Source organism: Microcebus murinus, chromosome 6, assembly GCF_040939455.1.
Source record: "Microcebus murinus isolate Inina chromosome 6, M.murinus_Inina_mat1.0, whole genome shotgun sequence".
Lineage (NCBI taxonomy): Eukaryota > Metazoa > Chordata > Mammalia > Primates > Cheirogaleidae > Microcebus > Microcebus murinus.
Window position 1 is genome coordinate 9,962,181 of NC_134109.1, and position 141,420 is coordinate 10,103,600.

Below are 141,420 nucleotides of genomic sequence, written 5' to 3' on the forward strand. Positions count from 1 at the left end.
GGTTTCTGTCACTGGTGTTTCCCTGCTAATAAGTTTCTCATTATTTCATTTTGCCCTGAGGGTACGGAGGCAGATCTAAGGGAAAACCAAAAGAGTGAAATTGTGAACAAGTACCGCATTATACACCAGGCCTGAAGGCGAGAGACAATCTTGCAGAGTGTGCCCCCCAGCTGTTTTCACCCAGGGGGGTACAAAGTGCTTTGTGAATGGTCCTCTTTACACAGGACAAGGTCACAACCTTGATGACAGTAGGGCAAGGTCCTGAGCACACACCCTTCTTCAGGCCCCCGATTTCCTCATCTGGGAACCAAGACAGCTGACTTCTAACCTCCTCTACGATTGCAAATTCTCTCAGCTCAGACACAAAGGTTATCAGTAGATATAGTGTACAACTGATGTCATACAAAACCTTCCTCTGAGAATAATCTGCTTTTCTTTTCCTTGGTGCCGTGAGGTCAGTGATTGGGGAAGGGCAGTGCTCTAATCTGATGGGACCGTCCCCAGTGGGGTCACTATCATTCCTTTCCTTTGGGAATCCCCAAACCCCCGGGGACGGGCGGGCAGCAGGTGCAGATCCTGTGGCAGAGAGGAGGACCCATCCTGTTCCGGCCTTACCTCACAAATGAGTCCACTTTGAGTTTTCTAAAGAGGAACTCGAGGAGACCAAACAGTCAAGGAGCAAGCCTCTGGAGAGGCTCTGGGGAAAGGAGCTGCCCGCAATCCTTTTTGCCCTTTTTATTCGAAAATGCACCCTTCTTCCTACCTCTGCCACCCTTCTAAACAGATGCTCTCATAAAGACACCCTTCTAAACAGATGCTCTCATAAAGACACCCTTCTAAACAGATGCTCTCTTTAAGTCCCTAGAGATGAATGAACGCTGCCAGGAGCCACCGTGCTAGGATGGGCTTCCTTCCCAGGAGCCACTGTATAGCTCTCCCGGCTCCACCACGCCCCAGTCTCAGGATGAAAACACGCAGGAAAGGTCTCATAAAGACACCAAATATTGGAAGAACCTCTGTCATAATTCCAATTAGTTCCTTTTTTAGGAAGGCTCCATTTTTTAAGAAATAAAATACTCATTAAATCCCATATCTTAGTGGACTGTTGATAGCTTCTCCCTATCTAACTGTAGCACAGCTTGCCAAGCACAAGGATCCAAACATAGGCAGCTAGCCAGGCGTGGTGGCGCATGCCTGTAGTCCCGGCTACTCGGGAGGCTGAGGCAGGAGGATCGCTTGAGCACAGGAGTTTGAGGCCGCAGTGAGCTATGATGACACTACTGCCACTCTCCCCAGGGCAACAGAGTGAGACCCTGCTCAAAAAAAAAAAAAGAAAAAGAAAAAGAAATTGAACGCCCCTCCTCACCCCCTCTTCATTTAAAAAGAAAAACAAACAAACAACAAAGCACAAAACAAAGATAGGCAGGAAGAGCTGCTCTTCTGGACTCATCCACACCTCCAACTTCCCCACCAGCCCGCCTCCACTTCCCTCCAGCCACACATGCCTCCATCTGGACTGCTGGCTCAGGCTTCCCTAGAGAAAGTGGAGCATAGATTCCTGTCAATTCTTGTGGCAAATTTAATAGAAAAGCATGAGAATCAGCATTAATTAAAAAAAAAAAAGGGGTCACACGAAGTCACTAAAAATCCTTACAGACATGTTCAGAATTAGCAACCCATGCATGCATGGGATCCCTGTGTTGGCAGTTTATTTTTAAAAAACAACACTCTAGTTATCACAGTTTCTTCTTTGCCCACCATTTTCTTTAACAGAAAAAGTTCCAAAAACTTGCAGGGATATATTCTCTTTGCAGATTTGACACATCTGCAGAGGAGTCATGAATAATAATGATTCAAAAGCTCCTACTTCAACTCCTGAATCAGGCAAAGAATAAATGACAACATAAGAACAAATTTTGTTTACAGCAATATCATAATACAACATTGAATTATTACAGTGCAGTGGTTGCAATCAAGTTCACAATAGAATATTCTTAGACCAAACACCAGACAAACTAAAATCACCCAACTGCTTACAAACTGGAATAATCAGTGCAAGCAGTTGTCTCAATAGTGAAAACCAAAATGGGTAAGGCTTTTCTGGCAGTGAGTCTCTGGCATGCACGGCCCCTTCTGCTCAGGACCCGGGCGCCCTCACTTTGAGTCTTGATCTTTCTTTTCATCTAAAAGGGCGGAGTGGATCCCCAGCTTTTTCAGTTCTTCCACCAGGTCCCCATTCTGGTGCATCTGCAGAAGAATGTCACAGCCCCCCACAAACTCGCCGTTGAGGTACACTTGCGGGATGGTGGGCCAGTTGGAATAGTCTTTAATTCCTACGAGGAAAGAACATTTATTCAAGAGTTATTTCAATGGTCAAAGCTGAACCTTTTTCATGGTAAAGTATGACTTTTACCCACTCCTAGCAGAACACCCACTGTCCGTCCCTTGCTTCCCTGATTCTTGGAGAGCACTGTGTTTGCCATTAAGAGCTTGAGTTTTAGAGTCAAACAGACCAGTGCTTAAACCTTAAGTCTTACAATTATAAACTTTAAGACCTCACACAAGTCATGTGTACTCCATCCTCTGTTCCCACCCTCATTTTCCAAGGTTTTTGTGAGAATCAGGTAAGTAAAGCTCTTAGTAAAATCCCTGACGCATCATCAACACTGGATTAATGGCAGAGAACCAGACTGGTTAACATAAATCACGTAAGATACACAAAGCCATAATTCTCCACGCATCTGCCAGTCATGTTTTCAGCAAAGCAAAACCTGAAGAAATGTCACAACCAACTTCACTTCTCAATGGACTACTTAACATGGATCCATCATGGTTAACTCACTGTCGTATCAGGCAATCCTATCCATGTGCTTCTCATGACTATCTAGGTTGGCGTACGCCACCAGTTACTTATGCCCAAGATGTTAAATTTTTTAATCCTTAATAATTACTTTTACTCAGAGAAAACTCCCTGTCCTGTGGCTATGGACAGTCAGCCTCCATCCTACTCAGCTCCCCTGATGGCTCTCTGTGGGGCAAGTGATTTGGCTCAACCCAAAGTGACAGACAAGTCTAACGAAAGAACAGGCCAAGGCTCCTCAAGGTCCATGTCCTGGGCCTGCAGTGGGACCTGCTCTGCTCTCAAGAGCTCATAGTAGATATGAAATCAACTAGTATGCACGTGATCAGTCCCATGTGCAAAACAAATTGGCTTTGAGGACACAGAAGAGATGAGGCATGCCCTGTGACAGTGTAGCCATGTGACTATTCTGTTCAATTCTGGGCCACAAGATGATGGTTATGACAAAACAATAGAAAAGCAATGTGGCTTTTTAATCTTAAGACATAAAAGATTGTTCTTGTTTAACACTCCCTTCCATCACTTATTTCCTACTCGCATGTTGAAACGAATGTACTTTCAAAAACATCAGGCCAATAAAAAGTCTGTGTTGGGTATGTTAAAAAACAGAGATGGTCAAAGAACGGCATTTAATTCCTAGAGTTATGTATATGTGATTCTTCCATATTTATATAGATTAATATTTTCAAATGGCCTAAATAATTATGAAGATAAATAAAACAGAAAAGCCAGCAGATTCTTCAAGCAAGATACACTATTATACAAAAAATCAGTCAAAGGCCGGGCACAGTGGCTCACGCCTGTAATCCTAGCACTCTGGAGGCTGAGGCGGCCAGATCATTTGAGCTCAGGAGTTCAAGACCAGCCTGAGTAACAGCGAGACCCTGTCTCTACTAAAAAATAGAAAAAAATTGCGGGGCATGGTGGCACGTGCCTGTAGTCCCAGCTACTTGGAAGGTTGAGGCAGGAGGATCGCCTGAGCCCATGAGTTTGAGGTTGCTGTAAGCTAGGCTGACACCACGGCACTCTAGCCCAGAAAACAGAGTGAGAGACTGTCTCAAAAACCCAAAAAAACAGGCCGGGCACAGTGGCTCCCACCTGTAATCCTAGCACTCTGGGAGGCCAAGGAGAACAGATGGCTCAAGGTCAGGAGTTCGAAACTAGCCTGAACAAGAGTGAGATCCCGTCTCTACTATAAATAGAAACAAATTAATTGACCAACTAAAACTATACAGAAAAAAATTACCCGGGCATGATGGCGCATGCCTGTAGTCCCAGCTACTCAGGAGGCTGAGGCAGAAGGATTGCTTGAGCCCAGGATGTGAGGTTGCTGTGGGCTAAGCTGATGCCATGGTACTTTAGCTCAGGCAACAGAGTGAGACTCTGTCTCAAAACAAAAACAAAAACAAAACAGAAGCCTAAAAATCAGTCAAGTGCTGATATTTATGTAGACAAACTAAAACTAAAACTACAAAAGCTTGTTCCCGATATCATATCATTTATTATCAAACATTTATTTTCCAAATAAAATTACCAATTTGATTTGTACCAAAATAACAGTCCCAAGATATAATGTGTATTTCTTTTAACAGTTACTGCCTTCTAAAAAAACAGTGACTTTGCTCTAAATGACAGCCCTGGAAAAAGTCCTTGAGCTTTATCTTTCTCCTCCAGACTTCACTTATTAACAAATGGTTACACTGTTACAGACCACTCTTGATGTTAGTGAAAAAATCAGAGAGAGGTTTGATGGTCACCAATAACAGGTAAATTCCATTAAACACCAAACATCTTTATAATACCAAATACCTAGATCTACTAAAATACTCTGATGAATTCAAGTTTTTCATCATTCTGATTTTAGGTGCTATGTAAACAAAAACAATTACTTAGAATATAAGTTGTGTGATTTCTGTTAGTTTCAAACTCTATCCTTAAATGCAGTCTGTCAGAACTTACTTTTTACCATGATGCCAGTTACAAATCTTTTGCCTTTCTGTTGACTAAGAGCAAGGTATGGGAATTAAGAAATGTTTAGGCTGGGCGCAGTGGCTCACGCCTGTAATCCTAGCACTCTGGGAGACCAAGGATTGCTTGAGGTCAGGAGTTCGAAACCAGCCTGACAAGAGCGAGACCCCGTCTCCACTATAAATAGAAAGAAATTAACTGGCCAACTAATACATATAGAAAAAATTAGCTGGGCATGGTGGCGCATGCCTGTAGTCCCAGCTACTCGGGAAGCTGAGGCAGGAGGATCGCTTGAGCCCAGGAGTTTGAGGTTGCTGTGAGCTAGGCTGACACCACGGCACTCACTTTAGCCTGGGCAACAAAGCAAGACTCTGTCTCAATAAAAATTAAAAAAAAAATAAAAAAAAAAGGAAATGTTTAAAGTAAACATGAGCTGCTTTTAATTTTCCTAAACTTTCTTAAATACCTTTTATACCAGTGAACCACTTGTATGCATATATTTTTTCAATTAATAATATATTGTGTGAAGCTTTCCATGACAATCCGTTTTTACTGATTTCTTTGGGTGGGTGCCTACGATTTTTGAAGCACATCAAAAATGAAAATAAATTTGTTAGCTGAGGGCCACTCAAAAACACATGTTTAATCCTAAAAGGTACAATTTTTTTTTTAAGTAAATCTTTGCTGAGTAAAAGAATGAATTGCTTTTCATCAATTATTTTTACAGTATCACATTCAATCAAAGCTTTGGGCCTGTCTCATTCATTAGGCTTTATGGCATGGCAGACCATCAGAGAAGGGCACCAGAACACTTACCACCAAAACACGTGGGCTTTCAGACCAGATGGGTTTCTGGAACATCCTGAGCACTCAACACACATAAACATGTGCAGGTAAGACTAACTCCTTCCAAACCTCTCTGCCCAGGGCCGTCTTACCTAATAACTTACATTTCAAGAACTCAGAAGAACTCCACCTCAAGAGTGAATGGCAGCATTTTCTTGACAGTATCCAAGGTGTCTACTATCTGACAGTTTATCAAAATAAATTTACCTCCTTCTTAAATTTTTAGATTAACAGATGATGTCAAGGTAAAACTTTGGCATCCTTCTTAAAAGCAATGCTATTTTCCATTTTTAGGAACTCTGACTTAAAGTTTAAATAGTTAAGGAAATATCCAATTACTTCCTATAGAGTGAAGTGAGAAACATTTTTTTTTTTCTTTTTTCTTTTTTTTGGAGGCAGGATCTCATTCTTTTGTCCAGGCTGGGGTGCAGTGGTTCAATCACAGCTCACTGCAGCCTCAAACTCCTGGGCTCAAGCGATCCTCCCGCCTCAACCTCCAGAGTAGCTGGGGCTACAGGTGCATACCACCATGCCTAGATAACTTTTTTTTATGTTTTGTAGACAAAGTCTTGCTATGTTGCCCAGACTGGTCTCAAACTCCTGGCCTCAAGTGATCTTCCCACTTTAGAAGTGTGAGCCCCCACGCCCAGCTGAGAAACTTCTAATAATAAAAGACCATTGCTCATAAGTTGAATATTAAAATGAATCCAGTGGTTAATTTCTCTTACACTCTAGTTTTTAAAAACTGCAATATACAGTGATAGTTCTTACAAATATCACCTGAAATAACTCAGAATCAGAAAGCAACTCTCTTGAAAACTAGAAAATCATACCTCAAAATGGATTTTACTGATAATCATATTTCATATAACAGTGATTCAATTTGGGACAGAAAATGTCAACTGCAAAAACAGAGTAACACTAGGAATTGGGAATTAAGAGAGTGTCTTACAAAATTAGTCTATACATATCTACTGCTTCACACACACACACAAAAAAACAGATTAATAATCCAAAGTATCAAGCCAGCAAGAATAGAGAAAATGTACTTGAAAATTCATTTCTAGAACTTTCAGAAGGTACTTTTCAAAACCCTTCACATTTCAGAGCACTGGACTTCGTTCCTGGTTTGGACACTAAACCATAAGAGCACCATAATCATAGTTTCATTTTTTTTCCTGGAAGAATTTCACTACAGGAGCTTCGCAGTCTGATGCAGTCTTAATTCCAACGCTGTCTCTCCTTACTAGGCTCTGTGACCTCGGGCAAGTGACATCATCTCCGGGAGTCACATTTTCTTCATCTTCCCTAACTTAGAGAATGGCGTTAGGACTACATGAGATCATCTGAGCTGAAAGCATGGAAACCTGTAGACCCTCACCAGAGGAAAAGCAAAGCACAGTGGCAGAGTGGGCAAGGCACAGGCATATGGGTCAGCAGACCTGACTTGCTAGCCCATAGAGGTAGCCTCAGATAAGCCTGTTAATTTCTTACCCTCAGTTTCCTCATCTCTAAAATGGGAATAACACTTCTATACCTCACAGATTTGTTATAAAGATGAAAGAAGACATAATTGGCGAAATGAATTAAGCTCCTAGCATAGCGCCAGGTGCAATGTGAACATTTTCTCTGTGCCAATGTCATCTACTGCCCACCTTTCACAGGAATGCTTTTTCCAGAAAAATATGCAACAGAGAAAGCATAGGGAAAGAATGCAGGAAAAATACCAATTAAATATGCCATGCTGGAATAAAAATACCATTTACAGAGCTAAAGATTACTGAGCTTCCTACTCATAAGTGTTTTATACAATTAATCTTGTTTAATCTTTACAAAAATCCCACAACGTAGGTATAATTATCCCTGCTTTACAGATGAGAAACTGAGGCTCAGAGAGGTTAAAAGACTTACCCAAAGTCACAATGTTAGCATGTAGTGGAACCACCATTTGCATCCAGGTTTCCAGAAGTACAAAAATCCACATGCTACCTGAGTCCCTCACTAGAGGTAGTATCCGCCCTGCATGTCTCTCTTGACCATGAGCTACACGTGCACTGCGCATGTATCTGCAGTATGTGGGGCTGTTTTACATCTTCTAGATGTATATACGCAAATGCCATTATGCCAGAATTACCTTTTTGCAAATTGTTTTCTGACTAACCATTGTATTTTTGAGATTTAGCCATGCTGAATATATTAGACATAGTTCATTTTAAACACAATTTAGTTTTCCATCATATGACTATAGTTTATTCAGTTTGCTTACTCAGTCTGCTACTATTAATAATAGATCAAGATCCCTTTTTGTCAGTTTCTCATTATTGCAAGCAAATGCTGAAATGAACACCTTTATTTGTATATATAAATATAAATTTTATATATATAAAATAATACACATATGTAGGAGTCAGTCTCTCTGGACCACAGGGTGGCAAACTATGGGCTTCAGGCCAAATCCAGTCTATTTCCTGTTTCTGTAAATAAAGTCTTACTGGAACTCAGCCACGTTCATTTATATATGTCTTGCCCATAATTGATTTCAGGCTCTAACAGCAGAGTTGACACAACAAAGACCATGCAGCCCACAAAGCCTGATGTGCTTCCTCTTCCAGCCCCTACTCCCTTCTCTCCTCCTCTGCAGCTCTGCCTCTCTAGACTATACACCTACGAGTGAAGCAGCTGGGTCTTAAGGCTCTGTTCACCATGAACTTAACTGAGACTGACCACACACAATTTGTTATCCAACTGATTTCCTGATACCGGAAAGGTTGAGCATATTTTCAAATGCTTAATAAACATTCAACAATAGAATATCTATTCAATAAATATTTGAGTGCCTATTCAATCAGACACTGTTCCAGGTGCAAGAGATACAATGGCGATCTAAATCAGCAGAAATTTACAAGTGTTTACAATGCTTTTTAAGATCGGGGAAGAGACTTTGCAATATGATGATAAGTAAAAGAAGTATTTATTTATTCATCAAAACATACTTTGAAAGCTTGCTTTTCGCAAGCAGTACACACAGCATCACAGGCAGTTGCATAAGACCTCTCCCTTGCTCTCAGGAGGGCAAATTACTACGTATAGACAAGCATGGTCTCATTATGTGTTTTAAAAAATATTAGGAACTAGATTCAAAGGTTAATAATGGTTTATATGGAATTACAGGTAATTTTAATTTTCCTCATACTTTCTAGTGTTTTCCAAGTTTCTTCTATGAGCATGTTATATAATTATATTTATAATTGAATATAAAGGATATTCTTTGAAAGACCAGGGTTAGCAAACAATGATGTCAGTCTTCTGGAACTCGATCTCTGTGGCTGTCTTCTGTGTGTGTTCCAGATAAAAAGGAGAAGAATAACAAGGCCAGAGCTCATTGCTGCCTCACAGTCACCTTTGTTCCTTGGGTCACAGTCTCAAAACCTCTCTGTATCACACTCCTGGGAACCTAGGGCCTAAAACTAGGAAATAGTCCTCAAAACTTTGAGGACCCAGGCTTGGGTCCTTGCAAAGCTCAGCCCTCTCTGCAATCAGAAAAAAAAGAAAGGCCAATTTTGCAGGAGCTCTGATCCTGTTACTAGCAGTGACCTAGGGCCTGGGCAAGGTACACAGATATATCTATGGCTGACAAAAGCAGCATCAGACAGCCTGTGAGTCTCTCTTGGTAAACTCAAAGGTGCAGAGAGCAAAGAGATGAAGAGTCTTAGTACCCTAGCTAAACTAATCCCCATTGTGGAAACATGCTTATTCTACCCTGCCCCAGTCTCACTGTATTAAGAACATAAGTTCAGAAGGCAGATGTATAAGCTGGAAGACAGAAATATAAATGCTATCAGCACACATTCTTACTTCTGCTCCTACTTTCAGTTTATTAGCTATATTCCAATATATCCCATCTCTGGTTATACTAAAGATGAGAACATAAATTCATAAACCAAAGACACTCAAAACTTTGTAAGAAGCAAGATAACAACACAACTTTTTACTAACGCCACATTGGCAATGTATACGGATATGTTGCAAGGTCCCAGTTAAAAGATAGCAGAACAGTTACTCTTATCTTTTAAGTGGAGAAGCTGCCTCTGAATGAAGACTACAGATCCCCCGCACATGATAGAACCCAGAGCCTAGGTGGAATTCTAGGAAGACAAAAGAGTCTTGAGAATAATACATGGTAATATTATATATACCTGGTAATGTTAATCTGCCTTCTCTACTCCTCCAACTAACAGGCCTCCTAGGTTCTACCCACTGAAACTATCACCTACAGCAAATATAGGATCAGCTATCACCAAGAATTGTTAAGGATTAGATATAACCTGGGAAAAATATATTTGAAAGCCATAAAGTGCTAATAATAAAATAGCTACCCTTAATCTGGGTGCTTTCTGTACCAGGTAAGATAATAAGCACTTTCTATCATTTGTACTTTCTTCCTCACAAAAACTGTGCTAAGTTGGATCTCATTATCCTCATTTTATGGAAAAGGAAAATGGAGTTAAGTGACTTGTGTTGGACAAAGAAGAGGATTCTAACCCAAAGCTCTTCCACAACACCAACTTGTCTCATCAATGTAATAAATGACTATGATTAGTAATCGCAAATTTAGAATTATAGTCCATTCTAACATAGAACCTGGCACCTCTTTTTAGCACACTGTGACTAAACAAGAGTACTAGGCTAGGGACATGTGGGGGACTCAGTCATTTAAAGGCTCTAACTTGAATGCAGGGTACTCTAAGCCACCCCCACCCTCCAAAAGGACAGGTACAACATTCCCATTCCTCTGCCAACCCTGACCAACCTTTGCTAAGGAGCAGGCCCATGTGCCTGGCCCCTTCCTTTTTCCTCACTCAGATAAAAATGGGAAGATGCATGTAAGGTATCTGGAAAAAATGCTAATTAGCCGCCAGGGTTTTCCCTCCTCCTTGCGTGGGGCCAGTGAAAAGCCACAGGCCTTCTGCAGCACCTGGCCTCTGACCCCTGGGCTCCAAGATTGAGGTAGTGAGTTAGCCTTGGGCCCGGGTGTCATTGCTGCTGCTTCTTCCCACAAGTCTCTCCAAGTCCTAGCCCCAGCCAGTCACCTCTGTGCTTGAGCATCTAAAAGCAAAGGTCATGCCCTTTCCCCCCAAGAGCACTAGATTCCCGACTAAGACCAGTCAACTGCAGCACCAACCCTTTCCTTGTAGCAATACAGAGGATGGTACCTGACAGCCTGTGCCTTGAACCAAGAGAGGCCAGCCTCTGACCTCACTAGCCTCAGATAAAGGCAACCTCCGCCCTCTTCCCAACATCAACAGCGTCAGTGCCTTATCCACGAAACAGGCCAATTGCTTCCAATCTCCTCAAAGTGTCCCCAAAAGTGCCTACCTTACAGTGGGTACTTACTATGAGTTCCCTCCTTGCCCCACTTGCCAGCCCTACAGAGCGGGGAGTGAAGCTGACGATCACCTTCCTCGGACCCGGCCCAAGAAAAATCGCCCTGAAACACCTATGTCAGCTCAAAGTAAGGATCAGCGAACCCCTGACCTACCCCACCGCCCAAGCTGGCAACAGTACCAAGGCCTCAGACCCCCAAGACTTCATTCAAGTCACCCCGACTCAGATCTCCGCCCCAGACTCTGATCCGGAATAGCGCTCCCCGGCCTGATCCCGCCGGAATCCCCAGACAGACCCTGATCGATAGAGCCCCAACCCCCAGCCCGGCGCGGCCGAGCCCCTGACCCTCGGCCCCGTGCGGAGAAACCCCGCAGCCTCGCGCAGCGACCCTCCCGGTCCCGGGCCGGTGGACCCCTGACAGGCGCGGCGGCCTCCGCCGGCCACCCCCACCCCCGCCGGCAGGCCTGACCTTGTCGGAGCTCGGGGTCGTCCAGCACGTTGTAGGCCGCGTAGTCGCGGACGCCGTGCAGCCGCAGGATCTGCACCACGGCGTTGCTGAAGCCGCATTGGGGCTGCTCCGGCGTCCCCTTGAGGAAGACCACCACCTTGTCCTTCTTCACCAGCGCGTCCAGCTGCTCCGCCGAACCGCCGCCGGCCGCGCCCGAACCCGCCGTCCGCACGCCCAGACTCCACAGGCCGCCGCCGCCGCCCGCGCCGCGCCCCCAGCGGAGCAGAGCCGCCGCCGCTCGGCCGAGGGACCCGCTCATTCCCGAACGCTCGCCGGAGCCCTCGATCGACTCGGACCTCGGCTCGCAACCCGACTCCCTCCCCAGCCAGACGGCAGCCCGCCCCACCCCGGAAGCCCTGATTGGACGGCTCCGAACCGCTCTCCGTGATTGGACAAAACTAGCCCGCAATTACTCAATTCTACCAATCATGTTGCTCGTCCCGCCCCGGCAGGTGGGAGGTGGTCCTTATGCCTGAGCTGCATCCTATCCCCTTACAATTGGCTGTCGGCAACCGTTTTGTCAGTTGATTGGAGAAAGTGGATGTCCATCAGAATTACGCTCGCAGGGCAACGAGAGGCAAAACCAGGAGGAAGACCACTTTCCTCCCGAGAGCCGACGGGGCCAGCTGGGATACTCCGGGACGCCTGAGACAGGCGCTGGGCGGGGTCTCGCCCGGTTCGCGGAACGCCGGGAAGGGGTCACTTCCAGATGAAGGGGTCACTTCCAGATGAAGGTTCCGGTTCCGGTGTCGGCGGCTGTCGGATTGCCATGGCAACCCGGCTGGCTGGCGCGTGGTGCCAGCATCCCGGGAGGTGGTGGGACTAGGGCAAACCGGCGTGCCCCTCTGCCAGCCTAGGTGAGCGTCCCCGGCGACCCCGGAGGGCCGCGGCCCAGTGCAGTCCGTCGTGGCGGGGAGCGGGGGCCTACCTGGGACTTCCGGCGCCGGGGCTGTGGCCTGGCTTCCTGAACCCTCCATCGGCCCCGCCGTCCACGTGGGAGCTGAGGCTCTGGCCTGGCCTTGCGGCTCCGGCCTCTGGCGGGCCATTGTTGCTCCAGAACAGCTTCTCTTTTAAAATCTTCTAAAGCGCTCGTGCCTGTGTGATTTCTTCTGTGTTTCGAGCCTCCTTGGCCTCCCAGCCCGCTGAAGCCTTTGGGCCAAAGCTCAGGAAAGGTTTGTTGAAGGGAGAACTAAGAAGTGACAAACGTTTCCGAAGCAGGTGCTGGGTGCTAGGCGCTGTACCAGTGCAGAATCTTCAGGGAGATCTGGTGCCCAAAGCTTGGAATCAACGTGAGAAATGGGAAGCAGATACAAACCAGTGTGGGAGTACAGAGGAGAGAAAGAAAGCTTCCTTAGGCCCGTTGCTTGCTCTGTACTCTGTTGTACTTGTTACTGTTTTACTAGCTTGTTCATTGACTTCTCTCCCGGGCACTAGACATTATTCACTGCTGTATGCTCAGTGCCTAGGACAGTGCTTGGAATGTGGTAGGTGCTCATATTGGTGGAAAGAATGAATCCAGGAGAGCAGGACTCAGTGGAATTGCTGCATAATCTGTAGTCTTGGAGCCGCACAGGGTTGGTGCTACCCTGGAGCACACCAGACTTGCAGAAAAAGCATACCCCAGAGGAAGCTGAGGCATGCCTGCTCAAGAACCAGCGGTTCCATGTGCAATTTTCCTCTGATAGTTCCTAGATACTGTTGCCACGGTGATGATGACTGTGCCATGTCATTATCTATTCACCAACAGTAAGAGAAGCTTGGCAGTCGAGATATTGTTTAGCAGATGGAGTGGTTTCTGTTGGACACTTTAAGTACTGCTACAAATCACTTTTAAAAACCTTAAGTACTTTTTAAAATATTGCTGGAGGTGACCAGCTTTTATACTTTGGGAGTGCTTACATTTAAAATCAATTTCAGTGAGTGAGTCTTTCAAGTAATGGTTGGGTATGAAACTTGAGCCTGGCACTCACGACACTACCCAGGAGTGTTAGTGTCAGATTTTCACCCCCGTCAATATTATTGATGCTTGCTAATTTTCTAATGTGGGACAGAAAATGGATCAGGTGCTTAAAGAATCTTTTTGTTTTTCAGATTCATTGATTCCAGGTAAATCAGAGGAACAAGCATCTTGAACAGAAATATATAGAAAATGCTGTTATGCTGAAGCATAACTTGTTTCAGAAGTCCAGCATCTGGTGTACTTAACAATAGAGCATCTTTATTAAATTGTTTCCAAAATCACGTTTTGTTCATGCTTATATTGTAGTACGTTTTTTGTTTGTCTTTAAGTAAATGTTGGTGATTTGTCCCTGAAAACCTAAGTTGTTTTTTGCTGACAATCTTAATAACAATCAGGTTCCCTAAAAGTAAATGATATTTATACAGGAAAAGGGCATTGCAGCGGAGTATGTGTGCCATAGTAAACTGTTTGTATTCAGGGAGGTAAAGGAAGACAGGTTTTTGAAGGAAAAATGAGGATGATTACATAATAGTCTTGAGGTAATTATCCTTGGCTACAAGGATCTGTAATAAGGGTGACACCACCACCAAGGCTGGAAAGGCAGTTGCTGGGCAGATGTCCTTGCAGGCATATTTTTTGTGTGAGGTTATGATGGCCTTTGTGCAAGTTTGCAGTTTTTGCGGAATCTTCTGTGATCGATTTTGTTATCAGGTATTTATACGTGAGAGCCCTTCTCTTCATAACCTTCCCCAGCTCTGTTTGTCATGTTTTTCTTTTAATACAAGTGGCTCTGTTTTGATTCTGGCAGCTTTCACGCTGCCCGCTGTAAACTCTCTAAATCTGCTTTTGTGTTGCCTGGAATTGGGAGAAGAATTTGCAAACTTATATTCTGAGGACCTGAGACACAAAGCAGTAATGGGGAGTATTGCTTCCCTTACCTGGTGTATAATATTGGCTTCAGAAGCACAGTTGTATTTTTTAGTTGTTACATGTTTTATTAAGTTGAAAATACAACTGTCATTAAAGATTAAGAGTAATCCTTGAGCAAGAAGAGTATAAAGCCTGTATTTTTCAAAATTATAGTGGAGTTGCTGTGTTATGTAGAATATAAGAACACAGTGTATGAAATGTTAAGGCTAGGAGAAACCATGTTGGTGCTGGTTTGAGGAGCTAAAAAGGGTGTCTTTGAGTCTTTGGTAGCATGAATAAGAACAGGGAAGCAAATCATGTAAAGTGAAGAAATTGAAACAATATTAAATTTTTAATAAAACCCAACCCAAAATACAGTGAAATGTTTATTGTATATGTTAAGAGATTTTTTTTCCTGCCTTTGGTTTAATGCCACTCTTGGAGTATTAGCACCAAGCATCAATAATTTTAAGAAGTAAAGAAAACAGTATTTAACATATGTCTTCCAAAGCATCAAATTTTGTATATAATTTGGCATTTTAGTTTTGAAATTTCTCTTTAGAAAACCTATAATAATGAAAACGTGACAAAATATACTTCTTAAACAGTTGTGTTTAATCTGCACCTATGCTCAAATATTTTTGAGTATTTTGAACACATAAGCAAATGGTCTATATCAGTTTGTGATCTCTGCCTGTGGACATTAATGGGGAGGTGGGGATGGGAAGTACACAGAAACTTATGAGAATCCTGGGATTTTGGTCACAAAATGCAATTAAATTCCAAACTAATCGTGCCATGTAAATGTGCTGACTCAGGCATCCTAAAAATGTTTTCTTCCTGTGCTTATTTATAGATAAGGCTTCACTATATTTGGTAAAACACTTTTCTACCACTTGTCCCAAAACAGATTCACCATTGAATCCAGAGTGAAAATTCTCACAAATCTGGGATAGGTTCTTCCTGTGTCAGCCTCACTTAAAGAACTAGCATCAGGATTATTGAGCCTAAGATAAAACTTGACCTGACCGTTCAGCATGTCGGTGTGTCCATCTCTTTACTTTCATACTCAGTGCTGCATTCCTGTTTGTTCAGCAGTGACCAGTTCTTAGAAAATGAGAGTATCCTGTGTACCAGAGCAAGTGTGATAGAGAAGTGTCTCTGTCCCGGCTGGCCAGAGTATTCTGCAAATGTCACATTAAGAGAAAAGCGGCTGTTTGTTGGACAAGGGGCTGAGTCACCAAACATTCCTGAGCTAAAATAGTGTTTGGGACTCAGAGTTCCATCGATTTCAGCTGGAACCTGAAACCTTTCTCTGGTGTACTTAGCTATTATCCAGTAATTTTAGATCATCACTGCAGCCCTGGAATTGGATTCCCTGATGTCACCAAAAATAATATAATATGTGAGAAAGCAAAGCAAAACCCAGGCCACCAAGAGAATATTTTGAATCCCTAATGCAGAGATGGAAATGCCTTTTGGATTTTGACTACCTCTATCTAACAAGGCAGCTGGTTTATTAATACTTCCGTGGCCATGGGAGTGGCCTCAGCTTTGCTAATCGCTGGTGCCCACATCTTGGAGACAGGCTAGAGGCAGGAAGGCAGGCCTTGCTCTCCTTGCCTGCCCTCAGAGTACTGGGTCAGTGAAGAGAAATGGTGTGCAATAGTTCAGTCTAGAATAGACCATGGGAGATAGGTGATTATGAAAAGCCCAGATGGTATAACAACCTGATTCTGTCCTGGGTTCCAGTTCTAAACATCACTAACTACTCAGGAGTTCTTTTTGATTTTCCTCGGATTTTTCCACACCTCCTATTTTCCCTGTCATGGACTTTTGAAAACTACTTGTGATAGCTGCTAAAGGTATACATATTTCAAAATTTCCTTATATAAGGGCTACAGAGTTATAAGGGATCTATTTGTACTCTATCCCTCTGCTCCTAAATATTTACCCCAAAATTATATCATCTTGTAATTTATCTTGTACTTTTTTATTCTTCAAACCACCTTTGTATATTATATATACGAGTTCATTTGAACCTTCCATTAACCCCAGGATAACAGTTCTCAGATATTCGTCTCCAAATTATGTTCTCTTTCATATTTATAACATCTTGTTGACAGACATTAGCACTTTGCATACCTCTGTAACTTGTCTTGCCTTCATGTGCAGTTTTTGTTTTCCTGCTGAATCATACATCACCAGCAGTTCCTACAGAAAGTTAAGTATCTCAGTTATCTTGGGTAGCTCTGCATGTGTATACAGTGGATACAGAGATGATTTCTATGCTTTATAAAATTACAATGACAATTTCAACCCAAAAGTCCAGTTTTTAAAACCCTAAGCCATAGCTTTCACTTCTGAAATTTGTGTCCTCGAGTCCCCATGCTGCTTTCTCGCCGAGGACTGAGCTCCTTGGCTATATGCCTGTGAAGTCACATCTGCTGGCCTCTGTTCCATTGTGAGCCTTATTTAATTCTGAGGAAAAGAGCCTGAGTCTACTGTAAAGTGGGATTAAGAATGAAGTGGTAATCATAAAACTTGTTAAGCCTTTTGATTAAAGGTGGTGAAAGAATTGTTGATTTATCCTCAACTGCCTGTTTAATGGATTTTAATGTTTTGTTTTATGTGTGTCTATTTTTACCAGCAGATAGTTTCTATAACTCAAATTATTAATTACTTTCTAAAGACTTAAAATATCCCAAGAGCACAGAATATAAAAAGCAAGAAGCCAGTGCTGTTGTGTGTCAAACTTGTTAGGAAGATTTATCTGTTAGCGGAAGTTTATATCTGCCTCTGATAGTCACTGAGTTTGCAGCCAGAAGAACATTTAGGAAGTTTAATTGTTTTCATTTGAATAATTACTAAGATGTATTGCCAAGGCCATAAATTCTCTTTACAACGTGTCAGAATTTCACTTTGTACTTAAACCTTTAAGCCTTAATCATTTCATGCCTTCAAAATTAAGTCTTGCTTTTGTGAGAATCCAGGCTCCAGCCTTCTTCAACAATTCTTCTAGCAAAGAAGGAGAAATTCCCCACCAGTTTCATGGTGGGGAAGGGATGGTTCAGGTTAGAGATGGGATGAGACATTCTTTGCAGGAAAGAAATGGAGGATTTTGAATAATATTTTTTCTGCTTTTATGGCCAGAAAAATTCTATTTGTTGATTCTAAACTTTATATTTTTTGAAAGTGTAGCCTACTGAGATATTGTTAGTATCAAATTTCAGTGGGCCAGAGTTTCAGATGGTTTTTTTTTGATACAGAGTCTTACTTTGTTGCCCAGGCTAGAGTGAGCGCCATGGTGTCAGCCTAGCTCACAGCAACCTCAAACTCCTGGGCTCAAGCGATCCTTCTGTCTCAGCCTCCTGAGTAGCTGGGACTACAGGTATGCACCACCATGCCCGGCTAATTTTTTCTCTATATATTAGTTGGCCAATTAATTTCTTTCTATTTTTATAATAGAGACAGGGTCTTGCTCTTGCTCAGGCTGGTCTCGAACTCCTGACCTCGAGCAATCCGCCCACCTCGGCCTCCCAAAGTGCTAAGATTACAGGCATGAGCCACCACGCCCAGCCCAGAGTTTTAGGGTTTTAATAAAAGACATATCATAAACCAATTATATTCTGTTAAAAACAAAACAGAAAAAGGGAATTTTTTTGAAATAGGCTTACTTGCAAAATTGGGTGACCAAAAGAATTTTGTATTAAAAGTCTTAAAGTTCAGAGAATACATTGCCTGTGTTTAAAAAAAAGAAGTCTCGAGAAGCTGCCATATTAACATACCTTCTTCCGCTGCAGATGAACGGTGATCTGACATTTTCATCACGTAGCTTTATCAGTGCAGCCCTAACAGGACATGTCAGTCCAGCTGATGTGATATCCCCATGGGTTCGTGTCTTCCTACGGTTCAGTGGCCTCCCTGTGATAATTCACACATTCTGTTGGCTGTCTGGGGATAGGGCCAATAATATCGTCTTACTTGAAGGAATTTTTGCTTGTGTTCCAAAATACCACATCTTTCATTGGGAATAATAGTAAGAGGAGTTAAAACACATGCTTTTTTTTTCAAAAAGTAAAAAGAATATATCTTCCAAAATCATTCTGTCTGTTGAGAAACTTGGGGCATTTGATAAAGAGTCTCTGTCTTCCCCAGCAAGGCAGGTAGGGGGCAGTAGGCTGTTTTGCTTGGGAAGCTGGGGCAGCCAGGAGCCAGTAAGGGCTCCCCCGTAATTACAGACAGTGTCTGGCACTTAATCAATTTGCCCACTTCTAGGAGGGGGTCCCTCGGTTCTCACCCAAAGCCTATTATTTTAGGGAATGGCTAACTTGCTTATTTTCTGATATAGCTACAACAGATTAGAAGCAGTAAATTTAAAAAGCTAACACTAAAAGAAGAAAGAAGAAATGACTGATAGATCAACAGGAGATAAAAAAAAATAAGCAACAGACATTCTGGAATTTTTTTTAAAAGCAAAATTCTCAGGACATTTGATATAAGAAGGGGCAAACGACCTTCACAAGGGATTATTCCCCGTGCGGTAGAGCCTTGTGTAATGTTTCCAAGTAACCTCGAAAAAAATTGTTTCCACATACTCAGGGTAAGAAGTCAAGGAAACATGCAGTTTATTTTAGCTTCCCAACAAAAATTATACATACAGAGCTTAAGGTTAGGGTTATGTTAAAAAAAAATAAACTTTAGAGGAATGCTTTCTTCCCCCATTATGCCAGATAAACAGTTTTATTCTAGCTCTTATATACGTCAGATTTGTCCACGGTAAACACCATAGAAATGCTTACTAAATTTAATTAGGTGGTGAGGGATTGAATGATATTGCATAAAATTGAGTTTTTCTAACTATAAACCAAATGGGCTTGAGAGAGCTTAGCTGATATTAGATCAGAAAGGGCCATCCGTAAGTGGTTCTGCCAGTGCTGATGTACGATCCAATCCAGGACATACACTTCTAGGCATCAAAGAATATAGCCACTTCACTTGCCTTACTGCCCAGCCCTATTTTACGGCTGTTGGGGACCAAAAACCCGTCAGGGAGTGTATGTGTCGTACTTCTATTTATTATGCCCCGACATACACACACACACACACACACACACACACACACACACACACACACACACGACCATCAGCTTCTAGTTCGGCAGAATTTATTTTTGTAGCTGGTGCCTTAGCTCCATCCCTGGCACTTAGTATATGCTCAATACATAACTATCGAATAAAGAACACATGGTGAACAATATAGACAGTATCTCAGCAAATCTCAAATCGTGTGAAGCTCTATATTATCCACAGGTGAGGTGAAGAAACATTCGGCCCTGGAGCGGCGACAAGCTTCGTGCTAAGCAGGAAGGGGGGGAGGGCACTTGACTGAGTCTTGAATGAAGGGTAATGAGCTTCCATAGAAAAGGAAGGGACATTCTGGGAAGAGTAAACAAACAGCCAGGGCAAAGGCACAGAGGCCCATGTGCGCACTGGGGGAATGCCAGGTCATTTCTTGAGAAATGCAGAGACGTACGTAGCTAGGGTGAGGTCAGGTGGAAAGAGCCTTAGGATCTTGTCCTTTGGGTGAGAGGTCCAGCAGGAGAGTGAACTGCAGAGTATTTGAGCTGTCACGCTGGCATGAGTGACGATGGAGTGGAGGTGGCTGAGCTAACAGAGGGAAGCCAGTTGGAAGAGAGTTGTAAGATTTAACCCTTCCTAGTCCCTGGTGGTGCCAGGGAAGGTCTCCCACGCAAGCCGAGTTGGATACCTTGAAGGTAGGATTGGCAGCATTTGGTGCTGGCTGCATGGGGAGGGGCTGGGGGCTTCTGCTTACTGATGCAGGGACCAAGGGGGAGAGGAGGGAGGGTTGAAAAGGTGAGCTCTGCAGCATGACGGAGTTGTGTCTGTGCATTTGCCAAGTGTCTTCTGGCTATTATTGAATGCCTTTGCGTTAGGCCATCTCTGCAGTTTGTGGAGTGAACAGGTAGGGGCCAGTTTGCCCGTAGTCATCATGACACAAACAAGCCTTTCCATTGGCTGATGAAACGGCCTTGATTGCTGAAGCCCGCCTCCGGTCCCATGGCACTGACTGCTCCCACCTTCTCTCCTGCCCACTTAGAGGAGTTGCTTCTGTCTGCCGAATGCGGCTCCTCAGTTAACCAGGAGGTGGAGTCAGTGGCACTGGCCTTTTCTCTCAGCAGACCACGCCCACAACATCAAAGATGAAATTTAGGATTAAAGTTCTTTAAAAGCCTAAGCCCCTGCTGCAGCCATTGCAGTCGTGAGGACTTGTGTCAGCCTGCTTGGAAAGCATTTGTTCTGCATGTGTTTGGTGCCAGTTGTTTGCAGCAAGCCTCTAAGGTTTTGTGGCTACCACAGTGAAAGTCGACTTTCTCTGTCTGGGAGGTATCCTGGCCCGTCAAGAATTGTCAACAAAAGCAACAGGTTTTATACAGACACATGAATCTATTTGAATGTAAGAGCCCCTCCAACTCAGATAAAAGGATAAGCTGGGCCCCGAGCGTGGGTGTCCCCAAAGAGCAGAGCACCGCCTGCTCGTGGGGGCATGGGTGGGGATGGCACAAGTGTCCTGCGTGCGTTCCACTGCCCGAGGTAGGGTGCCAAGGCCACACCTCTGTGTGTCTGCCAGGACTGAGCCTGGAGCCTCCCCCGGCTTCCTGGGCACTCTGCCTATCACGGGGTGCCTCTGATATTATCACGTGTTCGGAACAGCCACGCCTGTTAAAAGCAAGGAGGGAACACTTCAGCAAATTTCAAAAACGTGTCTCCAGGGAGCAGAAAGACGAAAGATTTGTTTTTCTCGCTGGAAAAGCCTTCCTTCCTTACAGCCTATTCACGATTTGATTTCTGTCATGAAGTTTTGTTCAAAAAGCACAGTAAGTGGAGGATTTAATTTACCCTAGTAGTACACATTTGCACAGAACCTCAAGTTTGCAGCACGTTTTCCTCTCCGTAACTCTGTGTGAGCCTTGTGACATGTCTTACGGGGAAAAGAGAGCTAGAACTGGCCCCATCGTATAGATGTGAGGAGGCTGCGCGTGCCCATCTCTGCTGATGGCTGGGGAATGCGGTGCAGAGAGACGCCAAGCCAGGAGACGTCGTTCTAGTAAGCATGGTCCTCTGCCAGCCCACGCCACAGCTGGAAACACTGGCAGGATCAAGGCTGCATCTAGAACTCAAAACGAAAACAAGCAAACAGGCCAGGTCTATGGTATGCTGTTGTTTAAACCAAAAGGATGAAGCTTGGAGGGCGTGCAGCCGTGAGTGCTGTGAGCGAAGAATAATCGCACATCTCGTGTCTGGCAACCAAGGAGATAGCTGAGCGTAGACATGACTTTCCTGGAATGTAGCAATTCAGAGAATACGAAACCACATTCATTATCTGCAGTGAAACCACGTTCATTATCTGAAATGGGCTCAGCCAGCCTGTGTGTGTTATGGTATAAAGCTGCCTCTCTCTCTCTCCTCTCTCTCTCTCCCCTCTCTCTTTCTCTCTCTTTCTCTCTCTCTCCTTCCTCTCTCTCTCTCCTCTCTCTCTCTCTCCTCTCTCTCTCTCCTTCCTCTCTCTCTCCTTCCTCTCTTTCTCTCTCTCTCTCTCTCTCTCTCTCTCTCTCTCTCTCTCTCTCTCTCTCTCTCTCTCTCTGGTACACCCTCACAGGCTGGTGCTCTCCCTCTGGCAGCAGATAAATCACACACAGACTTCTCACCTATTACTAAAGCTGGTGCTTGTTTCTTTGAAATCTATTTCAACTTCTCATCAATCACCTTGATCCAGAAGGAACTCATTATTAACATTTTGGGCTCAGCATAGCTGTGTGTGAAAATATAACCTAAGAAACAGATTGGAATTTAATCATGACCAGAAAAACGTCCTCCACTATTGCTCTCAGACAGACAGACAGACTCATAGTGAGCAAGAGTGTGGGCGCTGGGGTCGGATGCCTGGGTTCGTACCCTTGGTGAGTCACATGGTAGCTGTGTGATGATGGGCCAGTTATCACCTCTGTTTCCTCATCTGTAAAATGGGATGGCAATAGCACCTATGCTGAAGGGTGGTGATGAGGATTAAATGAGAAATATAGGTAAAGGCTTAGAACTGTGCTTGGCACATAGCCCTTAATAAATGTTAAATACCATTATTATTCTCCACCATTCAAGATCTATCTCACAACCCAGCTTATCCAGAGCACCTTCGCCCAGACACCGGGCCCTCACACTCTCCCGTCTCTGGGTTCCTCTCTGATTCCATTCTGTACCATGCGGTCTAGCATTTGATGACATGTAGTGTTATTTTATTATTTCAATGTTTCATGTGTCTCAATGTTGCTTCCAATAGACTGTAAATTCCTGGATGGCAGGAACCATGTAATTTTCTTTTGTTGGATTTTCACACCTTGAGACCCAATCCTGGGCAATTACTGGGCAATTGAGGCCACTTAAACATCCTTGGAGTGTGCTCATCACTAGGAATAAGCAGGAAAAGTCTGGTGGTGTGGGAGTGTACGTGGCTACTGTCAGAGTTGAAACTTAAGATGCAAAGACTTAGGTTGATACAAACACCTGTACAAAATGTTTGCAGCAGCTTCATTCATAATACCCCAAAACTAGAAAAAACCTAGATGCCCTTCAACAAGGGATGGTTAAGCAAACAGTGGTACATCCATACCATGGGATACTACTCAGCAATAAAGAGGCCAACTCTCAATAACAAGCAACAACTGGGAACGATCTTCAGAGAACTGCGTTGATGAAAAAAGCCAATCCAAAAAGGTTAACATTGTGTCTGATTCCATTATATAAATTGAATTATATGAATGGAACATTCTTGAGATGATGAAATTATAGAAATGAAAACAGATGAGGGGGTGACTGAGATTATTGAGGAGGACATGGGGACAGGCAGGAAGGGCAGCCTGTTGGGCCTGCGTGGTAGAAATGCTTCCTGTCGTGAGATGTCAGTGTCAGTATCCTGGTGGCAACATTGGCCCACTGTTTTGCAAGATGCTGCCATCAGGGGGAAGTGGGTAAAGGGTATAGGGGACCTCTCCGTATGATTCCTTACAACTATGTGCGAATTAATTATCTCAAAACAAAACACTTAATTTAAAACACCCACTTACAGTTGTCCCAGTAGAAGCAGAAAGAGTAGATTGAGTTGCCCACTGCTGGGAGAAACATGGCAAGTCTCTTCTGGAAGGATTTTATTTTTTTAGGAATAAAATGTATCAATATACATTAACATTTTTGTTTATATGAGTACTTATTCCTTGGAGTATAATGGTAGCAGTGTTTAGTCATGTTAAATGACATTATTGTCTCATACAGTCGAGATTCTCATAGTTTTTTAAGTTGGGGGAATAACTGAGAGAAGATCTTTTCCAGTTCTCCCATTTCACAGATTCAGAAACTCAGAAGTGACCCGAAGTCCCGCAGCTTGTTAGCAGCATTAACAAGGGCTAGAACCCCGTTGCCATAGGATCCACTCCTGTGCTTCCTACACGTTATAACTGTACTTTATAAAAGCAGCACAATGCAATGTACCTAGAGGAATAGCCTGAATTCTTCCTATTTCCTTGCTTGGTGCTGAGATGACTCAGTGCCACCCAGGAGGGTGGCCCCTTCTCCCCTAGCGGCTGCCTGTGGGGAAGACAACCCATGCAGAGAGGTTCACACACAGGGTGGGGCATCCGCTCACCCGGGAAGCACATGGTAGGACCCGAGTGGGAAAGAACAGACTAACAGAGAACTGGCAAGCAGAAAACGGAGAAACGGCTGAGAGCAGAGCTGAGCTGAAAACCAGCTCTCCACGCTCAGATCAGGACTTCTCTGAGGGGCACCCCAGCGTAAGCTTCCCATCTATGTTAAGCCAGCAGCACTTAACTTAATTCACCACTAAGTGGGAAACCAGGCTAGAGATAGAGAGATGGGGACATAAATTTCCAGTGCACCAATTACTATCCCGAGACCCTGAGTAGTACCCCTCCTCTGCACCCTCTTGCCTCAGTTTACCCATTCATATAATATAATACTAATACAGGGGCTGTGTCAGCCAGAAAAGCCGTTGTTGCAGCTTTCGTTCTAATCTTTCTGCACACACAAACCAAGCACGCTTACAAAATGAGAATTGTGCAGATTGTTGTTGAAGCTGCCTAACCAACTGCAAATGTGAAACAGACCCACGTAATTTCCTCGGGCTTATTAAATTAGCCCCTGCTTTCCCGGAGAGTGCTCGTGGAGATGCTGGCTGCAGGAAAGAGACATGGGGAAATAGCAGTAAAAACTTTGCTTTTTGGAAGACGTTTTGTACGTTGCACAAAACAGCCCCCACTGCCAAGTGAGTCACAATTTCCGAACGGCATAATTTTAGTACCCTTCTTGTGGTTCCCTCTCTGGGCTGCCTCTGAAAAGGAGGCCTCAGGGCGGGGTTTCCTGTGCTCAATTCCAGAGATGACAGAGGGGCTCTTCCCCATCCTTTGCCAGATTTTTTTTTTCCAGATAGGCTTTTATTTCTACTCCTTTCTGTAGCAGCAGGTAATGCTGAAGATGGATTGAAGTTTTTGTGGTCTCCTCGTTGCAAGCTCCCCCATTCTCCTGCATTGCTCACTCAACAATTTTTCCTTCTGTATCGACTAGTTTGGAGAGGAAAAGGAGGGTCATAAAATAAAAAACAGGGTCCTGTTTTTGATAAGATGTTTATATCAGGCTTAAGAAAAGTAATGGGGGGCCCGGGTGTGGTGGCTCATGCCTGTAATCCTAGCACTCTGGGAGGCCGAGGCAGGAGGATTGCTCAAGGTCAGGAGTTCAAAACCAGCAGGAGCAAGAGCGAGACCCTATCTCTACTATAAATAGAAATTAATTGACCAACTAATATATATAGAAAAAATTAGCCAGGCATGGTGGCGCATGCCTGTAGTCCCAGCTACTTGGGAGGCTGAGGCAGTGCGATTGCTTGAGCCCAGGAGTTTGAGGTTGCTGTGAGCTAGGCTGACGCCACGGCACTCACTCTAGCCTGGGCAACAAAGTGAGACCCTGTCTCAAAAAAAAAAAAATAAATAAATAATGGGGGAGTATTCTGAAAAGCAGCAAGCCCTATAGAGCCAAAGACAGTAACAACAACTAATACCTGCATAGTATTTTGCAATTTATAAGATATATTGATCACAGACATTTTCACGTATGAACTATTGCTATCCCCATCTAACAGGTGAGAAAACCAATGTTGCAAGAGGTTACGTAACTTGTGACGTTCACTCACTTAAATAAGTTGCAAAGCGGCACCTGGAGTTTGGGTCCCTCCGTGACTCTGTGCCGCATCTCTGAGCACCACTCTACCCAGTCACAGACGGAGAATCATTGCACCGTGACCTCCTTGAGGGTAGGCGTCTATGCCTCATTCTTCTCAGTATTTCCAGAGACTAGCACATGGTTAACACATAGTTCAGGAAATGTTTGATGAAAGACTGAACAGCTGTGTGCCAGAAACTATAGCCACCATCCTAGATCCACAACCAAAATATAACAGCTCGCAAAGACTCGGTGCTCACAATACCAGTCACAAAACCACACAAGACGGGCTCCTATTACTAGATCCATATAACAGAAGAGAAACCAAAGATGAGTAATCAGCCCAAAGATGTAAATTGGGGCACTTTGGCACCAGAGTTTGAAATCTTAACTTCTAACCAAGCAGGACAATGACTTTTCACAGCCTGTTGCTCCACCCTTCCAGGAGCCTGGGGGGTGGGGGGCAACTCTACCCTTGTGCAAATCACCTGACCTCTTTGTGCTTAGTTTCCCTCAGAAGACAAAACTCATTAAACTTTTCCTACCTACCTCGAGGATCTTTGTAGAGAGTTAATGAGGAGATACATTTGAAAGCATTCTGAAAAGCAAAATGTATTATCCAAATGAAGTATTATAATAATGGTTAATCACCATCTGCACCTTCAGTTTAACTGTTGTAACCCCACGGCCTGCGGCAGCATCTCGGATGGAGTCATGGTGCTAATGAGAGGTTTAACAGCACACCTGGAACCAGTCACCTGGAACCAGGCACCTGGAGCCAGTCAAGTTCAAGGCCGGTCAAGTTCAAGGCCCTTTGTGTGCATCTCCAGCAACGCTATGAATAATTATGGCTTAATGAATGGGGTGTAACTAAGGAGCCGGGGCTGGCACTCTGTCAGTCTAATGCAAGGTAGGTCTACTTGAGTTTAATCCTGAGTTTGGGCTAATTCTTCTGTCTCTTCCTCGATTCAGAAAAGATGCACATACCCCATTACTATCTGGTCATGTACAATTTAATCTCTTAGGACACTGACTTTTACACTGAATTATTCAACAAGCATCTGCCAGCCCTGCTAAGAAACAAAAGAGGAAAACACCCTCCCCAAAGCATTGGATTTGGGCCAGTTATTAAAGTCCTGGAGCTTCCATCTCCTCCTCTGTAAAATGGGCTAGCCACATCTAAATTGTGAAGACAGGAGTTCACATGGCGCCTGGTTTTACAAGTTGTATCCCTCATTAGCGGCTCTCATCCCCATCCAGAGGAGGTGGATCCAATCATGCAAATATGTAATTACTTTGAAAGAGATAAGGGCTGGGGCCAAAAACAGTTCAAAGCCTGGCTGGATGCCAGTGACTGCTGGCCTAGGGGGCGGGGGAGGCTGGGGTTCAAGGCTCTCGGCCAGCACACAGTAGGAGGCGTCTGGCAGGAGGCTGTGGAGCAAACCCCAGACCAAGGCAACTGCAAGCGCAAAGGCACCGAGGCAGATAAGATTTGGAACTTCGGATTCAAGGTTAAAGGCAGTGGCTGGAGCAGGGGCTGGTGAACAGATGAGAGGCGGTGTCTGCCGAGCTGTGGTTGGGGGCAGGAGAGGCACATTCTTGGGCCTTGGGTTTGTGGGAGGATCACATTATGGGTGGGATTCACGTTCCTTGTGGCCCCCCGAGACTGTGGGCTGGGAGGGAACTGACAAGTCCCCGCCACCCCATCGGCCTGGCAGATTGGGGTCACTTCCTTCTTGGGTTTCGCGCCTCCTGGCGGTGTGCCCCTGCCTCTGTTGGCTCTGCGCGGGTAAGACCTGCCGGTCCCCTTCCCCAAGTCTGGGCGCGCAGAGCTCCCTCTCCACATCCAACTTCCCCGGGGGCAGGCAGCTCTGCGCGATCCCCGAGGACGAGACCGGGCTGTGGGGGGGTGTGGGGGGCGCCGGCGGCTCTCCAGGGCAGCGCGGACAGCCCCCACGCCGGCCCGGCTCTGCGACAGGGGCGGTGAGGCTCTTCCCCCGTCCAGGTCCGCGCGGGCCTCCGCCGAGCGCGCGCGGAGCCGGCGCGTCCCTCTCCCGCCCAGCGGGGTGGCGGGGCCGCCGGGCGGGCGGCTCCCGCGGCAGGTCCCGGCGGGGGCGGGGGCGCTCGGGTGTCCGGGCCCCGCCCCGCCCCGCCCCGGAGCCGCCCGGGACGCAGAGAGGAGGCCGGGCCCCAGCCGCCCGCGGCGCGCGCTCCTCCACGCTCCGGGCCCGGTAAGTGGCGCGGGGCCGGCAGGCCGGGCCGGGGCCGGGGCCGGGGCCGGGAGGGTCGGGGCCTCAGCCCCCGGCCCGCCGCGGACACATCCCGTGGGACCGGGCGTCGCAAGTGGAGGGGACCGGGGAGGCGAGCCGGCGCGCGGGCGGGGGCCCCGGAGTGACAGCTGCGGGCGGGCGGGTATTTTTAGTTTGAATCCAGCCGTTCCCTGCTGGCTCCGAAATCCCCCGGCCTTTCCTCTCAACCCCTGCGGGCTCGGCCCGCAAGAAAAAGCCCTAAAAGCTCTGGGCAGCCCGTCCCGGGGGGGCCGGGCGCCTGCTCCGGTCTTCCCTCTGCCTCCCCTAGGGGCGAGGGGACCTGTCACCGCGCCCGTGCCCTGGGCTCGGCAGGAGCGGAGGCTGGAGCAGCCCTCCTGCAGACCGCGCGCGCTCACGCTCCGCGGCGCCCGAGAGAGCGGCGCAGGCGGGAAGGGGGAGAAGTCCACGCGCCGGCTTCCTTTCCTACAGACACCTTCGGGCTGTGCAGCGTTGGGCACGCGGCTGAGCCTCTCTGAGCCTCATTCCCACATGTCTAAAGGAGGAGGAGTGAGGCCAAAGATCGCTTGCAAGGCCTGGGGAGGCTCAGATCAATGTTGGCTTCGTGTGGGGTCTTGACCCCGGACAGCAGACCATGGACCTGGCCCGTTGGTCAGCCCAGGTGCGGTGTCCCACACAGCCCAGCAGCCCTCAGTTTCAAACTGGAAGCCAGGGGCTCCAGAAGGGGCGGTGTAACGAGAAATATTCTTGTTCTACCCCTTTGGCCGTGAAGCTCTGACCCAGGTCTGCTCTGGCCCTCTCCCAGGCCCCTGGTCTCGTTCATGGCTGAAGGGGTCCCCTCCTCCTGGCACGAGGGAGGGGCTTTCTACAGGCAAGAGCTGCGCTTGGCCTAGCCTGATGTGTTTTTCCGGGGCGCGCTCCACCCCGCATGAGTGAGGGCAGGGGGAGATGGTGGGAGCATGTTACAAAATCACTGCCCTTCCGAGCTGGGCGGGACAGCCTCCTTCATCCCCCAAGAGAAGCAGAAACAGGCCCAGAGTGGGGGAGCGACTTGCCCAGAGCCACACAGCCTGGCTGTCCTGAAGGGCCCAGCCTGGACTCCCCCACTGCCCGGCAGCCAACGGCTCACAGGGGTCAGGAGCTGGGAGGGGTGTGCCGTGCCAACGAGCTGTTTTGCTCGGTTTCCTGTCGCGGTGCCCCAGCGGGATGCTCTCACACGTGTGGGTCTGCACATTCCTCAGGCGGGACAACAGGCAGCCTGACAGCCGCAGCTGTGCCAAGCGCTGGCCCCGGGCGTTGTTTTCAGCCAGAGAGGCCCCTCTGGGGGTGGCTGAGCCGGGAGTGGGCTGGGAAGTCTTATTTCTGGAACTCGCGTCTTGCTGGGGGGGCTGAGGGTTTGCTGGTGGCACAGAGGGGAGTGGCGGGGGCCAGGCTGAGGTCTCTGGCCACCGCAGGTGCCCTTCAGGGTGAGTTTGAGCTCTTTCTGTCTCCATGGGAACCACCCTCCAGCCTGAGAGCTTTGCTTGTCGTCCGCAGCGTGGACCTGGCCGTGCCTGGGCGAGCCCCTTTGCCTCCTGGTGCAGACACCTGGGGCAGGGCGCTGGGGTCCTGGTGGGCTGCGCTGGGAGGCCACCCTGGGCAGGTCCAGCATAACCTCCAGAGCACCCTGGCGTCCCTGGGAGCCCAGAGGGTAGGAGTGGGGGTGGCCAAGTTGGATGACCTTGGCCCTTTCCTAGTTGTGTGACCTTGGGAAAGTCACTTTACCTTTCAGAGCTTCAGCGTCCTTCCCATGAAAGGGGAGAAGCACAGCGTTTGCATGGTAGGGGTGTCATGAGCATTACATGAGCTATTCTATGAACAGCGTTTTGTACGGTGCCAGACACAGGGTCTGTGAGCAGTGGTCACATGTTGAGGTGAAGGGGCCTGGTTGGGATACCTGGGTTCCCGCCGATCTGCCGCTTCTCTCTCTGCCTTGATTTCCCCATGTCTGTCAAATGGTGAGTGGTCCTTCCAGCACTGTGAGCTGGTCCTCAGCCTCGGGAGGGAGATTAGAGAGGAGCCTACAGAGGAATTCAGATGTGTCTTGAGGTCTCCCCTCTCTGACCGCCTGTGATCCTGGCAGTAGCCGAGGCTACCCTGGCTGGCCCGTCTACAGATGAGACTGACATCCAGTGGCCAGACATAGTGAGCCAGGATTTGAACTCGGGGCTTTCGACTTAATGATCTTCATTGCACAACACAGCCTGTCTTAATGATCCAATGATAGTGTTATTTGTTAATCATCGAAAAAACAGCACTGACCAGGCCGGCTCCCTGTCTTCATTAAGTCATTGGTACCTGCTGGGAAAAAAATGGATTCTGAACATTTTTTGTTTTCTGTAGCATCTAAAAGCAGCCCAACTAGACCGCCAAGGGAAGAGCCCTGGGCATCTTTGCTCGAGGACTTAGTGACAATGTTCCTGGGGGCTGAGCAGTCAGGAAGCAGATGGGGGGACAAGTCCTGGGAGCTGAAGCCTCAATTTTTCCTCTCTACACTAGTGAAATAGCCCTCCCCAGGGTCGCTGAGAGGATCAGTGAGGTCACATTCAGCAGAGCACCCCGAGTGGTGTGACACACCACATTGTAAACAGGGGTGACCGAGCGTACTGTTATTACTCATCCTGCTGCCGGTCCTCCACGCCGCAGGTGCACTCAGGGAATCCTGTCGTCTGCGGAATGCTCTCAGTCTCGGCAGAGAGCTGCTAAGGGCATTGTAAAGCTCAAAACACAAGAGTTGTTTAGTGATATGTGCCCAAGATGTGAAATGATGACAAAACGCGAGAAGGCAATTACCTTAAATAAAAGTCAAATGTCACCACGGGCGGGGGAGAGCAAGAGGACTGGGGGAGTCGGGAAAGGGGGCGGTCACAAAGGAAGTCACTTTGTAGTCAGTTGTTGGGTCCATGCCTGCTTCACGCATGCCTTTATGCATAGGGTCTCGTTCACAAATTTAAGCAGGTTTAAAAAAGAAAAAGGCAAGGGAATTATAATGCAAAACCAAGGTGATTATCTTTAAGGGAGAAGCAGTGATCCTGTTGTACTCTCAGTGGGATCCATTATGTCCTGTTTTTTCAGTCCAGTGGTGGGCTTGTAGGTGTTATTTCTAAATATTTTTATGCTTCATCATTTGCAAATAGAAGGCACACGTATGTATTCATATATATATATATATATATATATATATATATATATATACCTCAAATCTCACATAGTACAAATAAAATTAAGAAATAATAATGGAACATTTTCAGATGCTTTGTTAGAAGAGCAGCCTCTTTGGATTTAAATGGTAATCTGGTTGGATTTAAAAAATAAAACACAAATCCTGTTGTATGACACATGCCTTTACTTCATTTAAGAAACATAATCTCCCTCTTCCCAAGTTATACAGCAAGAAGATGGCATTAACACTCTGTGATCTCAAGATTATCAACAGGGTTTTCTGAAGTCTTAGCCTAATGATTTATGCCTCTGATTCATAAAACCCTGAAATGTTTGAGCTGGGAGGAACCTCGGGTCCCCCTGGGTCAATCTGCTTGTTTTTACAACCGGGGGAAGTGTCCTGGCCAAGGTCAACATTGGGCACATACGTAGGCGGACACCTCTGGGCTGCCACACCTGTATGACTCTCAGGAGGACACCACCCGACATACCAGTGTGACTCCTGGGCCGCCTCCTCCGGGCAGGCAGGGAGCACACGAGTGGTACATTAAAACGGTTTGATCATTTTAATTCTAAAAAGTTAGAGAAGAGCTATAACGTGCAGTGTGACCACACTCGTGTAGAACTTACATGAACAGAAACATTGTCAAAGGAAATACATAAGCAGTGCTTACAATCTTCTTTCCTACAAGAAGTCCTCTTAGGAGAGAGCCACTCTTACTCATCCTGCTTTTCGCAGGGCACACTTGATCCTCAAAACAATTTAGTGCCACAGGTATGGTTATTCTCATTCTTCAGTTGCGGAAACAAGTTCAGAGAGGTTAAATGCCTTGCCCGAAGTCACACAGCGGGCAAGGATGGAGCAGGAGTTTCACCCAGAGGCAGAGCTGAAAAGGTGAGACACTTTTGTTTTTCGTGTGCTGTGTTGTGAACACTACTCCTTGAAGCTGAACCTCTGGGCAGCCCAGCCCCGCCTGGGTGGGCCGTGGGGAAATACTTGTTGATATTTGGGTGGTGTTCTCCCGGCTGTCAGATCGCACTGAGGATCCGAAGGCTGATGGCTCTAGCTCCGCCTTGCTTCCGCCCTCGCAGGGGAGCTTGCTCCCTCTGCCACAGGGGCAGTGGTGTGCTGAGAGTTGGGGAAACCCATCCCATTTTTGGAGCTTTTGGTACACACTTTTTTCTCGTTCACCTTCTCTCTGCCAACATCGAAGGTGTGCCGGCCTTCCCTCTGTGGAGGTGCCTGTCACAGCCAACAGGGCTCAAAGGGACAGACATCCCAGGACTACTGGCTTCAGGTGGTGGCTTTCCCGCTGCTCAGCCGCCGTGTCCCAGCATGGGTGCTCACCTGGGCAGTGGAGACCTGAGCCCAGGTCCCGGCCCCACTCTGTGTCGCAGGGCCGGTCGCTATGCTGTGAATCCGTCTGTTTCCCATCTGGTCAAGGGATTGGTGATACCTCCCTGTAGGACAGGGCTTAGCGAGGGCTAACGAGAGAGAACTTTGCGCAGGTAGGGCAGCTTTCGGAGTCTAGGAAACAAACCCTGACGTCTGTGCCCAGAGAGATGGAGTGTGGGTGATCAAGAAGTGTTTAGGAGCGACAGCTGCAGTGGAACTGGTGGAGCTGAAGAGATGATCTCTTCCGAGCCTGTAATTTTACATATGAGGAAACTGTGCCACCACGCCCAGAGGACTGGCCCGAGTCTTGCAGGTGCCGAGGGGGTCAAGACTGTGTCTCCTACCTCCCAGGCAGGTGCTCTTCCCCTCCAGCCACCTTTCCCGCAAGCCTGTTTGACTGGAATCCTAGAAGGTTGCATGATGGAAAGGGAAAGCTGGTTTTTAGGGTTAGACACACGCAGTCATCAGCAAGGCATGGATGGAACAGGGCGGGCCACCAGGGCTGGCTGGACTCTAATTTAAGCCAAGAGTTTTATTTGAGATCTGAAAAGGGCTCCGCCCCTCCCAAGTGACATTTGCTGAAATAATGCACCGGCTGATTCACTGGGGTAGCCTTTTTCCTTAATGATGGGAGGAACCTGCCTTTGACCTTCACCTGGGCTGGTCTCGGCTTCCTGCTCTCTAAGGTGGGAGGCTGAGAGTAGGGTGTCTCTCAGCTGCCTCGGAGTCCAGATGTTTTCTCATCCAAGGACGGCAGCCTCACGGTAGGTGTTTGGGGACCCGAGTCTGGCCACTGCAATCTGTCTGCCCACCCCAGGAGGGCCAGGTCACTGACGCTGGTGACTCCCTGTGAATCCTTCTTGCTCTGAGGATGAAGTCTTGAGTCTGAGGCTGGCCCAGCTTCCTACAGCCTGGGCCACCTCCCAGTCCCATGAAGCCGCCACCCCGCTTGATCTTTCCCACCTGGACACCTGCACTCGAGCTGTTCCCTCTGCCCAGCTGCCCTTCTCCCTGTGCCTCCCCACCCACACCTGGCCAGATGTCACCTCCTCCTGGAAGCCTTCCTCGGCCGCCTCAGATGGGATTGGTGATTTCTGTTTTCCTGTTCCCATTGCACTTTGCCATTGACATGAACCAACAGTTTTTGAGTCTGACTAGGCTGTGATCTCCTAGAAGGAGGGGGGTGCAGGTTTTCATCCTGACATCCCACTCCCAGCCTGGGGGGGGTATTGTTATTATTTTAAGTAAAAGCCTTTACACTGTAAAATAGGATCTTACAAATTTTAGGGAAGCTGATGCTCGCAGTGCCTTTACATGGGTCGTGCAGGGCAGACCCCAACCTACCCCGGACGCAGAGGAAAAACGTGCTCCAGAGCAGTGACCCGAGGCTGGGGAGGGAATGTGCCGTGGGCATCGTCTCCCTTCGTGGCCCCCTTCAGGGGACTGCTCTCTTGGAGGACACGTGGCTTTCCCGGGCTCTCTGGAACCTTCAAAATGTCTCCTGACCTCCCCGGGACTCACCCCTGAGTCCTCTCTCCTGAGTATGCCAAGCTCCCTCCCCCTGGGGCGTGCCTTCTTGCTCTGCCCTCTGCCAGAAAAGAGCCTCCCCTGGGCCACTGTCTCTGTGCATTGGGCCCCGCCTCAGAGTCACAGCCTCGGAGGACCTGCCGGCCCACACAGTAACATGTGCCCCCCGCCACTGCACTCTGTCCTGTCACCTGTTTTGTTGCTACCTGAACTTATCTGGGCTATGTACTTGCAGTTGAGTTTATCATCCATCTCTTTAACTGGAACATAAACCCCCTAGGGGCAGGGGCTTTGTCCCTGCAGAGCCCAGCTCAATGCTGTGCGTTCGTAGAATGAGGGAGTATGTGCCCTGAAGGGGTGGACAGGTGCCGTCCGAGATCCCTCACCCGGTTTATCGTCACGGCTTGTGTCTACCCGGCGCTCCTGGATGCCCCGGTGCTCCCTGCCCTTTCCCGTCATCCTCGCAAGCGCTCGGTGGGAGGTGCTCAGACATTGTCTCCAGTTGACAGCGAGGTTGAGTGACCTGTCCTTGGCCACCTCAGTGAGCAGTGGGGTTGGGAATTGAACTCAGGACACTTGGTCCCGGCACTCGGGCAGGTCACCACCAGGCGACAGCAGGCCCTTCCCTGCTGGGAGTGCGCGCGGTGGGCTGGCGCTGCTGAGTCAGGCCCGGCACTCGGCCTCCTAACCAGGCCTCTCCTTCCTTCTCCGCAGTTCCTTCCCACCAACTCTCTCCTTGCCAGGTGGTTCCTCAAAGGAAACCCTTTCAGGGTGACCAGTGTCACGTGGGTCCAGGAATGCCAGAGGATTTCCAGAGCCAGGACCTACCCTGGAGCACCCCACCCTGTCTCTGCTGACCACACCCTGTTCTCCCAGGGATCCCCATCTGTGACTTGTGCTCTAGCTGCTGGGGACTTAGTGACCAAAGCCAGAGGCTGCAGGTTGGGTGTGAGCCAGTGGGGTTGCCGGGTTGCCGTGTACCCTGCACCAGGCAGCCAGGGAGCTGCCTGATATAATTTGTCCATTTTATCTGTTTGCCGATTTCAAACTCAACTTTGCTCGGAAATAATTTTAAGAAATGATTTTTTTTTTAAATTCCATCTTGTAGAATCTCTTATCCCACTTTCCTCTGGGTAAAACTACCCGAATGCCCGGGGTCCGGGGTCCGGGGTCCAGGCCAGGCACTCCGTGGCTCGGTCCTTGCTTGTTAACGTGCTCCTTTGAGGAGGTGAGAGGATGGCCCCATAGGTTCCCATTTTGGACCCCTCCAGACAGCCATGGGTCAGTCATGCAGCTCTTAGCTGGAGCTGACTTTGGTTTGGGAGCCAAAGGCACGTGTTTGTGTCTGGGAGCTGGCACTTCTGCCCTGTAACCTACGTGGCTTGGGCAACGGCATTCCTGCAACTTACTGACACGGATTGAAACGGACACCGGGTGAGAAAATGCCAGAGACAAGTCCGTCCCCTGTAGGAGGAGTGTGGTGCATGAGATGGGTGCTTTAAACACAGTCCTGTCCTAGGGGACAGTGACTCGGGTCTGGGGTGGGGGATGCCAGGAAGGACTCTTTAATTCTGCCCAGGAACACAGTCTTTCTGGGCCTCACCTCCCTTCTCTGTAAAGTGGGGAAAGGTCCTACACCCCTCACCTTGCTGGGTGCATATGAGCTCTGTCGTGAACCACAAACCACCCCTTGGAGGTACGGGGCCATCGGTACTGTTAGTTTACCCAACAGAGCAAAGTGTCACTGAGTCCAGCTGTCTTCCCAAGCGAAAGACAAGTTAGACTTTCTCTGTCCATGGAGTTTCTCTCTGCTTCTGGGCCTGCGATGGAATTACACAGATCTGGGCTGGGATCCAGGTCCTGTCACCTGCAGTGTGATCTTGCCAAGTCACATGACTTCCATGGGCCATTCCATGTGAAATGGGGCCATGCCTTCCCCTCGGAGTCTCAGGTGAGATCTCGGATGTGGAATTCCCAGCACGTGGTAGGAGCTTGGTCATGCTCCCTCCCCCAGATTCGCTTTCCAGCTTCTCTGAGCACTCCCCCCTTTCCTTGGGTGCTCCCTGGCTGGGGAGGTAGCTTGGCCATTATGTAGGTCACTTGGAAGGGAGCTCGCACTTCTGTCTGCCTCTGCCCCCAGCGCTTGCGGCCAGCTGAGTGGGGCATGGCTGCGGGTGAGTCAGTGCTTGGCTCAGGTGTTGCTGGCGGATCCCGCGCCCTGGGCGGTCCAGCGGGGCGTGATGGCTGGGGCTGGCCGAGCCAAGAGGGTATACAGGTGCCCGACCACACACCTTGACCACTCATTGCCTGCCCGGGACACCAGCCATCCCCAAATGGCCAATGTGACTTTTCCCTTTCATAGAATTAACTTTAGGAAAAAATTCAGTGTCACCACACTAGGTCCTCCTGTCTTATTCCCAGCCCTGAGCACCAGGGTCCTCCTCCCTGCAGTGCTGGGGTTTAAACTAGGTCCTGAGAGCTCAGACCAGGGGCTACTAGCAACTTGCAGGATAAACTTGGTGGCACATCCTCGAGCACAGAATGACAGTCAGTCCCTCTCCATCTTTTTTTTTCTTCTAATACTTCTGATCATATGATGTTCTCTTCATCACCTGGGCTCCACCCTGGACCAAATGAGTTAGAAACCTCTGGAAGTGGGGCAGCTTGTCTATTTTAAAAGTTCTCCAGGTGATTCTGATGCCCAGGGATGGGTGAAGGACCCCTGGATTTTGTCTAGGACAACATTCCAGTGGATGCTAATCTGTTTGTAACAGCTCTCAAACCCTTGCCCATCCTCTCTCTAATGATGCGCAGGTGCCAGGTGCAAACGGGCAACAGTGTCCAGACAGAGTTACATGCTGTTTATGTTCATTCTATTTCTTACCGTGTTCTATATATGGCAGCTGATCCTGGCCTTGATTTTCTAATTAAGGTAAAGATAAAAAGTCTTCTTTTAAAATAAATTTAAGTTTAAATGGGTCAAATTAAAGAAAATTAATCAGAAAAAAAAATAGTGCAGATGTGTCTGCAGATGTGGCCCAAATCATGACTGAGATGCACAAAATAGCCAAAGTGTGTGAACACACAGAATTGGATGACACTAAAGGCCCAGCATTCTGACAGGCCCGAGGGCTGCCTGACGAGCTCACCCGCTAACGCAGGGCTGTCGGCACGGCCACCCGGACTGGTAGAGCCCGTTAGCAGACTGACCCCACTGTGTGCATAGCAAAAGTGTGTCCCTGCCTGGCCGTCCTCAGTGAGGCCCCAGGGACAGGACAGCTGGATTCTTTCCCTTACAATGCACTTGCCTTCTCACTCCACCTTCCCTCGGCCACAGGGACAGCCTGAGAAGCCACCTGTCCAGCTCTCAGGGCCATTTTCCTAGAGGCAACATTGCCGCATACACTCGGTGAATGCAACGTTGCAGGACCTCAGTGTCCCCAGGGGCCTGGCTCCCCCGTGAGTGCCCAGGCACACCAGGCCATGGAGGGCAGTGGGGAGCCCGAAGTCCCAGGACAGGACCCCAGACTGCTGGCTCCCAGGCCTAGACTTTGCTAATCAAGAAGGGCCCCCCCACCCCAAGGCTTAGATTCTCTCTAGGGGAGACAGGAACAGAATGTGATGTGAACAGACCCCGCCGGGGCCCATGGCCAGCTCTCCCCACCTGTGTCCAGTGGCCCCTGCCCATTATCACGGAGAGTGGGCCCGTGAGCCTTTCTCTGGAGAGCGATGGTGTGCGGCTCCTGTTGTCTTTTAACTGACAGCGTGATTCGCATCCCCGGCCCTGGCAGGGAGGACCCCATCCTCAGGACCCGGCAATGGTTCAGGTACTGGCTTGGAGGGCTGGGGAGGGGTTTCAGCAGAACCACCCTGACAGCGTGGGGCGACCGCAGCTTACTGGCAAAGGCCCCCACACATTGCAAGGGAAATTGCAGAGGGAAAACCCTGGTGGAGATGCAACTGTCAGCATTCGGAAAGCTTTGCCTATCAGCAAAGCTAGGTTATCAGCAAATTGTGTCCCTGTTTGCTGAACGGAACAGGAGAGAATCTTCTAGGCTCCCAGACCCGGTGGAATGCTGTGCTGATAGGCAGGGGCGGGGGCGGGCCTGCCCTTGGGCTGATAAATGGCCCTGGCCTTTGGAGCTTCTAGAACAGAAATAGGCAAGCTTTTTCTGTAAAGGGCCAGAGAGTAAATATGTAAATATATTTAGCTTTCTGTCCTATAGCTGAAAGCAGCCACAGACACTGTGGACATGAATGGACGTTGGTTGTGTTCCAGTAAAACTTACTTTATGGACACTGGGATTTGAATTCCATGTAATTTCCATGTGTCATGAGACATTATTATTCTTTTGATTTTTTTCACCCACTATTTAAAAATGTGAAAACCACTCTTGGTTCGAGAGCTATACAGAACCAGGCGGTGGGCCGTGGTCTGCAGTCCCTGTTTAGAATCCCCCTCCGCAGCGGAGAGTGGACCTCACAGCTCTGAGCGAGTCACTCTTCTAATAATTTCAGTTCTTAAAAATGTAGTTCTGAAACGGCTCTCAGTCTCGTGTCTGCTAGTTAAAATAGAACCTAGTGTCAATTCATTCGGATGCTCATTTGGCAAATATTAATAATCTAGTGGTTGAGAGCAGAGGAAATGTTCCTATATTGGCTGTGTGACCTCAGGCCGATGGCTTGGCCTCTCGGATCCTCAGTTCTTTCATCTGTAAAGCGGCAGGAATAGTAGGACCTACTGCATCAGTGAAATAGTCCCCATAAGACTTAGCGAGGTGCCTGGCACATGGCACGCCCTTCGTGGAGGTTCGCTGTGTTCTCTCACCTCTGTAAAGGGTTCGGGAAGGATGTGTCTAGGTGGGTAGTGATGCTATATTCCATCAGCCAACAGCCCTGCGCCGCAGAGGAGGCGCGTCATAGGGGAGGCCCAGAGAAGTTAGGGGGCTTGTCCAAGGTCGCAAGCTAATGGTAAATGGTAGAGCTAGAAAACTGGTTCCTAGGACCCAGCTCTTTCCATGCAGTGCCCTTGCAGGGGACCGCAGGGGAGATTAAGCTACTGTTTCTAGGCGCTTGCTAATGGGATTCCTTTAATCATTTAATCATTAGCACCTTTCCCATGGGAGCCAGGGCTCTTGTAACTTCTCTGTGCTGCTCCTCAAATTCTTGGGGAGAGCAGCATTTTTGGGGGGACCTCACAGACCTCCAGCAGCTTGGGGTGGCTCCAGTCCGAGCGTTTTCTGAGAATGTCTTTGGAGGAATCTTGTTGCTCTTCGTGGCGCTCTAGTTTAGAAGCCCCCGTCTAGAACAAGCATCTGGGGAAGACTGCATATTTCTGCGTCCCCTTGAGAGAGAACTACTGAACTACTGTGGTTTCTGAGTCTCTGTAGGGCCAGTGGAAAAGGCTCTAGAAGGATCTGGAAGTTGAGATTCTTCTGAAGAGTTGCTTTTGAATAATGGAATCCTCAGAGTCTTGCAAAACAAATACTGGAGGTGAGTTCCTGGCCGGTTTTATGTGTTAGTTTTTCCTTTTGTAAAATGGAGTTGGTGATGTAATAGTTGCTTGTTGCTTCAGTTCAGTAGACGAGTGTGTGTGTGTGTGTGTGTGTGTGTGTGTGTGTGTGTGTGTGTTGGTTCCTGCAACTGGCCTCGCTCAAGACACAGAGGAAGGCCGGGTAGGAAGCCTGTCCTTGGATCTCGGAGGCCTCAGGAGATAAAGCCTAGGCGAGGGATGGAGTGACTGGATCAGAGAGTCCCTGGCAGCTGTGGCCGGGAGCCAGCCGGGGAGGATGGGCCGAGCCTGGGTTTCTGCACCCCTGGGGCTCTGCAGCACACAGTAAGAGGAGGAGGTGGAGGACACACAGGCCTCAGACTGCTGGCCTGTCTGTCCCCAGGTCCAGCCCCGGTGGGTGGCTGAGAGGTGGGGCGTGGTCTTGAGAGTGGACACGAAGGGAGAAGTAAGTATGACCAGCTGTCCATGCCTTGCCCAAGACTGAGAGGTTTCCGGCGGCTCAGGACTTTCAGGGCTAAAACCTGGAAAGTGTCTGGCAAGCCAGGACAAATTGGTCCTGCTAGGTCAGAGCCATGTCACTTTGACCATGGAGTTGGGTGGATGGTGCGAGGGGGCTTGTCTCTTCCGCCTGAGCCTCAGTGCTCCCCCAGACTCAACTGCTCCTCCCAGTGCTCCCAGAGTCCCCTGTGCCCCTGCCTGTCCCCCACAAGTCTGCAAAGGCAGAAACTTCCCTTGCATCAGGGCCAACCCCTGCCCGCCCCAGGCCAGGGAGTGTTCAGTAAATGCCGCTGGATGAGCGGGGGAGGCTGGAGGGTCTCCCCCTTCATGGCTCCCTCGCTGGTGACAAATTACTCAGATGCTGACTCACGCTTTTCCGCTCTGCACGCCTCGTTCCCTCTCCCACGTGCCCGTCCCTGCCCTGGGCGCCTCCCCCACTGTCCTTGCAGCACCAGAGGCCCCTGCCCTGTGGCTGCTCCCTTGTCCTACCTGCCAGCAGTTTCTCCCACTGCCCCCGCTGCTGTGTCCCCTGTGAACAGACACTCAACCCCCCACTGGGCTGGGCTGTTTTTGCATCTTTCTCCCTGTGCACCGTGAGCTCTCAAGCTGACTGTCTCCTCTGCTGTAACGTGTCTTCAAAGAGCGCATGGAGCTGAACACATGGGGCCGAGAGTCATTCATTCGCTCACTCACTGACTCCTCGGAGGGCCTCCTGTGTGCCAGGCACCGTCCTGGGCAGTGGGTTGGGAGTAAAGACCGGCAAAGCCTTTGCTCTGGTGGAACTTACATTCTAGAAGGATCTAGAGTCATCTAGATTCAACAAGCAAAAAAATAAGTAAACAGCAGTGTACCAGAAGGATGCGTGTGCTCGGAAGAAACCACGGGGAGAAGGTGAGTCACCGGAGGCCCTGCCAAATGCTCGCAGGCCGGGGGCGGAGGCACCAGCTCCTCGGAGGGGAAACCTCTCAGGCTCTGCTCGCGTGGTGCCCGTTCTGTGCGGGCAGAAAGAGTGCATCGTCTCCCGGGTGGGGACGGTCCTACTGTTTAGTGTAGTCCACTTGGGGACAGTGGCATTTGCCTTTCATGCAAAGCATGCGGGCCACCCGTCCCTTTAAGGAAATCCATTAAAGCCAGCATTGTCTGAGAGGAGGGAGAAAATGTTGTGGAAAGTCAGATGGGGTTTTGTGCCTGGTGTGACAAGCCAGTGTGTGTCAGCACCCACCCTGCCCCCGCCCCACCCCCACCCCCCACTGGGAGTACAAAGAACGGGCTCATGCACTGACCCTCCCTCCTCCGGCTGGGTGGGTGGCCTTGGAGCCCTGGCAGCAGGCAGGGACAGTGGGCTCTGCTGAGGGGATGTGGGGAGAACCCAGTTCCTCCAGTGGGAAAGGCATTAAAATGTCCGGGCAGCGGGGCAGTGGGGCGAGGACCAAGGCGGGTGATGAGGCCGAGAGGCGCTGGCTCAAGCTCAGCACACAGCAGTGGGGTATCATCCCCCTGGTCTGACTGGGGGGGGGGGAGGGGGGAGCAGCTTCTCCCTGCTGCCGGGGCATGGCCGGCCGCTGTTGCTGAGGTCTGGGAGGCTCAGGAGGGCACCCCTGCGCCTGCAAGGTAGTCACTCAGCCCTACAGGTAGCCCCTTCACACTGGGACCCACGAGAGCAGCAGAGCAAAAGCCAGTCCCTACACTGGGTGCCCTTGGCTGCACACAGACACCTCGTAAACTGGCGTCTTGAAGCCCTGGCAGGAGCAGGCGTGTGCTAATTATAACCTGTGCAGCCCATTAACAATCGGCCTTGGACTCCAGGGAGGAGTTGTCAGAGGTGCTCTGAAGGTCTCAGATGTAAGGCAGGAGTTGGTGATACAGAAGACAGGCTCTTGGGGACATCACCTTACAGCCCCAGCAGAATGGGGATCCTTTAACACCTCTTGGGCTTTGCTAAGAGACTGCTAGGGAGAAGAAGGCAGCAGGCTCATTTGCTGTGTGACCTTAGGCAGGTTACTTAGCCACTCTGAGCCTAACTTCAACTTCTTTATAAGAAGCAGCTAAGCATTTCTATTTAACAATGGATGGGAGGGCTCAATGAGTATATGTGAACAAACACCTAACACAATCCCTGATACCCGGCAGGTACTTAGCAATGTTGGTTCTCAGTCTTCTACTCCCTGAAGAATTCTGGAAGGCTTCCTGGAGGCAGTGTTGCTAGAGTCGATGGGTGAATGTAGCCAGACAGATAAGTGCAGAGGGACCAGCAAAGACTGAGGGGAGAAACCTGATGATGTGTATAAGGAGTCACATGTAGGGCAGAGTAGGGCAAGCAGGAAGGGGGAGGTTGAGGCTGCAGAAATGGCTGGAGAAGGATTTCTTCTGTCCAGTAAGCATCCTGGACTGTCTCAGGCCGGGGCTATGAGGCGCTGGAGGGGTTAAGTCAGAAAGGTCTTCCCCCTGAGCCTTTAGATGCTCCTTTCTGCCAAGAGAGGACTCTGGTCTCCCTGCCTCCCACAGAACTGGTGGGTTTCCTAGGAAATGAATGGAGGCATCCTCTGAGAGCTCGAGTTTGGATCCAGCCCTGCCACTCCTCGGGCTGGGGTGCCATTTATTAAATTAAAAGCAAGGTTCAAGTGGTTCTTTGTTGTTTTGTAAACCAAACCTGGAAACTGTGGAGGGTATTTTTTTCTCAGCCGGCAAGTAAAGCGTGCTGGGCTTTCTGGTCCGCCTTGTTCCTGGTGCTGCCGTGGACCCAGGGTCGGCCGGATCCAGCCTGGGTGGGACTGAAAGGTGACTTCTTTGTATTGCCGGCCTACATGCCCCGGCCCCAGGCTCTGTGCGTGCTCATGGGTACCATTGTCATCCTCATTTTGCAAAGGAGGAAACTGAGGAACAGAGAGGTCAATAAGCTTGCCTGTGTCACACAGCTAGTAGCTGGAGAAGCTGCGTTCAGTGGTAGATTGGTTGTGGCAAGCTTGTTCTCAGTCTTCCCTGAGTCAGGGCCTTCGGGAAGCACATGGGAATTGCAGGTGCTCCCACCAGGAGAACAAGCATAGGCACAAAGTGCTGCTTACGATTTCAGGGGTTCATGGAGCCTTTGAGGCCCACCCAGGGACCCCAACATGTCGTCAGGTCAAAATCCCTGGTCCATAGAGACATTTTGGGTGTTTGTGAACCGGTGGATTCCAGAAGGTCTCATGGTGTAGACTGAGGGTGGGGCAGGAGAGGAAGTCCACGGGTGTTGAGTGTGCCCCTGTCCAGAGAGGAAAGGGTCACTGAGCTGTCAGGTCACCCACGAGCATGAGCTTTGTCAGGGCGGCAGGATCTTGTCAGTATGGTTCGTCTCTGTGACTTTTAGCACTGGCCACGGTGTCTGGCATGGAGTAGGAGGTGAGATGAGATTTGTCATAAAATGAATTGAGCGTCTCCCAAGCTTTGGGAGGGAGAGAAGTGGGGCTGGGTGTGGCTCTCTGTTGGAAGATGAGATGGGCCCAGCTCAGCTCTCTGCCTGTTCCCTTGGGTCCTTCGAGGGGACAACTTCATCTTCACCAGCCGGGCCTGCTGGGTGCAAGGAGAAGGCAGAGGGCAGCATGGGGGAGAGCTGGGTTTGGGGCAGCCATCGGTTCCGGGAACCCGGGTCTGGGGCCCCCACAGCTGGGGCCGGTGCCCGTCGGGCTGCTCTGCCTGGTTCATTTCAAGCTATATTCTCTCAAGACCTGCCAGGGAGGCCTCACCGGGCCCATCAGCAGTGACCCCGAGCCTTCATGCCCCTCGGGCCTGTCCCCATCTCAGCACACTCACCGCAGAGGGGCTGGTCTGGGTGGGCACCTCACCAGCCCCCACCCTGCCTGTCCCTGCAGTGGGTCAGCCGTGTTCTGGGAAATCCTGTTCTGACTCAAAGAGAAACCCTCCCTTGTTGCCTTCCTGACTCACTTCCTCATTTTGCTGACCACCTTGCAGCATGGCAGGGGCGCTGGAGCCAGGCAGGCCTGGGCTTGCTCCGGCTCGGCGCCTTCCTCGCTGTCTGCTGTGGGAGGGAGAGATGGCCTCTCTGAGCCTCAGTTTCCCCTTCTCTGAGGTGGCACAGCCACCCCTGGCTGGGCAGTTGATGGGGACTTCACAGCATCTGCCTAGTGCCTGGCACACACCAGGTAGCCTCATACATAAACTCTTGCCTTTATGACAGGTATTTGGTGACATTTTACCTAACCCCCGGGAGTCTTCTTTGGCATCCAAAGGTCGAGATCCATGATGACCTTGACACCATGCAGGGCAATCACAGGGTCGCAGATGAGCCAGGATGGAGGACAGGGTAGCAGCAGCCAGAAGACCCCTTACCTGACAAACGGCGTTGGCAAGGTGTGCACGGCTGGGAATTTTGTTGGGAGAGAGACAGTGAGGACAGACATTGGGCTGACACCCTTGGGTGGAATGGGGGCTGCTCCCCAGAGCTCATTAGATGTCTGCAAGTTTAATCAGTTCTGGAAAGAAGGTCCTTCTACATGAATCCTTGGCCTTTTTTTTGACGTGCAGGTTTACAGTGAAAAGAATGGCTTAGAGTTCAGTGGCGTGTTACAAGGCATTTCCTAGCATGTGACCCACGCTGCCACACTGCAAGGGCACTCCTTGATCCAGACAGCTGAGCAGACGCTGCCATGACAGCTTGTGGGTCCTGTCACTGACTAGGCCATGCCACTCCCTTGCTTGCAAGCCCACACTGGCTCTCTGTCGCCCACCGAGTAAAACCGACACAACCCTTTGGAACCCGGTGGAGCCTGCTCTCCACACTGCTCCCTTCCGTCTCCCCTTGCTAATGGTTCCCAAGCCCACCCTGCAGCCTGAACTTGGCCTTGCCCTTTCCATCTGCCCACCTTTTGCCCAGTCCATCTGCCAGTCTGCCCTTTCCCCCTTCTCATCTTGTCCCTTCCCGTCTCAGCCAGGGTGTTCCCTTCCTTGTGAGCCCCCAGAATCTCACTCAGAATCACCACTTCCTTCTCTGGGCTCCGAGGGCGGCTGCCGTGCCGCTGCGTGCAATACCGTGATGTGCACATTCTGAGTCCGTCTGGAGAGCCTGCCGGCCCGCTGGGCGACAGCACCGGCACATCTGGATGTAGAGTCAGAGGGTCTTAGATTTGACTCCTCGGCTCCCAGCTAGCAGCTCTGGGACCCTGGGCAGGCCATGAACCTTCTCCCAACCCCGGTGTCCTCATCTGTAAAATGGGAGTAAATAGTAAACACTGTCTCTCCTGTGAAAATTTTTATTGTTATCATTAATCCAGCAAATGCCATTGAATTGAGTTGAGTAGCCTCTCGCAGGGGAGGGTTTGTTCCTTACAGGAATTTCAAACACCGATTATACGCCTTGGGTTGAGAAGCCATAGCTATTTGAACGCTTCTGAGGGCTTCACTTTGCTTTCCTTTCTTCCGAGACTGCCCGGGGCTTCCCAAGGCAATGCCACCACTGGAGACCACGCCTCCCGCTCCCAGGCCGGGGCTTGCCCGTCCCATCGGGCTGTTGGCATCTCTCTGGGGAGGCAAAGTTTCCTTTCTGTTTGTTCCACTGACTGGTTTGAAAATTTCACATCATCTATATAACGCCTGTAGGACCAGTTTGGATGTGGAATGGTGTCAGGCTCTCAGAAGCTGCCAGGCTAACGCAGCTGGGTCAGCTGCAGCTCTGGGATTCCACAGACCCAGGTTCAAATCCAAGCTCTGCCTCCCGGGCAATAACAGTGACCAATTCTGAGATTTTAGAGTCACGTTATTCCACCTCTCCGAGTCTCAGTTTTCTTGGAAACGGGGATGGTGATACCAAGCTTCAAAGGCGTCTTAAAGATCCGGTGCCGTGGTGAATGCCTGGGGAGGGACAGCGTTTGAGCTGGACCCTAACACGTGCTCAGTGCGTGGAAGGCACCGTTCTCCACTTTGGAAAAGATCTCAAGCAGTCCCCTAGCTCCTTTTGCATTGGCACACCGTTGATAAGGTACAAGTTCTACCTCCCTGGAAGCAAGAATGTCCTTCTTGCCTGAGCCATGTGACAACACAATAGACTGCCTGCAGGAGGTAGTGAGTCCCCTATCCCTAAAGGTGTGCAAGAGTCTTGGGAGCGTTTCGGTGGCTGTATTTTTTTTTTTTTAAATTATTTCATAATATTACAGGGGTACAAACGTTCCATGTTTTGGTTACATGAATTGCTTTTGTACAGTTTGAGTCAGAGTTATAAGTGTGTCCATCACCCAGATAGTGTGCATTGTGCCCGTTAGGTGTAAAGTTATCCATCCCCTCCTCCCTTCTCCTGCCTGCTTGATTTCCATTGAATTTTACTGCCATGTGTGCACATGAGTGTTTATCCGTAAGTTTCAATTTAGTAGTGAGTACATATGGTTTTTGTTCATCCATTCTTGTGATACTTCACTTAAAAAGGTGGTCTCCAATTCCATCCAGGTTGTTATAAAAAGTATTAATTCACCATTTTTTAAAAATGGCTGAGTAATACTCCATGCTATACATATACCCCATTTTATTGATCCACTCATGTATTGATGGACACCAGGGCTCTTTCCACATGTTTGTGATTGTGAATTGTGCTACTATAAAAATTCTAGTGTGAGTGTCTTTTTTAAAGAATATCTTTTTTTCCTTTGGTTAAATACCCAGTAGTGGGATTGCTGGACCAAATGGTAGGTCTACTTTTTAGTTCTTTGCATTCTTTGACACCATCCTACTTTCCATAGAGGTTGTACTAATTTGCAGGCCCTTGGTGGGTGTATTTTTAAAGGAAATCCACACAGAGATAGGTGATTAGACTGGGTCAGATTGAATCTCTCCTAGTTAGGGGGTTCTGTTTTTCTTTTAAACAGCTTTATTGAGATGTAATTCATATGACATGCAATTCACCCATTTGAAGTGTACAATTCAGTGTCTTTTAGTGTATTCACAGAGTATAACCATTATAACCATTATACGTTATATAATGTATAACCATTACCACAATCTTTAGAACATTTTTATTTCCCCAGAAAGAACCCTGCCTCTTTGGCAGTCAATCCCCACCCCCTCACCTCCCTATCCCTAAGCAACCACTAATCCACTTGCTCCGTTGCCCGGGCTGGAGTGCAGTGGCACGATCATAGCTCACTGCAGCCTCCAACTCCTGGGCTCAAGCCATCCTCCTGCCGCAGGCCCCTGAGTAGCTGGGACTACAGGCACACGCCACCATGCCTAGCTTTAATTATTTTTTATTGCTGAATAATATTCCATTGTATGGATAGACCACATTTTGTTTATTTATTCATTAGTTGATAGACACTTGGGTTACTTCCACTTTTTTTGGCTATCATGAACACCTATGCACAAGTTATTGTGTGGACCTACGTTTTCATATTCCTTGAGTGTAAGTTAAGAGTGGAATTGCTGGATCATATGGTAACTCTATGCTTAATCATTTGAGGAACTGCCAGACTGTTTTCCAAAGTGACTGAACGATTTCATATTCCCAGCAGCAGCATCTGAGGGTTCTAGTTTCTCTACATCTTCACCAACACTGTTATTATCTGTTTTTTTGATTATAGCCATTCTAAGGGGTATGAAGTACTACCTCATTCTGGTTTTAATTTGCACTTCCCCTGATGGCTAATGACATCAAACATCTTTTCTGTGCTTTTCAGTGTGCTTATTGGCCATTTATTATGGACATCCTCTTTGAAGACATGTCTGTTGAGATCCTTTGCCTATATTGTAATTGGATTAGTTGTCTTTTTATTATTGAGTTGTAAGAGTTTTTTTGAATATTCTAAATATAAGTCCTTTAAGAGATACATAATTTATAAAAAAATTTCTCTCATTCTGTGGACTATCTTTTCACTTTCTTGACAGTGTCACTTTTATTTATTTATTTTGTTGCCTCTGAAGCACAAAAGATTTTAATTTTGGTGATGTCTAGTTTATCTTTTTTTCTTTTGTTGCTTGTGCTTTTAATGTCACATCTAAGAAACTATTGCCTAATCCAAGGTCAGGAAAATGTATGTTTATGTTTTTTTTCTTAAGAGTTCTATAGTTTTGGCTCTTACGTTCAGGTCTTTGATGTATTTGGAGGTAATTTTTGTGTATGGCATGAGGTAAGGGCCCCACTTTATTCGTTCACATGTGTTTATCTGTTTGTCTCAGCACCACTGGCTGAAAAGGTTGTCCTTTTCCCGTTGTCTCAGCTCCCTTGTTGAAAATTAATTGTCTGTAAACATGAGGGCCGGTTGTTTCTTTCTCTGTGGGTCATTTTGAAGAAATGAAAGCTCCCCCCAGAGGCGCAAGATGTTTTTATACCAAGACAGGTCCTGGCCAAAACTCTGCCAGCGAGCCCTGCAAGACCTGGAGAGTCTGTTTCCTTTGCTAAGCCCCGGCCTCCCATCTATAACACGGTTCAGCTAGATAAGAGGATCCCTAAGAACTGACCTGAGTGTGACATGCTGAGACTCAGGTTTCCTCTCCTGGGACCTCTCCTGGGCTCCTTGTTGTGTCCTGTCATCCCATGGGGCCAACCCACAGCCTCAGATCCGGAGCCAGTCTCAGACTAGGGGCCTTTCCAGCGACTTTCTACCCTGGCCAGGCTCCATGAAAGCCAGCCCCGCCTTTCCAAGGCTGTTGGTGTCGTGCACATTCACCTCGTAAGCAGCTCTGCCCTCTGACTCTGCGCCAGCCCTGTCCCCGGCCTGAGCACACAGAGGAGGTGAGATGCAGCCTCTGCCCTCGAGGTGGCATTCTAGTGGGAAGACAGACATACCGGCCCATGATCCGGAGCTGAGTGGGGCGTGCTGGCTGGCACTGTGTACCACGAGCTGCAGGTGCAAGCAGGTGGATGGCAACACATGGCTTTGCTGATAGGGCCCCAGGCCTGGCCCGAGTGGCACACACTTGCTCTGGGCCATGTCTCCAGAGCCTCAGGTTGAGCTGCAGAGTAAGGCCATTGTGGAGAAGCCTTCGCAGCCATTTCACCTGCCACCCAGCAGCAGCTATTATGAATACTTTGCTCACACCTTTGGCTCTCCAACCAGCCATAACATGCTGACCGGGGAGGTCCTCACACTTGTCTACAAGTACAGGTTAGTGGTGGAGGGGGAAGTCCCTGGAGCTAGATTGTCTAAATCCCAGCTCTGTGTGCTTTTGCAAAAGTTATTTAATGCCTCTGTGCCTTGTTTCCTTATCTGTGATACAGGGATACTAAGAGCATCTACCTGGTAGGATATTTGTTTCTAAAACATTATAAAGTGCTTTGGAAAATGACCTGGCACAGGGGGTAGCTCTTACTAAGGTCTCCCATTGTCATACGGGCTGGAATTGTAGCTTGTAACAATGTAGCATTACCCCAGCATGCTGTGCCCACCCGCAATTGGTTATTACAGCCCATGGCTGTTACACGTTGTAACGTGGTAACATGGTACAATTAGCCTTTAGGTTGCAAGAACAAAAGATGGTAATTATAGTCCTTTACATTTGGACAGTGGAGGGCTTCTCAGCAGCATACATTCCTCTTAATAACAGTGACTCTGTTAGAAACGGTTCCGAGGTGAATGGAATGTGCCCCTTCCCTTCGCAGCAACCTTCCACCTCAGAGCTCACTCACCTCAGAGGGGGTGGAAGTCAGCGGCAACTGTTGCTCCCATTTTACCAAGGAGGACACTGGGGGTTGGGAGCTAGCTGGTGGCAGAACCTGTGTCCCCTCATCCCACTCCAGGGCCTGTTCCAGCCCCACTTGTGGCCAGAAGGAAGCCTCGCCTTTGGGGGTTGACAGAGTCTGTGCTGATGTCCACTGTCGCCGGCTCCCGTCTTTCTCAGTTCCCCTGAACAGCAGCACGTGCACCTCAAGGACTGGGAAGGGCAGAGAGGTGCTCATCCTGCCTCCACCTTTCTTTCTTAGAAAGAAGAAGAAAAAAAAACTGAACACTTTTTGAGTATCTACTAAGCATCAGCAGGGGCCGGGATTCTTATCTGTGTTTCCAGACTTCTCTCTCCATTCACAAATACCTGTGAGCACTTCGTGTGTGTCTGTGTCTGTCCCAGGTATCGTGATCCAAACAGGCAAGGGCCGTGCCCACGGGCAGTCTCTGTTCGAATGAGGACAACAGGCTCAGAGTTCAGGGGAGCTGGACTGAAACCAGGTCCCCATAATTCAAAAGTTGTTGACTTTCAACCCTGATGCCAGGGACCTGGATCTGCAGGAGATGGAACAGAAGCCCCATGGAAATGCTCTTAGGGAGCTCAGAGAGCCTCATGCACCAGGGGTGACTGCATTTCTTTTTCTGATTTTACACACTCTTGGCTGTTGGTTCATGGTGCCCAGTTTTTGTCCTGAGAGCTGCCTGAGGTCAGGGAGCTGGCTGGCAGCGCCCTTGGGATTGGAGCAGGTCCCTGTTGGCTGTGTGTCTCACGGTCACTCAGCTGCTCACTCCGTTAGCCTTCAGCCAGCAGGCCTGGTGCTGGGCACACTAAGGAACCTCCAAGGAGGGATGCCTGGGAAGTGCTTCGCACAGAGCCTGGAAGCTGAGTTAGGGTGTCCTCGATGACAAATACAGAAATAAGTAAGATGATTCACCACTTGGAACTGCAAATTAGAACCACAGTGAGACACCAATTAGAAGGACTAAGATTAAAAAGGCTGACCATACAAAGTTTAGTGAGGATGTGTAGGAATTGGAACTCACACATGGCTGGTGGGCATATATGGTACAGCCACTTTGGAAAATAAGTGGGCATTTTCTTAAAAATACAAACATATACTTACCATATGATCCAGTCATTCCACTGCTAGGTATTTATGTAAGAGAAACGAAAGCTTATGTGCACACAAAAATGTTCACAGCAACTGCATTTGTAATAGCCAGAAACTGTCCATCAGTGGATGAATGAATAAACAATCTGTGGCATAGGAATGCTGTGGAATATTACTCAGCAATGAAAAGGAACAAGCCATCGATACAGGCAATAACATGGATGAATTTTAGTAACTATGCTGAATGAGAGAAGCTGGCCCCCCTGCCCCCCAAAAAGAGTATGGTTGACCATTGAACGATGCAGGGGTTCAGAGAACCAGGCCCTGCACAGTTGACAATTCGCACATAACTTTTGACTCCCCAAAAACTTAACTACTAATAGCCTACTGTTGACCAAAAGCCTCATTGATAACATAGTCAATTAACGTATTTTATTATATGTATTATATACTGTATTCTTATAATAAAATAAGCTACAGAAATGAAAATGTTATTAAGAAAATCATAAGGAAGAGAAAATATATTTACTATTAAGTGGAAGTGGATCATCAGAAAGATCTTCATCTCTGTTATCTGCATGTTGTATAGGCTGACGAGGAAGAGGAAGGCTTGGTCTTGCTGTCTTGGGGTGGCAGAGGCAGTAGAAAATCCACATGTAAGTGGACCCGTGTAGTTGTTCGGGGGTCAACCGTATGTCCTGTATGGTTCCATGCCATTTATGTACAGACTCTAGGAAATGCAAGCTAATCTATAGTGACAGTAAGCAGATCAGTGTCACAGGGTGTGGGCAGGAGGCAGGGTTTACAAAGAGGGTCAGGGAACTGGGGGGTAATAGGTATGTTCATTATATTGATTGGGGTGACAGTTTTATAGGTGTATATGTCAAAACTTATCAAACTGTGAAGTTCCTTGTTTATCAATTATACCAGCAATAAAGCTGTTAAAAACAAAGTAATGGCAACCCTGATTTCCAGCCAATCAATCAATAAGGTGAATCTGACCTCGCCGTCCCCCAGGGAGTGCCTGTAGTCTGTGTCCACAAATGTGAACAGTAAAATACCAACGGTGGGGCGGGACTGCTGCTTCCCATTCTCGCCCTGTCACCAACCTTGCCGTGCCACCATGAGCCTCGGTTTTCTTCTTCAGAAATGGGAACAGTAATAGTGCCTACCTCCTAGGGTTGTTGGGAGGAGAACATGGGAAAATCCATGTGAAAAATGCTTAGTAAACACGCCATAAATGGCAGCACACGCAGGGCCCTGCGGGGACCCAAAGGAGGGAGAGGTCGTTCCTGCGGGGGAGTGGAGGCCGACAAGGTGTGGCCCTGAAGGGCTGGGAGCTGAGTCCTGGGAACAGGGAAGAGTCTGCTAGGAGGAGGGGTGGAGGGGAGGGGTGGGGCAGGGGAGGGGAAGGACTTCCCAGGCAGAACTCCCTGGGAATGTGGCATCCAGACTGGAAGCTTCCAGAAACATCGGCGGTGTGGTGCAGCCGACAGCAGGGCCACCTGTCGAGTTAGGGCTGTGGGGTTAGGCAGGAGCCCCCTTTTCACAGTCCCTGAAAAGTGCCGACTTCATCCCCCAGGCCAGGGTTTCTTGCTTCGGGGTCTGAGGAAGATCTCTCTGGAGGCCACAACGTCTATGGGAAGTTTTAAAATCTTTGCGTAACAAAAGTAAACAAAGAAGTTTAAATCTTGTATTTTGGCATAGCGCTGTTCAATGGAGGGACATTTTCATCTGGTAGAAAGCTGTCATTTCTGAAGTCCGTGTTGGCAGGAGCCGGGTCTGAGATTGTCGTGCATCCAGACCTCTGCTCTGAAAGGGTCTGTCCGTGTGTCACTGGGGCTGGAGGGCCGAGGAGGGCGAGGTGTGCATGCTCGTTGTAGGTGTCATTGTAGGAGACCTGCTCTCTAGGGCTGCAGCATGGACAGTCCAAGAGAAGGTGGCTGCTTCCAGGTGGCAGAGGCCCAGGAAGGGAGGGCCAGCTGGCCAGGCAGGTCCAGCAGGCTTGGGGATGTTCGCTCTGTGGCTGGGAGAAGGCAGGAGGCACCGGGTGAGGGGGAGGCCTGTGTCACCTCCCACCTCTGACTCCCAGGGCCAGGGAGACGTTGGAGAGAGGGCGGGAGGGGGCGGCACAGGGGCCACCTATCAGCTCCCACCGTGCTGTGAAGGATGCTGGGTGGCTCACTGGGGAAGGTGACAGCGGGTGCAGGGACAAGGGGCTGGACGGCCCCACCTCACCTGGCCAGATCTTCTCGGCAGACCATGGAGCCCCTGGCCTGGGGGCTGGTGCAGCAACGGGGTTCAGCCTTCCCCAGGCCACATGGAGAACTCTCCTCTGGGACCAGGGCCTTGGAGTTTCATCCGCGGGCACTTGGGGGTGTGGGTGGGGTCGGGGTTGGGGAAGGGTGGCTTCCTCGGGCTTCCAGAGGGTGCACAGCACGCCCTCCCTCTGCCCTGCCCTGTGCACATGGAGCTGAAATAGGTGATGGTGGGGGACAGCGTACCCCTTGAATGCAGGCTTCGTTCTCACCCACCTGGCCCCTGCCCCCTCGTCCCAAACGAGCCTCTGCTGGCCCTGGGGGGTGAGGTGTGAGAAGTCCCGTTCACTCCTGTTCACCCAGAGCAGGCACCGAGCTCAGTGCGGAGCAGGGAGATGAGGGGAGAGGGATTTCTAGTCTAGTGGGACCTAGGCTGAGATTGACATCTACACAGGGCAAGATGCATCATCAGAGTCCAGAAAGGCTTCTGGGAGGAGGCGTCCTGCAGGCTGAGCCTCCAGGGATGCCGGGTAGCCTAGAGGGAGGGGTGTAGGCAAAGGGGGGACCCAAGGGGAGGGAGGAGACGCCTGGTGTGTGCAGAGGGGACACCACGGGGCCTTCCAGTGTGTCTAGGAGGTCCAGGGTCTGTGGGGCAGAGGTGGCCTCAGGAGGAGAGGCTGGAGCACTGGTGGCCGTGTGGTTTAGGGTGCCCTGCCTGCGTGGGGGGCAGCCAAGGCCCTCAGGTCCCTCAGAGCCACTGAGGACTGTGTTCCGTCCTCAGGTGAATGCCCTCAGGTCTGCTGATTGAACAGAAGCCGCCACTGGGGATAGCTCCAGCGAAGCTGCGTGAAGTGAATACATGGAATTTGGGGAGCGGGCAGGAGCCCCTCACTCTGTCCTCCGAAGGGAGGAAGCCCGCTCTGCTGTTCTGAAACGGAAGTGACTGACGCAGCTGAGGCAAGAAAGGCGGGAGTTCTTTGGGCTCTGCTTTCAGTCCTCTAATCTCGGCCCACCTTGGCTCAAAGCTGGTGACACCTAGCTCCCCCTCTCCCCGGGCCCGTGTAGCACTGTGCCAGGCACACACACGCCCCGTAGCTGGAAGGGGCAAGTCTAGCCCACAGGAGCCTTGGACGTCCTGGGACCCCGTGGTTCTCAAAGTGAGATCCTGGGACCAGCGGCAGCAACGTTACCTGGAAACTAATTCGGAATGCACATCCTCAGCCCCGCCCCGCCCTAGACAGCCCCGCCCCGCCCTAGACTCAGTGGGATCCAACTCTGCTTTAAGGAGCCCTCCAGGTGATTCTGAGTTCTCAAGCGTGAGAACTGCTGACCTAACCTGTTGTTCCTCAAAGGGTTTGTTTTTGTTTTTTGTTGTTTAAATTACAACTCTCAGTTTGAAATACATTCCGCACTCATGCGTATGTAACGCATCCATAAGACAAGCAAAAGTCTCACAAAACAGTATTGATCCTTAGTCCATGAGAGGCACGGTGATGTTTTCTGTTCTGCTCTGTTTTCTTATAAAGCACTTTCGATCAAGACCCCTGAATTGATTTCACAGCCCACCGTCACACTCACGGTATAAAAAACCAGCACCGACCAGCTGCATTGATTGGCTTATCCACATCCCACCCGTGGCCTGTGGCACTCAATGTCCCAGCCAGGTGCCCTGACCTGTGACCAGGTGACCTGTGCCCTGACACCCTGCCCAGCCGTCCCCTCTGACTGGCTCCTCCCACACTGCCAGCAGCCTGCTGTCACCCTTGGCCAGGGTGCCCCTCAGGACCTGCCTGAAAACCTCCAGGGAGCCCTCCCCTTCGCAGCCTCTGATTGGCTGCCTTCCCAGAGCCTGAGCCAATCACACCTGGTCCCAGGAGCTAAGGCTCCACCCCGAACCACCTGCCCTGCCCCAGGGATGCCTCTCCTCTGCGGGCAGCCTAATGCCCTAGCCTTCACCCCTCCCCACGCCCTGCAGCTCCAGACTGCCTTTGCACCTGGCACCCCATCCCACCCCACCATTCCCGTTCCTATTAGTGGCCCTAGTGCCTTCTCACTCCTTTCAGACATGTGGACTTTTGCAGTGCCAAGGCCAGCGTTTCCCAGGTAGAAATCTTGGTGTCCTCAGCCCGTGCCTGTCGTTGGAGAGCTTGGGTTTAGCTCACTCAAGAGTAGTTGGAGCCCAGATGCGATGGCTCATGCCTGTAATCCTAGCACTCTGGGAGGCTGAGGCAGGTGGATCGCTCGAGGTCAGGAGTTCAAGACCAGCCTGAGCAAGAGCGAGACCCCGTCTCTACTAAAAAATAGAAATTAATTGGCCAACTAAAAATATATAGAAAAAATTAGCCGGACATGGTGGCGCATGCCTGTAGTCCCTGCTACTTGGGAGGCTGAGGCAGGAGGATTGCTTGAGCCCAGGAGTTTGAGGTTGCTGTGAGCTAGGCTGATGCCACAGCACTGTAGCCCGGGCAACAGAGTGAGACTCTGTCTCAAAAAAAAAAAAAAAAGAGTGGCTGGAATGGTTTCTAGTCAGCGTATCTGGGATGGAGCTGGGCCGGAGAGCAGCGGCTTTCACTGCCATATACCATTTCTCTGCGATGGTGGGGGTGACTTAAAATGGCTTTTGGAGCAAGTGTCTCGAAAGCAGTCGTTGGCTGGTCCTCTTTGTGGCTGTCATTGTAAAGTGGACCTCACGACCTCCTTACAAGGTGGGGCTTCTTGCATAGCCGGTGCATGGGGCAGGGTGGCCCTGCAGCCTGTGTGGCTTTGGTGCAGTCCAGGGCTCTGTTTGCTCACCTCTAAGGTGGGATAAAACCCAGCAATTGTTCCTAACTCTAGATCAGCTACCTCGGAGGGTCGCTGTAAGATTAATGAAGATGAGCAGGGCCTGGTCCAGTGGCTGCCCTGTGCTCCAGGAGAGCTCCCATCCCTCCTTTGCATGCACTTGCTTCTCAGAAGCACCTTCTGCTGATGCCGCGTCAGAGAGAGTCAATCCCCTCTGTGCCTTAGACAGTGGCCTCCCTGCCACGTCATCAGTGATAAGTAAACAAAAGAATGTTCCAGAATCCACTGGAACAAGCTTTGGGATTGAAACCAGCTGCAGCTCAGATCCTGGGCTTCCATCCGGGTGTAAGGGAGCAGAGGGAGAGAGAGGGTAAGGGTGGGGACTGTGTGTGGCGGGGCAGGAGTGAGTCACGGGACAGCGTGTGGGCCACAGTGAGGGGAGGGACTCTGGTCGGTTTGCGGCGGGTGGGCAGCCCTGGCCAGCTGAGCCGAGCAGGAGTGCCAGGATGTCATCACGTGGGGGGCTGCCACGGGAGCAGGGGTCCACTGGGGTCTGAATCCCAATGCCTTCTGGGTTCCAGAACCAAATGTCCACGCCAGCAGTTGGGCCAGCACAGGGGCGGAGTGACCTGGCACCGTGTGACTGAGGCTGCCTGCTGGCTGAGGGCTCAGCGTGTTGTCCTGAGCTCTGAGCTGAGGCCCAAATTTATACCCTGGAGTTGCCTTCCTGGAACCTGGGTGCTTAGCCATGACGCCCACAGAGGGCTGGCCACCTGGGCCCCCGTGCTGCGTGGCCGGGAGGTGCAGGCAGGGCCAGGGAACTCTGCAGCACTGTGGAGCAGAGGTGGTTAAGAGCAGAGGCCTTGGACTCAGATTATCCTGGGTTCAAGTCCTCCCTCTGCTACTTGGCATTCCTGTGACTTTGGGCAGCAGTGTTAGTGTCGGTTAAGCGGAGTTTTCTCAGCTATAAAATAGGGATAATAGTAAGTGTCTCACCAGGTCTTTGTGGGATAAATGAGTTAATAGCCATAAGTCTTTTATCACAGAGTGAGGCACACACAGGACGCCAGAGAAAGCTGCCTGTCACTGTCACCATTGCTGAGCTCAGATCCATGGCTTTTGGGCAGGCTCTTCGCTTCTCTGAGTCTCAGTTTCCATCTTTGTCAAATAGGACGAATGATGTCAGCCACATGATAGTCACTCTGTGAGCCTGACTTTGCCCCTTTCCTTGCTCAGGAGGGTTTCGTGTCATGCCTGAGGGGTGTTCCCTTGTGGGATTTGGTCCTGAGCAGGGTTCTGAGAGGCGCCTCTAGATCATCAAATGGCAAGAAGTATTGCCATGTTTGCAAACTCCCAGGGCGTTTTAAAATTGTTGTTAGGATGTTGGAAGGATTAAGGCAGGGGACTGTCGTAACCTGGGCCTTGTGGGGTGTCTGCCCCTCACCTGTGGCACTGCAGAGCCAAGAAGGGTCACCACCCAGCAGCCTGAGCTGTGCAGGACTCAGGATGGGGAAGGCACAGGGCAGGGGTCTAAGCCAACCAATTCCAGGAGACAGCTCTTAGCCCCAGTTGGCAATGCGTGGTGCCGACCCGGCAGGCAGCCAACACCAGGCCTTCTTGTCTGTGCCAGTAGCCTGTCCTTCCTGCAAGGCTGGTCCCTGGAGACCAAATTGCAGCTTGGCCAGTTGCTCTTAGGCCTAGAATCAGGGCAAAGGGAGCTGGTGTCCAGAGGGACATTCACAGTCTTCAGTGGACAGCCTGTGAGGCTCTGGCCTGGGGGCCTCACGTCTGTTCCTCGCTGTCCCCTGCTCTGCCCTGGGTCACAGGAGGGCCGAGCCCTGCACATGGCCCAGGCTCCCCTGTGCTGGCTTCTGGCGGGGCCAGCGGTAGGTGCACAGGGCAGAGGCAAGAGGAAGTCTGGGTTCCTCTGACGGCCTGTCCGCCCTGGGTGGGGTCTTCTGCAGCAGTTGTGGCTCCAGTTCCTGCTGCTTAGCGTCCCCCAAGCGGGGTCTGGTGACAATCCTTCCCCCTTTGTCTCTCTGGCCTAGTGGTTGACCTCTGGGATCCCTTTGGCTTTGTGCAGCCCCTTCACCCCCTTGTGACATAGCAGGACTTGGAGTGGGCCTCCTCTGCCCGGTTGGGCCCTGCCCAGCACAAGCTTGCAGCCCTCCCAGGGGCAGTTCTGCGGGATATTGGATGGTAGGTGAAGGGAGACTTCATTTTGGAGGCCATGTGGTCTAGCGAGACAAGCTGTGCCTGGGGCAGGGGAAGCGTGCCCAGCTCCTGGCTCCCGGCCGCAGGGCTCAGCCTGAGCAGACCCCCCTTCTGCCTCTGCTGCCCCCGCGGTGGGCTGCCGATGCCACACCCCGGTGCCAGGAGGACGTAAGGAGGTGGTTTTGGACAGGTGCCCGACAGTGTGGGCATCTCATTCTTCCACAGACGTTAGCGCCCTCCTCTTCCCTCCCTGGTCTTGCCTTTTCCCTCCGTCTACACCACATTTTCCAGCACGCTCAGTGCTGGAAACCACACACTTCTCCATGACACTTCAGCTTCCTCGATTCGCCCTGCACGTTCCCTGTGATTCTATTTAAGGTCTCCCTTTCTGAGGAGACGGCTCAGGCCTGGAGCTCAGGTTCTAGAAGCTTCTCCTAAAGGGCATCTGCACCGTCCACTCCCGGGGAGGCCGTGCCTCCAGTTGTGCCCACAGGGACCGCCCCAGGGACTGGTTGGTCTCCCAGACCAGTGGCGTTGGACCCAGGTTCCGTCTTCTGAGCGTGTGTCTGGTCTCCGGACTGCTCCGTCTTCTACCCCAGCCCAGGTTTTCCATCAAGACAAAAAAAAATCCCTTCTCCTCCAGCTGTCATTTGTGATAACCACACAGGTGCTGGAACCCAGGGCTGTTTTCTTTCTAACTGTCTCCACAGACCAGCGCCAGCCTGAACCGGAAATGGCCAGTGTCCCCTGGGCCAGGCCCCTCGCTGACTCAGTGGGGCCAGCTCAGAGCCGCGCCCAGAGCCCCGCTCTCCTGTGGCCACACCCCAGGGATGGCCCCAGAACTGGCTTGGAGACAGAAGCAGCTTATTGTTTACCCCGAGCACTTTGGTTTCCTGCCATGTTTGAAAATGCTTGGAAAATGCATAGTTACTTTTCTTTTTTCTTAATACTATCTCCAGGCTGGGTATGGTGGCTCATGCCTGTAATCCCAGCATTGTGGGATTGCTTTAGGCCAGGAGTTCAAGACCGGCCTGGGCAACAGAGCAAGACCCCCGTCTCTTAAAAAATATATGCCATCTTCATTTAACTGATCTAGAGTTGAAGTTCTCTCCTGTAGCCTCGCCTTGTGCAGCTGCCGTCTCTGCACTGACCCTCCAGCCTCAGCCCACGTCTCTTCAAATGCTTCTCTCCTCCGCCCACCCTGGCCAGAGTGGCCTGCCTGGAGCCGTGACACCCCCCTAATACTTGCTGGCTCCCCATTGCCCTCAGGGTCAAGTCCAGCATCCTGGCCCTGGCTCCTAGGGCTCTCTGGCCTGGCCCATGCCCCCACTCCAGTTTCCTCCATGGACTATGCCTGTTCCCATGCTCCAGCCTCAGCCGCCCCCTCCATAAGCCCCACCCCCAGTGCGCCGGGAGCCCAGTCCTGTGCCCCTGGCAGGCAGCACCTGCCAGCCAGCCCAACTTCTTTGTGGCCCCCTGCCGCTCTGGTCCCCTCTCACGGGCTCGCACTGGCCTGCGCTGTAGCTTGCTGATCTGCACCTCACACCTGGCGCTCCGCAGCCACTTGTATGCACAAATTCATTCGTCTGACAGCCGGTGACCCCTGTCCCTCCCTACGCCAACCTTGGGAAGGTGAGAGCCTTGGTCCAAATGCAGGTCCCTAGGGAGGGAAAGCGTCCACCTGACACACGCATTTAGGAAGAAGGGAACCGTTTCAAGCATGGCATGGACCCCAGGTTCTGGGTAGGTGGTGTTTTCGTTAATCGTTAATCCAGGTGTTACCCCCACTTTCCAGATGAGGAGGTGGATACCCAGAGAGGTTAAGTGACTGGCCAGATGTCACACAGCTAGTGAGTCTCTGGGTTTGTACCACCAGAACCAATTCTAGGACCTTCTGGCCTCGAGGCCAGCCCTGTGCTGGACACATGCCTCTGGGGTCACTTGGCCAGCGAGCTTGGCTGGCAGCTGGGCTTTCTGCAGTTGCTGGTTGCAGCCTGGGACCATCCAAGACAGGGGCTGGCACACGGCAGCCCATCGGCCCAGTCCGGGCTGTGGTCTGTTTCTGTACAACCAGTGAGCTGAGAACGGCTCTTGCGTTTGTAAAGGATTGTAGAAACAAGGAAGACTATGCAACAGGGACTGTTTGTGGCCCACAGAGACTAAAAAGGTTCACTGCCTGGCCCTGTACAGGAACAGTGTGCCCCCGTCCCCTCGCTGATGTAAAATGTCCCCTGACCATCCCCCTTGGAAGTGGTTCCGGGAGTGACCGGTGGCTGTGAGCAGTCACGGCCGTGGGAGCCGGCCCACCGCCCACCTAGAGCACGCAGCGATGTGGGAAGTGGTGCCCGACGCTGGCTGAGGGTCCCGTGGGCAAAGAAATGAGCTGGGGCCCAGACCAGGCTGGCAGTCCAAGGGCAGAGGCTGGTCCCCAGGCCCAGTGGGGCCGGGCTTGACCTGGTTCACAGGGCCCTCGGTAATAGGGACCCTCTAGCCCACAACCTCGGGGGTCCCTCAGAGACTCCCTGTTTGCAGTGTACAGACAGGGAAACTGAGGTCCAGAGAGGCAAAGGCATTTGCTCAGGGAAAATGTTCAGACTCCAAGCCCAGGACTTTCTCCTGCTGTCCCCACCTTGGCCATAACTGGGCATTTAGGAAGTCCCCACCCCTCCTCCAACCCAGCACTGCGGGTCACTTCATCTGCTCACTCGTCTCTCCATTGACATTAATGAAGGGCTGATGACTTGTCTCAGGAGGCCTAGAGCAGGACTCTCACCTGGGGCCCAGGGACTGACAGGGGTCTGCAGATAGAATTTGGGGGCCCATGAGCTTGGATGGGAAACTAACACCGTCCTACCCACCTCTAGCTGACTGTTCGTCCTTCAGTTACACGCAAGGCACAACCAGCACCCCCGGCATTGGCAGCACCTGGAACTTTGTCACATGTATGTTTTTGGCTGCATCGTGATTGTCACTGGTATCTTGATATGTTGTTTGCGCTCAGCCCATGGTTAGGTCTTGTGATTTAATGTATTAATAAAGAAGTGCGTGTGTGTGTGTGTGCGCACGCGTATCTCATGAATTTGATTTTTAGTATTTGGTAACTAGGTTTTTGTTGTTGTTGTTGTTCTTTTCTTTTTTGAGACAGAGTCTCACTTTGTTGCCCAGGCTAGAGTGAGTGCCGTGGCATCAGCCTAGCTCACAGCAACCTCAAACTCCTGGGCTCAAGTGATCCTCCTGCCTCAGCCTCCCGAGTAGCTGGGACTACAGGCATACGCCACCATTACTGGCTAAATTTTTCTATATATATTAGTTGGCCAATTAATTTCTTTCTATTTGTAATAGAGACGGGGTCTCGCTCTTGCTCAGTCTGGGTTCGAACTCCTGACCTTGAGCAATCCGCCCTCCTCGGCCTCCCAGAGAGCTAGGATTATAGGCGTGAGCCACTGTGCCCCGCCTGGTAACTAGGTTTTAACATGATTGGTTTCCTTTGCAATTCTTTGCACTTTATTCTTGGCATTCAAAGCCCTTACTCTGAGAAGAGGTTCACGGGAGAGTTTAGCCTTCTCCTCCCCCACCCCACGCCCTCACCCCACCCCACCCCCACTTGTGGCTCATCCACCTGTGCAGCCACACTGTGTTCTGTGCGCAGCTACTCCATCCTCCGAGAGCTTCTCTAGGGCAGGGTCGGCGCCTGCTGTCTGTCAGTTGGTGCCATGGCCTTGGACGGAGCGTGCTCGGTTCCTGATTGTGTCATTGAGTTAAATCCGAGTGTTTTGGCAGAATAGGCCAAGAGGAGGCCCGGGGCCTCCTACACTGTGCCTGCAACCTCGCCCAGCCCACGGGGCTAGTTAGCTCAGCCCGCTGGCCCTTGTGTTCCATGTGACGCACCTGGGGGTCCCTAGACCACTGTGCCTCACGGCCACGGGCACGTCCGATGGGAAGGGCTGTCCAAAACCTCGCTGCGTGTCGCGGTTAGAGCCGTGGAGCCCCACTGTCCTGTCATCTGAAACTCAGGGAGACTCGTTTCTGTCCCTGCCACTCCTTGCTTTATAAAAATAAAAGCCGAGCTTTTGGAAGGCAGTCAAGCCACACTCTAGACAAGAAATTATTGCCACAGTGAACCAATTTAAACGCCTCACATTCTAATGTGCTTTTCAAAAACAGGGAGTGGCTGCAGGGGACAACATGTTAAGTTGTTAGGGAAAATCAAAACAGCTCTGGAAGGAAAGCAGCACACAGGGAGAATCTCCGGCCGCTCAGTCGCAGAGCCCAGCCTGCTGGGTCAGCAGTCTTCTCCTGGCCGACCCTTGACCCTCGACCCTCGGCCCAGCGGGGAGGGCGTCCTGGTTCCCAGCAGGTGCTTGTTGAACAACCAACTGATCACTGAGAAGAAAGAACCAACAAGCAATTTAGCCGATGTCAAGGAAAGGGTTTTGTTTGTTTTTTTTAATGTTTTCATTGTAAAGTAATAATTAACCTTTCTAGAAAATTCACAAAGTGGCTAAGAGAAAAATAAGGATAGAAACCTTCCAGTGGTGGTCCCATCAACCACAGATGATCGTCCTTAACCAAGTGGCCTCCAAGGTCACTGGGCATCTGCCCACGCCGAGGAGAGAGGGGCCGGAGGGAAGATCACACGGGATGTGCTAAACCGCCAGGCCTGGGAGTGGCCAAGGCCACTCTGCCCACGCGCCCTGGCTCCGGCCCAGGCACACGAGCCTTCTAATGACAAGACTTCCCAGCCTTTCTCTGAGTGTTGTTTTCTGTGGTCATTAATGTTTCACTTTTCTTTTATTAGCTATAGAATTGTGACTACTCAATACATAATTTTGGCTCATTTTTTTGTGTTATCCTTTTCTTTTTTTTAATTTTATTTTTTATACAGAGTCTCGCTCTGTTGCCCAGGCTAGAGTGAGTGCCGTGGCGTCAGCCTAGCTCACAGCACCCTCAAACTCCTGGGCTCAAGGGATCCTCCTGCCTCAGCCTCCCGAGTAGTAGAGACTACAGGCATGTGCCACCATGCCCGGCTATTTTTTTTTTTTTTCTGTATTTTTAGTTGGGCAATTAGTTTCTTTCTATTTTTAGTAGAGATGGGGGTCTCACTCTTGCTCAGGCTGGTTTCGAACTCCTGACCTTAAGCAATCCACCCGCCTTAGCCTCCCAGAGTGCTAGGATTACAGGCGTGGGCCACCGCGCCCGGCCTTGTATTATCCTAAAAACTCCCCTTCACAAATTCATGTTAAGCATCATTTGCATAATATTCTAAAGTGCAAATGTACCATATTTTAACGAACAAATTCCCTGTCGTTGGGCACTTAGATTGTTTCTACCTTTGTTTTGCAGTTTTATATAATGCTGTGGCGAGCTTTTTGGTGTGTTAAACTTATACCCATTCTGGGCTAGTTCAACACTGGGCTTACTCTGTGTAAGGCATTGCGGGAGGTTGGAGGATAAGCCAGACACAAGTCCTCCCCATAAAATGCACATACCAATAACTTTAGTCCAAGCAGGCTGTAGTTACTACAAGCAGACAGCTAGAACTGGAATACGGAAGAGTTTTGCCTGGGCTTTGAGAAAGGCACAGGAGGAAACCTGAGACTTTGCAGCCACAGCCCAGGCTAGGCTGCGGGGTGGACAGTCGAGCAAAGGGAGTTGGCTTGGCGGGTGACCTATGCCAGCGCCATGGGCGTCCCCTTGGGCAGAAGCAGCAGGTGGGTTGCAGAGCTAACACGAAGCCAGCTGATGGGCAGCAGCTGCCGTGGACCCAGGGCGGTGGAGAAGGAGGGACAACAGGCCGCTAACATGGCCAGCCCAGCCTGAGAGGGTCCTTGACCCCAGGTGGAGCTCAGGGCTGGCGTCAGCTTGGCCGATGCCTGAAACTATGTTCCTTAGGTGGAGACTTCTTTGATCCATTCCAATCAGTCTTTATTATGGGTCCAGGTGTCTCGGACTGGACTTTTGAGGTCCAGGCCTTCAGCCTGAACAGACAGAAGAGAGTTGCCCGGGAGCCCCACACTGGGGGAAGAGGGAGCAGGGAAGCTGAAGGGCCAAAGAGAGAGACACTTGGCCAGCCCGGTGGTGCCCTGAGCCACTGTCCCGGCTCAGTGGCAGAGAGAGGCCGGACTTGTTCTCCTTCCCGTCATCTCAGTGCGTCGGCTGTGCGACAAACACGCTGGCCTCTGGCTGCATCCCCCAACTGGAGCACAGGGAGGATGTTGGTGGTGGGGCGTGGGCCTGTCCCCTCCCACCAGCCTGCCTGGGGGCCTCCCCGCAGCCCCTGCTAACCCCTGCGGTCCTTCCCCAGCCCCCACAGGTGCCATGACTCAGCAGCCCCAGGAGGGCTTCGACAGGAGCGTGGAGGACGCCCAGGCGTGGATGAAGGCCGTGCAGGAGCGGCTGCAGGTCAGCGACAACACCCAGGGGCCCCGTGCAGCCCTGGAGGCCAGGCTCCGGGAGACAGAGGTAAGCAGAGGCGTGGCCTCGGGGCCCTGCGGCCTGGGCCATCCACATCCCTCCCCCTCGGACCTCAGGTTTCCCGTCTGTCGAATGGCAGGGCTGGGCTAGACGGTGCTTCTCAAACTTCCATGTGTCTCCAGATCTCCTGGAGATTTTGTTTAAATGGAGAGTCTGATCAGGTGGGTGGTGGTGGGGCCCAAGAGCCTGGGTTTCTGACGAGCTCCAGGTGATGTCGTTGTTGCTGGGACGTGGGCCACACTCTCGGTGAGGGACAAAGAGCATGCCCGCTGACCTCCTGTCCCAGCAGGGGCACCCGTGCAGCCAGGTGGGTCCCCATCCCCAGCCAGCCCCTTCCCTGCTTCCTTGTGGCTGGGGTCCCTGCCGGGTCTGGGTTGGCCCAGGTCTGCCTTCAGCATGGTAGGGAGGGGGCTCTTCCCAGTGACAGGAGTGACCCCCTGAGCTGCTTCAGAGCCAGGGTCTCACTTGACCCACCCATCTGGTGCAAGGCAGGACCTCAGTCGAAGTAGCATTAAAGGACTGGCACCCAGTGCCTGGCCAGGCGTCGTGTTGCCCTGGCCTCAGAATGGGCTGCCGGGGACAAGGGGAAGAACCCTGAACTGAGAGTCAGAGACCTGAGTTACAATCTCCACGATGATGCTAGAGGGCTATGTGACTTTGGCCAAGTGCCTGCCCCTCTCTGGGCCTCATTTTCCCATCTGTAAATGGAGCAGTTGACTTACATTCTTCTGTGATTACATCCATTTAGCTATCCCATAATTCTACTTCATCACCCAACGATGCTTGTTGCTCTTAGAGAAGGACCTACCTTCTCCTGCAGCAAACCCATCACCCAGCTAGGTTGGAAGTGGTGGTGACCCCACACCTGGCAAGGAAGGATGTTGTCTTACTGATTTTGTGCCTTTTGTTATAAACAGCTCATGCTTTCTTTGGAAGTGAACAGTAAAAATTAAGCATTTACATCACCTTTTCAGAGTCAATGTTTGGTTTAAGCATCACCAAAACATGACCAGGGAGGAGCCATTATCTGCATTTTGCAGTTGGGGAAACTGAGCGTCCACTTACCGTTCCCTCTGCCTGGAGGGCTTTCTCACTCACGTTCTAGCTCCCTTCTCTGCTCACTCCACCACCCAGAGGGGGAGCCTCCCTGACAGATCGCAAAGAGCAGACCACCCCTTCCTTCTGCCATCCAGGTGCACCTGGGGCCGTGGGGTGGGTGAGGCACACCCTGCTCTTAAAGGTTCACAGCCTAAGGGGAGAGGCAGGTATGCAAATAACCAGGGTAGCCACACAAGCCTGTATGAGGAACATCCTTAACATGGGTCTCGTGATGCTATTCTCCTCCTCTGAAACCTTCCATGGCTCCCCATTGCCCACCAAAGAAAAACCCGACTTCACCTGGCATCAAGTGTCCTCCACTGTCTGCACGATCCTGTTTTCCAGCCTCAGCTCCCCACCCCCCCCCCACTGTCACATCTCCCAAGCTCACAGTCTCCTGTCGGCAGAAAACCCGCTTGACTTCCTATCATCGGGCCTTTGTCTGGGCGTTGCCTCTACTTGGAATGCCGTTTTGTTTGGGGCTGGGTGTGCATGAGAAACGAAACACCCCCTCGTCCCCATCTATCCTGACCAACCTTTGCCCTCTCCCAGCCCCGGCACCTGGCCTGCTCCGTCTGAGCATCACAGCCCTGCACGTGTACCCGCGGCCTCTGGGCGCCCGGCACTTGGACCTTTGTGCCCTTGTGGTGGCTCTTTGCCTCCTGCCGGTGGGTCTGGCTTAGGCAAGGGCAAGGGCGGCTCTTAGGAAGGGCCGTCGGCCAGGCCAGGGTGGACGGGCGCAGAAGGCAGAGGGAGAACTTCCATCCGGCGAGCCCCGGGTGAATCTGGGCAGAGGGGAGTCGCATCCCGGGCTCTCTGCCACTGTCCCCTCCCACGCGGCTCAGGCATGCTGCATTTTCTATGTGCGTTGACGTTTCAAAAGCAACTTCACAATAAGAAAGGAAACATTTCTCTCTTGCCGTCTGGGAAAGGGAGCAGCTGGGGCCTTCTCCGCCCACCCACAGAGCTTCCCCCGGGTTCCCTGTGAGGCCTTCACCGACTCAGCTAAGCATGCCACGTCTCCAGTGCCACGGCGACAGGGACACGGGTTCCAATCCCGTTCTGTCCCTTAGCAGCTGTGTGGCCCGGAATGGGTCCCATGCCCTCCTGGAACCCCATTTTCCCCTCTGTAAAGGACCCCCTCGCCCCTGTGTTGCCGAGCGGTTGCAGGGGACTCAAGACCCCTCGTGGAGTGGCAGCCTCCGTGCAGAGCAACAGAGAGACCGCAGCTCCTGGGAGGCGGGATGCCCGGGGCTCAGGTTGAGGGCTTGGGTGCCGGGGCCAGGAAGCCTGGGCTCCAGTATCTGCTGTGGCCGTGCAACTCAGGAGAGATTTCCAGAGCTCCCTAAACTTCGGCTTGCTCCTGGGAAAAGGGGCAGTCACTGCCTTGCAGGAAGGAGGGAAGATTAAGGCAAATAATCCGTGTCCGTACTTGGCACAGTGCAGGGCATTCCCGCAGAGCTGGGCACACACGGGCGGTTGTTTCCTGTGCTTCTAGAGGCTGGGAAACATACCACGTGCACTGTCCCTGACAGCCGGGCCCCCGGGAGCCGGTCTTGCATCTTGTCTTCTTCGCTCTCTGGTTCCCAGCCTCCCCAGCCTTGCACCAGGGTCCTGGCCTCAGCCAGGCAGCTTCCTCACAGGCTCCAGGCCTCTTCCTGGTCAGGGGCCCCCTAGCATTTCCAGGGACCTTGGCTTCCAGGGCCACCCATTCCTAAAGACATCTTGCTTCTCTACCTTTGTTCAAACCCGTTTCTCCAATTGCCTGAACTATAAGGCTTGCTTGCTGAGGCGACCTCCTCCACGAAGCCTTCTTGGATTTCCCCCATCCCTCCTTGAGCTCCCATGAGGCTCTGTGGTCTCTCATGGCTCTTTTTGCTGTCGTCTGTGCTCTTGTCTGCAGCCCTCCCTCCCCCAGCCTGGAAGCGCCGGGCTGCGTCCTGGTCCCGTCCATCCCGGACCCCAGGGCCCGGCAACTGCTCAGCTGCTGGTCGGCTGGTCTTGGCTGTGTTCAGGGAAAACCCTGGTAAGCCCCATCCCTCCACGCTCCCAGTCTCCTGGTTCTTCTCCTCCCTGAGGTTCTCCCTCCCTCCGATCCCCGGGTTACCACTGCCCTCATTGGCTGCTGCTTCGAATCGGAATGACTTCGTGGCCGCAGTTCTAGTACGCCTTCCCAGGGGCAGAGCGGCCTTTGCCAAGCACTCCTGGGCCACATCCTCGCTGGCGACGGGCTGCAAAGAACCGTGTGCGCCAGCCAAAGAGCGGAGTCCTCAGGGCAGCGGAGGAGGCTGGAATCTACTTCTCAAAATTCGGCTCTGGCAGCTCAGCCGCGGCCTCTGGCCTCTCCTGGCTTCAGCCCCGCAGCCAACTGCCCCGCTGGTTGGGGTTTCAGGGCAGAGCTCTCCCTTCAGCAGGGAGGCATCAAACTCACTTGCTCGAAAAGGGCAGGGGGCCTGGGGTCTCTACGTCCGCCCCCTCCGCGTCCCCCGGTTCAGCCTGTGTCCCCAACACGAGGACAAGGAGGGCCAAGGTCCACAGGCCTGGGGCAGATCACGCAATTGGGACGCCAAGCTTTGTACTCTCGGGGCTTTCCGGGCCTGGCTGGCTCCTCCTGGGTGTGGCAGAGAGAGATTGGATTTCTCTTCTTCCCCGAAGTTGTTGGCACCCTTGCTCTACAGAGCGGGACCCTCCCACCCCCCGAGCTGAGATTGGCAGCAGGTGTAGGGCAGGCCTCTGACTGCCGCGGAGACTCTCTCTGCAGAGCTCGGGGTTTCCGTGGGTCCCTGGCGGCCTTGCCTGTAAAACTGGTATTATCACGATGCCCATCCGGCTGGCTCGGGGACTACGAAGTCTCTTCACAGCTCTGGGAGTCAGAAGCGACATCTTCTTCTTATTGTTCTTCATCAAATGAAACCTCTTTCTGCATAGTGAGAAAGCCATCCTCAGCCACGCTGTGGGCCCCGGCTCCTAAGTGGTATGAAATGTCCCGGGTGGGCAATCATACTCAGTCCAGAACATTCTTCTGCAGTGGCCCTTGGATCTTGAGCCCACGCTAGCTACTTTTGTCTTTCACGTCACTGCTGGCTGCTGAGAGGGACTCGGGGTTCCCTATCTGGGTGCTTGCTGCAGCCACTGCCCTCTGGGACCCTGCCATGTCCTGCTACTCAGACAAATAAACTCTGCCCTGGGGAATCTTGTCTTCTCCCCGCTCTACCTGCGCCCCACGCCCTCGTGCCCTTGTGTGCACACAGAGGCAAGCTGTGGAGGGAGCTTGTTTAATCTTGTTCTTTGATAACACAGGTAGGATGGGAAGTCCCTCTACTATCACCACCACCATCATCATCATCATTAACCATTATCACATGAAGTGACAAAAAGGATTGGGACCAGTGCCCAACTGCTTAAGAGTTTACAAACTTATATCCATGTTTTAATTAATGGTCTTTTAAAAATTATTGTTATAACCCTGCGAGTTAACGAAACAGATTGTGTTATCATTGTCTCGGGATGAGAAAGGAAGACACAGAGTAGTGGAGTGACCTGCCCGGGGTTGCACAGCTATCAGTGGGGCAGCATCCGAGGCGTCAGGAGCCCTTCCCCCACCCTTCCACAGAGAAGCGTCAGAGACAACCAGGCCACTGGGACAACGAGGCAACTGACCACCAGCCCCCAGGGAGACAGCTGGGGGTCTGGGCTTGAGCTTTAGGCAAATGTGAGCTGTCAGGAAATGTGATCCAAAGGCAAATAAAAGATGCTAATGGCCAGGTGTGGTGGCTCAGGCCTGTAATCCTAGCACTCTGGGAGGCTGAGAAGGGAGGATAGCTTGAGGCCAAGAGTTTGAGACCAGCCTGCGAAACATAGCAAGACCCCATTTCTACAAAAATGTTTTAAAAAAAATTAGCCGGGCATGGTGGTACATGCCTGTAGTCCCAGCTACTTGGGAGGCTGAGGCAGGAGGATTGCTTGAGCCCAGAAGTTGGAGGTTGCAGTGAGCTATGATCACGCCACTGCACTCTAGCTGGGGCAACAGACCGAGTGAGACTCTGTCTCTAAAAAGAAAAGATAATACTAATAGGGAACAATCAGTGACTGAGAACGTGGTGTGGGCCAGGCAGCGTGCTAAGGGTTCCTCCCGCATTGCCTAATGCTCACTGCAACTGGCAGCACAACTGTGACCTTCCCCCATTTCATAGGCCTGGAGGATTGAAGTCCCCTGACAAAGGTCACACAGGTAGCAGGAGTGGCCCTGGAATTGGAGTCCAGGCATAGCTGACTACAGAGACCGAGCTGTAGCTGCCAGTGAACTGGGATGATAACCGAGAGTCATGCCGGCAGCTAGCGTTGACTGGAGACTGAGGACGTGCAGGACGTCACGTGTCAGTCTCCATCCTCCAGGAAGCCGATGCCAAGACGAGATTCAGTGTGCACGGCATTTATTAGGGGAGCGCCCCTGAGAGAAGATGGGGAGGGAGGGAGCTGGGAGAGCCGGGTGAGAGGGGTGCAGGCCTGGCCCCATGGCCAGGAGAGCAGGGAGGGAGGTGGGGGCAGGAGGCGGCATCTTACACTGCCATGGATTCTGAGGGAGTCTGCAAGGCTTCAGGCTGTCCTTGAGTTAAATAAAGTCACTCACCCAGCGTCTCCCAGGAATGGGCCTGCCTTGGTGTTCCCGCAGAGCTTGGTCTCTGGGGGAGCAGCCCAGCAGCAAGGCCTTGGTGCAAACTGCAAAAGCAGAGATGATTCCGGAGCCTCACTCAGCTGGGGCCCTGGTCCAGCCGGCTCCCTGCAGCGCACCTGAGAGGCAGATGCTCAGATGTGCTGGGACATGCACGTTACATGCATTTTCTCATTAATCCTGACAACACTTTGGAAGGTAGCTACTGTTAATACCTCCACCTTGAGAAAACCAAGTCCGAGGTGAGAAAGAACCCCTTCTGAGTTTGCAAAGCCGGAAACGGGCCGAGTGGGCAGGGAAGGACCTCGGTCTCAGCAGAGGGCACAGGGCCGTCCTCTGCCAACCTCCGTGGCTCCCGCCTCCACCCTCAGAGCCCTTAGCAGGTTGCCCAGGGCCCCAGTAGAAGCTGTGCAGGTGCAGGGGCTGCGATGTGAGCCCAGCTTCTCTGGCCTCTGCATCCTGGCTCGCTCTGCATTTGCCTCGCCCTGGAAACTGGCTTTTGTGTCCACAACAGAAAATATGCCAGCTGGAGCCCGAGGGGCGGGTGAAGGTGGACCTGGTGCTGCGGGCGGCCGAAGCCCTGCTGGCGTGCTGCCCCAGGGACCAGAGGCCCGAGATCCTGGCCCGGCTGAAGGACATCAAGGCCCAGTGGGAGGAAACGGTCACCTACATGACTCACTGTCACAGGTAGGGCGGCCAGCACCGGGGACCTCTGCCCAAGGGACATTTCTCCAGTCCTGGGATTTCTGGGGACAGGATGTTCTCTTGGGATTTGGGCCACCTTGCCTGCCTCTTTCTAATTCTAATCAAGCTTAATGATGGTAACAGACACTGGGAGCCCAGCGTGTTTTCCCAGCAATTCTTAACAGACTTGACTGTCAGCATGTCTTGCCGCAGAATGACAGAGTGGCCCTGGAGAAAGAAGGCCTGTGCCCTGCTGGCCCTGCAGCCCAGATTCCCCACTTGTATCAGGGAGCCAGGTGGTGGTTGTGTGGGCTGGGGGGAGGAGCACAGACTCAGACCTGGCATTGACTCTTGCCCCACTGATTACTTCCTGTGTGGCCACAGGAAGGTTACTAGACCTCTCTGAACTTCAAGCGCCTCCTCTGGACAATGGGGGTAATCAAGTGCTGCTTGGAGGGTGTCAGGAAGATGGAAGGGGGTAGCCAACCTTCCGTCCCCACTGGGTATGATGAGCACAACAGATGCAGTGCTGCTCTGCCAGTGACCGGGCACGTTCCCGGCGGCTGTCTTCTCCTGACTGTCAGAGGACCTGCATGTGCTAAGGGCAGGGGCAGCTGTGTTCAGAGTCCCAGCACCAGAGAGAAATGATTGGGGGTGTCCGTGCATGGATAGTGGGAGCCAGGGCCAGGATTTGGGGTGCTGGGCTGAAGGGCTCCCCAAGCTGCCTCCCCAAGGCTGGTGGTTCTGGGAGTGAGTCTGGAATCTGGGGTGCCTGGTCTTATCCAGGGGGAAGGCCCGAATCTGGGTGGCAACCAGCTGCCCAGGCGACTCTGAGTCTAGAGCGGGTGTGATGGTGCTGCCATCCCACAGCCCCCCGGGACTGGGGAGGGCCATGGCCTCCCGCCCAGGAGCTGTGGGCCCCCTCACAGCCCGAGGTCTCTCCCCACAGCCGCATCGAGTGGGTGTGGCTGCACTGGAGCGAGTACCTGCTGGCCCGAGATGAGTTCTACCGCTGGTTCCAGAAGATGACGGTCACGCTGGAGCCCCCCGTGGAGCTGCAGCTGGGCCTGAAGGAGAAGCAGTGGCAGCTGAGCCACGCCCAGGTGCTGCTGCACAACGTGGACAGCCAGGCCGTGCTCCTGGACCGGCTGCTGGAGGAGGCGGCCTCCCTGTTCAACAGGATCGGGGACCCCAGCGTGGACGAGGACGCCCAGAAGAGGATGAAGGCCGAGTACGACGCAGTGAAGGCCAAAGCCCAGGTGAGGCTTGGTGGGCTCCATCTCCACCCACCCACCCATTTATCCCCCATCTACCCATCCAGCCACCTGTTTGCCCACTAACTGTCCATCCATTTACTCACGGGCTCACTAACGCCCACCCAACACCCTTCACCCACCTCCCAACCGTCTACCTACTCACTGTCTCCCCCCACTAAACTACCAGTCTCCCACTCACCATCCACCCACCCGCTACCCTATCCACTTGCCCACCCGACCATGTATTCAGCCATCCACCCTCCTACCCATGTGCTGACTCGCTCATCCATCTACCTCTCCACCAAGCTAACCAAGCAACTATTATCTCTTCAACTACTTAATCGCCTGCCCACCTGTCCATCTACTCATTCAGCTACCCGTCAACCCACCCACCTCTTCACCCACCATTCACTCCTCCCTCTCCTTACTGCCTAACTACTCACTGTCTACTATCTACCATCACCCATGTGTTCATCCACCCACCACCTAACTGCCCACCCACCCACTGTCTACCATCCAGACATCCAGTCCTGCTCAGTGCTTAACACGCATATGGCGCGGTGACCGGCTGATTGATGGACTGAGATGTTTGCTCTCCCCCGAACAGCTTCCCTCCTCTCCGCCCTTCTCTTTCTCTCCCTCTGGCCTCCCTCCCCTCCTCCTCCTGCCCACCCTTCTCAGCTCTCTCTAGCCGCCCCCCAATCCCTCTGTCCAGCTTTTGTTTGTGTTCCTTCACCTCATTCTTGCCTTGATTTTGAAAAAGTTCATCGAGTTATTAGGTTCTATTATTTTTCATTTTAGAAATTCTATTTGGTTCTTTACTATGTCCACCTGTTCTTTTTTTTTTTTTTTTTTAGTTATGTCATCTTCCCCTGAAACTTTGCGTTCCCCAGGCACAGCGTGTATTCTTACTCCTTCCAAGCATACTACCTACCTTACAGCCTCCGTCAGGTGGTTCTGGTAGCTGAAGTTCCAGGGTCTAATGCTATTGTCTGTTGTATCTCCTGACATGGAAAATTATTTCCTCAAGGGCTTTGCAATTTAGAGCTGTGGGCTCGTCCTGAGCAGGGCTTTATCTGCAGAATCCTGTGGCTGGGACATATCCCTAGAGGGGGGTGTTTTGTGTCACCCTCGGCTGGGCTCCCCTGGAGATTTGCCTTCCTGGTTTCTATTTTCATACCACTGTATTAACTTGGGGGTTCCTGATCCCTAAATGTGAACCCCAAGACAAAATCATGCAGCAGGCTCCAGCTGCATATTCTGAAAGGTGAATGGTCTTTCGTTTTTGTTTGTTTGGTTGGTTGGTTTCTTTTTTAAGCTCAGGCTAAAACACGTGAAGCTTCCTTCTCATGTTATGTTTGTGGAAAGATTTTTTTTCTAGCTCACCCTTGGCTGGGTGGGGGCAGCCACAGGAGGATCTGCCTTTCTGCAGTGGTCTCTGCTTCCTCTGGGTCCGAAGTGTCACTTCTTACTCTGCCTTGAGCATGAAACCCAAGCTTCTAGTAATGCAGACTTCAGGCACACGTGTGAGTTTCACAGGCTGGTTTCCATAGCATCTGTACCTGTGGTCCATGGGGACATCCCTCACCTGGGCGAGACATGGGTCAGCATTTTAACAACACTTGTTATGTCTTATCCAGCATTCCTGCCTCACTGTAGGGGAAGGGCACTCAGGCTGTCTAGTCTGCTGCAGCACTGGAACTAGTAGCCTCCTGCGTTCTTCATGCTGACAATTTAGGGGAAACAAATTCTATAATGAGCAGAAATAAGGAATCCATCAGGGGCAAGACTCTGGCCCGTGACAGCTTAAGGAGGGACCTGGGTTCCGGGCCAGGGTTCCTGCTTCCCAGCTGTGTGGCACTGAGACAGCTCAACCCCCCCCAGCCCCCCGCCACCGTACCCAGGTCACAAGGCCATGTGAGCTGCACGTGAGCTCTTCGAAAACTGGCAAGCATTTCCCAATGCAGTGGATCAGCTCTGTTGTCAGTAGCAGTGAGAATAAAGAGAAACAGCAGTGGTGTTTGGCATACAGCAGGTGCTCAGAACTAGTTATTGAATGAATGAGAACTCTACCCCTGTAGCTTAAAGCTGAGCCATCCCCAGGGTCCCAGAGGGGGGCAACAGGAAGTTCCTGGGGTGGCTGCACAGGGACCCAGATGGATGGGCACGGCAGGGGTCTGGCCTGGCTCTTGCACATGTAGCCAGCTGGCCCTTATCTGGCCCTGCCAAGTTGCAAGGGTCAAAGTCAGGCTTAACAGTTATCCTCTTTCCAGGGCTGCTCCTCAGGGCTGGGCAAGACAGCCACCTGTCACCTTGCTGTGATGGTGCAGGAAGCAGGTGCTGTGCCCATCAGTGAGAGCCCCCGGTGCAGGCTGCAGAGAGAGGAAATGGAACATTGTCGATGCATGTATGTGTGTGTGTGTGTGTGTGTGTGTGTGTGTGTGTGTGTGTGTGTGTGTAGGGCAGATGCTGGGGCACGAGGTGAGCACCAATTCTGGCCCAGATGCAGAAATGATCTCAGAGAGCCTCGTTGTCCTTTCAGGTGGCTCTCCCCTCACCTGACCCAAAAGACAAACAGAAATCGCCGCTCTTATCCATGGGTGCTACCTTTTCTGTGCCTCTTCACGTCTCTGAACCCATTTGATCCCCAAACCTTCTTAGGAAGTAGATAGAGAAGATGTTATTGGCCCCTTTTTCAGATTAAAAAAAAAAAAAAAACTGAGGGTCAGATGCGAATGGCCCAGTAGAAAGAACAGAAGTTCTAGGCACTCGGAAGGTGGCTCAGGTCCCAGGTGAGTCACTGCACCTGTGCCCATCGGGGTCAGGCTGGGAGGGCAGAGGGCAGGTTTGCAGCTCCAGGAAGAGGGCGCATTTGCTTCCAAGGCTCACCAGGCAAAGGCTTGTCCCAGCTGCGGGGTCCTGGGGCAGGAGCGTGGGGGCCGCTGTCCCGTGAGAGACGGCCGCCATGGCGTGGGGAGGAGGCTGCCCCCCAGTGGGGCCCTCAGAGCTGCCGGACGAGCTGGCCAGTTCCGAGCCCACCGTGGACATGGCCGCTGGTGTCCGCAGGGTGACTGGATCCTGCAGGGACAAGCGGGTTCGGTTTGGCTTTTCAGCTGTTGGCTGAAGACCAGGACCTTTGATCATCTCTTCCTGGACCCCGGAGGTTTGGGAACTTTGCTGTCACTTGCGGGCAGCCCCTTTAGCTCTTAGGTGGGAGGGTCGTGGGACGCCGTGGAGGTGTTTCTTGTCTCTCCCAGAGCTGCTGTGGGGAAGACTGAGAGGTCAGTGGGGAGGGGCGGGAAAGGCCTCCAGCTACTCCGAGGTTTTATTCAAAATGTCAAATGAAGGTACACTTTTATGGGGCGAGGAGCCATGGCTTCAATCAGATTCCCACAGGGTGCCTTGACCTTCAGAAGACCGAGCAGCTCCTGAGAACAGCAAACTTCTACCTCGCCCTTGGCAAGAGACTTAACTTCCCCACCCCAAGGGCCTGGTCTGCCAAGAAGGACATGACCCCAGGCATCAACCTCCTGGGCACACCTGGCCTTCCAGCTCTGGAAAGGACTCTGGCCCCATCCCAAGCAGGGTGGGGAACTCCACGTGTCCAGGGGCCCCAGAAGATCCTTGGTGGCCTGGACGCCTCCTGGTCCCTGCTGTGTACACCTGATAAAGGCCTCCCCTCGCTAAAAGGGCTCCCTCGAGACCGTCCTCTAACCCCAGCAACAGGGTGAGGACCCTGTGGGGACAGTCCTGGTGTCTTCCAGGCGGCCAGGCCTAGCTTCAGGGTGAGGAGGGTCCCTGAGGTCTGGTACATGTTAATCCCTCTGCGCTTGGCAGTGAGAGCCCAGCTGTCCCTCATGCTGGGCAACAGGCCATTGTCTCACCTATAAAAGCCCAGGTTTGACATCCAGCATGTTACTTAGCAAAGCCTGTCACGTTGATGGGGACAGAGCACCGTGGGGCCCCCCTGGACTGTAGCCTTGGACCAACCCCTGAAGGGAGAATATTGATTAGGGCACCGGGTGAAGCCCAGAGGGGAGCAGTAGCTGTGCATTTGCAAGTGAAATATAGACAGAGCAGGCTGGCTGCGGGGAGGGTCTTGTTTGTTTGCTTTTAATCTGCCAGTTCTGCTTTCTGAAGGTCGATAGCAGCACCCTCTGTCTCCCTGCGTCCCCAGGCGGCCCTCACAGAAGGCGCCGCCGTCTGGCTTCCCGGCTGGGAATCAGAGCTGCTTGCGCAGAGGCATAAATCCACTCGGCCCCTGTTAATTGGCCACGTTTTGACAGCCCTGACAGCCCTGTGGCCGCCCAGGGTTTAATCGTTTGGTCTAACGAGAGGGTTGAACACCTTCCCATTTGTCAGCCTGTCGTGCTCGGCGCGCCGCGCCCGGGCTGCCCCATACTTGTCGCGCCTGGCACGGATCTCATCTGGATCCCTGCCCTGCCTGCGTGTCCTCCCCGGCGCCTGCTCCCCGTCATGCGGACTTTCATTTACTGGGCCCTCGCCGGCTGCCAGCGCCTCACTACTCACCCGCGAGCCACCGGCCGGCACGTTCGCGGGACGGTCCGTGTCCACCAGTCTCCGCTTGTTTTCCCGGAACCACTTTGTTTCGTAGATAACCCTTTCCTGGGGGTGGGGACGCGCTCTGGAGGGTTCTGATGGATGTGAAGGAGCCCCCAGGTAGGGGCCCGGCGAGGGAGCCTGCCACGGAGGAGGCCCCAGCGCTGACTTCAGGGCCGCTGGCGGGAGGCACAAAGGGGACTGTCCCCGGGTCTGGGTCCACTTTCGGGTTCAGGCAGCACTGCAATTTCGGAGAACGGAGCTCTTCACGGACGGGTCACTGGAGAAGGGTTCCCCCAGCTCTCCAATGCGGGTATTTTCTCTGTTGGTTGCTGCCGAGGTGAGGTTTAAATGCACGAGTATTTCCAGATTGGGCAAGGAGCTTCTCAAAGGAGGGGAAGGCGTGCACGAGTAGGTAGGGAAGTTTTGCAAATCTACTTGCTTGTCCGCCCCTCCCAGTCGAGAACTTTTGACTTGGCTTCATGGATGGTCAGGACCCCCCCGGATGTGAGCTGGCTCCGTGGTGACGGTCTGAGGTTGGTGGACGACGGTCCGTGTGCCAAATCCAGCCTGTGTGTGTGGGACTTGTGAGCTCAGAATGGTGTTTGACATTTGTGAATGGTTGGGGAAAAATGAAAAGCCAGATATTTCTGGACGTGTGAAATGATGTGAAATCCACATTTCAGTGTCCACATGAAAGTTTTATTGGAACACTTGGAACACGGCCATTCTTTACACATTATCCACGGCAGCTTCTGTGCTTCTGCACAAGTAGCCCACAAGCTGTTGGGTAGTTGCAACAGGAACCATATGGCAGCAAAGCGAAAACATTCCCTACGTGTGCAGCCTGTGACAGAAACAGTCTGGCACCCCCTGGGTTCGAGCAGTGATCTTGGAGTGTGGCACTTGCCATTTGAGTTTCACCTGTGACCCCCACAAGAGCTCTATGATGTCCCCATTCCAGTTTGGACATTTGCAAAATGGGAGGGTTTTGATTTTTTGTGTGATTGTTGTGAGTATTAAATAAGCTAATGCTTTCAAGCTCCAGGCACATGTAGGTGCTTATTAAATGAGAGTCGCCTCTTACCTTGCTCTTGAGTGTCCTTGAAGACTTCCCTCCCATGGCAGATGCTACATTTATTCTTCCTGCATTCCGGAGGCCGTCACAGAGCCTGCCCTGAGCTAGAGCCTGAGAGATTAAATGAAAAGGGGCAGCCTTGTCCGTGGGGACATCTTGGTCCCCCCAGCAGGTGACAATGCCATGGACAAGTGCTGCGGTAGAGTTGCGGTGTTTTGGGAACACAGAGGGAAGGCCGTTAATTCAGCCTGGGGTAGTGGGTAAGGCTTCAGAGAAGGGAGGGGGTGCCTAGTGGTTAGCATTGCCAAGCGGGTACCCTGCGGAGGTGTGAGAAGAGCCGGGGAGCTCAGGAGGTGATCAGCAGTGGCTGGCTCGTGTTAAGTGCTCACCAGCTACCAGGCGCAGTTCTAGGGTTGTGTGAGCTCTGATGCATCTCATCTCACTGCCCCCCAGTGAGGCAGGTGTCGTTGCTGACCATACCATGCAGATGAGGGGACTCGGGCACAGAAGGGTTAATTATGTACCAAGGTGTGGCTGGGGTTCAAGCCACAGGCAGTGGGCTCCCAAGCCCAGGGTCCTGATCACTGGACCACAGAGCCACATCGTGGGGACCTGCCCTTGACCACAGGCTTTGGGGCTTGGACTTGAGCCTGGGGGCAGTGGGGAGCCAGGGCGAGGCTTAAGGGGACAGCGCTGCGATCAGGGAGTGTCTTGAAAAACAGAGTCTCTAGGAGCACGGCGGGCCTCATACGAGGGACACTGACATTCCTCCAAATGTCGGCCACCCTCGGGGCATCACCTTGCCCCTGTGTGCTTAGACCTTCAGTGGGACTGGCTGAAAATAGAGATGATTCCGACCCACGCAGTGAACGTCATCCTCTTCGTGGGGCCATGGGGGCAGCTTGTCAGTCACTCGCATGCCCTGTAGACCCTGTCGTGCAATGGAGCATGTCACTTGCCCAGCTGGGTGACCTTGGGCAAGTCACTTCACCTCTCCGTGTCTTAGTCTCCATCTGTCAGACTGGGATAACAACTGTGCCACCCTATGGGGTGGTCAGGAGAGTTCGTGAGATCGCGCACATAAAGTTCTTGGAGCAAGTGCCCGGCAACTTGGCGAGTGCCCGGCAACTTGGCGAGTGCTCAAAATGATAAGTGTCAGATAGTAGTAGCAGCAGTGTTAATGTTGTCGCTGTCATTGCTGTTACTGCACCCCGGTCTTGAGTGCCATTCCTAGGACGTGGCTGCACAGTTGGCAGCGTCCAGTGCCGGCATGCGTTGGTCTCCAACGCTAGGTCTCTGGGCATATGGCTCATAAGGTAGAGCAGAGCATCCGGGATCTCTTTGTGTCCAACGAAAGGGCTGAGGGTTGGTTGCATCCGCCCTCAACACACATACTCACATGCACACACACACTTAACACACACACACCTGGGCAGGCTGCGGGTTTTCTGGCCTCAAAGCCAGGAGCAGCCTGGGCTGGGACCCTTATGGCTGGCGATTGTCCCCTCCCACAGGACCGGGTGGCCCTGCTGGAGCGGGTGGCCCGGGAGCACGAGCAGTACCGGGCGAGCGTGGACGAGTTCCAGCTGTGGCTGAAGGCCGTGGTGGAGAAGGTGGACGGCTGCCTGGGGCGGAGCTGCGAGCTGCCCACCCCGCACCGCCTCTCCGCGCTGCAGGTGAGCCGGCCGCGCACGCGCCGGAGGGGGCTGAGGTGTCTGCTGACGGGGTGCTCACGTGCTGGGCTCGGTGTCATGGTTGATTTGATAGGACACTGCTGGGTGCCCGGGAGATACAGACACCCGCACGGCACACGGACCCCCGTGAGAAGCGCGGCATCCGCTACAAACTGCCTGGGGTCTGGGCTGCAGGATGGAAATCTCGGAGCCAGCAGGGCATTTGGAGACAGCAGCCTAGGCCAGCGGGTCTCAAATGGGGGGCGTTTGGCCATGTCTAGAGACATTTTTGTTTGCCACAACTGGGTGCTACCCCAGCTTCTGTTGGGTGGAGACTGGGGTGCTGCTCAACACCCTGCAGTGCTCAGGACAGCCCCCCGCAACGAGGACTCGTCCAGCCCCACAGTCAGCAGTGCCGAGGGGGAGAGGCCTCGTGTGGCAGCAGCCTGCAGGGGCAGGAGGTCTAATCCAGCCTGTCTCGCTTGGCCTTGATGAGCCTGAGTCCCTCTGTAAAGTGAGCGGGTAGATTGTCTCCAGTAATTCAAGGGCCACTTTATAATTTTCTACACAACTGTGCAGCACCTGTACTGTTCCTTTAATATTTGCATTTAAATGGCTAGCTTTTTAAAAAATTGGTGATCCTTTATTGAGAAAGAAAACGGATATCACTGTCATAGATGGAAAAGCCAGCACCGTTCACCCATTTGCAGTTAGTAGGTAATTAATGGACAAATGTGTTTATTTGTAGGAATAAATGTAGTGAAACCAAACGGAGCCATCAGGTCCTGTCTGAGTCCAGACTTGCCGGCTGAAGGCTCTGAGCCTGAGGCTGCCCCTCTCTTTGTTAAAAAGGAAGATGAGCCAATGTCAGGAAGTGTTACAGAAAGAGAAGCACCCAACAGGGACTCTCTCCCTGCCTTGGTCCAGTGACTTGAGAAAGATCTGGGGAAGGAACAAGGCTCCCGTGTTGCAAGTCCAAGTTCTAAGGCAGACGCCGGCCCTTGGGAAGGCCCCTCTGGCTCCAACCCGAGTCTCGGAGCGGGTGCTCTGCAGGGCATTCCCAGGGCTGCCTGGAAAATGCAGCCGATGTTTCCCTCCCACCCCTTCTTCCCGCAGGACATCGCCAAAGAGTTCCCCCGCGGTGCCGCGTCTCTGGGGCGGCTGGAGCAGCAGGCCGTGGGGGTCATCCAGAACTCCTCCCCTCTGGGCGCGGAGAAGATCACGGGGGAGCTGGAGGAGATGAGGGAGGTCCTGCGGAAGCTGCGCGTGCTCGGGGAGCAGGAGGAGGCGCGGCTGCGGGGCCTGCTGGAGTCCCGGGGCGCCTGTGAGCAGCAGGTCCGGCGGCTGGAGGCCGAGCTGGGCGAGTTCGGGGAGGGCCTGCGGAGGCTGGCGCGGGAGGGCCTGGAGCCCACGGCGAAGGCGGGGACGGAGGACGAGCTGGTGGCCCGCTGGAGGCTCTACTCGGTGAGCAGTGGAGGGCCAGGCCGGGGAGCGGGCGGGTGCTGTCTGCACCCCGGGGTGCTGCCACTGGACTGCTGTGTGGTGGGAGGTGCAGACTGTCTGGCTGTCCCGGGGTCTCTAAGTTCCCGGGGAGGTCATAGACTAGGTGGGTGTTTACCCCCATTTTCTGGGTGAGGAAACTGAGGCCTGGAGAGATTTTTTTTTCCCCTCAACATCCCCAGGGCCACACGGCAAGCTGGTGAGTAAATAAGCCCAGAGGAGAACGAGGCAGCCGGGTTTGGTTCTGGAAGCCACTCCCTTGCCCGGTGTTGGGGTGAGGAAGTGGGGGGCGGGGACGTTACGTCAGTAGAGGAAGCTCACAATTTGGGATGATGAGGCCCAAACACGACGGGGGTTCTGGGGGCCAAGCAGCGAGCAGTGGGGGGCGGGGTGGGCTCCAGACCCCGACACGAAGTCCAGAGGACACCTGCCCTCCCTGCCCCGTGGGAGGGCACAGCCCAAAGTTGCACAGCCAGGGAGAGGTAGAGGCGGGTCTCCAGGCCAGCTCTGTGCGGTGCCAAAGCCGGGGCGCTCTCCACGGCCCGCCCTGCCTCCCTGGGAGCAGGAGCCCAGCATGGGGCCCGGAGTCCTGCCGGTCAAGGTCGGACTCCGAACTTCCCGGGACAGCAGGGAAAGGCTGCGTCACACAGCGAAGGGAAGCAGTTTGGGAATAGTCAGTGCAAATACCTTGCACCCTGCCACGAATGGTAACGGGGTTCACAGGGCATCTTCAGAGGCCAGCGAAGGCCCGGCTGTGACATCAGGTCTGCTGTTTAGGCACTTTGCAACCACCAGAAAACTCTTAGCCCAAGTGTCCTTTGGCGTAACACGGGGACGTGGTGGAGACTCACCTCCAGGGATTGCTGCAAGGCTTAAATGAATGGGACACCCAGAGCACTGAGCATTAGGGGTCCCTACTCCCTGGACAGTTGTTTGTATTATTATTCGCTGATAATGCTGGGGGTTCGGTGGCAATAAAGAGCAAAAGTGTAGCTCAGAGCCGGGCGTGGTGTCTCATGCCTGTAATCCTAGCTCTCTGGGAGGCCGAGGCGGGAGGATCGCTCAAGGTCAGGAGTTCGAAACCAGCCTGAGCAAGAGCAAGAACCCCATCTCTACTATAAATAGGAAGAAGTTAATTGGCCAACTAAAAATATATAGAAAAAATTAGCCGGGCATGGTGGCACATGCCTGTAGTCCCAGCTACTCGGGAGGCTGAGGCAGGAGGATCGCTTGAGCCTAGGAGTTTGAGATTGCTGTGAGCTAGGCTGATGCCATGGCACTCCAGCCTGGGCAATGAAATGAGACTCTGTCTCAAAAAACAAAAACAACAAAAAAAGTGTAGCTCAGTGACAGCAGAGGCGCCAGGCCCCCCGGGGAGGGAGGCAGGAGAGCAGGGGCTGGGCTCCAGCATAGCCCCCCCTCCCCCGTCCGCCCTTGGGGACAGTTTTCTCCCAGCCTGGCCCACCCCCACTGGCCCGCTCGCCCCTCCTCACACGCCCCTCCCACGGAGGCCCTCACACCGGCCCTGGGCTGTCTCACCTGCTGCAGGGGACGCGGGCGGCGCTGGCCGCAGAAGAGCCCCGGGTGCACTGGCTGCAGGCCCAGCTGACGGAGGTCATCGGCTTCCCCCACGACCTGCAGCCGCTCTCCGACAGCGTGGTTGCCGCCATCCAGGAGTATCAGAGGTATCGGGGAAGGCAGAGGGCGGGTGGGACTCAGGGCGAGCTGGAGCCCAGGCAGGACCCGTCTGCGGTCTCCACGACTACCTTCCGGGCTGTGGTTCCCCCGTGGCGAAGCTGGGCTGTCAGTCAGTCTGGTGACAGTCTTCCTTGCAGGGCGCTCTTATCCACCGCGGGGGTCACAGACCTTTGAGGTCCCAGCTCAGGGTGAGGTGCCGTTATGGGAATCTGCCCCCGCTGGTGGGTCCTCACGCCGAGAGGCTGCCCCAGCCCCACTGTGCAGCTGTTCCTTCCACATTGGCAAATGCCTTCAGGGTCAAAGTAGCTTTGGATGTCAGACTCACATTTCTGTTGTTCATTTATTTTTAAAATTTGATCAAGCGCTTTTGTTTGTTTATTTGCTTTTTGTTCTCAATGAGCGGGCCAGTCTGAATTAACTAGCCTTCCGTTACTGGAAGAAGTCTTCCTCTGTTATCTAACACTTTCAGTGACTAGGAGAGGAGCACTGTGTGCCCATTTTACAGGTGAGAAAACTGAGGCTCACTGACCTTAAGCCAGTTCAGGGCACACAGCTGGTCTGTCTGACTCCATACTCCCAGCTCCTTACACCTGCTGCTCCTTACACAGGAACAGAGGAGTGTCTTGTGTCTGATCTATGCAAGCACTTACAGGTCCCAGCGAGCCCCAGCATCTGTCCTTAGGAAGACACTTTTCATGTCGATGTTAGCCACAGTCCCTTTCGTCTATATCCTGAGCCCTCGGCTGCACACGCCCCCAGCAGCCTGCGGGACAGGAGAGAGCCCACCCGGGAGCAGTGCACGCTGGGCCCCTGGGTCCGACGGGGGCCTCACTCCTGGCCTGAGACCACTCTCTCCCCTCTCTCGGTTTCCCCCCTCCACGGTCCTCGCAGCCTGAAGGGCAAGAGCACCAGGCTGCGCAACGCCGCGGAGACGGAGCTGTGGCAGCGTTTCCAGCGGCCTCTGCAGGGTCTGCAGGCGTGGAAGGCCCTGGCCCAGCGGCTCCTGGAGGTCACCACCAGCCTGCCCGACCTGCCTTCCCTCCACACCTTCCTGCCCCAGATCGAGGTAACCAGGCTCCTGCCGGGGGAGGCAACCGGTGTGGCTGGGGGTGGGCCAGGCATGGCACTAGCTGCTCTCCCAGGGAAGGTGTGTCCCGGCTCCTCCAGGTATCTGGGGGAGCTGATCGCACAGTCCGGTGAGTCCTGAGTGCACAGGGGGTGGCAGTGCTCGTCTGTTATCGGTGACCCAGGTGGCCCTCGGTTCCTGGGTAGAAGGTGAAGCCTGCCGCCTGGTGTGACCCCACACAGACCCTCCCCCACCTGCAAGCGTCCCCGCTTCCCTTAGGACCCCACCGTGGGCCGTCCTCTGGGAGCGTCTGCAGTTCTGGAGGGAGCAGCGTATCGGGCCGTTACCTTTACTGTGGCTGCACGTGACCAGAAACCCGACAGCGCTGGCTTCAAGCACAGAGACGTTCAGGCAGCCTGGGGCTGACTGGACAGCTCAGCAGTGTCACCAGGCCCAGGCCCTATGTAGATCCAAGCCAGGTCCCCCTTCATGGCCCCAGGACGGCTGCCGCCACTGCATGCACACAGCACCCCACGAACAACACGCAGCACATGCGGGCTCTCCCCACGGCCACTTCCGCCTTTCAGCAGGGCGGCAATCCCTTCCCAGAGCCCCGGCACATGTCCCTCACATCTCACTGGTCAGCCGAGGTCATGTGACCACCCTGGACCAGCGCCAGCTGAGGATGATGGGATTGCACGGTGGTGGGCTTGGACCAATTACATCCACAGCCCTGGTGCGGGGCACCTGGCTGCCCAAACATAGTCCTGGCTGTTTGGTGTGGGGAAAAGAGAACGGCCGTGCGATGAGCAGCTGACAGCAGCCGCCACGGTGGCTGCCACGTGCCTGCACGTGCTGCCTGTGCTGCTGAGAAAGGGTTTCCTGCCTAGAGGTTCTTAGACACAAGAGTGGAAGGAGACACAAAAGTGTGTCAGGTGTAAGCCCCCATTTTATATCAATTTCCATTCTGATATAAAAGCAGTGGAGCACGTAGAGATGTGCGAAGAAGAAAACAAAAAGCTCCCATAGTGCTCCCATAGTCCTCCCAGCCGTGGGAGCACCGTTGACGTGTTGGGAGCACGCTCTCCATCACCTTTTCTGCCCAGCGTGGTATCACTGGGGAGGACCAGTGACCAGGGCTGGTACCTGAGCCTCCTGCGCACGCTGTTCCACCAGAGACCCGTGCCTGCGTGTTGGTGCATCTACCCTGGGGTTTTCCATTTACGGCTCTTGTTGGAATAAGAACTTGTTTTCTGTCTCCATGGTTGTTAAGCTGCAGGGCATAGCCCTTCTTCCCAGGGGTCTATTCACCTCTTCCCCTCCATGCTCCAAAGCATGATGATCCATCTTTTTGAGGTACTCCTCAGGGCTCCCCAAAGTGAATTTCATGTGTGCCACAAACCTCAATTTTAGGTCAGAAAATCCTAAATCTACCTTTTACATCTGATGAAATCCATCTAGACATTTCCAGGAGATACGGTCACCAATAAAAGATTTAATGAATGAATTACAATTTCTGTGTATCTGGGATGCTGGATATCTATGTATGCACATTTTAATTTCCATTTCTACCATTATCCTCCTCGTTTTGCAGATGAGGGATGGGAGCCAGGGAGCCTGTTTTACAAAAGAGTAACCTGAGGCTCAGAAGTGCCCAAGGCCTCCCAGCTAGTCCCAACTCACCATTGCAACTTCCCAGCCTAAATGCTTAAGTCCCGTGATACTGTGTCTGTGCTTGGTGCAAAGGGGGTGAAGGTGACCCCCCTCCCGTGAGAGGCTTGGCCTCTGTGTGGCTGGCCACAGGCCAATGCATGCACGGGCAGATCACGCCAGTACAGCTGCAGCAGCCGTGGTTATACGGCCTCCTCCAAGACAGGGCTTGATTTCCCCGACAGGAGTGTCCACCGCTGCCTTGTGCTCCCACTGCACTGGGTCAGACTTTGCTTAGGAAAATGATCGCTCTCTGGGTTGGATCAAAGTTACTCACCTGGGATCTTTGTTCGTCCTCTCCCAGCCCCACGCCCACCTAAGCGTCGTAAGTCTGAGAGTGGGTTCTCAGGAGCATCATCCGGTATAAACAGAAGGACTATTGCCAGTGGAAGACAAAACCTCTGGCTTCTAGAAGCCCAGACTCTTGGTTAGAGAAGCAAGAGGTGCTTACCTCACTCAGACAGCTGGAGAGCCCAGGCTTGGCTCAGGCCGTAAGAGTTGCAGGGCTTGGGGCAAGCAGGGTGAGCGTGGGCTGGGAATGTGGTCAGGGCAGGCTTCCTGGAGGAGGTGGCCCTGGGCAGTGCAGAATTTGGGCTGTGTGGGAGCCAGCTGCCATTATATGAGGCTTCTGAGTTCCCTTAGGTCCCTTCTTTGCCTGGCAAACTCCCACACGTCACCACCACCAGCACTCCGCCGAGGAGTCGCCTCCTCTGGGAAGCCTTCCCGGATCCCCTCTCATTGTGCGCCCACGGGCCCACGGCCGCCTTCAGAGCGTCCAAAACACTGCTGGGGGGGGGGGGTCCCACTGCTGTCACTGATGGGGGGGCCATTGGTAGAGGATCAAGCTGGTTGGGTCTGGGTCTGTCTGCAATGTGGGGGGCCGATTCTGGGGGCCCGGCTGCGAGGCAGCAGGCAGGCGGGAGCTGCGTGGGGCAGGTGGCGAGGCGGAGGGCGTGCCACAGCCGCGGCAGTGGCGACGGAGACAGGTCAGGTCTCCGAGACGTGTGGGAGGCAGAGACTCAGGCTCGCATGGAGACGGATGTGGGGGGAGAGAGAGGAGCCAAGTTGGCTTTGAAATTCAGGCTCTGCCCAGCGCACTCCTGCCAGCCCGGGTTTCCACCTGTGTCTGCTGCTGCCCCAGACACCAGCACGGAGGCGCAGCTCCCTGAGAAGTTGCAGCCAGCACAGGTGTGCCGCCGGCCCCGTCCCGAGCTTTGTCCTGCCCGGCCGGCCGTGCTCTGTGGTCACCGGAGGCCTTGTCCCCGCAGGCGGCGCTGGCGGAAAGCTCCCGCCTCAAGGAGCAGCTGACCATGCTGCAGCTGAAGACAGACCTGCTGGTCAGCATCTTCGGCCAGGAGAGAGCCGCAGCGCTCCTGGAGCAAGTGGCAGGTTCCGTGAGGGACAGAGACCTGCTACATAACAGCCTTCTGCAGCGGAAAAGCAAACTGCAGGTGAGCCTGCCCGCGGGGCAGGAGCCACCACTCCGGGCGGGCGGGCGGCCTGCGTTCTGATCTCAGCCCCACCCCTCGCCCCCGCTCCTCGTGTGTAAACTGGGCAGGATGCCTGCGCGATGCCTCCACCTGGTTCTCTGGCCACCTGTCTGCCTCCCAACCCTGCCCCAAGTCCCCTCTCTGCACTGCAGTCAGACTGAAGCAGGCCCAGTCTTCCGCGAGAGCTGGGGGAGACTCAAATAAGAAAATGCAGATAGACCAGGTGTGGTGGCTCACGCCTGTGATCCTAGCACTGGGGGAGACCAAGGCAGGCAGATCATTTGAGCTCAGGAGTTCGAGACCAGCCTGAGAAAGACTGAGACCCCCATCTCTACTAAAAAAGAAAAAGAAAAAGAAAATAGAAAGAAATTAGCTGGACAACTAAAAAAACCACCACCAACAAAATATATATATATATATATAAAATTATATATATATATATATATATATATATATATATATTACCCGGACATGGTGGCGCATGCCTGTAGTCCCAGCTACTCGGGAGGCTGAGGCAGAAGGATTGCTGAGCCCGGGAGTTTGAGGTTGTTGTGAGCTAGGCTGATGCCATGGCACTCTAGCTGGGGCAAGAGAGTGAGACTCTGTCTCAAAAAGAAAAGAAAATGCAGATAAAAAGCACTGGTAAACTTTCCACCTCCACAGAGCTGGAAGCTAGCTCAACAATGACACACTGCTGAACGACTACACGAAGACATGGCATGGCATATTGTGGGCAGCTTGTTGTTTTATGTAACAAATACCTGCCGAGCATCCAATGGCAGTGGCAGTAATAGCTGTGATCTGCGGGGCACTGCCTACGAGCCTGCTTTAGGTCCTTGATCTTATCTCATCCAAGTAAGAACACTGTGAGGGAGGTGCTTTTACTTTCCCTGCTTTACACGTGAGGAAACTAAGGCAGGATGGTCAAGGGAGTGGCTCATGGTCTATGGGTGGCCAAGCCAGGACTCAGCCCGTGAGCTCAGCTCCCGGGCGCTGTTGCTGCCATCAGCAGGGCCTGGTACGGTTCTAGGAAGCCAAGGTCTTTGCCCTCAAATGCTTGCAACCTGGTGGCGACCATACATAAGCAGGCCATTCCCAGGAGGCACCAAAGTGCTGCTCTAGAGCGAGGGTCCGGAACTGCTTCATAAAGGCAGGTGGTGACGGCTGTGGCGTTTGCAGGGCAGGCGGTCTCTGCTGCAGCTGCTCACCTCTGCCACCGTGGCGTGAAAGCAGGTGTAAATGAATGGGCGTGGCTGTGTCCCAGCAAAACTGTATTCACAAAAACAGGCCCCTGGTGGGGTTTGGTTGGCGGGCAGGGGCTGCAGCTTGCCAGTCCCTATTCGAGAGGCGAGTGGTCTAAGCATTATGTGAGGACACTCTGGGGACCCCAAGGAAAGGCAGCCAACCCCATCAGGTTCCGCGACGGCTTCCTGGCATGGGTGGTGCCTGAGCGAGGATGAGCTGGCCGAGAGCAAGAGCAGCCTGGCTTCAAGAGTCTGGTCTTAGAGCAAGGTGCCCACGAGGAAAACTTTTGACGTGCGTGCTTCCCGGTGTCTCTGCAGAGCCTGCTCGCCCAGCACAAAGACTTCGGAGCTGCTTTTGAGCCCCTGCAGAGAAAGCTCTTAGACCTCCAAGTCAGGGTCCACGCTGAGAACGGGCCGCAGCGCGACCTTCCTGGAAAACAGGCCCAGCTCTCGAGGTTGCAGGTAAGGAAGGCGTCTGTGGGGCCCAAGTCACCCCCACCCGGGTGCTCAGCTGCACCTAAGAGCAGCCCCCTTCCTTTGGCAGTAACCGGCAAAGCAGCAGCTGGCTTGAGCCGGAGAGTTAGACCCTTCCTTGAGATCTGACCTTTCGTCTCAACAGAATCTTTGCTTATGTATCTGTTGGTTCCTGGCCTCCAGTTACCCATTCTCGAGCCTAAGAAAACGATAAGCTTTTTGTTTACTCCTCAGTTCCGAAGTCTAACACTGGTATTTGTTTTTTTAAAATTGCTTTGCTATTAAGTATTCCTAATGAGTCCAGAGAGTTTGAGTTAAACAAACCAATCTGAGGATTAAGAATAAACGTTCTAAAAACACATGTGGACTGTAAGGCTGATCCCTGGACATTGTTGGCTGGATAAGGGGGCTTACAGGGTTTTAAAATGCATGTGATGCACATTTATCTTTTTAAAACTCAAGCTCACACATAAATTGAATGTTCTTGGGACGACATGAAAGATGGTGAATTTGGGGCGACTAAAATTGGGTTGTGCTTCCTCGTAACAGGAGGTAGCCAGCAAGTACCGGTCCAGATGTGAGTAGTTTGTCCCTGAGATGCCATCTGGTCTGCAGCAGGATTTATTTTCATGGCATCCCAGGATATTTTTGTCTGATTTTTAAAATCCCTCCAGCCCTGAGAGTGGGCCCGTCAGACCAGTCGTATGCATGGTGCGGGCATGGGTGTGGGGGAGCCCTGCCCTCCTGGGGCAGTCCCCGCGCCCCTCGCCCCCTGCCAGGTTCTCCCACCCAGAGCAGCCCTGAGCAGCCCACCCATTCCTTTCTCCTCTGCAGGGGCTGCAGGAAGAGGGGCTGGACCTGCGGGCACAGATGGAGGCTCTGAAGCCTCTCGCCCAGGGGAATCCCAACCACCAGCACAGAATGGACCAGCTCTCCTCCGACTACCAGGCCCTGCAGAGGGCTCTGGAGGTGAGGGGCCGCAGAAGGGCCAGCTCCGGGGCAGAGACCCGGCCCCTGGGATCCTACACGCCTAGGGGCTTTCTCCCTCCGTCCTTCCTTCATTCTGCACAAACTTTTTTTTTTTTCCTTTCTCCCTTTTTTCCCTTCCCTTCTGCCTTCATGCAACAGACTATTATTGAGCGCCTCCTGTATGCCAGGCAGTGTTCTGGGCCCGAGGGTGGAGGTAATGTGAGCAAGACAGCCAAGGCCCCTGCCCTGCTGGGGGTTACGAGCTAGGAGGGTAGATGGACAATGACTCAGCAAGCAAGTGAATGCAGGATTCCATGTTGTGATAAGGGCTGGGAGGCAGAAAGACAGAACAGGCTGCTGTGACCCTGGTCGCCCACGGGAGGCCCCAGCACTCTGGGCAGCGTGGTTGAGTCCCGGAGGCCGAGGAGCTTCGCCTGCAGTGCCCCCTAGTGGCTGCCCGAGGTCTTCCAGGCGTTGGCACGGGGCTGTCTCCCCCAGCGTGGGAATGGAACTCCAGGCGCCTTCAGAATTGGCCCGGGGACAAGCTGGAATGTAGACGCAGGCCGGGCTCTGACATCTATTCAGGTGCAGTCCCGGGTCTGCCTTTGCAACAAGCCCCGGAGCGCAGAGCCGGCCTCTGGCAGCCACACCGTGAGAAAACCCAGTCCCGGGCAGTGCCTCCCTCCCGACCCCGCGTGCCCTATTTTAATCACAAATATTCCTGACGTCCTCTTTACCATCTCAGGATTCATAGATAGTGTAAGTTACCCACACAGGAAATAGAAAAGAGAAATAAAAGGAAAGTAATTATGATAAAATAGTGTCCGTCAGTGCGTAGGTACTCCCAGACGGCCACACTCAAGACTTGGAGGAGGTCAGAACCCTCTATCTAGTCCACGGCCAGCCGCCCATTGTTTTAGATAACGGTTGCATTCCTGGAGAAGTCAAGCATTTTTTGTTAAAATTGCAAAAACGTCTTTGTGTTTGTGTGTTAACTAGAGTGAGAGTCTAAGCTCAGGGTGTGATGAACAGGTGTTTTTGTTTTTTAACCGCTGTGGATGTTGGCAGGACATTAGAACATGCTGTGGCGTCTGTGCAGTTCTAATTCTGCAGTGTTGGACTGTCTTACCGAGGATGGGATAGGGGCACCCAGGCCTGTCACTGTGTCCGCTAGCATCACCCTCACCCCACTGCTATTGCAGCAACCAAAACTCGCCCACGAGTTTCCAGGAAACAGGCACCACCTATAGAGACCCAATGATCTAAGCAACAATTAAGGTCTCTTTGAATTCGTTTAATTCCAGTTAATAAATTAGCAGCCAGTGGTCTCAGGTTGAGGCAGGGCAAGTAGAGAAATAGAAAACACTGTCTGCACCCTTCGGGAGCCCACAGAAGCACAAAAGTCAGCTTTCGTACCCACCTGCAGACAAATGATGAGCTGGGTTAATCACTATAAGAAGCAGCAGTCACTGAGCGTCACTGGACATTGCAAGACGATGTTCCCATTCTGCCGTACTTCTTTGCTTACTGTTCACATGCTTCTTTAAAAAGGAATTGCCCTTCTTTGATTGTTCTGGTACAGTGCTTAAGTCTAATAAGCCCTGATACGTGAAGTGACCTCCGCGTGCCCCTGGGGACGTGTGTCCCACGCTGGAGATCACAGCTCTGTGCAGCCGGGAGCCTTGGAAGGCGTTTGGTCCGATGTTGGCACACGGGGGACCAGGAGGTGACAGTGGTGTGAGAGCTCAGAGCAGTGGAGTTTTAGGAAACTTCTCAGGCCCACATAGTGGTCTGCCGAGGACAGATGTGACAATGTCCCCAGCCCCTGGCACGGGCCTGGCACGCAGTGGTCTCAGCCAGTGTTGTGGGACGTGGGGGGCAGGGCCTGCAGCAGCCAGAGAGTCACGAGGACCCCATCCAGGCAGCACGGCAGGATGGGACCGTGTCCTGGGGTCTCACCAGGTGGGGGTGGGCCGAGGAGGGGCCCAGGCTGGGTGGCCAGGAGGATGGAGACTGGCTACCCCCTGGGCTCAGCGCCCGCCCTTCCTTGAGACAGAGAACAGCAAGGCCCCTGCTCAGAGAGCTGAGCAACAGGTTGGCCCAGGAAAGGGAAAAAAAAACTGATACACTGTGTTGACAAACTTTTTATCGAAGCATAAACAGGATATATACATATATATATATATATATACATAAACCATATACAGGAAGATGAATATCTAAGTGTGCAGCTCGATGAATTTTTAAAAAAATAAATGCGTCTGTGTTATGAGCACACAGATAAAACCCAGAATAACACTGGCCGCCCAGCTCCCGGGTGCCCCTGGGGCACTGCCCAGCCCCACCATTACCAACCCTCAAGGGTCACCCTGACCCCAGGCTTGTCACGGCACAGAGAATGCCTGATTTTATCCTCCACTTAAATTGGATCGGACAGAATGTTTTCTTTGGTGTGTGAGTAAATTCATCCCTAGCATTGCACGTGCTTATGGGCTGGCCCTTCTTGCTGCTGTAACACATTTCATCGCCTGAATCCACCACCGCGTGTTATTCACTCTACTCTTGATGGCACCTGGGTAGTTTCCAGGGTGGGGCCATCACAAGTAACATCGCGTGGGTGCCCTTTGGTGAGGATGGGTCCCCATGTCCACCGGGTATCATGTGCCCGGCAGTGGAAAGGCTGTGTCAGGAGGTGCATCGTGTTCGGATGTAGTAGATACTGACCAGCGGTTTCCGTAAGGGCTTGTGCCAATTTACATCAGTGCTGGACAAGAGACAAGAGCTCCGATTTCCCTCCCCCCTCCCCTAGACTTGGGAGTTTCCACGAAAGTGAAACAGGCTCAAGAGGCATTTTAAACCAGAGTTGATCTTCCGGGGGCGAATTCCTTGTGCCGTGTAGAAGGGAGGACCGGCGTCTTGCATTGCTGCCGGGTGGGGACCCCTGGGGGCCTGGGCAGGCCTGGGGGGCCTTCAGGGTGGGGGTGGTGCCCAGGGTCTCCCCTCTGGCCAGCACTCAGGGCGCCCTGGGCCCTCCGGGCTGTGCCGCAGGACCTCGTGGACAGGTGTCAGCAGAGCGTGCGGGCGCACTGCACCTTCGCCCACCAGCTGCTGGAGCTGCGGCGGTGGATTGCTGGGGTCATGCAGAGGCTGGAGTCACACCGGGGGGACGCCGGCCCACGGGATGTCCAGTCCCGAGAGCTCGAGGTGGAGGTAAGGTGGTGAGGCCCCAAAAGCAGCCTCAACAGGCCAGCACTTCCACACTGGCGGCCAGAAGCGGGGTAGCGCTCGGAGACCATCCCCGGCCTGAGACCTCCCTGCGTGTCCGTGTGTCCTGCAGAGGCTGGTGGCGGAATTCCCGGAGAAGGAGGCCCAGCTGCCCCTCGTCGAAGCGCACGGCCGGCTGGTGATGGAGCAGTCCTCCCCGGAGGGGGCCGCCGCGGTGCAGGAGGAGCTCAGGGAGCTGGCGGAGGCCTGGCGGGCCCTGCGGCTGCTGGAGGAAAGGCTGCGGAGGTGAGGGCGCCTCGGGCCCTGAGCCTTGTGCGGGACGACGCCCCTCCCCGCCCGGGAGAGCTCAGGGTGCTCGTGGAGCAGGTGGCAGGGGCTCTGCTGTGTGCCCGGCGTGGTGACAGGTGCCTGGGGAATCTCCACGCTTTGGCCAATCGGTGATTCTATCAGGGCCAAGAAGGGCCAGGAAATGTCCCTGGGTCAGGAGTTTGCCTCCACCCTATTCCGGCTTCAGCCTCGGTTTCCCCATCTGTATCAATGGGTGTCCGCACCTTCCTGACAGGGTAATGTCGGTTTAAAGTCAGAAACTAGACGTGACTATGCCTTGGGAACACGCTGACACACCTGAAGCAGGGCCCTGACTCGCCCTGACTTGATCCCCCAATTCTATTCTCCCGAGGCCTGGTGGGTCCCCGTCACCTCACCGCACTGATGGGGCCGAGTTTGTCTCCTCAGCCTCGTCAGAAACTGGCAGCTGCATCGGACAGAAGTGGATTCGGGGAAGAAAATGGTTTTCACCAACAACATCCCAAAGTCTGGGTTTCTCATCGACCCTGCAGATCCTATTCCCAGGCATCGTCGCCGGGTGAGTCTGCCCAGGGGGCCTGCAGGAGAAGGGGCAGGTCCCAGGTCACGCGGGATAGGGGTCCCCGGCACAGCGCCTCCCTGCCCAGGGCCACATGCTCAGCTCTAAGGACCTGGCACATCCTGCCTCGCTCGAGCCGGCCCCTGCCGCGGCCCAGGGAGCACTTGCCCGCTGCTCAGAGGGCCTCAGATATCCCAGACTCTGCAGAGCCGGGCCACCGGGGAGGGACGTGGGCGTCCCTTGGCCAGATAGGCACTCGCCTCTCTGAACCACCAGCAGCAGCCACTGCAGGGGGGAGGGCGCCAGGGCTGACAACTTCCTGCTGGCCCCAGGTTGGAAACTGAAATCGCACACGATGGGTGTGTTTTTGTAAAAAAAATAGCTGTATTTTGTAAAAAGAACCAACAGCACTGTATCATCCATCACTTTCTGTACTGCAAAAAACGGAGGCATGTTGAAAAGACGGTTATTCCTCGTCCTTCAAAAACAATGTGTCAAACTATTCATCCTCCCATTCATTCTTTCATTCACTCATCCCCAACACCTGTATTGAGTGTTGCTGTGTTCCAAGGCCTGCGCTCAGAGACGGGACACAGCTGTGAATGACACTTCCTGCCCTCAAGGAACTTAGACTCCAGCCCGGAGCTTTTCAGACTGTGACGTGCTCCTGGCCTTATATTAAAATGCATGTCGAGGATCAGTAGGTCCAGGCCAGGCCCAAGACGGATTCTGCCTGCATTGCTAACAAGCTCCCAGGACACGCCCATGCTGCTGGGCCCAGGAGAAAGGCAGGGGGACCCACAGGCGGTTAAATGAGAGTCTACACCAAGCCCAGTGCAGTCGGCGGAGGGGCCAGATGTCAGGGGAGCCTGCAGGGAGTGGGGGTGACAAGAAATGTCAGCGTGTCCAGGCAGAGGGGATGGTGTGTGCACAGACCCGGAGGGCGTGTGAGTGCCAGCTCGAGGGGCTGGGACAGGTCTGTCTGTTTGCTCAGAGAACAGGGAAGACAGCAGCACCCCAGAGTAGGGAGTGGGTGGCAGGGAAAGCAGAGCCTGAGGCTCTCGGGCCACCCTGGGGAGGTGTGAGAAGCCACAAAAGTGTATTAGCAAGTACTTGGCTGAACAGACTTGCACTTTAGACATCCCTCTGGCCATGGAGTCCAGAGGGCAACACGCATGGTAGAAGGGCGACCACTGTATTTTCCACCAGGGACCAGGGAGCGGAAAGTGAGCCATACTCTTAGCCCCTAAATGTGGCCACTCTGAGTAGAGATGCACCTCTCCTCCCCCAGCCTCTTCTGTCACCATTTGTGCATCCTGTCCTCGCCCCTGCCCTTCTATCTCAGGTGAAATCCTCAGGACACAGGGCCAGTGGGTTTTTTTGTTTTTTTTTTTTTTTTTTTTTTACCTCTGATGCTTTGGCCACATGCCTTCCTGCAGGCAAACCTGCTCCAGGAGGACGAAGCCAGCCATGAAGACTTCGCCCAGCTCCTGAGCAACTTCGAGCAATGGCTGCAGGTGGAAAATTCCAAGCTGGTTAGAATCATCGCCATGAAAACCGCCACAGCCAGGGACTTGAGGACCAGAGAAATGAAACTGCAGGTCCGTTCCCAAGGAAAGGGCTCTTGCCCACATTGTTTGTGCCTGCAGATATATTGCCACCAGGGAGTTCTTTGAAAAAAAAAAAAAAAAAAAAAAAGGAGCACAGACCTAGTTCATGATCTGTTCTCCCTTGTTAGTAAATAATGTTTTTTAAATTTTTCAGGTTCAGAGATTTTTTTTTTTTTTTTTTTTTTTTTTTTTTGGGACAGAGTCTTGCTTTGTTGCCCAGGCTAGAGTGAGTGCTGTGGCATCAGCCTAGCTCACAGCAACCTCAAACTCCTGGGCTCAAGCAATCCTACTGCCTCAGCCTCCCGAGTAGCTGGGACTACAGGCATGTGCCACCATGCCCGGCTAATTTTTTCTATATATATTAGTTGGCCAATTAATTTCTTTCTATTTATAGTAGAGACGGGGTCTCGCTCTTGCTCAGGCTGGTTTTGAACTCTTGACCTCGAGCAATCCGCCCACTTCGGCCTCCCAGAGTGCTAGGATTACAGGCGTGAGCCACCGCGCCTGGCCTGGGTTCAAAGATTTTAAAAGAACTTTTCCTGGCATTCATCCATCCCTTCAGCCCACTTCTGTGTTTCCCTATGTGGAAACTATCACCACTAACTGCTTGACCCCTACATCAGTTAGCTATTGCTGTGTAACAAACCACCCCAATAGTTTGTGGCTTAAAACAGCAGCTGTTTGTTTAACCCCTGATTCTGAAGCGTGGCAGTTTAGGCTGAGCTTGGCTGGGCAGGCGCTGCGTCTGCTTTGGCTGGGCTCCCTCCTCTGTCTGTTGTCAGTGGCAGGTGGGTGGGGCAGCTCTGCTTCTGGGGCCAGCAGGCTGTTGGAGATGAGAGTGGTGTGGAGCACACATCTCTTGCCACCCCGTGGGGCAGCCTGGACTTCACATAGCAGAGGCAGGGCCTAAGACAGCAGCTGGGAGCAAGCAAGGCCTTTTGAGGCTTAGGCTGGAAAAGGGCATAACATTAATCCCCCTGCATTCCATGGTACAAAACCAGCCCAGATTCAAGGGGAAGGAAAAGAGACCCCTTGATGGGGGGGGGGGGGCAGCTGCAAAGTCATTTTGCAAAGAACATGCATGTGGCCAGGGGAAGGGGGATGGGGAAGTCATGGCCATTTTTGCAATGGAGCTACCATTTCTCTTCTTTCTTCTTCACTGTCACATCTAATTAGTCACCAAATCCTCCTTGATTCCACCTCCTGGATATGTTTTTGTTTCAGTCCCTTTCACTACCATTGCCTTACTTTAGGCACTTACTGTTTTTGACTTTGATTGTGGCAGCATGTTCCCAGCTGGTCTCCCTTCTTCCCTTCGGGCCCAGCTTCTGGGTGATGGCTCATTCTGCAGCCAGACTAACCCTTCAGAGTCACAAATATAACCTTGTCCTCCCTCTAATGAAAACCTTTCGGTGTGGACTTTAAACCCCCAAGTTTATCACACAAGGCCTTTCTCAGCCAGGCCCTAGCCTACCTCTCTTTTTTCTTTTTCTTTTTTTTTTTTTTTTTTTTGCTTTTTTACTATGATAGGTTAGAGTTTGGATTTCTTTTTATTTATCCTGCTTGGGATTCATCTGAACTCCTGAATCTGTGATCTAGGATATTTCTGGAAAATTCTTTAATATTATCTCTTAAAATATTGCCTCTACCTTGTTCCCTTTCTCCCCTCCTTATGTGATGTTATTCCTTCTCACTGTGTACTTTATGTCTCTTACCCTCCCCTGTATACTTTTTATCCTTTCGTCTTTTCGTGTTGCATTCTGGATGGTTTTTTTTTCTGACCCATCTTCCAGTTTACTAATTCTCTCTTTATCTGTGTCTCATTTGCTATTACACATGTCTATTGAGTTCTTACCTTTCGTTATTATATTTGTCAGTTCTAGAACTTCTGTATGGCTCTTTTAATAATCTGCTCTATCATTTTTCATAGCTCCCAGATCATTGCTGAAATTAAGCTTGTCTTTTAATTCTCTGAATCTAGTACACATAGCTGTTTTACAGAATGTATCTAATAATTCAAGTATCTCAAGGCATTTTAGAAATGTTTTTATTGTATACTATTTCTGCCTGATCTTGTTCTTGGTTTCTTGTGTGTAGCTGCTTTGTTTATGTTCTGGACATTGTATTTGACAAAATATGTGTAAGAGTAATTTGAGATGTAGGAAAATCTCTTCCTCCAGAGAAGATTTTGTTTGCTACGCAAGGCAGGCACAAGCTTTATCATTCTGGGACTACTGAGCCCAAGTTCAAGACTTGAGGGTCCCCGGACCACTGAGATGACTGGGGGCCAGGCTCCAAGTCCACATCATGTCCAGGCTCACTTTTGGTTCACTTTATTCTGAGGGTAAAGCTTTTAGACATCTCAGCTAAAGGGTGAATGGTTTTTCACAATCTTCACCTCTGCAGGGCCCAGACTTTGACCTTTGTCTCCTTACCCCTGTGAAACTGCCAAAAGCACAGATCTGTTTTGCAGCTATTTCTTCCAAATTTGCCAATGTTCTAAGGGCAAAAGCAGGCCTAAATCCACTTCTCTGGGTTCTCAGCCTTTCCTGAGTTTTTGGTCTGATGTGCTTTGCTCTTTCTTTAACCCTTTAATGCCTTTAAAATGTTTTTAATATTTTGTCCTCAGTGAGAGATTTGATCCCAATCATCTAGTTGATTCTTACCAGCCAAGTGGGGCTGTCTAGGCCATTCGGAAGCTGCACCATGACGCTGTCATTTCCCCCCAGGAGCTGGAGGCTCGGGTACCAGAAGGTCAGCATCTCTTTGAGAACCTCCTTCGTCTTGGGCCAGCAAGGGGGACCTCGGATCAGCTGGAAGATCTGCGCTACCGGTGGATGCTGTACAAGTCCAAGCTGAAGGACTCCAGCTCCCTGCTGGTAGGTGCCTAGGATGCACCGGTCTCAGGTCTCGGGGAAGGGACCGTGGCTGGGCCCAGACTCACCCCGGGAGACAGAGCTCAGCCCACATCCACTCTGCTCTGTGCACCCACCAACCAGGCAAGGATGATGACTCAGAGAGAGGAGAGGGAGACTCCCGGGTCCTAGACAGTTGACTTGCATGATGTCATTTGGCCATCCAACCACCCTGTGGGGCTGGAGTCCCGGTAGCCACAGCAGTGGCCTCATAGTTAATGTGTAAGGAGCACTTGCTGCCTATCAAGCCGGGAGTTTTATGTGCATTATCCCATTCACTCTTTACAGCTACCCCCTGCTAGAGGAATGGTATCTCCACTCCAGTCTCCGGAGGGGAAGCTGAGACTCCGAGAAGCTGAGAACTTTGCCCAGGGCCCCACTGCTAGTCGGTGGCGGAGCCAGCATTAGAACACAGCCTTGTGTTGTCAGGGTGATGCGGGGAGCCCTGGGCTCCAGCCCCGCTTCACGAGCTTGCTTTGTGATTCAGTTGAGCAAGGACTTTCCCCTTTTGGGCCCTGGTGTCTCCTCGCACAAAATAATAATAATCATAATAGCTAAACTAACTTTTATTGAGTGGCATGTCCTCATAAGAACCCTATAAAAGAGGTACCATTATTATTCCCTGTGAAACGATAAGGAAACTGAGGCACAGAGGTTAAGTGTCCTAAGTCCCTAAGTTGAAGGGGGGTGGTAAGATGGCCCTGAAAGGCTCCAGGCTCTAAACTCCGGGGCTTTCCTGGCCTGACGCAGCCGTGACGGCCACTAGGTGTCAGCCCAGGCCAAGCCAGGTAGGCCGTGGCCCCCGCCGTGGCCAAGGCCTTCCCAGACAGGTCCCAGCTGGGCCTGAAGTGCGTTAAAAAGCTCATTAAATCGAATCACCTGCTGGCTCAGGCTGTCCAGATGACCAGAAGTTTTAAAGAAACACTCCCCTGACAAAATGAATATTCCATTACAGGCTCTGTTGGGATTTAAGTTTCACTCACTTATTTTTTTTCCCCTTTTCCTCCCCTTCCCTAAAATAACAGACACAGAGTTCTCCAGGGGAGCCGACTGGATTCCAAAAGGTACGTGTCTGCCATCTGCTGCACACGGCCAAGGGCAGGGCGCCTGGAGGGGTGGTGGGCCGGAGACGCCAGGACGCCAGGGCAGGACTCATGTGCTCTCTTGAAGGTTCCAGGAGGACTGAGGAAGGTTTGTGGGGCATTGGCTCTGGGCTGCCCAGGGTCCTTGCTCCCAGGAAGCCCCAGGCCGGGGGAGGTTGGCAGGGTGTGTAGAGCCCCCTCCCCCCCCCGCCCGCCGTGCCAAGCACACATGGGGAAGGGACTTGGAATTCCTCATCCCAAAGCAGGACACACTGGGAAGGGGACAAGGATGCTGCTGATAATGATGCCATGACAACAGGCATAAACTGGGACGTCCCAGGGAAACGGGGGTGTGTGGCCACCCTGGTGAGAAAAGGGTATACGGGGCTCGGCAGGGGACAAAGGAGGGAGGGGCGTGTCCCGCCAGGCAGGTGCCGCCAGGTAGCCCACGGAGCCTCTCTGGGCGTCTGCAGCCTACGTGCCCACCACAGCAGCAGAGATCATATGGATGATGATAACAGTGATTGTCGTTACTCCGGATAACGGAGTGTGTGCCAGGAACCGGGCGTCTCATTTAACGTTCCCGTTGACATCCCAGCTGCAAGCGTGAGGGCACAGAGAGGCTACCGGTCAAAGTGACTTATTCAGCGGAGGCTCCTGCGTGGCTCTGGCCTCTGGCTGCAAAACCCACGTTTTGACCTTCCACGCTGCGCCTTGGAGAAGGCTGCCCCAGGGCCTGGCGGGTCTTCACGTTTCTGGAAAAGCCAAATGTGAATTGATGCCCCCCTGTGCCCCTGCTTCCAAGGGGACACCGTCGTTCCCCTGCCAGGCACCGGCCCCCGTGACATGAGCTTCCAGCTTGCGCTGCCCCAGGGAGCTCGAGTTCCTTGAGGTCTCAGTGCGGGGGACCTGTGTTCCCCAGGGGCTTTGTACGCCAGGTCTTCTTCCTGGTCTCCAGCTGTGTCACGTCCGGCTTCTGCAGGGGCGTGGGTGACCCGTGGACTGGGTGAGGCAGTCGCAAGACCAAGGCTGTGCTCTGGGCCCAATGCCAGCCAGCTCTGTGGCCTTGGGCAGGTCGTTTTGCCTCCTAGGGCTCAGTTTCCCCATCCATAAAACAGGACTATGAATGCCGGCTTTATTTACTCTATGAACTAATTTTAAAGTGCACGTCGATCATTGTACATAAAAGTAGAAGTGCTTCTGACGGCTTAAGTCCTAGTTGCCCCCACCCCGACCCCAGTTTAGAATACATAACAAGCAGCCTCCTCTGGGAATAGGGAAGGTCACCAGGAAAGGCAAGTGGTCCACACAGCCCGGCCTGGTGGCTCCTGGTGGGAGATGGGGGACCCAGTACCAGGCGTCCAGATGGCCTCTAGCTCCTGCACTCTCAGCCACTGGCTGGTTGAGAGCCCCCGTCTATGCAGCCCCCAGGCCACAGTCCATTTTGGAGTTAAGTCTGGGTCCCCTGGTGCCTGGCCATGGCGCCTAGCATATAGTAAGTGCTCACTAAATGTTTCTGAGTAGTGATAGTTGTGCTGGCTGACACCAGCCCTCCTAGTGCAGGCAGGCTTCCTGCAGCCTGTAATTAATGTGTTACTGTGTGTTCTCAGCCTTCGTGCCCATTTGCTGTCCTTCCCTCCCTCCTTCCTCCCTTCCTTCCTTCCTTCCTTCTTCCAATATTGCTGAGTGCTGACTTTGGCCAAGCTCTGTTTTAGGCACTGGGTCACATCAGTGAACAAAAGAGTAACAGTGTGTCGTGTAGACCCTGCATCCAGGTTGGGTGAAGAGAGGGGAATTGGGACAGAGCTGGAGTGTCCCACTGACGTTGGGCAGGCACAGGGCGAGTCTCTGGGTCAGAGAGCCCCGAGGGCCGGTCTCATGGCCCCGAGGCTTGTCTTATCTGTAGCTAGCAGCTGTTGGGTGCAGTTTGGTAGGGTATACAAAGCAGAAAGGCTCTAAATCTGTGGTCCCCAACTCCCCGGGCTGTGGACGGGCACCGTCAGTGGCCTGTTAGGAACCGGGCCGCACAGCAGGAGGTGAGTGAAGCTCCTCCGTCTGTATTTACAGCCGTCACTCACATCACTGCATAAGCTCCTCCTGCCGCCTCGACACCGTCCGTGGAAACATTGCCTCCCTTAAAAACCAGTCCCTGGTGCCAAAAAGGTTGGGGACCGCCACCCTAAATGGCTAAAATATCTATAATTGCCTTTCGAGTTGCGTTGGCCATGGCAGTGGCATGGCCCTGCCCGAGACAAGCTCTTAGTGGGGAGCAGATTGGCAAGTGCTTCTGTTTCCTGGGTAAACTAAGGCAACGCCAGTGTGTTTACAACAATTGGATATGTAAAAAATTTGACTTTCAGCTGGCTTTTGAGCTGACGGGCCTGAGCCCGCTGTGAAGTGAGCACCGTAGGGGCCAACACACAGAGGCCATCTTTGCCCCTAGGCCAGCTTGTTAAAACATATATTGCTCCCCCCGCCCTGAGTTTCTGACTGATTAGGGCTAGGGTGGCCCAGGAATCTGCGTTTCTAACAAGATCCCAGGTGATACCGTGGCCTGGGGACCACACTTTGAGAACCACTGCTCGACACCGTGGATTTCAGTGCAGGGTCCACCATCAGTGTGTGCGACCTGTGGCAGGTCACTTACCCACCGTCTTCCGCTGAGAAAAGTCTCTGCTGTGACAGCTGGCACATAGTAGGTTCCCAAGCGCCAGGTAAACGGGGACCTGGGAGACCTCTGCAGTCTCCTGCTTCTCTTTCTGGGAGCCAAGGCAGCAATGGCGCCCCTGCCGGGGGACACCCTCCCTTGGGTTCGGTCCCTGTGCTGGGTTTTGCTGCCCGGGATGTGCACGTGTGAGCATACGGCTACACGTACACGCGCACGTGTGCACGTCCGCACGCAGGCCTGACAGGTAGAAAATAGGTGCTGTCTTTTGAGGTTGTAATGTTGCCAACTTAAAAACATTCTGTGTATTATTTTTAGTGCAAAGGGAAGGAAAAACACCCTGCCCCGAAGCTAATTATTTATGAGCAGTTGGTTCTCCACACTTTTTTCCCTCTCTCTGTGCCCCAAGTCACTGAGAGCTCCCGCTGTGTCAATGGCTTCAGCTTGCTTGTTTGCATAAACAGAATAATTAAGATTTATTAAATTTGCAGCCGCCCACGCACTTGCCGGCTCTGTGCCACGGGTGTGTCTCCTGCAGCACTCGGACGCAGGAAATGTAATTGCCTTTCGAGTTGCGTTGGCCACGGCAGTGGCATGGCCCTGCCTGGGACGAGCTCTTAGGTGGGGAGCAGATTGGCAAGTGCTTCTGTTTCCTGGGTAAACTAAGGCAATGCCCGTTTGCAGGAACGGAGAGCGGACACCTCCCATCCGTTGCGTATTGTGGACTCTTGAGATGTGAGCGCAGATGTTGGCTGACCTAGGAGTAGCATTTTCGTTCCTCGATCCTATTGCATGGGTTTGAAGACTCATAATTTTTCACATTTGCACACCTCTGGAATTTGGGTGTCTTATTACAATCTAAGTCTTCCAGTGAGGATTTGGGTTTACTTCCCTCCACCACCCACCTGAGACTTCTCTAAATTAAAATCTCTGCTTGTGGGTGGTGTTTGGGTTGGCTTCCTGCAGACCACACTGATTGTGTAAACGCTGCCATGGGGAGCTCCAGCCCGGGGTTCAAATTCTTAGGAAGAGTTTTTATTTCCCGCCCTTTACCCAGTGCCCAGGTAAGACCTTGCGTTTCCTTCTTCCCCTTTCTGTGAGTTTGCTCCTCGTTTCCCCTCACGTGGAAGGTGCCCCACGTTTGTGTGGGCGCCCCACTCAGGTGCTCCGTCTTAGTTGCTGGTTTTCCTTTCTTAGTGGTTTGTAACACAATGGTCTGCTTTACAACCAGGGCCTTAGACTAGATGAAATACTGTAATCCCAAATCTCAGGAAGCACTGGTGGGTTCTTCGTGTTAGCTAATGACTATCTCACAACTATGAATTTTTAAAAACCCCACTTGTGCCAGGCACTGTGCTGGTCACCCACGTGCCTGGTCTATAACACTCACAACTGCCTCCCGCATGTTTAGTGGCGCAAACGCCTCTGGGCCCTGTGGTCCCTTCTCCCGCGTGCTCCCCTCACGGCCAGATTGGGTAGGGCAAAGGCCACGTAGCTTGACAGGACAGTGACAGCAGCTCACAGAGGGCAGCAGGCGTCCCTGTGACCACCCCTCGGGCGGTGCGGGAGGACCCAACAGCCGGAGCACGGCTGTTTCATCGGCAGGCATCTGCTGAGCACTACAGGGGACACGGCAACAAACAAATCTGACGTTGGACCCTGCCTCTGAGGAGTTAAGGGCAGCACAGACCTTACTCAGTGACCCAAAGGAAAGGTGTCGGGTGCCATGCGAATGTATAGTGGGGGCTTGTTTTTTGTCTAGAGGCCAGGGAAGCTCTCCCTGAGCAAGCGACTCAAGGTGAGGTGAGAACGATCAGCAGGATCTAGCCAGGTGGGTTGGAGAAAGGAGGGAAATGAGCATTTCGGACAGAAGGCACAGCATGTGCAAAGGCCCTGTGGCAAGAGGATGTGAGGGCCATTAAGCAGCAGGGAGATGGCATTAAGAAGGGCGGTGCTTTCCTCTCTGATGGGACTGAAGATGCTGATGGTGCCTGATCCCGCATCCCTGGTGGAGGGGAATATGGGCTGCTCGTGGGGGCTCCCACCTGCCCCAGCACCCATCTGCGAGAAAAGGAAGGACAGGCGGTGACTGAGCACCTGCCACCGGCGTTAGCACAGCACGCGTTGCCTCATTTGTCCTTGCAACTTTGGTGGGCGGGAGTCATTCTCCCTCTCCCCCAACAGATAAAGGAACTGAGGCTCAGAGAGTCTAAGCGACCTGTCCTAGGCCACACAGCCAGGAAGTGGCAGAGCCAGGGTTAGAACCCAGGACTCCAAACCTTTAACTTTCCCTCATCCCATTTCATCGATGGTAGAGGATTAAGTCCCGGTTACTGTGATAAACTCACCTTGCCTGAGTTCCTCAGAACTCTGGAGTCTCAGGTTCACAGGAGACCCTGGAGGACGCTTGGTCAGAGCCTCCACTGAGCATTTAGTCCCTTACACAACATCTGCTCCCTCCTCACCGCTGTGTGCTATCGGCCCTCTGCTTGCTTACCCTCAAGGATGGGGAGCTTATCACTTCCTGAGGGAGCTCCTTCTGTCTTTGGAGAGTTCTGTCTCAGTAGGAGACAGGTGGTACTTTCTGTGGGGAAACTGAGGCACAGAGAAACTCTTGGAACTGGGAAGAGCCGAGGTTGTCAATTTCTTTGTTGGCCTCTTAGAAGGTAGTTCATGTCTCTGTGTGTGTGTGTGTGTGTGTGTGTGTGTGTTTTCATGTTTTCTAAGCATTTGAGAATCATATGAAAATGTGCCTTTTATTTTAAAGTGCACTTTAGAATTCAGGGCCCTCCAAGTGAAGACGCGAGCTCTGAAGGCACAGGCAGGGCAGGCGGCAGGAGTCCTTTGAAGAAGACCACCCCTTGTCAGCACTTGCAAATGCAAACACACTTTGGCCCATCGGGGATGGTTTTCCCCTGGGGCTCACGGCCAAGGCGCAGCCCCTCACTTGAATAAGCTAAGTGTTAGCTCTGGGAGTGGAGGGGCAAACAGGAAAAGGACCCTTGTAAACAGACCCTCCATGGGAGGCCATCAATCACAAGTTTTTAGTTGTGTAAACCCAGGCCGGGTGGGCGTGCAGCATGTCCTCTTGCCCCCTTCTTCCCCCGCCTGGATGAATCAGTTGGGTCACGGGTTTGGCTGTACCCAGCCCAGAGCGGTGGGAGCTACTTCCCCTGTGAACTCACGCTCACTCGGCTGCTTAAACACTTTGTCACTGGCTGCTCCTGAGGTCACTGCTGAAATAAATGCAGCCAAGAGTGCTGACCCATGGTGTGGGCCGTGGGCAGTCTGTTTATAGAATCCGTGTCTTAAGGCCTTTGGTGAGCGAAACGTGTCAGGCTGGAAGCAGAAGGTCAAGTGTAATCTGGAGGAAATAACTGCGGCAGGAGAGTAAATAAGATGACTCAGATATGAGAGGGAGAGAGACAGAGTGCCCAGGTCAGCACCTCCCAGGAACACCTGCACTTAGCAATGTTTCTTCACCACCATGGTCACCGCCACCACCACCGCCACCACCACCACCACCACCACCACCATCACCACCATCACCACCACCATCACCACCACCATCACCACCATCATCACCATCTCCACCACCACCACCATCGCCACCACCATCACCGCCACCACCATCACCATCATCACCACCATCACCGTCACCACCACCACCACCACCATCATCACCACCACCACCACCATCGCCACCATCACCACCACCATCATCGCCACCACCACCACCACCATCACCACCACCACGACCATCACCATCACCACCACCACCATCGCCACCACCACCATCACCACCACCGCCACCATCACTGCCACCATCACTGCTACCACCACTGCCACCACCATCACCACCACCACCACCACCACCACCACCATCACCATCACTACCTCCACCTCCATCACCGTCACCATCACCACCATCTCCATCTCCGTCTGCATCACCACTACCACCACCACCATCTCAGTCTCTATCTCTATCTCCATCACCACCACCACCATCTCCATCTCCATCACCATCAGCACCACCACCACCACCACCATCTCAATCTCCATCTCCATCATCATCATCACCACCACCATCTCAATCTCTATCTCCATCACCACCACCACCACCATCTCTGTCTCTATCTCTATCTCCACCTCCACCTCCACCACCACCACCACTACCACCACCTCCATCTCGATCACCACCACCATCACAACTACCACCCCATCTCCATCTTCATCACCATCACTATCACCCCCACCATCACCATCTCTGTCTCCATCTCCATCACCACCACTGCCAACTCCATCACCGTCACCACCACCATTACCACCACCATCTTCATCACCGTCATCATTACTACCCACTTTCATCACCAGCATCATAATCATCACCATCACCACCACCACCTCCATCTCCATCACCACCACTATCTTTATCACCATCATCACCATTACTAACCTTCATCACCATCACTATCATCATCACCCTCACCGTCACCACCAGCATCTTCATCACCTCCCTTCTCATCACCTCCTGCCATCACCATGATCATCATCACTATTACCACCACCACCATCAAGTGTCATTGCCATCATTGCCATCCCTACCATCACCCCGGCCATCATCACTGGACTGTGGCTTTTAGTGCCCCGGAAGATGAACCTTTGGTTCTTCAGGGAGCCAGCAGATATGTTCTATAATAATAGTTTTAGTGCTATTACTACTAATAATATTAACTGATAGTACTAATAGTTACCAATAGTGCCAGTACTCTTGTTACAAATAGTTGCTAACAGTGTAATAGTAGGAGCTGGTGTACCTTTCAACTGAGGTGTAAACATACCTTTGCTGTGAGTCCTCGCCACAACCCAGCAAATAGGGACAGGTGTTTTATCCGCATTTGGCAGAGCACGAAATAGAGGTTCAAGGAGATCATTGACTTGCCCAAGGTCACCTGTCTAGTGTGTGGCAGTCTGGATTAGAACCCTGTCTGCCAGGTTCCTACAAGCTGGCGCCTGTCCTGCCAGGCTCTCCTACACGACCAGCTCTTGACCTCGCGCTCCCTGGCAGGCAGATATCCATGAAGCCACCATCCGGCCAGCTCCTCCGGAATTTAGGGAATGCTTTTTGGCCACTTTCATGGACATTGTAGCAGAGAAGTCCATTAGGCATTTGGCCTTGTGAGACTGACCTCCGGTGATACCGACAGTGATAACGATGATTGAGGAGGAGGAGGAGGCGAAAGGAGAAGGAGAAGGAAGAGGAGGAAGGGAGGGGAAGTGGATGAGGAGGAAGAAGAGGAGGAGGACAAGGAAGTGATAATGAATTGACACGGGGGTGATGATGATGACAACCATGTGGCGATGGTGGTGATGACGATGGTTAGGAAGGTGGTGCTATTGAGGACGCATACCTATACTAATACTGACAGCAGCTTTTGAGGACCTACTATGTGCCAGGCTCGGTCTCATTGATCTTCACGGCTCTGCCAGGTAGGAGCCGTTACTGCCCATATTTACAGATGAGAAATTTGAGGCTTAGAGAAGCTGAGTGTCCACCTCCAGATTCAGAGCCAGCGCTCTGACCCGCCAGGCGGGGATTCACGCCACCACCGGCAGAGCCTGTAACTTTACATTTTTTCCCCTTCCTTGCACACCTTGCTTTAGTGGTTCAGAAAAACTGCAGAGATCTTTGTTTCTGGCAAGATCCACACTAGCCCCATTTCACAGATGAGGAAACTGAGACGTCACACGGTCAGTCCGGCACCGCCACTGCCCCTCCCGGCACCCTGCGTGCCCCCGCCTGCCTCGGGGCCCCTGCGCCGGCTCACGCGTGCTCTGTTGTCCCGCAGGCTCGGCGGCGAGGCCCCGGCTCCCTCCTGCGGAAGGCATGCCGCAGGGCGCTGCCGCTGCAGGCGCTGCTGCTGCTGTTCCTGCTGCTGCTGCTGCTGCTGCCCGTCGGGGAGGAGCGCCGCCGCTGCGGCCTGGCCAACAACCTCGCCCGCTCCTTCACGCTCACGCTGCGCCACCACGGCCCCCCGCCCACCTAGCCCGCCGCTGGGGCGCCCAGGTGACTTTCTTCTTCAACCTTCCTCCGCCCCGGACCCCCCTGAGGACGCCCAGCCGGTGAAACTGCAGACAGAGGCAGAGGCAGGCCCCAGAGCGCAGAGCCGCGCCAGCCCCAGTGCTGCGCCGGCGTTCCCAGGACAGACTTCCTTCTCGTGCAGCGTTGTCCCCGTCCGCTCGCCAGACATGCACCGTGCGTGGCTAGGGAATCGCGTGCAGGATTTTTATATGCTCTGTGTGCAGATGCTCAGTATGTACCTTTCATGGGCAAGGTCTATTTGCAGTTGGGAGGATTCCTAGCAGTGTGCGTCTCCAGTGGGATTTGGTGGCGGTGTTGGCTTGGTCTGCGGTCAGCCCCCGAAAGCAAGAACAATAACGTGTCACTCTTTTTATGACAGCTTCTTATCCAGAAACCAACCCCCAAACTCAGGTGTGAGCGAAAAGGCCCCTGAGCTGCCAGTGTAGAAGGAAGAACGGTACAGACCTCACTCAGAGCCCAGTGACTTTTGCTTTGCGCACAACGAGAACACGTGTGCTCGTCCAGTTGTTAAAACTGCAAAGATGAGACGCCGTGGATTGGAGGTAGAAATGACAGTGACCAGAGAGAGGCAGGCACAGAGATGGCAGTGAAAAGTGACAAGTGACAGAGTGGTATCAAGGGAAGGAAAGAAGAATTACAAAGAGCAGACCTGGAACTAAGAAAGCACAGCCGAATGAAGGCGTTGAGTGTAGCCCCCAGTCCCCACCGCTCTGTAGCCTCTGATCGTGCGGACCAGTGATGACCGTCCACGGCCAGTGGTTAGATCATGCCCTCCGTGTTTTGTTCGGGGAGAAAGGGAAGGAGCTAGACTTAATTTTTCAGGTTTCCATGCAGAATGGTGAAATGCACTCTGCGTGCAGAGCCCACCTGACAGTGCCAGGGAGACAGGTGTTTCTCTTGCCCTGGGACCCAGTGTTCGTCGTCTAGACGCCGGCTGGAGGGTGGAAGGGAAGCGCTTGCCATGCCAGGGGCCAAGGACCGAGGGGCCAAGGCCTTGGCGCTCAGCCTGTCTGAGGGCTGTCCCTGCCCTGCCCAGAGGCACTTTGGAGACAGGCAGGTCCTCTGGAGCAAGAACGTCCCACACACACCCCACATGGGACCAGGGCCCAGGCCAGCGCAAACCAGGCTCTGCCCTGCCGGGTCCGGGCAGGCTGGGCACCACGTGGAAAGGCCCGGGGCAGTTCCACGTTGGGCTCAGGGGCCGGACACGCGTCCCTCCCTCCCCAGCCATGTGTGGGGTGGCCCCTGAGTGCTTTCCAACTGGATCATGTTTTCCTTAAGTCTACACTACATTTTCTTTTTTAAAAAATATTTAGTGCTCCTCTTTACAAATGGAGTGCCCCTCTTTATCTGTCAAACTGCAAATATGGTGTCAAAAGGGCATTTCCTCAGGCCTGACAAGGGACTTTGGAGTCATAAAGTGTTATAGACCCCAAAAGATCCCATAAGTAGGGGGAAACTGAGGCCCTGAGTGGGTCCTGACCCCCAGCACGTTGTTCTCTCGCACACACTGGCCCCTCCCTCCCTTGCACCAGGCCCAGGTGAGCGGTCCCCACGGGGACCAGGCCCCGGCACGTAGGAGCGGCTGGAGCTCACGGGGCGGGAAGCCCGTGCTGGGGAGGGCAGTGCTGGGCGCTGACTCAGCCCTTTTCCCCAGGTGTTTGGAAACCGCGCCGCAAGGCCCGTTCTCTGCAGGTGGCACTTTACTGGACATCAGGGGCTGAGTGGGCCAAGATCCCGGGCTCGGGCAGCCAAGCCCCGGCGCCCACTGAATTGATGGGTCCATCCAGCCCTGGAAGTCGGAGCTGCGGCAGGGACTTTGAAACCTTCCACGTCTACTCTCCCACTTCGCAGGCGAGAAAGCTGAGGCCCAGAGAGGGAGGTAACTTTCCCACGGCCACACAGCGGCGAGAGGCAGCAAGGCCAGAGCCAACTGGTCACCGCGGCCCTCAGGCCACGCCCTGCTCACGGTGGCACAGTGCTCCCGGGTCAGCAGCTTCCAAAAGCAAAGCTGACAGTGCGCGTGCGGCCGTGCCGTGTGCACCACGCTGGGGAGGGAGAGACTGCGCGTGCGGGTGGCGGGTGGGAATGTCTATACCTATATATATATATTATATATTTTAAATTTTGATAATGATGCCATAAAGTCTGCTTGTTTGCATAACTTTTTTTAAGAAAAGAGAATAGATATTTTCATTACTTTCATATAAAGACAGTTATAAGAAGATATCACAGCCATTTACTGGTGCTTTCAAATGCAGCCCCCTTTGCTTAAAGCGGGTGCAGGCCGCTGTCCTAGTGACTCCGCTTCCTGGCCTCTGTGACAGCAGCCACGGAGAGCTTTCCCGTGCCGCTCGAGAACGGCTGCCGTGGACCCTGCGAGCGTGTGTGTCTTGTTCCTCTGTCCCCAGGGTGAGAGGGGTGGTAAGAATTGTGACTGTCGTGGCCCAACCCAGTGTGTGTGTGTGTGTGTGTGTGTGTGTGTGTGTGAGAGAGAGAGAGAGAGAATGACAGAGAAAGACAGGAGAAAGTGACAGAGAGACAGAGAGTGGGGGGTGAATGACAGAGACAGAGACAGAGAGGAGAAGGAGGAGGTGGGGAGAAGGGGAGAGGAGGGGGAGCAGAGAGGAACACCAGTGGGTAGGATTGCTGCATCGGCCACCTCTCCTACCTGTCCCCCGTCCCCTGCCCTTTTCCTCTTAGTCTGTTCTCTGAGTATGCAAGACACACACGGGATCTAGAGGGTGTTTACAAACAAAAGCTGGGAGTGGGTGGGACGGCAGGTATGGCCAGCAGATGAAGCCAGGAGACCCCCAGAGGTGCCCAGTGGGGGTGCTGAGGGAAAAACGATGACGGGGACATGAACGTGCTCCATCTGGTGCTCGCGGGTGCCCGGCCCCAGGTGGGCTCCTTGCAGCCATGTTTTACCGAATTCACACAGTGCTCCCCCGGGTTCGCTATTGCTTTACCCCCGTGTTTGAGATGACAAAGCTGAGGCTAAAGGATGTAGAGACACTTGCCCAAGTGAAAGTTGGACCCAAGTTTGTCTGAGCCCAAAGCCACGTGGGGAGGGGGGACTTTAGGCGGGTCCTCCAGGTGGCAGTCACTGCAGCCTCCGGGAATCGATTCAGCGGACAAGCGGGCAGAACCCTCTGCCCCCCACTCGGCTGGGACGTGGCCAGAGCCGACGCTGCCACGGGTTTCCCCGAGGGTGGCCCTCAGCGCTGAGGATCGTCACCATCATCCTCACACTGCTCAGGGGAGAGGACTTTCTGCCCACCTGGGAGATGAGCCCCCGTCTTCTGTCCCACGGTGAGGTTCCCTGGGCGTGAGTGATGTGACTGCAGCCCCAGCACCCAGCGCAAGGTAGGAACTTCAGCTGTGGTTTGTTGAACTGCATTAGAAACCAAGAGGAGAGCATGTCACGAGACATGTCAGGAGACATGTCCTGACATGTCACGCCCCTCTTGGGTGCAGAGGAAATGGGTCCTGGACGTCGTGACCCATTTCCATCTCTCAGGCCCTGTTTGCCTTGAGGAGCTGCCGGGGCTCCCAACAGGGACCAGGGGGCCAAAGGTGCTTGTCCCTGGGCAGCTCCAGGGCAAGGATGCCGGGGACCCTCCGCAGTCTGGGGGACAAGGAGAATGACAGGCGGAGGGCAGATAAAGGCCTGCAGGTGGACAGTCTGTGCCAGCCAGGGTCCCCGGTGGGTTGCTGCTCGAGAACCGGGAGCAGGGGTGTCAGCCTCGCAGGGGGAGAGCGCGGGGTGCCCGTCAGGGAGAGAGAAGGTGATCTTACCTCCTCCCTTTGCGCTGGGGCCGCAGCCTGACCCGGAGGCCGAGAGGCTTCGCAGAAGCGCTGGGGACCCGCATGTGGCGCTGGTCTGGCGGGACGGGCCAGGCAGGGAGTGGACAGAGGAGCTGGAGTCCAGAGACGACGCCAGGCTTAACACACCGAACGGCGTGCTTGAAAGGGGTCAGATGCTAAATCTTGGGTGCATTTTACCACAATTTGAGCAAGAGGTGGGGGGTGGAGAAAGAGAGAATGAGAACACCAGGCTGGGCCTCCCTAGTCCCCAACTCTCCTCCGAGGACAAGGCCCAGTGGCAAAGCCGTCACTGACCAAAGACAAGGTGAAAAAAATGGGAAATGCCTTGAGTTTGTGCTCTGCGTAGGATTTATTCCACTGATTGATGATGGCTCTTCTCCAGAGAGCGCGTCCTTCCTACGTAGGTGGGGAATGAGGGCTGGTGGGGGCGGCTGTGCCTTCTTTTAAGGTTTATGTTCTGTCCTCCAAGCCCTCATTGGACAAAATTAAAAGTTGCCCCACATAGAGTGTTCTTTCCGAAAAAACTAGAAACCCTGAAGTTTGGGAGTCTGCTGAGGGGCGGGGGGAGCAGCCGGAGGTTGCTCGGTGTGGGATTCCCAGAGGGAGATAAGAGAAGCAGGAGAGGGACATCGTGGGAATCTGTGCAAATGGGCCAAGAGAGGTCAAAGCCTGCCGGCCGTGGTCTTTAAAGAAAAATCCAGAAGCCCCCTGGCCTTGCCTGGGCCCCGGCCATTTGTGCACCCCCAGGATCTGTGGCTTTCTCTCCCCGGGGCAGTGGGCAGAAGTGCCCTGTGCTGCTTTTCATTTTAGTCCAATGCAACAAGCATCCTTCGAGTCCTTCCTCTGTGCCAGACTTTGTGCCGGAAGATCGTGGTGAACAAAGCCAGTCCCCGCCTTCGAGGAGCTCACAGACCAGGGAGAGGGTTTGTGCCGTGGAAGATGCCCTTGACTTTGCCCGCCTGCCCTCCCAGAGGGAGCAGACCCCGTCACAGGAGCTGGAAGGGCCGCACAGGGAAGATGCTGGGAACACTCAGGATAGGTGTGGGGTGTCGCTCGGAGGTTACCGTGGTGACTGTGCCCCACGCGGGCAGAGGAGTGGAGGGTCAGGGGAGCTGGCGGCTGGGCAGGGCAAGGACAGGACCTGGGCGCAGCAGGAGGGGGAAACAGACGGGAAGGTGTTGGGCTGGGCCGGCTCCTGGAGCAAGACAGCAGGAGAGGGTCCGGGAGGGTTGGTGGGAGGCCCAAGGCCGAGGCTGTCACATGCGAGATTTTCAACACTACATAGTTTATTGTTTCTATTAATAACACCATTACTAGTCTATAGTCATGGTAAAAATCTGTGGTTGGAAGTACCAAATTAAGAAACCCACTTTTCCCCACAGGGGATTTTTCTGGGTTGGCAGCAATCACACTTCAGTGATCAGCGTGCCGGGAATTAGGATAATCTCTTGCCCCTTCCCACCTCGCGCTCTCGGTCACTCCCCGGAGCAGGGGCGCTGAGGGACCCCGAGGGAGGCTGCGCCTGCGGTTGTCGGGCCGGGCTGCCTGCCTGCTCCCCGAGTCCTGGGATGCCACAGCTTCCCTTGCGTCTGTCATTGCAGTGTCTCTTACAGGGGGGGCAGCACCGTGATCGCCAGGGAGGCCCTTGTGTCCCGGGACCACAGGGGTCCTGCCCTAATCCTTCTCCCAGGGGACCTGAGCTAATCCATCGGGGGCTTCCCCGCTCCCCTCACCCCAGTCTGATTGTCCCCAGTGCAGGCCAGCAGTGCAGGAGGTGTGGACAGCCACCCCCTTGCTGCACCACGGCAGGCATCCAGAATTGATCGTGGAGCGTTTCCCCTGCCCCCTGCCCCCAGCAGACCTCGCTCACGGGCCTCAAAACCACTCCTGGCAGCTGCTGCCAATTAGTCACATGTGTCAGGTGAGGAGAACCTGTCTGACATCCTTGAACCTGATACCAGCCCCACACAAAACTCAATTCTGGCCTCCTTTTTCTTTTTTCTTTTGTAATTGATGTTAAAATCAGGGTGTTCCCAATCAAATCTCACTTTTCCTTCATCCCTTACCAGAGTGAGACAAGCTGAACTCAGAAAGCAGGAAATGCGAGGAGGCGCGACCAGGCAGGACTTTCAGGGGTGGCAGATGGAGGAGAAAATGCTCACTTCCCTGCGGGAGGAACACACCCGGGCCTGGGGCTGTTGGAGTGGAGGACTTTTAGAGACCGCCTTGTTCCCACCTTGTGCCCATCTGACAGGTTAGGATCTGGAGCCTCAGCAGCCCCTATTCAGCCAGTGGGCTCAGGGAGTCAGTCCCAGGTGACAGGGCCACACCGCTCAGTGCCGGACGGGGTTGCCTGGAGCTCTGCTGTCAGTTCCCGGCCACCTCCCCCCAGCCCATTAGCAAAAGCGGAAATCAGCCCCAGAGCCTCAGCGCCCCTGGAAAGACTAGCTACCCTGGGAAGGTGGGCACCCGTCTGGAGGGAAATGTCTAGATTCAGCCACAGGTAACAGGATCCCCTCTTCCCCCACCAACTTTGGCTTAAATAACTAGGGACTTGACCTTGCTTTCATCCTGAGAAGTCTAGAGAGGGGCGGTTGCTGGCGTCACCTCCTCACCCAAGGATGTCAGGGCCAAGGTCTTGCAACTGACTTTCCCTTTTGTCACGGTCACCTCATGGCCCAGAGGCTCACCCTACCTCTAGGTTTTCATCTGCGTTCCAGGCAGGAAGAAGGGGGTGAGCTAGCCTAGCCTGCCCTCCTTACAAAGAGCTTTCCTGGAAGGTCCCCTGTGACTTCCGTTGTCACCTTGTTGGCCAGGACCATGTCATATGGTTCTCCCACATCTGCGAGGAGTCTGGGGACATGCCCCCCCCAACAAAATAGGGCTCATTTAGTAAAAAGGAAGGCTAGGGTGGGTTGAGATGGCACTTGGATGTCCCTGCCACAGTCAGAGATGAAAACCAGGGTTCATCCTAACCCTCTCTGTCCCGGTCTCACACCCCGAGAGCAGAACTTGGAGACGTTCACCCTTGGACTGTTGAGAATGACCCTCCACCACTGCCTGCCACCTGCCCATTGCTGACGGGGCCCCTGAGTCCCTGGAGTCCACCCAAAGGTACTGCAGATGTTCTTCTTGCAAGACTTGGGAACAGACACATACACTAAGTGTCCCAGCTTGCCCAAGTTTGTGCCTGGAGGCAACCCGCCCCCCTCAGCTCTTCGTGCTGGCGGTGTGGGCCCAGGGCTAGGCTTTTTAACACCTGTGTTTGGATGCAGCCCAGGAAATGCACACTTGCTATAATTTCTTCTTGAACTCGAGGAGCTCCTCGATACAAATCCTGGAAATACAGAATCTTCTGAGCCTGTTCAGACCAGCCCCCCTCGTTTTTAGCTGACAATCGAGGTCTCGGAAGAGAAAGGGAGGGACACCCCCTGGGTGGCTCCCATCACCCTACTGCTAGCCCCCATGGGCCCCTCCTGCAGAGGGCCAGAATCAAAGGCCTTAAAACCAGCCATCATTTCTCCCTTAGGTCCAAACAAAAGAAATGCCTTCTGTCTGTCAAAGTAAGAACAAGGAGGAATTTGTGTCGCAAGGGACAATAAAAACAAGCTCTTGGCCTAAAAGCAAACCTTATAGGAGGCACCCCAAGCCTTAAAGCACAGTTGGCAGGACCCAGCATCTGCCAGCACCTGCCTTTTAGTTGTCATGGTAACATGATAGTCCCCTACCGGAGACAGCAATCGCATGGGGAGACCTCAATTTCCCCAAACGGTCCTGGGCTTCCTCTCCGGAATGCTTACTTCTGAGCTCAGCAACCAGGGACCTGAGGCTCATCCATTCCAGGCACCTCTGTGGGGATGAGGGACAAAAGCCTGCAGTCCCTATTCCTGTTCTGATGACAAAGGGAGGGAAGGAAACATAAACCGAGGGCCTGCAACATGGCCCTGACATTTTCTAAAAGCCTATGCTATGGAGTCACCATCTTGTGTTCAGATGCTGGCACCAGAGCACAGGGAGGGTTAGCAGCCTGCCTAAAAGCACACAGCGAGTTGGTGAGTGGTACGTTTGGGACTTGAACCCAGGGCTGGCTGGCTCCAAGCCCGACACACCTTCCACCACGCTGTGGAACTCTCCTTTGGCCCCAGTCGCTTTTCTTTCCTTTGTAGGCCCCAGGCGGCTGCTGCATTGGCAGCTGGTTGGCTAGTTGGAGGGAGACATTCCCGAGCAGGGGCTGCAGGACATTCTTCCCATGCCCACTCCCGCGGGTGACCCCAACCACCATCAAGAGCTGGCAACACCAGGACAGAGTGTGGGGGCGGGGGGAAGGGCAGGTGCTTACCATCTGTCTGCCCTCCCCCTGGGAAAACAGAGACAGGCCGCCGCTGGCAGGGGCAGGCAGAGGACAGAGCCTGCTCTGTGAGGTCACTGCCTGCAGAGCAGCTCCAGGGCCTCCCCTGGGAGAGACAAAGAGGCAGTGGCCGTGCGTCTTCCAGAAGTTTTGTCAGAGAAGAGGAAGCGGACAGGGGAAGTTGTGTGTGCGCGTGAGTGGGGTGTCTGTGTGTGTGCATGTGTTTGACTGTGGCATGTGTGTGTGCACGTGTGTGTGTGTGTGTATGCTACACACATCTCCATGCCCAAGCACAGCTGGGCAGCTCTTGCTCCCATCCCTGGGCTTTAGGACAACGGAGACCACGGCCCACGGTCTCTGGAACCCAGGGAGACCACACCGCCCAGGACATTTCCCCTGAGGTCCAGCGTTTTATGCCTCTTACGGGAGCAACTGGTTGTCCTCCCTGACGTTCTCCACGTAGGGACTGGGGGGAGGCCGGCTGACCCCTTACATCTCTGTCATCTGGAAATTTCCTCGGGCTGGTTTGGAAACAATATCCTCTCTTTTTCTCAGGATAGCAAATAACCTCCTATGCAGGAGGGCGAAGATCTCTCTTAAGTCTCGTGTGTGTGTGTGTGTGTGTGTGCACGTTAGTAAAAACACAAGTTTCCAATACCAGCTTTGGAAGAATGAATACTTTCCCCCTCCATTTCAAGTCCAAGAGATCAGCCTCCTCCATCCAACACATCCAACCCTGATGGGTTTGTTCGTTTCATTTGTCTTCCCTCCCGAGCCAGGGAGGGCTCAGGAACCAGAGCGCCCCATGCCTGCTCTGACACCCAGCCTGCAGGCATCAGCCGGATCCCGCCCTCACTCTACCCTAAGCCGAGTCTGCGTGAGCAAACTCACCCATCTTTTGCACCTGAAGACTTGGCCATAGTAACCTGACACTGACCAGTTGTTCATGTGGCTGGAACGGTGCGGCTTGTGCTGTGTGGACCAGCAAAGGCGTGGGGTGTGTGTGTGTGTGTGTGTGTGTGTACGTACACATGTGTAGATACAACATAAATGGTTTCTGATGTCAAAAGCAAACTAATTTCATAGTTTAAGTGTTCTATTATGTAAACAGTGTGCAGAGGGACCATATTCACTCTTGTCATATTATTTGTGATTGTAAAACATGCATTTGCAATAAATTAAGCTTTCTGGGAAGGAGGTCTTGGAGCCAAATGACTTGTTTGGGAACATGTGTGTGTTATCTCGGTTCATATCAAGTCCAAAGCTGACTGAGAGCCTTCCCTGCCTTCCTGGCTTTGTAGGGAGGAACACAGGGACCCCTCGTTTCTTCTCAGTGCTGTATTTTATACTCATGTTGACGTTTCCATCCCCTTCTTTTTGTGCACGTTGGAAGTAGCAGTGTTCTAAAAGACGGTTTGACGTTTTTGTTGTTGTTTTATATATTTTTTAAAATGCATCTGCTTTATGTTTGGAAATAAAAATCTCTATTTTGGTCTATGAAATACTGTTTGGTTTGGAAATTCTTTTTTTCTGAAGGAAAGGGGTGACTGAAGAGGTTAGGAGGAGGAAGGTGGCATGTGGCCGAGGCTGACTTGGTTTTAAACTCTGACTTGCAGTTCATGCAGAGGTTGACCCAGATGCAACAGCAACGCTCCGTCCGATGTGAACCTCAGCGTCACCTGGGAGCAGCTTCAGACATTCTCAGCGTCTCCCCAGACCTCCTCAGCCACAACCCGGGGGTGAGGTTTAGGCCGAGGGGATTTTGAAAATTCCAGAATGTACTCTGAGTAGAGAAACAGGCACCAGAATAGATAGATGCAGGCACTCTCGGGGTAAGGCGAGGCCTCTCCCGCCATTTCCCTCCCACCCCAGGGCTCGAAACCCCACTAAGAAGACTGTTTGTTTCCCAAACAGTCCTTGGGTTTGGGGATCTGGTTTCCCAGACAAGAGATCACCAGAAGCTTCGGGAGAGAAGGGTAGGACTCTGCCAGGTGCAGAAGGAGGACACACAGCCTGGCTTTCCTGGACAGGTCTAAGAAACCGGCAGGTGAACCCAGGACTTGCCATACACTAACGAAGCCTCCTAGCAATGGCCCTGGTGTGCCCAGAAAAGGAAACTTTATGTCCAGAATCTTCTGCTTGTTAAGGGACAGAAGTGTACACTTCAGAACACTTTCCTTCAAAAAGATTTAAAATAAAAAGGTTTTGCCTCTCATATAATTTATTCTCCCAAATGAAAATTTTTTAAAAATCAGCCATTATTTTAATAATGCTTGTAATACTTTCCCTAAGTTTTGTTTCCACATCTGTTATCTCAAGAAACCCTTCTCAGCCTTGGGGAGGAGAGAGGGAAGGGGCGCCTGGGTGAGAAGCATTTCCCCTGAAACCCTCGTTCCTCACCTGGCTGCTGAAGGAAACATAAAAAGTCTCTACGTTAGTCCAAGTGGAGTCCAGAACCGTGTGTGAGAAATACCTGGAACCTTCTAGATTCAGGACTGCTTCAGTGGTGCATGCCCTGGAGTTAAACACTAATCAAATCGATCACTTGAGGTATTTTTGGTTGGTTGGTTGGTTGTTTTTTTTTTTTTTTTTTTTTTGAGACAGAGTCTCACTTTGTTGCCCAGGCTAGAGTGAGTGCTGTGGCGTCAGCCTAGCTCACAGCAACCTCAAACTCCTGGGCTCAAGTGATCCTTCTGCCTCAGCCTCCCCAGTAGCTGGGACTACAGGCATGCGCCACCTTGCCCGGCCAATCCTTTCTATATATATATATCAGATGGCCAATAATGTCTTTCTATTTATAGTAGAGACGGGGTCTCACTCTTGCTCAGGCTGGTTTCGAACTCCTGACCTCGAGCAATCCTCCCACCTCGGCCTCCCAGAGTGCTGGGATTACAGGTGTGAGCCACCGCGCCCGGCCTGTCGCTTGAGTTTTTGACCAGGTGAAGCCATTCTGCAGAGAAAGAACAAAAGATGGGAAAGCCCGTCTCTCGGGAGGGCGGGGAGTGGTCCTTGTGTCCCCCAGGACGGCCCCGTTAGGAAGACGAGATAAAGTCCCCAGGGCCACAGCTCACACCGCTGGCTGTGTGGACGGCAGAATCACTCTGCACTGTCAGGATGCAGCAGGACCAGTGCTTGCTACAAGGAACTGACAACTGAGAGAGGTGATTCCACCCAGCGTTTCTGGATCCATCGTCCAAAGTCTCGGAGGAGCGCCAAATATCCTCACGGAAACTCTTGTGACTCTTGTCCATACTTCACCTTCTAAGTAGCTGTCCAAAAAACAAAGCGTATTCCGCAAAGAAAGACAGAGCTTTGCCCACTGGGATCCTCTGCCCCTCAGGTCTATGTGGAATTGATTATGGTGTCGCCCGGTTTAGCTGATTTGGGGAAGCCTTAATCGGCTCAGCTAAAGGCGTGCCGCGGATCATTTGTGTTCACTAAACATGCTGTACGTGTTTATTTCTACGGCAGGACCATCAAACCTGGGGTCAGGAACTTCAGGCTTAAAACACTGTTCCGGTGAGAAAAACTAGATTCACCCTCCCTTGTTTCAATTTAGCACCTTTTTGGGGAACCTAACCTATTGTGAAAGTGACATTAAATGCACGCGGTTTCTCAATCTTTACAGAGCTCTCTCATATTCCTGGCTGCGTGATTCATTCATTTTTATGACTACGTGACTTTTTTTTTTTTTTCCCCAACCCGGTGTCCCATGGAAATAATTATCTTACCTCTGTTTTCATCTGTGGCTTCCAAACCCAGCCGTGACACGTTGAATTGGAGAGATCCGTCATCCTTTCCCGGAATCCCCTCGGCGAGAATGTGATCCGGCTACTTGGCCTCGCCAGCTTCTCCTGTCCTGGCCTCGCCAGCCCTCCCCCCCACCCCCACCCCCCACCCCCGCCCATGTCTCCATCCTGCCTCCCCCCACTGCACTGCAAGAGGAGCAGCCCCGACGAGTGCGGGGCTTCGGTGGCTGCAATTTCACATTGCAATGGCACGCCGGCATGCATCCTGGTCCCCACGCCCAGCTGCTGCTCGGTCCCCACAGTGGCCTTCTTCTGCCAATTTCTAACAGGAGGGCTACTCCACCAATGAACGTCAAGGGAAATTGCTCTAAATCGTTCTGAGACTCGTCCTGTCTCTCATAATGTTTCCTGTCCTTGAGCACGTGCAAATAATTGAGTAAAAAAAAAAAAAAAAAAAAAACTAAATGCAATGAATGTGGTGTCCTGGGATGCATCCTGAAACAATAAAAGGGTATTAGCAGAAAACCCCACGAAACTCCAAAGTTGTTTCATTAACACTTTTGTACTGGTGTGAATTTCTTGGTTTTAACAAATGTCTCACAGATATTAACCTCAGGGGAGACTGGGTTAAGGGTAATGGGAACTTTGTGGTATTTTTGCAACTTTTCTAAAAGGATTCCAAATAAAAATTTTGTTTATTCACAGTTTTTTTCAGTTTGTTCCACTTTATTTTATCTTTATTTTCATTAAAATGAAATGAATAGGATCTTATAAATAATGTTTTACCCAGTAGATGATAAGTTCTGGATTTTGAAAAGCATCAAACATTGAAGTAAGTAACTGAGTTTGCAGTTTTTACTGACTTTATAATTAAGAAATAGTAAGAATTTCCACACTAAATAATAGCATGTTCTAAATAAGATTACGCCTCTCTTCCAAATACCAAAATTCAGTAGTATCTAGGACAAGCACTGCATATTTGAACACTAGAAAAATATCTATTTACTTCTTTTTACATCAGCTTACTTTTTTCACTTTATAATTTTTAAAATTAACAAATAATTGCACATATTTATAGGGGACATAGTGATGTTTTGATGCATATTATGCATAGTGATCATATCGAGGTAATTAGCTTATCCATCATCTCAAATATTTATCATTTCTTCCTGTTGGGAACATTGAATATCCTCCTTCTAGCTATTGGAAACTATATAATATGTTACTGTTAATTACAGTCATCCTACAGTGGTAGTGAACACTAGAACTCATTTCTCCTATGTAGCTATAATTTTTTTATCCTTTAAAAAAAAATCTCTTCTTATCCATCCCTTCCCCCAACCCTTCCCAGCCTCTGGTATCCTCTGTTCTACTTTGTACTTCTAGAGATTAACTTTGTTGAGCTTCCACATATGAGTGAGAGCATGTGTTGTTTAACTTTCTGTTCCGGGCTTACTTCACTTAACGTAATGTCCCTCCAGTTTCATCCATGTTACTATGAATGACAGAATTTCGTCCATTTTCATGGCTGAATAGTATTCCATTGTGTATATGTACCTCATTTTCTTTATCCATTCATCTGTTGTTGAACACCTAGGTTGATTCCGTATTTTTTTGGCTATTGTGAACAGTGCCGTCATAAACATGAAGGTGCTGGCATCTCTTCAACATAATGATTTCCTTTCCTTTGGGTAAGTTCCCAGTAGTGGAATTGCTAAAAATGTTATTTTTAGACAGACGTTTTCTTATGGCCTTGGGAAAATGTGAGGGTTCTCTTTCACTTGTCACCTTAAAAATGGTGGTGAATCTGTCCTAGGCACAGGCGTGGGGTCAGCCCGACTGGTGTTTGGCTCCAGGCAACTGCGTCTACAAAGCACTGGACATTGGGAAAGTTCTTCCATTTTCCCGAATTCTCACCTCGGAGGGATGTGGTTGCGAGGACTGGATGAGATCGCATGAGCAAAAGGCCCGCACGCAGCACGCAGCACGCAGTCAACAACTGGGAGCTGCTGATCCAACCGCATCCCAACTGCCTTCTCCGAGCGTGCTCGGCAAGTTCGGGAGAAATATCGTTTGAGTTCTCTAGGATACTTATTCCGGCCCCAAAGTACTGCCCCACCACGGCCGCTAGTAGTCCCTTATGGACTTCAAATCTCCTGGGGGTACTTGCTGGGGGCAGATTCTAGAGTCAGCCAGGGCTCAGTTGCAGACAACAGAATCTAACTAGTTTAAGGAGAAAAAAAATTTATAATAGGGTATAAAGGGGCTCATAAAATTGTTGAAGGCACTGACTCTACTCTGGGATTTCAGGAACAGCTCGGCCCCAGCACCGAGCCGCCGCCTCTTCCGTGCCCAAGAAGGCTGCTGCCACCACTGGGGAAGCTGCCCAGCCCGGAGACCCCGCTGCGGCCCAGTACAGGGTCTTGTTTCTGCTGCTCGGCCACAAATGGACGTTCCCCGTCAGGCTGGCTCTTTATGAACTTCCCTTCCTTGCTGAGTATCGTGGGGGACGATGTGAGTCGGAAAAATCTGAGTCACATCCAGAGCATGGCAGCAAAGGGGTCAGGGCAGTGGCATTTTACAAACTTTACGGTTTTTCGGCACTACAGGCGACGTCTGCCATGGCAGTGGTGGGGAGGGGCATTCGTCATCCTTCCTTGGGCCTCGGTTTCTTTACCTGTAAAAGTGGGGGTCTGCTGTCAGCCTGGGGCTGTGGCCCCCCATGCTTACAGAACCCAGCTAGGAAGCACATACGCTAGGCCAAGCATGGGAAACATTGTGAGGGAGGGAAAGCTGGGCACCTGCCCGATTGTTGCCATGAGCTTTGGGTTAGAGTCTGACAGTTTCTCAATCATTCAAGATTTCAGATTTTAATGTTAAAAAATTTTTTAAGTGGAAAAAAAATTTTTAAGTGGTGACTAATTTGAATATTTAAAAAAAATACCTATGCAAAGCACACATGCATGTGCACATGTGTTTTCAGGCTGGGTGTGGCCCACAGGCCATTGGGTTATAAGCTTTGGTCTAAATAATCCCCAAGATTCCTTTCAGTTCTAAAATTCTCTGTGGGGGGCAGATCCACAGAGCATGTGCATGTGAAATGGTTCTCCACAGACCCATAGTTCTGAACTCTGTCACCCACCCCCGCAACGTGGCCTGAGAGTAGTCTGAGCACCCACTGAGTGCGTATTGGGCTTCTGCAAACATTACTTCTGCATTCCTCACTCAGGCTTCCTGGCAACTCTTCCAGCTGGCTCTTCTCCCTTTTTTTTTTTTTGGCAGCTGAACACACAGGCTCAGAGAGACTTACTAACTTGCCCAAGGTTGCACAGCACATACCCGAATCACAGTGTATTACTTGGTGATTTCTCAAATTGTTGGTTTTGCGGGTGGAAATTCCATGATATAGAAGCGGCACTCAGTGGGAACACGATGGTAAATGCACTAAGCTTGTGAGGATTTGACCCCAGTTTTGCATCTAGATCCACTGTGGCATTTCTGGGGTTCCCAGGGATGGTAACCCGATCCTCTTCGATGAAGAGCCCCCAGGCATTGTCGGGCTGGCGGTACCCCCTGGTGAGTGGCTCCTTGGCGGCCCTCCAGCCCCTGAATTGTCCTGAAGGGTGTCCTGGTCTGGCTGTTGGAGGCAGAGGGGAGACGTGGAGAGGCCCGAAAGCCAGGTCTTTCCCAGCTGTCCCGCGCACGACGCTGTTAATACGCCCGGGCGCTCCCCCACCCCAACAAATCAAAGCAGAACTAATGCCTTCCTTTAAGGTCCCTCCACTGACGTCGCCGGTGATTCGACGGCACACTTATGCTCTCCTAACGGCGCGGACTGGCTGTGCGGGGTCTGGGAAGAGAAGAGGCCGTCACCCCCCACGCTCAGTGGGAAGCGCCTTGACGCTGGCGAGGATGGAAAACCATGACAGCTGCTCTAGCGGCCGGGCGGGACAGGGACGCTGTGCAGTCGTCTCAGCCGTCGCATGAGCACCCGGGGAGAGGGAGGACCTCCTGCTGTCTGTCCTTCCATCCATCTGTCATCCACCCACCCAGCCAGCCACCCGCCTCTTTATCCTCATTCCGGAAAGACGTCCCCAGGCGCCGGGACGCACGATTTTAGCCCCATTTTCGGACATCTAACCTCTGGATCAATGTGTGTTATTTTAAGCCACCACGCTCGTGGCAGTTTGTTATAGCAGCAATGCGAAACTCACACACACCCTCATAGGGTCACGGTGGCAGTCAATGGACTAATACATGCAACGCAGTTAACAGGGCACCTGGCACACGGTAAGCGCTCAAAAAGTGGTAGCTGCTCTTATTTTTGTTGCGATTCTTATCGTGCACTTTGGGGCGGTGGCCCTGCCCTGTGGAGAGCCCCCAGTTACGCGCATGTGCGTAACTGGCAGGGCCTGGGCAGGGGGGCGGGAGGAGAGCCAGCAAGGCTGTGGCTTCAACGCCCGGGAGCACCGGGGTTCCAGAAGGGGGAGGGGTGTGTTAGCATCTCATCCTCACGCCCCGCGATGGGCGGGCATCTCTCGGGCCCTGGAACAGACTGCCGGCCTGGGGAGGGGCTCTTCACACCCGCCGGGGCGGTCCGGCGCCAGCCTTCCAGGCTTGCAGGCAGCTTGCAGTTCGCCTCCTCATGCACTGACACGTTTAAATCTAGTTTAATCCTCCTGGAAATCCTCTCTTGTTTTCTAAGCACTATTTGTTTCCAAGGGGTAATAGCTACATTTTTTTCTGATTAAAAATGCAACGTGTGCTCATTGAAGCAAATTTGGTAAACAAAGAAAGTGTAATTTTGTTACTTTCTGAAATGACATTTGTGATAGATTGATTAGCCCCAAATCTTCACTCCTCCCTCTATCCCCTCCCCCGGGGCAGGTGTGTATTCTATCTCGATATGTGCTACCACTCTTGGGTGGGGGAGGGGGTGCTCCCAGCCTTGGCTTGGCCAGGTGACTTGTTTTGACCAGTGGGATGGTAGCAAGCACAGGTACCTCTGCCGCCTCCCCGAGGGCAGGCCAGACTAGCCAGCTGGAGGGTGAGAGGCATGTGGCCCCCTTGCCCCATGTTCCAGTGGCAGCCAGCTGGCATTGGACCTGCCACTGGGCCCCGCCAACACCAAAAGAACCGCCCAGCTGAGACCCGCCTATACCACTGACCCGCATATTCATGGGATAAACAGATGCTTATTGTCTTAAGCCTCTGGATTTGGGGATAGTTTGTCACGGACCATTATTGTTATAATAATTAGAATAATAATTACAACAACTACCAATGATATGTACTGAAGACTTATTATGTTCTGGGCTTGGTACTAGACCCTTTTTAGACATCAGTGCTTCTTACTAATATACCTGGATGAGAATCACCTAGATGCTTGTAAGAATAGCCCAGAGCCCCAGCTTAATTTTACTTAATCAGAAAATCTGAGAGGAGGCCTGGGTTAAAACCTGCATTTTAACCATCTCTCCCTTGAATCATGTGCACCATGCCTCTGGGAACCGTTAACACTCGTCATCTCATTGCTGCTACCTAGCATTCCCGTGGGACAGAGAGCTTCACGCCTATTTTACAGACAAGAAAAGTGAGGTTTAGAAGAATTAGGTTTGCTAGCTCAAGGTGGAGTCGGAACGTGAACGCCGGGGTGGTGATGGTCAAAGATCAAGCCCTCGGTTCGTCACCAAACGTGCCCACTGTGGTCAAGGGTGGCTTGGTACCACTCCCCACCATCACCACCACCACGTGACGTGCCAGGGGCTGCCCCTGGTGACCAGCGCTAAGTGCTGTCCTGGGCTCCCCTGAAGCTGGGGCCGCTGCAGGTGAGAAGTGGCAGGGGACTGCCGTCTGCTTCCTTTGCTAAAATGGAAATTGTTGTTAAATAGGACCATAAATATTTCATTGCCCACGGTGACTGCGCTTTGCATAACCATCTCCAGTCCAGGTTCAATAAGAAGCCAGCGTAATGCAAACACGACACCCGGGTACGAGTCCCACACCTTCCGGGGCTCACACGCCCCCCGGCGTCTCCAGGTGATGAAAAGCGCCACTACCTGTCCACAGCCTTCTCGCTCCACAAATGGCTCCCACGTGCAACATCTCACATTTTGGCCGTTAAAAGGCCTTTGAGTGCACACCCCTCAGGTTTACGCCACACACTGCTCGTCGCCGCTCCCGAAACCGCAAGTTTCAGGGAACACGTGAAACTCCTCTCTCTCCTGCCTGTGCTCCTTCGCCCAGATCTCCTCCTAAGCTCAAAGCAGAAAGAGGCAGCCACCCTGCGCCACACGCGTCCCTGCGTGGTGTGTGACGGCTGTGTCCGTCCCGCCCGCCCTGGGGGGCTGTTCTTCCAACCCGGGCTCCAGCCTGCCCCCCTCTCTGAGCCCTTCCCCTGCCCCTCGAGGGGTTGGCAGATCCACTCTCAAATCACCTCTCAGGAAAGCCCTCCAGATCTAACACTTCATCGCCTCCTCTGAGAAATACTTCTGGGGACTTGCCAGCTCAAGGGGACAGGCTCCTTCTCCGTCCAAACACCGGACCTGGAAACAAATCTCGTGGAAGTTTCTTCAGCTGGGTGGAAACGTGAAGCGGCCAGAGGCCGGCAGTTGCTGGGGATGGCTGGAGCAGGAGGGCCGGAGGGAGGGTGACAAGACGTGCAGGCCGGAAGAGAGACGACGGCCAGATCACGAATGGGAAGGTAACAAGACTGACGCCACGACAGGGGCAGTCACAGCAGCTAATTCTCACGCTGTGCACACCACGTGTCAGGTGTCTACGCTGACATTTAATCCCCACAGTGCCTCTGAGCAGGAACCGATCTCAGCACCATTGTGCAGATGAAGAAACTGAGGCTGCCTCGGTTCCTGCCACTTCCAAGCGAGGCCTGCCAGCCTCTTGTTATTGAGGAATGGTCCCCTGACCTCTACCACAGCTGTTCTGTGCGTCCCCTTTCGGGAACTGTCTTAGTCCGTTTGTGCTCCTGTCACGGAATACCTGAGACGGAGGAATTTCCAATGCACAGAAATGTATCGGCTCGTGGTTCTAGGGGCTGCAAAGTCCGAGATCAGGGTGCTGGCATCTGCTGAGGGCCTCCTTGCTGCATCATAGCACGGAGGGGAAGGCATCACATGGTGAGAGAGAGGGAAGGGGACCGACTCGTCCTTTATAAGGAGCCCACTCCCATGGCAGCTCACTCGCTCCCGCAATAACGGCATTGATCCATCCATGAGGGCAGAGCCCCCATGACCTGATCACCTCTTAAAGGTCCCACCTCTCGACACTGTTGATTGGGGGTTACGTGTCTAGCACGTGGACTTCGGGGGACACATTCAAGCCATAGCAGGAGTGGGAGCCAGAGCCGACTTTGCTGCTTGCCACCCAAGGTCCTAACCAGTGTGGGGCAAGCTGAGAGGGGGCCATTGTTCCCCGAACCGGGCCTTTGTTTACTCTCTAACGCCTGAGTCTGTCCCCCAAATCCCAAACCTGTTCCGCCTCCAGATCCCTCTAAGCCTCAACAGGGGACAATTTTGCCTCCCTGCCCTGGAGACATTGGGTGATGTCTGGAGACACTTCTAGTTGTCACAGCTGGAGAGGGGGTGTTACTGGTATCTAGTGGGCAGAGGCAAGGAATGCTATTAAATGTCCTATTAGTGCATGGGACAGCCTCTCATGACGAGGAACTAGTGCATGGGACAGCCTCCCATGACAAGGAACTATCCAGCCTCAAATGCCAATCATGCCAAGGTCAAAGCACCTGCTGTAAGCCTGGGGTCCCACTTTGTTCCAGCCTGACTTATGTCTGGCCCCTACTGTGAGGGTCCTGTTTCTGAACACCCCCCCCCCGCACCCCTGCTTTGACTAGAACCCTGAGAGTCCAGTCCTGCCTCCAGAGAATGCCAGCAGCCCACCTTGGGGCGTCCCACGCCTCTCTGCGGATCCTGACAACCTGCCTGGGTGGCCACCTGCTCCCTGTCCCCATCAACATCCTCCCACCTCCTGCGGCAGGTCCAGTGCCAGCCTGGCCACACGGGCACGACTGCACCCAGGTCTTGGCTGAGACCAGCTGCAGCTGCCATGCTCTGCCAGGACACAAGTCGGACCCCCCGCTGGGACGAGGTTGTCTCACTCCAGGACACAGTGCCCAGCAGACAGAACGCCAGCCACCGGCTTCCTGCTGAAGCCGTTCATTTCCCAGGCCTCAGGGGCCCCATTCCCTGGAGTTCCAGTGCGGGGGCGAAATAGCGGTACAAAGAAAAGAGTCTGTGACCCATGCCTAAAAATAAAAATATTATTCAATTGTCACATCTGACAGATTGAAGGTCTGACGCAGAAAGCGGGCCCATGGCAACCAGATGAACACGTGGAAACCTTTTCACTTGCTGGGTCAGGATGGGTCTGGGCTGGGCCTTCTGGAGGCAGAGCGTCTCCCCGCTCGGCGCTCTGGTTTCCGGGCCGGGGCGGGAGGGAGGTGCTGGCTGTGGATAGGTGGGGGAGGAGGGCAGCGCGCCCCTCAGCAGGTCCCACTCCTCTGGGCCTCCACTGCCGTCTTCTGATGCCCCCCCCCCACTGGAATCAGGTTTAGAGTCGGATTTCCACAAGAACACAGAGACCTGGAGGGTGAGCAAACACAGACACCTCATTTGGGTCCCCAGCTAAAGTGAGCCTCTGTCCCTTTTCATCCATTCATTCTTGGGGCTGGTTACACTTCTAAATAGTTGTGTGACTTTGAGCGTTTAACCGTTGCCCATGCCTTAATTTCCTCACCTGTAAAATGGGTGCAATGCCTACTTTGTAGGCTTGTTGTGACGTTGCAACGGCAAGCGTGTAAGGAATTGCTTGCGTGCCACAGCCCCGGGAAGTGCTGGCTGCCACCACCCTCAGCTTCGGGCAGAAGCAGCACGGGCTCTGCAGTCAGGCCTGGATCCTAGGTGTCAGGATCCACTGTCTCCTAGGTGTCAGGGGTTGAATGGTATCCCCTAGAAAGATATGTTAAGGTTCTAACCCCCATAACTCAGAACGTGACCTTATTTGGGTACAGGGTCATTGCGGATATAATTAGTTAAGATGCAGGGGGGCTCCCGATTCAATACGCCTGGTGCCTGCTGGGAGGGTGCTGTGAGGACACAGGAGGAGATGGCCACATGGCCAGGGAGGCAGAGGTCAGAGTGACGCTCCCACAGGCTAAGGGGTGCCAAGGGTCCTGGCAGCTGCCAGAGGCTTAGCAAGAGGCATGGCAGGGGTCCTCCCTCAAGGCCCTCAGAAGAAACCAGCCCTGCCAACACCTCGATCTTGGACTTCTGGCCCCTTGAACTGTACAGGAATACATTTCTGTTGTTTTAAGCCACCCAGGTTGTGCTAGTTTGTCACCGCAGCCCTGGGAAACTAAGACGGTAGGCGTTCTCCTCTCCCAGCCTTGGGTTCCGGGGACAAAGGAGGATAATGGATGTGGAAGTGCTGGACTCTAAGTAGGTGCTCAGTTAATACTAATAGGATCTGAAATGCAACCACCTTCAGGAAAAGAAATACAGAGGTGGGGAGATGTGTGTCCTCCCAGCCCAGCCCGGAAGGAGGCAGTGTGGACCCCAAGTGGGAAACCCAATCAGCGATGTCTGATTTATGTTTCTGCATGTATTTACACTCAGACAATGTACTAGAACACTTGTCAGACAAGATAGAAAAAGTACCAGCCAGAGTGAGTCCACAAAGAACAGAAAGATGAGGCAGAGAATAAACATCTCTGAACAATCCAGGAGTCCCGCCAACCTACACCCCAAACAGGAGGTACAGAGGTCATCTGCTGTTTTTATTTGTTCAACATTCCTTCCCACATCTTCTTGAAATAGGATCTTCCTTCCTTGCTCTGCTCTGTCCTCCATGCATGTGATTCTAGCACAGCTGCCCACCAGCCCCTGGCCACGGAGGTGGGCAGGCGACCCAGGCCTGGACAGGCAGAGCCTCCCATCTCTCTGGACACAGTCATGGTAAAAACACAGGAGACCCAATTTGGCCAGTCCCAGGCTGGGATCCGACTATGGAGGCTGGAGAAAGAAGACCTCGTGGTAGAAAAAACTAGGAGGGAGCAGGGGAGTAGGAGGGCTGGGGGTAGGAGGTCAGGGCGGGCTTGTTGGAGGAGGTGACTCCTGAGCTAAGCCCACTGGAGGAGTGACATCCTGACCAAAGAAATTGTTTATGCAATCATTACTCGGCCACATGTTCATATGCCTCTTTGGGTTATATCATGACAGATAGAAGAACTGGGTCGAATCATAATTGGTGGTGGTGCTGCTCTGACCAAGTCCACAGTCCTACAGCTAAAGAGTTGCTCAGTAGGAAAGTACCAGAATGTACACAGTAGTATCAGGAAATATGTGCATATGTGCAGGTGTGTGTGTATAACATATATATAAATGAGTGTGTGTATGCACACACATTTTTAATCATATTAAATCTACTGGACTGTTCAGGTCCTCCCAGCCAGAGACAGATTATCTGCTATGAGTTTGTCATTTGCCCCCAACATGGTCATGCTGAGACTTAACATGAGGCTTCTGTCCCCCTGCCCAGCGTTTTTTCTAGGTGAACGCCATGGACTCAGACGGACCAGGGGCCCGAGTCGTGTCTGTACCACGTTCGGCCTTGACCAACCCCTCTGAACCCCTACTCCGTCCCTGTGACCCCCGGGGGTTGCTCGGAGGACTGGCCGCAGCCCCCCTCGAAGGTGTCTAGAGAGTGGCCTTGCCAGGCCCATAGAGAGCGGCCAGTAAGTGCTGGTTTCCCCATCCCCTCCGCCTACTTTCAGAAGCTGGGGCTGTCTTGACTCAGTGGGACGCAGCGTGGTGCCTGGCGCGGTGACGGAGCTGAGCAAACGCTTGGTGCACTGAACTGACTCGGGGGAGACCAGCCGCCCGGAGAACACAGGTTGATAAACTAATCCTATTTTGGAGTCCTCTGCTTCCCCGTTTGATGGGAGCCATGATGCTCCACTTGGATGACCCTCTCCTCTTCCCCAATGGCTGTAAATCCTGGCAACAAGTTATCAGATAGTAAATGTTTTTCTTGTGAAGTTTTAGTATTCTGTTGAACAATAAAGGTGACCTTTTGGCCTCATTTATCACATTTCATGATAAAGTCAGGCCTCAGTGAGAGGCCAGCTTGGAGATCATAGAAACATCTGCTTGAAAGCAGAAGATAATACCCATTCGAGAGGAGGGCTTCAAACGGGAGAGCTCCATGCAACAGAAAATCCCAACTCTGTCTCTATCACTGATAAACTTCTTTAGAAACTCAAATCTGATTTGGGCCCCAAAGGAGAAAATTAAAACCAGAAACTGAGACGTGGATACAATATTTTGTTCAGTGTGGTTTTTTTGTACGTGGGAGAGTGTTTTAAAAGAGAGAAATGCAAATGTCCTCCTGTTAGGATTGTACTTTCAAAAAGCTTAAACTTCTCACTGCTATTGTTGTTCTCAAATATTGTGACTTCACAGGCTTGTAAATATTTTACTGATGTGCAATTTCATAAACAGAAGAGGAAGACCAACTGGAATTTTTATAAGCAAAGACTCTCTCTTTTCCACCACTATATCCCCAGCCCCTCGCTGGAGGCCTGGCCCATAGCGGAAGCTCACTCACTATTTGCCTAACAAATGAATTAAGTCACAGCCTCAGGTGTAATCATAACCTGCATAATCGGCCTGGCAAATGTTCTAGAGACACAATGCACTTTCATTGTGATTAACTGTCTGAGTTCAGGCTACTGTAACAAGATCCCATAGGCTGGGCGGCTTATAAACAGTAGAAATTTATTCCTCACAGTTCTGGAGGCTGGGAAGTCCACGATCAAGGCACCTGCGGATTCACGCCTGGTAAGGTACCACTTCCTCGCAGACAGCTGTCTTCCCAAGCCAATCTCTTATGGGGGAAGGGGCAGGGGACGTCTCTCAGGCCGCTTTTATAAGGGCCCTCACCCCTTTCACGAGGCTCTGTTCCCGTGACCTAATTGCCTACGAAATGCCCCACTCTCTAATACCATCACCTTGTGTGGCAAGGATTTCAACTTATGAATTTGAAGGGGACATAAACATTCGGACCACAGCATACTCCCATGTCAATTAAAAAAAATCCTAAACAGCTCGAGTCTAATATGTCCAGACTTCAGAACAGACATTCATGCAAAGGAAACTACTCGGACACCTCAATTTCCCATCAGGTCACAAGTCAAACTCCGGCTAGCCTCATAGCCAGGCTGAACGTGCCCCCCACATTTGTGGGCTAGCTGCCTTCTTCTCTTTTCTCATTGGACGTATATGTTGCCTTCAGTTTATTCTTTGTCATCCACATGCAGGTATCTTACCTGTGGAAATGAATCTATAAAATTCCCAGGAAGAATGAACAGTCGGGGCTCTGTACCGCTCCGGCTATCCAGCTGTGTATTAGAAAGAGCACAGGACCGTGCCCCGCACGCAGCAGAAACCTCTGGAAGGGAATCAAAGCTGATTGCTTTCAAGGTTATGGGGAGAGAAAGGCCAGATAAGAGTGGGGGAGATAAGCAGAGTCAGGGACCTCAGACATCTGCGCGCCATATTTTTTAATATTACGTGAAAACGGCAGAAGCAGCAGCTCTGTGAAGCTAGAAGAGTTATCTGAACCAAGCCTCCTCGTGAAAGTTCAAGAAAGCTGAATTAGCATAAAAATGAGCAATAGGAATTTGTCAGGGAAAATCTTATACCAACTTATTATGAGAAAGAAGAGAGTAAGAAGCAAAATAATATGTCTGTAGATAATGAAAGCACACTAGAAAGACACGCTCACAAAATAGATCAAACTGAAACCTGCTAGAGCCATTCCTTGGTATACTCGGGGGATTGGTTCCAGGACCCCCCAAGTATAATAAAATCCGTGACTACCCAAGTATACAGTTGGCCCTGTGGAACCCACATACATGAAAATTCTGCCCTCTGTCTACTTGGGTTGCACATCCCATGAATACTGTATATTTTTTTCCTTTCTTATTTCAGCATATTATGGGGGTACAAATGTTTTTGATCTGAGTTTGGTTGCAAAAATTACTTGTATAAGTGGACCCCTGCAGTTCCAACTCTTATCATTAAAGAGGTCAACTGTATTTTTAAAAAGGCTAACAGTTATTTGGAATATGACACAAGACACAGAGGAAAAACATAATTAGAATTTCAAAAACTAAAAAAAAAAAAAGAAACAGAAGAACTCAAGAATTAGAAACAGAAGAAAAATCATTTTAGAAACGAAGATAAAACTGGAAGAAACACAATAGCAAACAACACAACTAAAAATGCCTTAAGAAAAATAGGAGATAAAACGCAGGTAAGTTTTTAAAATACAAAATAAAAATCAAAGAAATCGGCAAAAATTTGAGAGGATGTGACACATATCAAAAATAGTCAAAGAAGATTCAATATGTGGGAAATGGGAGACCCTGAAAAATAAAACAAAAGCAAGAGAGTAGAAAATGCTAAAAACTATAATTCGAGAACACTTTTCTGAAAGAAAAAAAATGCGAAGCTACGTATCGAAAGAGCCCACTGTATAGCTAAGAAGATTGACCAAGAATAACCAACTCCAAAACGTAGCCTATCAAAACCACAGACTTGAAGGAAAAAGTCCTTTGAAAGCTTAAGAACAAATAACATGTGATTGATAAGGTAAAGAAAACTGTACTGTTGTCAGATTTTTTTAAAAAATAGCAATGATTTATGCCAGAAAAAGCTTTACCCTATGAAGGGGCCGGTCCTGGGACAACGTCACAGCCTCAAGGGAGTTACCAGGGGTCACACTGAGCTGGTAAGAAATGGGGGGGGCGTCCAGAAGTGAGAAGGTCCCCAGCATGAGAGAGCACTCCTCTCCGAGGGGGAGAACACAAGATGAGTGCTGGAGAAATAATTTGCCAACAGATCTAAGGGTCAAGTATGTTTGACGCTGTGTGCTATAACAAGAAATATACATTTGGGTCCTGCCCCGGGTTCCTGGCAGGCAGCTCACAAAGCCCTTGGAGTCTCCGGAGTGACAGGAGTGTCTCGGGTGTGCCAGCGACACGGCTGGTGGCTGACAGCACAGACCAAGGCCTGATCAGAGCGGTAAGATTTTCAGCCTAACCCCTGAACCTCCGGGAGGGAACAAAGGCAGGAGCTTGAGCTGATCACCAAAGGCCAATGACTTGGTAAATCATCCATGCAATGAAGCCTCCATGAAACCCCAGAAGGACAGGGCTCAGCTGGGCTTCCGTAGCTGGACACGCGGAGGTGCCTGGAGGGCGGAAGCTCTGTGCCCCTCCCCGATACGTCTGTCCCCCTGTGCGTCGCTCCCACCCGGCCGTTCCTCTGCGTCCTTAATCACAAGTGGGCGAACGTAAGCAAAAGGTTTTCCTGGGTGCTATGAGCCGCTCTAGCAAATCAATCAAACCGAGGAGGAGGTGGTGGGGACCCTGACTTGCAGCGGGTGGCAGCCGAAAATGAGTGACTGAGGCAAAGCTCTCAATCGACGACGGTTTGCTCAGCCGAAGTCTGAGGATGCGCCTGTTTTTTTCCGAAGGAGAATTTGGGAACTTGAACATTGAAAGGGGACAGGGAATACGGAAGGAAAAAGGAGGAGGGGGTGGGCAGTGAGGCAGAGGGTCACATTCTCGGGAGACCCAGGAAAAATCTTCATTTTAATAAGACAAGGGGCGAGTTAGAAGAGAAAAAGCCAGTGAAGAAAGAACCCATTGTGTAGATGTCCCTGGGTGGGTGGAAGAATGATCCATCCCTGCCCTGCTCCTGGGAAGATAAGATTGTAATCGACATTATTAGTGGGGAATTGAACAGAGTTTGCTTTAGGAGCTAGACTCAGCCTGTGGATCCAAAGTTACAATTTGCATGCCCTTGTTTACGGGAGGCCGGCACAGAATTTGCTTATGAACGATCTGTGGGCACAATCCTTGCAGATGCCCGAGGCCTTTTACCTCTCCGTGGAGACCTGGCTGATGCGTCCTGTTGGCAGCAGCTGCTCCTTTGGAGGGGCTGCCGGGTGACTCAGTCTCCAGGCTTGGCCTTCCTTCTGCATAAGGAGTTGGGGGCGGGGGAGGGGGTGGGTCCCGAGATTTTTATTTTCCTTTTACACCAGTCAGAAGATCAGGCCACACCCTGGGGCTTGCGATTGGGATCTGAAGTGGGGGGCGGTCTTGGGGACCGGCCCCGCAGCCTGTGGGATCTGATGCTGTCCCCAGGTGGACAGTGTCAGAACTGAATGAGAAGACACCCTGCTTGTGTCTGCCGGAGAGCCGCTTGGTTTCAGAACTGCTGTGCTGAGAGGAGTGTGCAATTAGGAAACATGTTTTGGTTTTTTCCTGCCCTTAGGAGTGTGGAACTAAGGAGCTCAAGCATGAAGGGTGGTGCAGGAGGAGCAGAAGCAGCCCCACAGTGAGGGACACAGTGACTAGAGGGCCTGGGATTTTGCTCTGGTCAGCCCTGGCCAGGGCCAGCGAGATCAGGGAGAGACTGAGCAAGTGCAGCTACGAGCAGAGGGCTTGGGTGGCCCCCATGTGCATCCTACCCCAGGGAAGACATTCCCCACCCCCTTTATCTCCTGTGCCTGACGACCCTCTCCAACAGCTGGAGGGACCCTCCCCAGAGGAGGCACAGGGTGGCTGGGAAATAGCCCGGCTTCCTGGCCCTTGAGGGGACAATTCTGGGGGGTGCTCCAAATAGTCTCACAGAGGGTCCCCATGGGACTCACAGCAGTAACCCACCCATGAACTGCCCCTTTTCTGACTGTTCTCCCTTCTCTGTTCCCTCGTGTGCTTCCTGGGACCACCTCCCAGACAGGCTACTCACACCCGAGGCTCAGGGCCAGCTCCGTGGGGATCCCAGACGATGAGCTGACAAAAGACAAAGCCAAGGACGGCTGTGATGAACTGCAGAACTACATGGGATCGCTAGGGAGGGAACGAACAACCTGAGTGTTGTCACTCTGTTAGAAGGCCACCTTCTCAAGCCATTCGAGTATGAGAAATAAAATAAAAGTTCTACCTAGTAACCTCCTTCTTGTTGCTAACTGTGTTAGTTTGCTAGGGCTGCTATAACAAAGCACCACAGGCTGGGGGACTTCAACAGCAGGAACTTATGTCCTCACAGTTCTGGAGGCTGGGAGTTCGGGATCAAGGTGTCGGCAGAGCCGGTTTCCCTGGAGGCCTCTCTCCCCTGCTTGCTGATGGCCACCTTCTCCCTGCGTTCCCACGTGGTCTCCCTTTGTGTGCATCTGTGCCCAAATTTCCTCTTATAAGGACACTAGTCCTATTGGACTAGGATCCACTAATATAACCTCCTTTAAACTTAACTACCTCTTTAAAGACTCTATTTCCAAATACAGTCACATGCTGAGGTTCTGGTCATTAAGACTTCATCACGTGAATTTGGGGGACACAGTTCAGCCCAAACACTAACCTCGAATCTTTTATTAAAAACAAGCTGGTTAGGAGTCCACTTGCCCAAGGCCTCTTGGCAGTGGCTCCGGGTCATGGTCCTCAAATTTGGCTCAGAATAAATCTCTTTAAAATTAAAAAAAAAAAAAAACAAGCTGGTGATTCATTTGGCTCAGTGGCCAATCAAATGGAGAAAGAGCCACACGTGCCACTCTGTGGACAGGAGGGACAGACCCTCTCTCCCTGAGCGTTTCCTTCCCAGCCTCAAGCGCCAAGGACACTCCGGCCATCTGTTGCTCATAGCTGAGAGCTTAACCCCCACTGGGGTTTTAAAACTTAAGTCCCCTTGCAGAATATTAATCCCGCCTGCCCCTTTCCTGTTCCGGCTCCCAAAGGAGTTGGCAGGAATTGAGACCCAGCCGTTTAGTCGTCTTGCGCGTGAGCTTGGGTTCCCAAGGTGTAGACGATCTGGAGTGGTTTTCATCTGTTTTAACGTCTTCCAACGCCAGAGCACTTCCCCCGAGCACCGGAGGGGCCTGAACCCTTTCCAGTCCACCTGTGCCCCGCCTGACACAAAGCCCCGTTTGTGTCCCTGCGGCTGCGGGGAAGTGGCTGCCCCGCGCCACCTCCTCCAGCGACAGGCCACAAAAGCGCAAAGCCGGGGTGAGGATCAAAACAGGCCAGGCCAAGGCGCTGCCAAGCCAAACACAGAGGGAGCGGCGCGACCCAGCAGAGAAACCAGATTCCCCTGGAAACCGCCGCGCCCGCCTCGTCTGGAAGGCCGCGCCAATAAAGCGGCTCCCGCGGCCCTCATCTTGATGGAGATGCCAATAAAAATCTCAGAACATCCAGCCTGCAGGCCCCGTAGGCACTGCTCCGGGGCCGTAAACCGGATACGAGCAGCTTGGGAGCGGGAGGGAAGAGGCCTGCTCCCGAGAAAGCCCGACGGTAACGGAGACGCCATCAGGGAAGGCAGGCCTAGGCCCGCCTGGCCGGGCCCTGCTCCAAAACCAGGCCCAGAGCTGTTAAATCCATGGGAACCTCAGGGAAAGTAATGACCGCCCAGCAACTGCAGGTTCCTAAAGCAGCCTGGGAGGAACCCGGCCTCAGGAAGCGACGGCAGACCCTGTGGTTGTAAACCCAACCCAGAGAGCACCTTGGGGACACCCTGTGCTCAGCGGCAGAGGAGGATGGAGTGTGTGTGTGTGCGCATGTGTGCTTGCGTGCATGTGTGTGTGTGTGTGTGTATGTGTGCATGTGTGCATGAATGCAGGGCTGTGTGCACATCTGAATAATCCGTGGGCACTGGACATACCAGTCGTATGTGTTCGTGTGCACGTATTTGTGTCTCTGTGTGTGTCTATGTGTGTGGGGGTGTGCACGGAGGCACGTGCACAAGTGTGTACTTGTGTTCACATACGGTTCCCAGATTCAGCAAATAAAAATATAACATGCCTGGATAAATTTGAATTTAGACAAAAAGTAAGTACTTTCTAAACATAAGTATTCCCAAATACTGCATGGGACATTCTTATGCTGAAAAGTATTCATTGTTTATTTGAAATTCAAATGTAAGTGGATGTCCTATATTTTACATGGCAACCCCATGTGTGCATATGAGTGTCCAAATTCAGAGTGGCACATGACGTTTGAGATTACAGAGAGGTCTTTAATAAGGAAGCTCACAAAACGCATACATTTTGCCTCCTCACATAAATATAAAATGTCACTGTAATAGTCCTCAGAAGTTCTCCTGACAGGTGATTAGTCACTCTTTGTAAGAGGAAAATTGTGTGCCTTGCATGGCACAGTTGCAACCTAAAAGTATTTAGCTTACAAGCTCGTCCGTGAGGGCTTGTAGGGAGACAGTGTTAATAACACAGGTAAGTGGTGCGGTTATACCGCCTGCCAGTCCTCCCAGGGCTCGGGTCAGAGACTGAATCCCACCCCCTCTGCCACCTGCCCAGACACACCCTGAAGGGGGCACTGGCCGTCCAGGCTGCTCTGGGGCTTACAGACACGTGTTTCTCCCACCCTCTGACTCTGAAAGTTAAGGCAACTCCTTCATCTGGGGGCTTCCCACAGACACAGAATCTGTCTGGACGGGATAAGGAGAACTGTGAACCTTCTGGACTCTAGAACTGAACATTCAACAGGAAGACTTTTCTCCCCTTTGAAAACCTGCACACTCCCAAACACTGAGTCTCCCAAGGATGACATGTCTGGTGGCATCACCATGTCCCCACGCAATGTGGCAAACATTTCCTGGTCCTGGGTGTGGACGTGAAGGACAGGAGTTTGGGGGACGGTGGGACTCAAGCATGGTGGGTAAGCAGCGGGTGTGTCAACCCAGACCGGGCCCCAGAAATACTCTAGCTGAGGGGTCAATCTGGCAGCTTGGTGGCCAAGTCTGGAAATTTTGAAATGTCTGGATTTGAATGCTTGCAGGCAGGGCATGCACCCTCCATGCTCACCCCTGCCCTTTACCCCATGACCTGAGGATCAGCTCTTGGTCATCCGTATGCCACCTGCCTGCTCCTGCATAGGACAGATACCCTCCGTGAGGACACTGAGCCCCAGACAGAAGGGGGCTCCAGCAAGGTGAGGCTGGAACCCAGGTCTCCCAACTCCCAGGCCAGGGCAGGAATCTGTTTCCCTTTCAACTCTGCAGGCCCTAAGCCATGGAAGAGCGAGTCCTACTAGCTTAGGGCACAGAAGTGGGACGTGATCCACCTGGCCATGTCACCTTGGAAGCTTCCTCAGCAGGTCAGCCGCTATGACACTACTCTAAGATCTCCTCAGGTGGAAATCAAAGGGTTACCCTGACCCACCTCTGTTTATAGATCTTGACCCAGTTCCTTCATTTAAGTTCACTGCTTGGAATCCCATGCATGTTCTGAAAAACCACCAAGAACCCCTTTGTTCCTATGGGGGTGTTTTTCGATATATAGGGATCTCATGAGAGCCCACTGTTAAATTTTCAGGAGTTTGAAATTGTTAAACACAATAAATATTAAAAGCATAAGCTTATAATTGCATAAATTATATTAAAAATATGCAATACATACTCCCAACTCATCACTTCCTAATTATTTCACTACATTTTACGGTTATCTATGCTCTTGAAGTTATGTATACTTATTGCATCTGTGTGGTGACATTACATAATGGTACGACTGCATGTCTCCACATTGAACAATGTCACTCCCATTGGTAGCTTGAAATTCACCACTGTGGGAATATTTACACCATGGAAATTGGCAAGGGCTACAAACGAAAGCTTGATTTATTGTTTTGTTGATTGTCTAGACTTAAGAAAGTGATGGAGAACGTGTTAACTGCTAGAAGACAGTTTTCAAAAAAGGATAAAATCATGACTCTTATGCAGATACAAAATGAATACAAGTCATTATTTTACCTAACTCATTCATTAATGAGGACCCCAGTAATAAGTTACAACTGGCTCAATTGAGGATTTGCCCTACAGAGATTTATGTTTTCTACCTGACTAGATTCATTTGCATAGTCCTGAACAGGAATCATTTGCATAGCCACAGACACAAAAGCTTTGCATTACTATCAATTTTCTATAAGTTAATTTTTCTGCAGAACTGCAAAACACAAATACAAAGGCGTGTACCTTTATAAAATGAGATGATCCCTGGATCCCCCAGAGATCCATTAAAAGAATATTCAACAATCTTTTACCCTTTTCAAAATCTTTCACAATTGTTCCTGAAAAGATTAAATTTTAAAATGTGTTACATCTGTAGACATTACATTGTGAACAACCCAAAAAAATTGAGAAAATACTGTCTCAGAATTTGACGACTATTATCCAATTCAGTAAATAACTGACTGAAATCATTGATGGAGTGAGGTTCTGACAGACACCTTTGTTGTTTTGTTCTTCTCTTACTCGTTAGGGTAAATGAAAAAACCAACCACCACATGTGGCACTACACTCCTTCATCAAAGATGGGAGCCACTTCTTTGCTGAATCGAATGGAACCAAACATTTATCTGTCAAATTGCTATTGAAACGCAACCACAGGTTAGCTATAAATGAAAGAATTCAGCAAAAATCAATAGAAGCATTCCATGAGAATGAATTGGCTACATGGAGTTTGCAATAAAGAATATCATGTATGTTTTTATTTATAAATTGTGTGCTACACATCACTCATATCAGTAAAATGTATAATAAACCACATATATGTATGCATACATTTTTTTCCTAGAGAGCCAGTTGTTAAAACCTTACCAGCACACCACTGATGGAGAGCCCCCAGATTGTCATCTGGGCTATAGGATTTCCTTTTTTTAATTTTAATCTACAGGAGTGAGAACATTTTATACCAGAAACCAGCAAACACACACACACACACACACACACACCCCTGAAACAATCATGAGACGATCATTTTTCCCTTTGACTCTGGATGCATTCTCATCTAGTCTAGTCCATTCTGTCCACTCCTTTCTTTAACACAGCCACTACTTTATCATGATCTGCCACTGACCTCAGGAAGATCCCCACCTACAGTACCTAAACTCGACTCCAGCCCTGTCTCCCAATCCTCTTCTTGTTCCCACATCACACTCACTCCCACTTGAATTTTAGGGTCCGTCTCAGATGCCTTCTCCCCCATCAGTGTGCTGGCTGACCCCCACGGCTGGCTCTCTCTCCCAGTATTTTTCACACTGATACAAGTTTATGTTCCTTTGTTTCTGACCCTCCAGACTTAAACTATGCAGAGATGGGAGCAATCTCGTACCCATCTCTGTAGCTTCAGCAC

At 52.1% G+C, this 141,420-nt stretch overlaps 2 protein-coding genes, 1 long non-coding RNA gene and 1 other non-coding gene across 5 annotated transcripts; 3 read left to right on the plus strand and 1 right to left on the minus strand.

Annotated features, from left to right (window-relative positions):
- Positions 1-1,661: 1,661 nt before the first annotated feature.
- Positions 1,662-11,929, minus strand: GLRX5 (glutaredoxin 5). Its single transcript, XM_012791039.2, has 2 exons — positions 11,529-11,929; positions 1,662-2,333 (listed from the first exon to the last, which is right to left on the minus strand). Exons 1-2 carry the CDS (start codon positions 11,824-11,826, stop codon positions 2,155-2,157), a joined length of 477 nt encoding a protein of 158 aa, XP_012646493.1. The 5' UTR covers positions 11,827-11,929; the 3' UTR covers positions 1,662-2,154.
- Positions 11,930-12,019: 90 nt separating this feature from the next.
- Positions 12,020-13,808, plus strand: LOC105885797 (uncharacterized). Its single transcript, XR_001160818.3, has 2 exons — positions 12,020-12,424; positions 13,659-13,808. It is a non-coding gene; the product is annotated as an uncharacterized LOC105885797 (long non-coding RNA).
- On the plus strand, positions 13,116-13,392 carry LOC142871759 (small Cajal body-specific RNA 13). Its single transcript, XR_012919954.1, has one exon.
- A 14,039-nt stretch (positions 13,809-27,847) lies between the features above and the next one.
- Positions 27,848-117,631, plus strand: SYNE3 (spectrin repeat containing nuclear envelope family member 3). Of its 2 annotated transcripts, XM_076003745.1 has the most exons (19): positions 27,848-27,974; positions 64,452-64,609; positions 70,906-71,078; positions 72,025-72,334; positions 79,484-79,645; positions 80,759-81,106; positions 82,691-82,827; positions 83,732-83,906; positions 86,885-87,067; positions 88,669-88,812; positions 89,659-89,793; positions 92,842-93,003; positions 93,131-93,303; positions 93,754-93,883; positions 95,323-95,484; positions 98,223-98,372; positions 99,434-99,472; positions 108,005-108,222; positions 109,916-110,047. In XM_076003745.1, the coding sequence occupies exons 2-18, from the start codon at positions 64,466-64,468 to the stop codon at positions 108,200-108,202; spliced, it is 2,925 nt and encodes a 974-aa protein (XP_075859860.1). In that variant the 5' UTR covers positions 27,848-27,974; positions 64,452-64,465; the 3' UTR covers positions 108,203-108,222; positions 109,916-110,047. The 2 variants fall into 2 exon arrangements, with proteins under 2 accessions (XP_075859860.1, XP_075859862.1); XM_076003747.1 differs by lacking the exon at positions 108,005-108,222 and having other exon boundaries at positions 109,916-117,631.
- The last annotated feature ends 23,789 nt before the right edge of the window (positions 117,632-141,420 follow it).

Coding starts and splice junctions, on each gene's coding strand:
- GLRX5 (XM_012791039.2), bottom strand. CDS start 11,826: ATGAGCGGGTCCCTCGGCCGAGCGGCGGCGGCTCTGCTCCGCTGGGGG. Junction 2,334..11,528: donor CGACCCCGAGCTCCGACAAG/GTCAGGCCTGCC, acceptor CTTTCCTCGTAG/GAATTAAAGACTATTCCAAC.
- SYNE3 (XM_076003745.1), top strand. CDS start 64,466: ATGACTCAGCAGCCCCAGGAGGGCTTCGACAGGAGCGTGGAGGACGCC. Junction 88,813..89,658: donor CCCAGCTCTCGAGGTTGCAG/GTAAGGAAGGCG, acceptor TCTCCTCTGCAG/GGGCTGCAGGAAGAGGGGCT. Junction 93,304..93,753: donor CTGGAGGAAAGGCTGCGGAG/GTGAGGGCGCCT, acceptor TTGTCTCCTCAG/CCTCGTCAGAAACTGGCAGC.